At 43.2% G+C, this 143,852-nt stretch overlaps 5 protein-coding genes across 10 annotated transcripts in view; 2 read left to right on the top strand and 3 right to left on the bottom strand.

Annotated features, from left to right (window-relative positions):
* MFSD1 (major facilitator superfamily domain containing 1) overlaps positions 1-16,110 on the bottom strand; it is a 19,502-nt gene extending 3,392 nt beyond the window's left edge. The window contains exons 1-13 of the mRNA XM_048506346.1: positions 15,907-16,110; positions 15,156-15,208; positions 13,635-13,747; positions 11,890-11,932; positions 11,437-11,504; positions 10,849-10,957; positions 9,719-9,821; positions 8,444-8,542; positions 7,299-7,410; positions 4,699-4,755; positions 4,095-4,251; positions 3,077-3,174; positions 1,362-1,474 (exon numbers count right to left, since the gene is read on the bottom strand). Coding sequence (XP_048362303.1) covers positions 1,362-1,474; positions 3,077-3,174; positions 4,095-4,251; positions 4,699-4,755; positions 7,299-7,410; positions 8,444-8,542; positions 9,719-9,821; positions 10,849-10,957; positions 11,437-11,504; positions 11,890-11,932; positions 13,635-13,747; positions 15,156-15,208; positions 15,907-16,066 — 1,285 coding nt within the window. The 5' untranslated portion in view covers positions 16,067-16,110. The remainder of the gene's footprint in view (positions 1-1,361; positions 1,475-3,076; positions 3,175-4,094; positions 4,252-4,698; positions 4,756-7,298; positions 7,411-8,443; positions 8,543-9,718; positions 9,822-10,848; positions 10,958-11,436; positions 11,505-11,889; positions 11,933-13,634; positions 13,748-15,155; positions 15,209-15,906) is intronic.
* Positions 16,111-51,482: 35,372 nt separating this feature from the next.
* Positions 51,483-73,269, top strand: RARRES1 (retinoic acid receptor responder 1). The gene is made up of 6 exons (XM_048504985.1): positions 51,483-51,876; positions 63,944-64,006; positions 66,451-66,589; positions 68,923-69,050; positions 71,883-71,945; positions 72,739-73,269. Exons 1-6 carry the CDS (start codon positions 51,625-51,627, stop codon positions 72,892-72,894), a joined length of 801 nt encoding a protein of 266 aa, XP_048360942.1. The 5' UTR covers positions 51,483-51,624; the 3' UTR covers positions 72,895-73,269.
* Positions 73,270-75,602: 2,333 nt separating this feature from the next.
* GFM1 (G elongation factor mitochondrial 1) lies at positions 75,603-114,057 on the bottom strand. Its single transcript, XM_048505522.1, has 18 exons — positions 113,945-114,057; positions 111,754-111,906; positions 111,213-111,345; positions 109,901-110,105; positions 108,680-108,796; positions 105,488-105,638; positions 99,696-99,850; positions 99,066-99,150; positions 98,723-98,860; positions 97,247-97,348; positions 95,615-95,671; positions 94,654-94,791; positions 94,065-94,147; positions 83,655-83,817; positions 81,127-81,271; positions 79,474-79,634; positions 78,010-78,063; positions 75,603-75,994 (listed from the first exon to the last, which is right to left on the bottom strand). The coding sequence occupies exons 1-18, from the start codon at positions 113,990-113,992 to the stop codon at positions 75,863-75,865; spliced, it is 2,220 nt and encodes a 739-aa protein (XP_048361479.1). The 5' UTR covers positions 113,993-114,057; the 3' UTR covers positions 75,603-75,862.
* LXN (latexin) lies at positions 85,423-94,425 on the top strand. 2 transcript variants are annotated; one of them, XM_048505524.1, is made up of 6 exons: positions 85,423-85,986; positions 87,353-87,415; positions 88,631-88,808; positions 90,267-90,403; positions 91,186-91,315; positions 93,793-94,425. In XM_048505524.1, exons 1-5 carry the CDS (start codon positions 85,645-85,647, stop codon positions 91,297-91,299), a joined length of 834 nt encoding a protein of 277 aa, XP_048361481.1. In that variant the 5' UTR covers positions 85,423-85,644; the 3' UTR covers positions 91,300-91,315; positions 93,793-94,425. The 2 variants fall into 2 exon arrangements, with proteins under 2 accessions (XP_048361481.1, XP_048361480.1); XM_048505523.1 differs by lacking the exon at positions 91,186-91,315 and adding an exon at positions 91,369-91,431 and having other exon boundaries at positions 85,428-85,986.
* A 4,914-nt stretch (positions 114,058-118,971) lies between the features above and the next one.
* MLF1 (myeloid leukemia factor 1) lies at positions 118,972-142,054 on the bottom strand. Of its 5 annotated transcripts, XM_048506044.1 has the most exons (10): positions 141,904-142,054; positions 136,995-137,148; positions 131,246-131,290; positions 131,114-131,149; positions 130,382-130,426; positions 127,212-127,298; positions 124,819-124,947; positions 123,111-123,270; positions 122,782-122,914; positions 118,972-120,996 (listed from the first exon to the last, which is right to left on the bottom strand). In XM_048506044.1, the coding sequence occupies exons 1-10, from the start codon at positions 141,948-141,950 to the stop codon at positions 120,885-120,887; spliced, it is 948 nt and encodes a 315-aa protein (XP_048362001.1). In that variant the 5' UTR covers positions 141,951-142,054; the 3' UTR covers positions 118,972-120,884. The 5 variants fall into 5 exon arrangements, with proteins under 5 accessions (XP_048362001.1, XP_048362002.1, XP_048362003.1 ...); XM_048506045.1 differs by lacking the exon at positions 131,114-131,149; XM_048506046.1 differs by lacking the exons at positions 130,382-130,426; positions 131,114-131,149.
* Positions 142,055-143,852: the final 1,798 nt, after the last annotated feature.

The raw sequence follows: 143,852 nt of genomic DNA, 5'->3' as shown, positions 1-143,852 counted from the left end.
ATTCAGATTAGCCTGTACATTCCCACACAGCCAGCTGGGTGACCTTGGGCTAGTCACAGCTTCTCGGAGCTCTCTCAGCCCCACCTATCTCAAAGGGTGTTTGTTGTGAGGGGGGAAGGACAAGGAGATTCTAAGCCCCTTTGAGTCTCCTACAGGAGAGAAAGGGGGGATATAAATCCAAACTCTTCTTCTTCTATATGCATCCACTGCCATCTGTGCATTCTTTCCTTGATCCTTACTTTATGACTTCACATGCTTTGTAGACAACTAGGCTTTCCCTGGTACCTCTGTACCCATGAGAACTGTATTACATCTGTTATCTCATAGGGCAGGAAGCCAGGTGGATCTCTCTTGCTATCTGCCACCGACCTTGGGGCGCCTTAGCTCCAAAGACTGTTTTTCACAACCTCTTGGGGACAACGGGAGGGGGACTTTCAACGGGGGAATAAAGCAGACTGTGAATGCCTGCTTCATCAGAACAGGCTTTGCCAAGTTGGTGCTTCGATACATATTCAATAAATGCCACTGATCAATGCTTCAGAGTCCGTTTATTGGTTCAAGGTTCTGAGACCTAGCAGAAGTGCAAAAAGAGGGTTTGCTTTAAAAGAGTCTGCAATTGCAGCAGAACAGAGAACTGTGCGATTTTATGTACCACACAGATATACAAGTCTGTGCCCTCCCATCAGACCTGGCCTCTGCCAAGTCAGGGGAGCGAGATTGGGGGTTAGTTACAGCAAAATTTAAGAAAGAGAACATTAGAAAACAGAGAAAGGAGGTCTGGGACAAGACAAGACCCAGTGTGGTGTAGTGATTAAGAATAACAAACTAGCATATGTAAGACCTGAGCCGATTCCTACTTGTGCCATGGAAGCTTGCTGAGTGGCCTTGGTTCAATCACACCCTCTCAGCGTAGCTTATCTCACAGTTTTGTTGTGAGGATAAAACAGAGAAAAGGAGTATAATGGAAGTTTATTTGGGTCCCCAATGGGGAGAAATACAGGGAACAAATGAATTAAACACATAAACAAATAAAGAACAGAATCCCTTCACTCTCAAATCAGAGAGCCAGCCTGAGCTAGCAGCTTTTCAGTGGCCATGCAAAGGATGGGCTTTGGTACAAGGCTGCCTAGAAGCCTTCTTGTCTGGTTCAACTGATTACCCTATACTAGTTCACTGCTATGGCAAGCACTCAAATGGAATTGCTGCCTGACATGCTTCAGGCACAAGCAATCTTGGTTGTGTACACATTTATGCATGTAAAAGACATGGGGCAGAAGCCATGAAGAACATCTGCATAAGCACAACCCTTCTTTACATGATCAGTTACTCAACACGAATTACTCAAAAGGCTGCATACTTACTGCACACGCAAGCACTGAAGAAGATTTCTAGGTACAGGTATCCTCGGGAATCCAAGATTGTACCAGCAGCTATGGCAATCACTGCTAGACCCAAGTTCTGGATTGACTGCATACTGGAAAGCATTGAGAGGACAATTAGCTTACAAAGTCCAGAATACCTTTTTTACTGGAGAGGAAAAGCATTCAATTAAGAAGTTTACTCTTCTGCATACTCAAAACAGTTGCACTTGAAACAGTAGCCACAAAATCTATTTAGTATAGCTGGACAAGTAGCACAAATTGGAAACAGGAAACAGAACACAGCTTTTTTTAAAAAAATGGAAAGAACATATATTTAGTATAACCATATGTGATGGAATAGTACTGTAAATTTAGCAGAGTCACACCTACATGTTAAAATCAGCATTTGATCTCAAGACCTCCGGATGGAGAAACTAAAAGGCCATGAAAACTTACCCAACTTGGAAAGTAAGAGAACAAAGACTAGGTGACTCTATCATGGGCTAAGCTAAGGGAAGCCATGAAACTCTTTAGTTTGGAGAGGAGGCGGCTGAGGGGGGATATGATTGAAGTCTACAAAATTATGCATGGGGTAGAAAATGTTGACAGAGAGGAATTTTTCTCTCTTTCTCACAATACTAGAACCAGGGGGCATTCATTGAAAATGCTGGGGGAAAGAATTAGGACTAATAAAAGGAAACACTTCTTCACGCAACGTGTGATTGGTGTTTGGAATATGCTGCCACAGGAGGTGGTGATGGCCACTAACCTGGATAGCTTTAAAAGGGGCTTGGACAGATTTATGGAGGAGAAGTCGATTTATGGCTCCCAATCTTGATCCTCCTTGATCCGAGATTGCAAATGCCTTAACAGACCAGGTGATCGGGAGCAAAAGCCGCAGAAGGCCATTGCGTTCACATCCTACATGTGAGCTCCCAAAGGCACCTGGTGGGCCACTGCAAGTAGCAGAGAGCTGGACTAGATGGACTTTGGTCTGATCCAGCTGGCTTGTTCTTATGTTCTTAAGCACCTCTTGGGTGGATGTCCCAAGAGATCCATAAGAATTTATTCAGCTGAGCAAATCTCTGTAACTGCATTTTATTTGATTTCTTTGATTTCTGTTTTTCAATAAATCTTTGAGAACTCAGCTGGTTGGAGTTATTGGAGAAAAGGACCCAGATTTTTACTGAAACAAGCGTGGCTCTCCCAGGCTTGGTTTCATGATACCATAGAATTGCATGTTTCTATCACCAACCATTTCTACAGGCCTGCTGTTTTCTCTTCCACTTTCTGGGATCACAACAACCATATGAAGTGAGAAAAGCTGCAAGAGCACAACTGGTCCAAGGCTCTGCAGGAGGTTGCACAGCTGAGTGGGGACTTGAACTTGGTCCCCTGTATCCAACACTCTTACCACTATTGCACACTGGGCTCATCTTCCTGAATAGCTCAGGTGCAAGCAACATACTTATATCCTCATAGCTGTGACGATGAAAGCCCCATTCAAGAACAATTAGCCGAGTCTCAATCAGTAGTTTCCATGTTTTTCAGCAGCTGCATGAAGGTAGGTGAGGCAACCGCAATTTGATTGAAGTTATGAACTACTCTCTCTTGCAGAGAAACCATACGCTGTCTGACCGTGACCAATTATGGGGCTACTAATCCCAAAGTTTCATTTTAAAAAATGCTCAAGACAAGAATATCTTTTCACTTACAAACCATATGCAGTTCCCAACTGATGTTCGGGGACCACGAAAGCCACCATAGGCCACAAGGCACAGGCAAGTAGAGAGTAAGCTACTCCCAACAAACACTGCAGAAAAACAACATCAAAATAAACACGTTCAGCATGAGCTAGGAGTAACTGCTGTACAGAAATGTTGCGTGGGCTTAATAAAACAGCATGACATTTTTCCACCCAGGTACCCAAACGGTAGCAAGAAGCTGTTTTTGTAATCCCTTCTGCTCCTGAAATAGGTGGATATTCAAAGTAGCTGATCAGTTAAGAGAATATGTAGAAAGAATGCAACATGCAAGAACACATAACCCAGTTACCTTCATCTGATAAAAAGCTTCTGCTACTTACTCTGGGAACATTAATACCCAGGAGGCATTGCTACAATGAAACAGATGCTGGGCAGCTCAATCCAGACTGGGCTGGCGGGCTGGGATGGTGCCGCTTCGGTGCTGCCCGCCCCCTCCCAAAGGGCTTTGCCGCAGTATGGGAAGCCCAAAACGTTTTTAAAACCCCTACCCAAAAATCCCCCATAGGGGAAAATGGAGACACACCATGGAAAAAGTGGTGTATCTCCAAGCCTGGGTCTGCCAGCATAAGAAGATAGAAGTTGACTAAGGTCAGCTCCACCACAGGGAATGCCCCTGCCACACCAGCGCAGCTCAGAGCAGCGCAAGAGAACCAACAGAAAGCTGAAGGCATCCCAGGGCCCCGCAGTTGCCAGACACTGGCAGATTTGCCCCTCTGCTGGAGTAAGCGCCCCAGGGAGGGCAAATCCGCCAGCGTAAACCTGTGCCACCTCCAAAAGGGGATTCGAATGCCTTCCTTCCTGGATTATGCTGTAAATGTTTGGAGGCATTCATATTATATTGGTGGGAAAGCAAGGAAGGAGAAGCAAAACAGCACTACGCAAAAATACGTCTTTAAAAATTGACTGATCAATTCAACACACATACACTGCTCTGTCTGGGGGAAATAAAGTTAAAGGAAATGCGTACCATAGCAATCCAAGGGTTCCAGAAAGTAAAGGCCAACATGATGTGAGAAGCCAAAGTAATCACCACCGAACATATAACCCAAGAAATGTTTCTTCCAAATTTATCCACCAGGAATCCAAAGACAGGGGACATGGGGGCTGATATAACATAGACGATGCTATTATTTTTAAAAAGGGAACAGAAAGGCATGATTATTGCAAAAGACTCAAATAATCAGGACATAACTCTTGGTGCTAGAAATAGACCAGCTTTTATATGTTTTATATGATGTATTCACAGAAGCCTAGAACCTAGAATGCTGTAATAAATGAATAACACCACACACATAATTGTTAGTCTGTTGACAAAAGCTAAATGGAATGTTTTTACTGCAAGTGATTGATGCAATTTGCAAACCATTTTCTTGAATACAAAATATTAAGTCACAAAAAGTATTTTGAAAAAACAAAAACATGTGAAATGAAAGTGCCAGCTTTTATGACTCTGGGCAACCCACACGCTGTGCGTTCTACCGCTATATTTGTTGTGGGTCAAAAGGTAACAAGCAGTATAACAAACCATCTAGCGAGATACTGTGACCCCAGAAGTGTTTTGCAATTGTTACCTGTTGATTGCACTTGCTTCTTGAGAAGAAAACTTGAATTTCTCAATGAAGAAAACCCTGCAAATATCCAGAAGAAAGTTTTATAATCTCATTATATTCCATTGGAAAAGAAATTAAAAACATATTACAATGCCCTAGCCTGTTGCAAGTTTACAAAGGTTAAAATACAACAAGGATAATCCTGCTGATGAGAAAGCAATGGTCTCATCTTTTGATCAGACAAGGGGAAATCATTATCTTGAATACAGTCAATAAATCGGCTCCTATGCTTTCCACAAAGTCTTTCATCAACAGAAAAAACTTATTCCAATGGAGAATGACTGATGAGGTGAAAGCCTGCCTTTGCATAACAAACTTCGTAGAAGAAAATCAATGTTTAGAGGGCAAGTTTAAATAGGATTCCCAGCAGTTACGAATGGGATCCCTGGAAAGTTAAATGGGATTCCCAGCAGGGTTTAAGTGCCCCTCCACAGTCCTCTGTCAATTCCCAACATCACTTAAAGAAACATATTGTCAAAGGCTCAATTGATTGTTGTGGGTTTTCCTGGCTGTGTGACTGTGTGGCCTGGTGGTTTTACTTGCAATGTTTCACCCACAACCATATCTGGCATCTTCAGAAGCATGTCACAGAAGTGTAAGTAGTGTTTCTCTTCACATCTTACCATGACATGGCTATCTAGGAGCTGAAAAAACCAGACCACGGTCACACAGCCTGGAGAACCCACAACAACCAAGCAAATAATGTTTTATGCCAGTTACAGAGCTGGAACCTGGCACAGGTTTTTAAACCATAACAGATAATTCTGCATCACCTGTATAGGCAAAATGTTCTATGTGAACCAAAAGTTGCAATACACACTTCTCTGCCTCAATCTACAGAGAGAATTTTTAACACTTAAAAAAGCCCTAGCTTGGCAAACTGTTTACTAACTATAACTTACTACTGACTAGGTCTATTGAAGCAAACACAACCAGTATCATAAAGTTTTTCAACAGAAATGGGAACACAGAGAAAGACTAGATTACTATGGCAGAAAACTCTCCAGGACCACCACTAGAGATTCTAGATGAAGTTATCAGCGTTCTGCTATTTCTATTATGATTTAAAGAGCGCATCCTAAGTGGGGGGGGGGGGGGATTGGGGGGGGAAAGGGATCTGGACATGGAGTGACCCCTGTATCAGCATGGATGCCACTCAACATAGCGCAAGAAGCATGCAGGTGCAGGGGCACCTGTGCCAGGGAGCCACATGGCTGGGCAATGGCTGGGTGCCAACGCTGCTGTGGTACCAGTGCTCCTGTGTTCAATGTGGGGGGCACATCATCAGGGGTACTCCTGGAGGCAGAACCAACTTTAGTCAGCTTCCTGAGGCTTTTCTGCCCAGGCGAGAACCCCTGTTGCTGGTGTGAACTTGAGCCAGGAAAAAAAGGTGGCACAGCCCATTGGGCTGCATGGGAGGCCTGCAGTACAGTTAGTGACGTGTGCCACAGGGCTGCAAACCTCTTTGGAGGTGGCAGGGCTGTGCTGTGCCCAGCTGCCATGCTTCCATCCCCCCTTTCAGGAGTGGGCTGTTACAGTGCTTAATGTTAAAGCTAAAGTGACTCTGGTTTCACAAACTGGACCATTCAGTTAAATACTTGAACAGACAACAGAGTTCTAATCATTCAAATCAGCAGGTTATGGCTAGGAAATGTCTAGAAATCCATACTTTAAAATCTATAAATATCTCAAATTGCAGAATTTTACAAGGTAGCCGAGTTATAAATAACGTATGTTGAATAATTTGAATCCTTAGGCCTGGAAGGAAATTAACTATTAAAACAAATGTGATTTCCCCAAATTTCAATAATTTTCCTGGAAAAGAACACACACACAAATCAACATTTCTGGAAATTTTACATCTCTGCTGTTAATCATTCCATAATTACAGACTCCCCCTAGCAAATCCCTCCTAGCCCATCACTCTCAGCATTCATGATCAGTGGCAACGTACATTTAAGAAATATGTTTTTGCCCACACAGCACATATTATGGTCCTTCAGGCATGATTTCCTTGGCCACTGAATTCCTTTATATTTTGGTAGCAGGTTGCATTCTAATGAATTACTTCTGCATTATTTGAACCATTCCATTTCCTTAGCGTGTCTTGTCATATTTGATTGAGACAGTTTTAGCAAGAACTGTCACTCAACACTTACACAAAACCTAAGAATCGTTCAAATAAAATTATTAGTTTTGAAGTCAGTCAGGGCACTAAAACCCATCCTTCAGTTGCTCAGCGTTAAATATGTGCAAAATACACATTTCTTAAAATTTGCAGCGTCAGCTGAAGATGACAAATACTTGTAAGCTGAGGCACAATTCCACAACTGCTTTGCTAAAAGGCTGCTTGAAAGCAACACCAGCCCCACCATCATGATGTCTCCCTGTCAATTGAAGGCAGAGCAAAATAGATGCACGTGCTGGAGCATCAGACGCTTCTTTCATGGCGGCAACATCCACGAGGGAAGTAGACATCTACTCTGAAACAAAGAACAGCTAACATTTTCCAATACACCAAAATGGCAAGAATGATAACATGTTGTGAAGCACCCACTTACTTTCCAAGTCCAATGAATGGGAAGACAGCCACATAGTAACAAACACAGATGATAAATATGAGCCACAGGGACAGTGAGAAATCTTTCACGTCAGTTAACTTAATAACTTCACCTTGAGAGAAAAGAAACATTGGTGTTAGCTTTAGTAAACTACATTTTTAAAAGAATGCTTCAAGGGAGAATTCATAGAGGCTGATTCCGCATGGGCCAAAAACAGTGGTGTGAAAACGGTGTGAAAACAGTATAAACCCTTTTACACCATTTTAAACCCTTTTACACCATTTTCACACCGCTGTTTTTGGCCCATGTGGAATGAGCCAGAGTTAAACTTGATGCAGGGGGGTCTTTCTATAACAAGAACAGATACAGCTTAATCTACATATTTTAAAAGTTCACCTGCCAAAGGCTTAATTCACGCTAAAGGTTTAATTCATGTCATATCATTTGCAGGATGACAGATGGTAAACTTGCCTTCCCTGTACCTCTAAACTCCTCTTAAGCTTCTGGGGCAAGAAGATTATTTTTTTTGTTTGTTTATGAGCAAACTACAACACAGGGACAAGGAATACTGGCCAACAGGAAAGTCATTTTCTTCCCCAAGGAAAGAAGACATTTATGACTCAACAGCATCTAGGCTGCTTGTTTATGTTCTGCCTTGCCCATCAGTTTAGATACGAGGTGGGTAAAAAAATCTCTACAAAGGATGTCTGAATACTTAATGGCAAATTGAGATGTACTATGGAGAATCTTTAATGTCCCACCACAAGGAAAAGTCCTTTTAGTCTTCAACCATTTCCAAAAACGCCCTCTAAGGAATAGACATGTTAACTGCTGATATTTACAGAAACAAAAGAGGCCCCAATTACCTGAAGGTTAACCACAATCAAACCAGCTCTTCCACCACTAGACTCTGCCTACCAGGACTTCAACAGGGCTACCATTTCTCATCTTTAAAACTAAGACAACCTGGGACAAAGGAAGTTACTTTCCAAACATGAGCTTTCATATTAAAGAAGGGAAAATATTTACACACAGACACAAGAGTGAGGAAAGGAACGAGAAAGCTCAACAGCTTGCCGCTGCTCTGAAGTAAACCTAGTTTATAAAAATGAAAATCCCATTACTGAAGACTGATGCTCACTTACCGCTTTTCCCCTGCTCTTTACAAAGAATTTTCTCAGCTCTTCGGTCCAAATAAGCAAGAAAGAGAGCACAGAGTAACGAAAAGATACATGTTACTCCACCTGCAAATTAAGAGAGAGAGACTTAATGTGTAATAGTAGTGGTCTCCATAGAGAACAACCAGAGGAGGTTCTCAGCTGCATAGATTAGAACCAAGTGACTGAGGATGGCTTACAGATCTGAAATCTCCCAGTTGGATCAAATGTTCTTTGATATCAGACGTTCACTCGCAGAGACAGCTGGGAAATCAGAGAATCATCCAGGGATGTGCAAATCAACTAATTCTACAGCACAAGAAGGCTAGACATCACACAACTGAGCGGATGCTTCTTCAAAGGCCAAATTTGACTATTATGATGGTGTATATAGAAAGCTGGATTGGAATCAAACCAATCCCAGATCAGGCAGTGATTTTATGTGGAAAAATGTAACAAAACAATTCTGCCAAATTCAAAGCAAAGCTTCCTGTTTGACTCAGATGGCAGTGCAATTCAGCTACAGATTTACTGTATTAATTGTTCTGCACATACACAGGTGATCCATACTGCATCAGGAACCAGAGAGAGCCTACGGCTTATTTACAGCACTGAGCAGTGACCTGCAGTTAAGTGGACACTGTTCAGTGATCTTACACAGATGTTGCCAGCTGTTCACATTCCTGAAAAAGCTATAAGCTGTTTTACTGACTCGGATGTTCTTGGAATGCTACAGCTGCACAACTGTTTTGTTCCTCGTGTCAGACAAGCAGTCTAAGAATGGCACTGGCGAAGAACATAAAGTCCCTGAGATATCTAAGAGATTAGATTTGGAGATATCTAAGAGATTAGACTCTTTCATAAAGTGACTGCACTATCCTATTAAATAACCCAGGGAAGCAGAAAAATCTATTCTCTTTCTCTAAAAAGAATCATGGTTCATCCGTTTCTAAGGAACCTAAGAAAACCTATGCTGGATCTGACCAGTTGCTGACCTTGCCTATTTGCAGTCTGGAAAAAGCCCTGATCAGATGAACGAAGCTGCCGTTGTTGTGGCTTTCAGCAAACTGGTAATACTATCATGCAGTCTTGAGTCAAAGCTTCAAGTGTGTCATGCACACTATTAAGCACATGCAGCTTGCAGCAAAATATCAACTGTTTACATATACCATGTCAGGGTTGAAAACTGAACCATCTTCCAATCACATTACAATACAGAAAGCTTAGATAAACCATGCAAAGTCAATAAAAGCATTTACTAACCTATCAAGAGCACTACGCCAAGAGTGGTGTGGCCTGTAGAACCCATTAGATCTTGTATTCTGGAGTATACCCATCCCATGATGTTCATATTCACAGTGCTCCCCTAGGAAAACATGATCAACCTCTTTAATAGCATTTTCAACATCTTAAGGAAACAATATACCCAGAAGAATTTGTCTATATGCCATGCCATGCCTCTCCCCTCTATCTAAATCTGAAACTTCAGTTCTCTAAATTTCACTTCAAGACGGAGACACCTCATTCACCTTGAATGTTAAGCTAACATTCTCCATAAGCACATCCAACTGGGTTGAGGATTGGATTATTCAAAAAGGAAGAGATGGATTTTGATTTATATCCCATTAAATTTCCAACAACTACCCAGTATAGTGGTCACCGGTGGAGCAACAAAATAGCACAAAGGGTGTATCTACAGTTATCAGTTGTGATATCTAAAATGACACCACTTCAGAGATACTTTTATCATCAGACACTGGGGACACTTACAGGGAGATGGCCACCAAAATCTTGTTCTTTCTTGCAAATTTCCAGGGAAATTGCTGGACATGTCCAGACAGAGCATCATGAACTAAATGGACTTTCTGAACCAGCATTTAAAAATTGTTTTTAACAAGGTTTGAAGTTCCATAGTTAAGAATGTGAACCAGCCTACAACCAAATATATGAACTGCTGTGGTGGAAGGTAACAGGCCAAGTAGTAGTAGAAGAAAATTGGCATTTTGGGTGTCAAATGAGTCCCCAAGCAATATGAAGATTCTTCCAGGAAGGTTATTTCAAACCATTCAATCCATCTGGGAGACAGATGGACAAACTTTCGGAGTGACCTTTAAACTCAAGAACTGGCAACCTGCTTATCAACTTTTCACACCACACAAGATTTCTTCCTACCAGAATTACCTTCCCTGTGAATCTCTACAGTGACATACCGAAAAACCTTAATGGAAAAATATTCTTTATTGATCAGATATTACCCTTTTAAAATGTGTATACCTAGATAACTACAAGAGCTCTTGCCACCCACAGGTAGGAATCAACTGCAACATTAACAGCAAAATGTATGGCAGTCATTATAATAGAAGGAACAAAAATAAATGAATTTTTATACTTACAACCCGAGCCATGCTAAGCTGCAGGCCAAACACAAGGTTTAATTCTTTCCCTTTAAACCAACTGACAGCATAGGTGTTTTGGGCCACCGCTAAGGACTCCCCACCAATCCTAAAGAAAACAGACATGTGCTCATGAATCCAGGTATTTGAAGCAACATAGTTAACAATTTTGTTTTTGGATATTAGAGCTGTCTGTTCATTTTTGTACAAAACAATTCATACCTTAGGCAATACAAGAAAATCAAATGGGAAGTAAACAAATTTTTCAGGTTCAAAATTAGAGTTGCCAACCAACGCAGTGCATTGATTCAGACAAGGCTATTTTTGCCAGAATATTCCTGATTCAAATCTCACCTCAGCTGTAATTTAACTGGGCCCAGGATAGAGCACATGCCAGTGCAGTGAAGTTTCAGACTAGGAGTGGGGAAACCCAGGTTCAAATCCTGTCTGCCACGTAAACTTACTGGGTGACCTTGCACCAATCACACCAGGGCCCTTTCCACACGAATCACCTGAAACATTTCTCAAACATTTTCAATCCCCACCCCACCCCCCTTTACACTACACTACTTTAGCACATGAACTTACCCAAACACAAACCTTCCAGCTTCCATCAACCAAAAAGCATCAAATACAGCTCCTAAAGCAAAGATCACCTACAAAAGAGAAATTATACATCAACTGAGCAGCTGGAAAACATAATAGACATGTCGACGGTTTGGATACTATGGCTCATTTCCAGTTACTGAAAGTCATCAATTTTTCACCTTCCCACTTCAGATCCCTATTTTGGCCCCAATGTGCCCTGCCCCTCCTTAGAAACAGATTTTAGGGGGCTACAGCAGGAGGGGGGGCCAGGAAAAGTTCTGCTCCATGAACTCAGTTCTGCTCACAAATCCATAGCTAGGAGTTGGTTTTTAAAAGTTGGTTTAAAATCAGTTTAATACAGAAGTTTTCGGAGTCCTTTGGAACGAATGCATCTATGACTTTTACGTAGTTAGCAACTAACCACAAAACAAACATTAATTAATTGTAACTTACCTGCCCAACACAGACAAAGATGCTAAATATTATTGTACCCCATCTGTAAGAAAGTTTGAGCCATTTTAGTATTTCTTTATCATAAGTAAATATCAATGTAATCATACAAAGACAGCAGTAGAATTGAACAGATGACATTGCAATTTCTGTACCATTTTTAAAAGAGAGCAAGACAAAAGACAAACTTGTATACGTTTGTACCAAGCATCATATACATCATCTTGCAGAAGTCAGAACAGCAGCTTCAACCATAATCCAGCAGTGCTTTGGATGAGGAATAAAGTTCATAGCTCATGAAGGTTTCAAGATGCACAATGAAAACACACTGTTTTCAGGCAATGGCTGTCTAAAAATACCTAGAGTATCTTTAACCAGCTAAGGCTAGTGCGTTAGCTGCAGCCATTTCTGGAGAAAGTCAAGGTGACCACAATCACACATGCCTATTTTAGCTTACGTAACATGCTTTGAGTGGGGCTGCCCTTTCACGATTTGATTGTTAACAACTGTGAGGTTCCTTATGGAGATGCATCAAAATAATCATTAAAAAGTGAAAGCCATTAGAGGTGCACTGGCTCCCTGTTTGTTTCAGTGTTCAATTGGCAGCACTGGTTTTGATTCTAAATGGTTTAGTTACAGAGTACTGGAACGGCTGCTTGGGTTTTGAGACCCACGCATGAAAGATTAACATGTAAGGTTTTAGATGCCTTCCTGTGGAAACCAGGGATGCCTTTCCTGAAGGAAAATTGCCTGGATTCTAAGACCCCTTCCACACATACAGAATAATGCACTTTAAATTCACTTTCACAACAGTTTGCAAGTGGATTTTGCTATTGCACACTGTTGCAAAGTACACTGAAAGTGGATTGAAAGTGCATTATTCTGCATGTGCGGAAGGGAAATAAAGGAAAACATTTTTAACCACCCTTCCCAAGATATCGAATTTTATCCCCAACAAGTTGAGATTGGTATTATCACAATGGATCTTCTGAGGCAAGTAGAAGACCACTTGCTGTTTATATCCCTGTGGTTTCCTGGTGACATCGTTTAGCTGGGTTTTTTGCTTGTCCTTAGGATTTATGGGCAGTCCAATCCAAATCAGGGGGATGAGCTATTGGGCTGTGGAACAGATGGAGAGCTATGCCAACGTATTTGTCCCCTCTGCTAGAGCAATGGGCAAAGGGGCAGAGGCACTGGCAGAGGCACCTAGATGTCTGGGCCGCTGTGGAGTTGTGCTGGCATCCCGATCAGATACCAGTGTGGAGGGAGGGCCAGGTGTTCCTGAGGGTCAACTTCCACCAGCCAGGGAATGTTGACCACCAAACCTTCGGGCTTATACTGCACTTTTGTTTCTGCAATAAGGCGATTTGGCGACAGGAGGATTTTTTGTTTTTCCTCCTTTCTGCACCACCTGAAGCCCCTTTGGAGGTGGTACAACACTGCCTTCACAACGCCACCTCCGGCCACCTCCACACACACCCCCCATCTAGATTGCACTCTTAATAGTTTAACTTATATGATAGCCACCTCAAAGAACCTTGAGGTCTTTGCCTGTAAACATTCTAAATAAAATAATGTAAAACACTCATAATGTAGGGCAGTCTCAACACAGTTGATTTTCTTAGTGCTGCGTGGGCTGAAAGGCTTTAGATGATCTCATCAAAGCAAACCTCCAGCTTATCTCACAATCTCTTTTCAAAATTAAAATGGAACATCATATTATTTTGAAGACAGTATTACATACTCACCTTATTCCAAAGACTCTGTCTATCAAAAAGCCTCCAAAGAAACAGAGGATCACATTTGGCCAAGAATACCAGGAATACAATGCCATGAATTGAGCAGTGTTCACTTTCATATCCTAAATGGAAAAATACACATTTTTAAAAAGCTTTTAGCATCGTTTCAATTGCACAGAACATCCATTAAATTAAGCAGTTTTTCATCACTGTGCTAACAGATCTATCCAGAGATTTGCCAGGGCTGGTCTTCCACCACCCCCCACCCCCCAACACACACACACACACAAGATACAAACAGGGATCAAGATTCCTGGATATTTTACTTAAGAAAATAAGAACTTCACTGTCAGAAAGAAATTTGCTGGAAAGTGGATGCCTCCCATCCATGCGTGATGTATCCCCTTTCCAGGATCCACCAGTACTGGAAGAGGATGCTCCGCACCAGCAGGAATAAGCAGCTATTTGCATCAGAGTGAGGGGGCAGCACACGAAAATACCTTTTCAGAAATACTGGCCCTCACTGAACTGTATCCTTACTCCTTAAAGATGACATTTGTTGACATTTTGTTTCCTTACTATATTCATATCCTCTCTTTCTCCAAGTCACACAGAGCAGAATTTTACTGTTGTGAGCACCATGTGAAGCAGCCCTGAAAATTGCTTGCTTGCTTAATTCCTTTTACTGCTAGCTGTAACTTTCCCTTTCATTTACCTTTGTGCGCCATGGCTCAGAGCAGAGTATCTTATGGAAGTCCCAGGTTCAATCTCTGGCATTTCCAGTGGAAAGGATCAGATAGTAAGTGATGTGAAAGCCTCTGCCTGAGACGCTGGAGAACCACTGTCACTTTGAGTAGATAATACTGACTTTACTGGATCAAAGATCTGATTCGGAATAAGACAGCTTATGTTCTCAATATTGACATGACCCTGAACTTCACAATGGTTGAATGCACTCCTGTTCCAAGTCCAAATCCTGACTTTTTGACATTCTCTCTCCTAGCATTTCAAAACCCAGAAGGCAAGCAATGCTGCATGTTTATTTTCTCAGATGGAAGCAGATGCCTTGGGATAAGCTGAAGGGAATTAATGATCTTTAAGGCAACTCTGGAACTAAATAACCATGACCGGAAGAAGAGATCAACCACCAGAAGCTGGCCATTTAGTATATCCAGCTCTGTGGGTGTCTAGATTCAAACTTCTCTATGCCAATTAGGTACAACTAAACATGAATGCAATAGGAAGTATGTACACATCTTCAAGAGTTCCATTTTGCATACATTTTTAACTGCAACATTTAATGGTTTAAATCACTCTGTAACAGTTTAAATCACTCTGTAATTAGTCCTCATTTTTGCTTTCTGGAACTGAACCAACAAGAATTTTAATTGCATGTAGGGAGAAGATGGTTCTTACCCAGCTCAACAGATGTAAATTAGCCATTTTAGAACCTTCTAAAGATTTTTGAGTGTGGGAAGAGGGAAAAATAAGATGAACTTCAATATATGTACATTTCTTTCTTCCACTCACCCCTTGAACTTGAGTCTGCAGAGCTGCTGGGTTGTCATAGCAGAAATAGCTGCCTATTCAGAAATTTAAGATACATCATTTAGGAACTGTAAAGGACTTCAGACCTGAAAAGTCTTAAAATAGCAATAAGGAATCTCCATTCTGTTAACAGACATTACAATTTTTTAGCCAGTAATCATGTTACTTTGCCTATCATGAAACTAAAATAATTGTTTCTGCTTTCAAAGAGAAAGCGTGATGGGTTTCTAAAAGAATCTAAATGCTAAGTGGAAGTCCTCTGACATTTTTATAAGGAAAAAAACAGCTACAGCTATAATGCCTGTCAAAAATTTCAGCAGTTTTCATTCAGTTGCTCACTGTCTGTATTATACTGTTATTGCTGTTTAAACTTTTAAAGGAACTCACAGAATTCAAGCCCTGATGGGAGAAGGAAGGAAGACTGAAAAACTGCAGCTCCAGCAACTATCAAGCCACCACCCACCAGTTTTTGTGTGCAAACTTTCTCTTTCTTTTGCCAATCAGTTGCCAGAACCAGAGCAGAGAGGTGAAAATGTTTCTTAATGAAGTTACCACCACACTAACTGGAAAGTCATCAGACTTTCAGCCCCTCCCCCCCTTCCCAATTCATTCCTTGAAAGAGGCATCAAGAGTCAGACCTCTTCACTAACTCGGAGGCTGCTTAACTAATTGTTGCGTCCTAACTCCAGAAAGTTCTCATTGCTCCAGGGCGGCTCCTGCAAGGTCCGCTCACCGAAGCCCAAGAAGCACATCAGCGCCAGGACCACCAGCCGATGAGCCAGCCGCTGCGGGTCGCACAACGCTGACAGCGGCTTCCGCGAAGGGGGCGCATCAGGCTCCGCCGGCGGCTCCTCGTCCAGCAGCGCCCGCTCCTCTTCCTCCTGCCCCGCCATCTTGGCCTCCCACTCTCGGCTCCCTGCAGCCTCAGGCGATCATGTGACAGCCTAGGCACATGACTGGCCCGCCCTCGTGACGTCACGTGAGAAGGCCGCCTGGCCAGCGCCACCTCTGGGACGTAGAGATAAGGCGAAAAGGTGCCCCCCCACATACAATACAAACTTCCGGTTAAAAGTTGAACACCTCCTCCAGCGATGCTTCTCTGCGGGCGGGAGTGGCGCGGCTTCTGCTGTCTATGGTAAAAGCTTTCTAGGACCCTCCTTTGCAATGAATGATGGAGGGGGTGGGGAGAGGGAGGTTGTTTTGATACCGGAAGTTTAGAGAAAGACTGCCCGGGATTTAGTCCCTAGTCCTGATCTCTTTAGATTAATCCGTTGATCACAGTCTTCCTCCGCTTCTCTCCTTCTGCCGGCCCCAAATGGTTTCCATGGTTACAGGCAGGCGTCGGACAAGCCCAGTTTGTGTTCGGGAGGCAGGGTTGCCAACTTCCAAGTGGTGGCTGGAGACCTATGGCACTTACAACCAATTTCCTGGCGACACAAATGGGTTGCCCTGGAGCAAATGACTGCTTTGGAAGATCTTTTCTCGATACTGAAGTCCTTCCCCCAAAACCCCATCCTCCTCAGACTCTATGGCCCCCTCTACACATGCAGAATAATGCACTTTCAGTCCACTTTCACAAGTGGATTTTGTTATGACACACAGTAAAATCCAGCTGCAAAGTGCACTGAAGTTGCATTCTGCATGTGCAGAAGGGGCTTATCCCGCCGATCTCTAGGAACTGACCAATGCAGTGCTGGCAGCCTTAGGGGATTTGCTAGAAGGGGATTTCAGCCGGCTCTCAGCCATAAATTGCATTGCCACTTCCCCCCCCCCCCCCCACCAAATAAAAATAAACGGGAGTCTTAATTTAATCCCACCCAGCCACTCTCTCTGAACAAGATACAGGAAGTTCCCAATTTATGAACGGGCTGCAGTCCAGAAGTTTGTAAAGCAGCTTAGAATGCATTTATTTTTCAGTAAAGGTAGATGTAATATGGTGGTTAGATTCCCACATTCGCCCATGTTATCTTTAGAGTCAGTGTTTACAGGCATTCCAAATGTTTAGCCGTGGAATCCTGCACACACCTGCAACATGGTACAATTTAACAATTTCGGCTCTGTGTTCGAGAAGTTGCAGCCCTACAAGCGCTCATCTACTAACAAAATCTGGGTTGAGCAGATCCAGAATCATCACCAATTGTCACCGTGAAGACGTAACATTGCAGCAGTTTTCTGTTTCTACCATGTGTCAGTTTACTGTGGGATTACTCTACACAAAATTTTTGCTTGTGCAAAATCTGATTGAAAACCTCTCCTACTCTATGAGTCACTAGCAAACAAAAGAAGGTGCCATAGAGTTGCAGTGGACTCATGGGGGCCCCTTCAGAGGCAGGAGATAAGCAGCAATGGTTTGTCATTGCCAGGGTGGTGTAGTGGTTAAGAGAAGGGTGGACTGTAATCTGGAGAACAAGTTTTGATTATCCACTCTTCCATATGAGCCGTGAATCTGGTGAACTGAGTTTTTGTTATTTCAATATTTTCAGCCCATTTTCTGAAATGTTTCTGTCTCTCTTCATTTCTTTTTTTAAAAAAATAGGTAGGTTACACCAGAGGTGGGATCCAGCAGGTTCTCACAGGTTCCCGAGAGTAGGTTACTAATTATTTGTGTGTGCCGAGAGGGGGTTACTAATTGGTGATTTTACCACGTGATTTTGCCTTAGTTACGCCCCCTCCTTTCAGCAGTAGCACGCAGAACTTGAAGCAGTCTAGCAGGAGGTGCACCGGCGTGCGCGGTGGCCTGCGCCTGCGTGCATTCGTTTCCCGCCCAAGGACCGGCGCAGTGGCTGTGTCCTTGCCACAGCCCCGCCCAGGAATGGCCTGCCCCAGAATGCCTAGCCGTGCCCCTGTCATGCCCCGCCCAGCCCCATTGGCGCTATGCCACAGTTTGAATCCCACCCCCATGGGAACCTGTTACTAAAATTTTTGGACCCCACCACTGGGTTACACACAGAGAGTAACCAGCCCAGGGGAGCTTCATGGCTGAGCAGAGATTTTAACCTGGATTTTCCCTCTCAGAACTGTAAACACTGTGCCACAATGTTTTCCGTTCCACTGACTGCCCTCATCTCTAGAACTCAGAAATAAAAAATAACTAATTTTAATGGTTACATAGGGCTGTACATTTGGATGTCTCCTGGAATTACCTCCAGATTACAGAGATCCAATCCCCTGAATTAAATGGGTATTTTAGAAGGTTCGCTCTGTGCCATTATACCCCATGATGAGCCTTCCAAAACCCCAGCCTCCTCAGGCTATACCCTCAAATCTCCAGGAAGTTAAGAACATAAGAAAGAGCCTGCTGGATCAGACCAGAGTCCATCTAGTCCAGCACTGTGCTACTTGCAGTGGCCCACCAGATACCTTTGGGAGCTCACATGCAGGATGTGAAAGCAATGGCCTTCTGCTGCTGCTGCTGCTGCTTCCGAACACCTGGTCTGCTAAGGCATTTGCAATCTCAGATCAAGGAGGATCAAGATTGGTAACCATAGATCGACTTCTTCTCCATAAATCTGTCCAAGCCCTTTTTAAAGCTATCCAGATTAGTGGCCATCACCACCTCCTGTGGCAGCATATTCCAAACACCAATCACACGTTGCGTGAAAAAATGTTTCCTTTTATTAGTCCTAATTCTTCCCCCAGCATTTTCAATGTATGCCACCTGGTTCTAGTATTGTGAGAAAGAGAGAAAAATTTCACACCCAGAGCTGTCAACTCCAGGCTACATCTTCAGAGCATGTAACTTAGCACAGTTATTTAGATATAGATCCCATGTATTTATTTCTGTGTAAAACGCACATACACAAAGCAGAAAATGGACCTGCCATTTGAAAAAAGTGTGGCTCAGTGGGCTTCCCGTAACACAGAGTGGTATACTGCAGTGCTGTGGTTAAAACTTTGCTCAGGACCTGAGTTTGATCCCAACAGAAGTCGGTTTCAGGTAGCCAGATCAAGATTGACTCAGCCTTTTATTCTTCTGAGGTCACCTCGTGATGTGACATCACCCCATAGGTAATGAATTACCTGGTGCTTGCACAAGGGACTCTTCAAGTTCGTGAGCCAGGCTTGAAGCAACCTATATATCAGTATGTTACCCAAATCATGTGTTGTAATATTTTTTGCCAGATGGTGTCACTCTATGGCTATGTAAACTGTTGAATGCCTGAAGGCAGCTCCATAGTCTTCCTTTGTATGTTCATATGACAGTGAAAATGTTTTGGAAATGTGAGACGTGCACATTTTACTGAAGGGGGGGCGGGTATAAAAGCTAGCAACCTCATTATTAAAGTAGTCTGTTTCCAGCCCTTTATAGAGTAAATACGGGAATGCCAAGGAATACACTAGGTTGGGGATAATGGCTATAGAGCAGCTGTGGACATTGTTTTAGTTATTTATTGCAACGTATATTACATATCCATTGGGGAGCTTAAGCTGGATCTCAAGTAATCTGCTGTCCAGGCATTTGCCAGGCTGAGACCTTTTCCCCCTCTATCAGATCAGTCTCAAGTCTGCAATTCTATTGTAATATTTTAAAACCAATTTTTAAAGAGAGAAATCACCCATGCTTGAGATGCAGAAACGCTTTACATGTTCCTGCTACACAAATTGCTTTTTGCCTGCAGTATCAAAAACATTAGAGAAACTAAAACTACTCTTCTTTAGAACATTCAAATTTCAAGAACTGGTAAATACTATATATTTTGGAATTTTAAAGTAATGTGCTCTTCCACACTTAGGATCAGCATGGTAAACCATGCGGGATCAAGTAATAGATGAGATTGCAACATTCAAACATTTTTTTAGAGTAGTTCCACTGGATTCAATGGACTATCCCAGAGGACATTCAAACATTCTTTAGTTGGTCAGAAATCACCTGGAATACTGTGTCTAGTTCTGGGCACCACAATTCAAGAAGGATATTGACAAGCTGGTTTGTGTCCAGAGGAGGGCAACCAAAATGGTAAAGGTCTGAGAGACTTATTGAGCTGAGTATGGCTCATTCCGCACATGCAGAATAATGCTTTCAGTGCTCTTTGAAGCTGTGTGGAACGGCAAAATCCACTTGCAAACAGTTGTGAAAGTGGTTTGAAAACGCATTATTTTGCATGTGCGGAAGGGGCCTATGTTTAGACTGGAGAAGAGATGGTAAAGGGGTGACATGATAACCAAGTTTAAGTATTGGAAAGGGTGTTATGTTGAAGAGGGAGCAAGTCTGTTTTCTGCTGCTCAAGAGACTGGGACACAGAGTAATGGATTCAAACAAAGAGAAAAGAAATTCCACCTAAACCTTTGGGAGAACTTCCTATGGTAATTATAAGGGCTATTCTGCAGTGGAATATGCTGCCTTGGAGGGTGGTGGAGTTTCCTTCTTTGGAGGTTTTTAAACAGAGGCTGGATGGCTTTGATTGTGTATTCCTTCATGTCAGGGAGTTGGACTGGATGGCCCTTATGGTCTCTTACAACTCTATGATCCTATAAAGCGTACAAAGTATACAAACAAACTTGAATAGTAGAACAGTCTATATGCAACTGTCTGCAGTTGTACTTTTGAAGCAAGAAGGGAAGGGGATGTGGACCAGTGGTAGAGCAGCTTGGTCCCAGTCGTCTCCTGTAAAAAAAAAAATTAGGGCAGTACAGAATGTCCTTTACCTGAGACTCTGGAGAGCCATTGGTAGTCAGAACATATAATACTCACCTTGATGGACTTGTGGTGTGACTCAGTGTAAAGCAGCTTCCTATGTTCAGCTGCTCCATTCTTCACTGGCCATTATGCCTTTATATCAGTGGTGGCGAACCTATGGCACGGGTGCCAGAGGTGGCACTCAGAGCCCTCTCTGTGGGCACGCGCAAACAGAGTCGCTCCCAACAACCCCAACACACATCTAGGCTGGCCTGGGCTCGATTCTTAGCATTAAACTTAAGACCTAGTTTTGGGGAAGCAGTGTAGGTAAACCTGTTAAGCACTGTTAAACCCGACTGGTTTACATGTGAAGAACTAAAGCATGATCCTTTACCTGGCAGTAAGCTCAGGTGCTGGCAATGGGGCTTGCTTCTGAGTAAACCCTCCTAGGGTTGTGATTCACCCGTTGGAAGAGTTGCACGGTTGCTTTAAAGCAAAGCTACCGACTACCACCAAACTTACTCCCGAATAACGCATGCCTCAGAGCCAACTGTTTTTTCTAAACTGAAACCTCCGTATTCAGGTTAAATTGCCGTGTTGGCACTTTGTGATAAATAAGTGGGTTTTGGGCACTCGGTCTCAAAAAGGTTAGCTATCACTGCTTTATATGAACTGTTTTCTATAGTGGCAGAAGATGGCTCAAGGATGTTTACATTGCCTGTTAGTAATTGAGTGCTGTTGGTGTCTAGGAAGTGAAAATCTGTTGTGGAAAGCATTGTCAAGTCACAGCCAAGTTAGGCAACCCTGTAGGGTTTTCAGTGGAAGAGATATCCAGAGAGGGTTCTGCAGCACCTACTATTTGATTATAATTACACTCAAACTAATGTGACTAATTTCTACCAATCATCCATTACCTGACCATCTAAAAATGATTCTGATTCTTTGGCATTTCCTGCATAGAAATAGAGAGCAGGGTACTGTAGCTAAAAGTGGCATGAAGCCTTCTGGGTAATATTGCACTGTTCACAGTTCTCTCAGAACTCTCTCAGCCCATATGGAGGCAGGCAATGGCCAACCGCCTCCAAGCCAACCACCTCTTATCTTGAAAACCCTAAAGGGTCACCAAAAGTCTGCTGTGACTTGACAGCACACATACACATAGAAATGGTCTGTACTCTGTTGTGACAACAGTTCTCTGTGGTCTGTATTCAAATTCAAAACAGTGTTTCCAAGAGAACGTCTCCTGAAATGTTTGTTCCATCCAAATCATCTCTATCCCACTGTAAAACTGTAAATCCACTGTAAAACACTGGGTGAAATACAGTCAAACCTGGGATCTTATAGGTATGTGCCAGTCTACCCATAATAGCCAATTAAAATTCATTCCATGAATAGTGAAAGTTCTCTATGCTGATCAAAAATAATCTCTGTGAATATATTTGCCTATTGTTAGCACATTAAAGAATTGCATTTCTCATATTTGCATTTACTGATGATTTGCATTTGCTGAATCAAGTCATTAGAGACAGGATAGGAGTAAGTACTGGGAATTAAATGTAATCCTCCTCCTTTTTAAAACAGCAGGCTTGTTTAGAGTGTTTATCTGACTCCTTTCATGCATCCCACTTCTCAAGAAGCACATCTTGCTTGAGTGCCACTGTATTCCCAGAACTTGCTCTGGGTTGGCAAACAGAGTTATGGAGTGGAGCCTGGGGAATGTCATAGAGTCCACCTTCAAAGCAGCAATTTTCTCCAGAATTGTGCGTAGCCATCTGGAGTTTAATTGCAGAAGCCAGCTTTGGTTAGGATGACACTGTTAGAATTCTATGTTCAGTAGCAGTAAAGCCCCCAGTAGGGTAAGCAATACATCAGGTCTAGATGGGGCAGGGGGTGAGGACTGATCGGTGGCCTGGTGGGCTTGCTGGGGGTGGGGAGGACTCGCTCAGCCCGTGGATCCTCTGATCCACAGGCAGGGAAGCTTGCTGGTGAGGCAGGGCAGGGAGGGCTTGCTGGGAGCAGGAGGAGACAGGGAGGGTTTGCTCAGAGGATCTATGGGCAGGGAGGCTTGGTGGGGGGAAGGCAGGAGGGCTTGCTGGGAGAGGAGGGGGCATCTTGCTCAGCCCATGGATCCTCTGATCCACAGGCAGAAAAACTTGCTGGGAGTGGCAGGAGGTGGGGAGGCTTGCTGGAGGTGGGGGGAAGCGGGGAGGACTTGCTGGAGATGGGAGGAGGCAGGGCTTGCTGTGCCCGTGGATCAGAGCATCTAAGGTCAGGGAGGCTTGGTGGGGTGTGGGGAGGCTGGGAGGACTTGCGCAAGCTCAGAGTAGCAGCTCCAAGGCACCGCTGCTCCAGGGTGGGGATGGGAGTCCTGCTCCCTTATTGGTGGAGGGTTTGTTGTCGGACATTCCATCCCTGAGCACTTTATTATTGGTAAGATGTGCCTTATTTACCATTTTTACTCTTTTGAGGAGTAAGGGTCATAGTATGCTCTTTCACCAATTGTGACCATACATCAACTATTGAACACATGTGGAAACCCATTTCAAGGAGATATTTCAGGGCTTGCCTCTCTTGTGACCTATACCAATTTAATTGTTATGGTTTCCTCTGGTAAATTCACATTATAATTTGATAAAGATAAGGAGACTTCTCAATTAATCATCTGCAGCTGTCTCACCCAACTTTAGTTCCTAGCATGTTCAAGTGGGGAAAGGACAGTTTAGACCATCTAGCAGTGCGATCCCAAGTAGAGTTGTACCCTTGTGACATCACTGACTTCAATGGGCTGAGAAGAGTGTGACTCTGCTTAGAGTTACACTGTAAGTTCATAATGTAGATACGCCCTTAATGTTTGCTCAGTGCTGAGAAAATAAAAAAAAAAGGTGATCTGACAATTTCTGATGTAAAGTGCAATCCTAAACAGACTTACATCCTTCCAAGCCCAACAGACCTAGAAGGATATAACTCCGTTTAGGACTGCATTGTTAAAATAATCTCTCTTTTTTCATACTGCCAACATAAGGATAGTTTTCAGATGCAATTAATTTATCTGGAAACACCTCGTGATTGCCTTAACTTAGAAAGTAAATAATGCATAATAGCTTAGTACAGCTTTTCAATTCAGTTCAATACAGAACACCTCTCAGGAGAAATAGTATATATTTTTTTCTCCTATCAGTTTAAATTCAAAATAGTCCCCACTTTATCCTTGCCTGATTTTCCATCATGACTGCCTTTACCTTGGAGATGACCTTGTTGTGTCGGAAGCTTAATGTCTTTAATGTACGGTACGAGTTAAATCTAAGATGATTCTCAAAATGCACTACAGGTAAGTGTTTATGTCACAAATAAATACAGTAGACTACTCTTAAGCCCACACTTTAGAATGTTTATTACTGATGCAATTGCTGTCTTTACATAAATCAAAGTACTCAAAGTGCCATATGATACCAAATGTTTAGTTTAACAGCATAAAATTGAGCAAAAACTATATACAGCACTTTATAGGGGCTATAAAATTCTTGGACTTGCCATTTCACGTTTTTTGCATCACCCTGATCAATCAAAGTGTGTTCAACATTCCAGATAATAAATACTCAGATGAAACAACTATTAGCTTTCAGAGTTACTCTTTTTAAAACATTATTATAGCTCCTAGCAAAGATGTTGCAAAGTATGACAAACCAGCAATGAAGCCCTGGCTTTTATTGAAGTTAGTCACTACAATACACTGTTTGGCAGCCCAAAGCCGCATATGTTTGTTCAAAAGTGTCATTGGATTCAATGGAGTTTATCCTGAGTAAAGACGCATAAGATAGCAGCCTAGGCCCTATGGAAATCTACTTGGGTGCAAATGCTATTGAATTCACAGGACACATGAAAATGCGCACAGAACTGGGCTGTATATTTCAGAAATTTCACTGAATTTGGGTCTGCTCAGAGTAGAAGCTGAAGGATAAATTGCCCCAAACAAACCAATCAATAAAATGGAAGTTTTTTTCATCTGCTGTGTCAATTGTATTGATTGAGGCCCATTACACTCAATGAGATTTATTTTTGTGTAAAGCACATTGGATTGTTCAGCAGGGTTCTTTGTTGAATTCACTGTTCTTTGGCTAACTGCATTCTACACAGCTGCTGTCCAGACAGGGAGGAACTTGCCTGCTTTTCCCATTGCAGCTGTGGTTGCTGATAAAGCACCACCATAAGGGAGGTTCCACGTGGCAGTGTCCCTTTCTGCATCAGCACCCACCCTTCCTTCCGAGGTCACCAGAGCTTTTGCAGGTTATTTTTAATTGTTATTAAGTCACAGATGGTTAAAAGTGACCCAGTAGGGCTTCCAAGGCAAGAGATGTTTGCTTTTGCCTGCCTCTGCAAAGCCATCCTAATTTCCTTGATGGTCTCCCATCTAAATACTAACAAGGGCTGACCCTGCTTAGCTTCCAAGTTCTGGTGAGACTGAGCTAAGTACCAGGTTGTTATATTCCATCTAGAAAATTCCATCTGGAAAATCCTTCTTAAGCTGAAGGGATATTATTTACTTGTCAGCATAGAGAAATTAAGATTTTTAATTCAAATAAACTGTGGAAATAATACGCAACAAACCATGTAAAACTTTGTGATACTTTTATGTGTGTAACATGTCACCATTTTCTGTTGTAAGTCTTTATGTCCTTCCATTGCTGAGATTTGCATTTCTACAGTGAGAAGGGCTATAGACTTACATTATTGATGAAAGCTGAGAATTGTGTTGATAAAGTGGAGGAGTTTCAGGAAGAAATTTAGGGTCTTGGGACCCTAAACTATTCAGAACGTAAGAAAAGCTAAGGACTTCCCCCACTACTGCCTCCCAGTGCTGGTATTTAGTGATCTGCTGCTTCTGTAGGTGAAGGCAGCCACTGGTGGAGCCTCTTCCATGTAGCCGTCTTTTAAAGTCATCTATACTGGCATTATTCCCCACTACCACTACCTGGTGGTGATGATGACCACCAGGAAGGTTATGCTAGGGAATAGGTTTAGCTGTGTAACTCCTATTTAATTCAAAGAGAGATATCAAAGAAATACTGTTTTTAATTAAGGACTGAAGGAGTTCATATCTTTGACAGTTTGATCTTACCTTGTGACACGTAACACTCTTGAAAATAACAGTATTCAAGTTTGTTCGTTCCTTTTTTTCATCAGAAATAAGTTCTAGAACTGCAACCAAATATATGTAAAACAATAACTAACAAGTAACAGTTCAGACTTGTTGTGCTCAAATGGTCTCAGATGAATAGACTTGCAGCTCTGCTCTCAAATCCATTTCACCATTGACCTGTGATGCAGGGCAGAGAGACGCTAAAAGCCTCAGGAATGTGGGAAATTCACACCCTTCCTTTCGTTTCTGTTGACTTACTTGTATTGGCTCCAGCCAAAATGAAAGCAACTCAGTAACTTCCCTTCTAACCCAAAATAGACCTTCAATTCATTAGTAACAATGCACAAAAGGAACTGTTTGCCTTCAGCATTACTGCAAATTCATAAAATATTGTGTATTTTAGAGAAAATATTGATTCAGTGATCAAATTCATGCCAAATTAACATTTACTTGATACATTTAAATACAGCCTTTCGGTCATTGTGTTCAAAGCAGTTTGCAATTCAAAATAAATGCCAACAACACAAAAGGGAAGGGGGTATTGACTTGGAGTTAACTTTTACAACTGACCTGTAATAGAACAACCACTGTCACATGATGGAACTGTTCTGTGAAGGAAGGAGCTAATGGCCACTGGGCACAGACAGGCCAATGACAGGATCAGTCATTGTCTCTCACCTTGTCTCTCACCTTCAGGGTGAGAGACAAGGTCAGCCCAGGGCCAACTGGTGAGCCCATGTCTTAAAGCAAACCTTTCCACCAGTAGAATCAGATGGTGTCATTCTTGCTGAACTTCAGATCAAAGAAATGTTATCAAACCGTCAAATGTTTGTTCCTCCATACAAAAGAATCTGTGTTCAGTAGTGGCGTAGTGGTTAAGAGCAGGTGTACTCTAATCTGGAGGAACCAGGTTTGATTCCCCGCTCTGCTGCCTGAGCTGTGGAGGCTTATCTGGGGAATTCAGATTAGCCCGTAACTCCAACACACGCCAGCTGGGTGACCTTGGGCTAGTCACAGTTCTTCTGAGCTCTCTCAGCCCTACCTACCTCACAGGGTGTTTGTTGGGGGGGGGGGGAAGGGAAAGGAATGTGTAAGCCCCTTTGTCTCCTGCAGGAGAGAAAGGGGGGATATAAATCCAACTCTTCTTCTTCTTTGGTACACTACTAGCACTTGTTTTGTTTTTGTTTGTTTTTGTTTGTAAGCCCATTTTTGAGCGCAGGATAGACCTTACAGTGTAGGGAATAGAGCCACAGGGTCAGGTCAGTGGCAGAGCACGTGGTTTGCATACAGATGCTCTCAGGTGGCCAGTTCTCCAGAAATCACCACTGATCTCCAGACAACAGAAATAAGTTCCCATGGAGAAAATGGTATATCGGAGGTGTGAACTCTATGGCACCAGATCCCTACTGAGCTCCCTCCCCTCTCCAAACTCCACCCTCCTCTGGCTTCACCCCAAATCTTCAGGGATTTCTCAGTCCAGACTTGGAATCCACCTGGGTTCACTCTCCTGCATTTCTAGTTCAGAGGTCCCCAGTCTGTTTTTTTAAAAAATGAACATCTACTTAAAATGTGTAAAGTTTCTGCCAGTCAGAATTTACAATAATGCTATGTCTGTCTAGCCAGAAAAAGTAATTGCAAGCAGAATCCTCAGTACCTTCATCAAAATATATTTTCCAAAAGGATTTGAAAGGCCACATTTGAACACAATCTTGTCCAGTTTCCTTTCTTATTACATAGCTTTTGCCTATGCAAGTCCCATCATTGCCAACAAAGCCTTTTTTGGTAGTCTTGGTCCAATAGGGAGTCCGATCCAGCGTAGCAGCACATTACTAAAATAGTTTTGCCCAGAACTCTTGCAGGTTCCATGAACACATGAAGTTGCCTCGTGCTGTATCAGATCTTCAGTCCATCAAGGTCAATATTGTCTACTCAGACTGGCAGCAGTTCTTTAAAGTCTCAGGTAAAGGTTATTCATTTCACCTATTGCCAGATCCTTTAACAGAAGATACTGGGGATTGAACCTAGCTCAGTGGTGGCGAACCTACGGCACGGGTGCCAGAGGTGGCACTCAGAGCCCTCCCTGTGGGCACGCACAAACAGAGTGCCCCCCCCCCCCACATCTAGGCAAGCCTGGGCCGCTGGGCTCGATTATTAGCATTAAACCTAGTTTTGGGGAAGCAGTGTAGGTAACCCTGTTAAGCGCTGTTAAACCCCACTGATTTTCATGCGAAGAACTGAAGTGCAATCCTTTACCTGGGAGTAAGCTCGGTTGCTGGCAAAGGGGCTTGCTTCTGAGTAAACACTCCTAGGGTCGTGATTCACCCGTTGGTAGAGTTGCACAGTTGCTTCAAAGCCAAGCCACCGACTACCATAGGCTGACCAGACATCCCGCTTTTGGCGGGACAGTCCCGCCTTAAAACAATTTGTCCCGCATCCCATGGGTTTTTTCAAGTGCCCCGATTTTTGGAAGGCTGCCGCACTGCCTTCTGGGGCGCAAAGCAGTGCGGCAGCCTCCCGCGCGCACGGCCGCAGGAGCGCACGGCCTTCTGGGTGCTCCCATTTCGGGCGGGAAACAGGAGCGCCCCAGAAGGCAGTGTGCGCATGCGGCTCCGCGCGCGGCCACCCGCCCACCTGCCCATCCCAGTTCACAAAGGTGACCATCTGGTCACCTTAGACTACCACCAAGCTTACTCCTGAGTAACGCACGCCTCAGAGCCAACAGTTTTTTCTAACTAAAACCTCAATATTCAGGTTAAATTGCCGTGTTGGCACTTTGCGATAAATAAGTGGGTTTTGAGTTGCAATTTGGGCACTCGGTCTCGAAAATGTTCGCTATCACTGACGTAGGTCCTTCTGCATGGCTAGCAGTTGCTCTGCTACTAAATGACAACCCCTCCATTTTGAGGCACAAACCTGGACCCTTCCCACCCCTCCAACTAGGGATGCAAAGACAAAATACTCTGTGCCTCCAAATGCACATATTTTGCTTCTGCACTACATTATTTTCAACTCGATACCTATTTGGATTCACAAGCAAACACATGTCCAAGTTATCGAGTAACTAACCATGCTTAAATATTTTCTTTCTTTTTACATGAAGAGACTTAGACTGAAAGGTTGATCTAGTCTTCACTGTATTTTGTGTATTTCTGTTTTTTTAATTAACGTACTATTATCCACCCTGAACCTTAGTAGAATGCAACTAAAGTAGGATAGGAGCCTAAAGGAATAATTAAAATTATGCAAATATATTGTCTTTTATTTCAGAGAAGTTCTACTTAAACTAACAAAATAAATAATGTGCTTCTTTGGAGAAGAAAAGACAACATTTTTTTCTTTACTAATGCAACAAAAAAACAGCCACTATTAAACAGGAAGAATAAAAGGCTGGCAGACGCAATTACTTATGAAGTTAAGCAAGCTAAGGTCGTTCCACGGAACAATCGTGAAAGGAAGTGAGATTTCCTGGAATATAATTCTCATCCACTCTGCAAACTTAACTTAAAGCCAAGTACTTCCTTTGCTGGGTTGTGGAACAGACTTTTATATTTATTTTCTGCACGGGAAGAAAATGAAAAATATGCTAACACAGCGACAAAAAAAAAAAATCACAGAATATTTTATTTCCCTTAAGGGCAAGTGGCTCAGAAGCTGATTTAAAATTTTCATTCCGTAGAGATTACATTGCTTTGCAATTTTATATCTCAGAGTTCATCACCCACAGTTTAGAAGCCCAAATAACTTCATAAATATCAGTCATTACATTTAAGGGTGGGGGGGAGAAACACATGTATACGGCTGGAATCCGACAGTAAAGAACAATGAATAAAGTGGAAAAGGCAGGCCAAGCAAATTAATAAGCAAACCGCTTTTTAAAAAATTGTGCTCCTTGGCCGCCTGGAACTAATATTACAGCGTGATAGGGCAATGACATGATAGCAGAGAGTCACGTTGCTCCAATGTAGGAAATATTTCTCACGGTATCTTCACATAAAACCATCGTTATAAAATGCACCATGATTAAAACATTGCAATATGAACCCCCTGATGGATTTTACTTCTTTTTCTCCAACTGTGGTTGTCATTGTCAAGCTGTCTACCAACCTCTGGGGGAAAAAAAAGGGGGGGGGGGAGACTGATTCTCAAAAAGGAGATTAGAGGTATACCAGGAAGGGGCCGTGGCTCAGTGGCAGAGCATCTGTTTTGCATGCAGAAGGTCCTAGGTTCAATCCCTGGCATTTCCCCTTAAAGGGATCCAGTAGAAAGAGATGTGAATGAACCTGAGTTCCTAGAGCAGGGGTTACCAACATTGTGGAACAAGCGGCCACATTTGGAAATTTGAGAGTAAGTAATAGGTACTTGCTGACAAGGGGTAGGTGGGACCAATCACAAAATGGCTGCCTTAGGGGCTGGATCCAATTTCAAAACATTGCAAGATTCTACAAAATGTTAGGAGGTTCTAAACCAAGTATCTTTCTATCGTGTGTGGGGGGGCGGGGGCGTGAGCCCTGCAGACATCAACATGATACCTTCTAGGCTGTTCTGGAGTGTCTCCTACAGCAGTTGATCTGATGAAAGATGAAAGACAAAACTGCTTCTTTGCTTTGATGAGCATATCTGTTTTAGAAAACAGCAAGCAGGTACCAAAAACACATCATTAGGCTTCATGCTGAGAACCATTGCCCCAAGGAGTTGCAGACAGTATTGACCTTAGACCAGGGGTAGGGAACCTGCAGCTCTCCAGATGTTCAGGAACTACAATTCCCATCAGCCCCTACCAGCATGGCCAATTGGCCATGCTGACAGAGGCTGATGGGAATTGTAGTTCCTGAACATCTGGAGAGCCGCAGGTTCCCTACCCCTGCCTTAGACCAATGAGCTGACTCGGTATAAGGCAGCTTTCTGTGTTCATGTGTTATGCGTAATGTGAAAGAGCATGTATCCGGAGGAAGAAGATGACAACTTTGGATTTCTAACCCACTTTTCTCAGCTGTAAAGAGTCCCAAAGCAGCTTGCAAACTCCTTCCCCTCCTCTCCGCACAACAGACACCTTCTGAGGTAAGTGGCACTCAGAGTTTGACAAGAGCTATGACTAGAGCAAGGTCACCCAGCAGGCTTCATGTGTAGGAGTGATGAAACAAGCCTGGTTTGCCAGATTAGAGTCCACTGCTCTTAAGCACCACACCATCCTGACCACCATCATGTGCCATTATAACTCTTGAGCCTATGTCCTTTGTCCACAAGGCCATCCACATAGTTATATTAGTGCTAGAGCATGTGGATGTACATGAGAACATGATAAACAAGAGGTGAAGGGGTTGCACCAAGTACTCTGGCTGGTTTTCGGGCTTCAAGTGTAAGAGAATGGAGCCAGAAGTAGAAGTTACTACTGCTCCTGAAAGGCTGGAAAGCCAGCTTCAGTGTGGTAGATTCCTTACAGCATATGTATAATGGGTTGCAGTCATTATAAAGCAGTGATGGCGAACCTTTTTGAGACCGAGTGCCAAACTGCAACCCAAACCCCACTTATTTATCGCAAAGTGCCAACACGGCAATTTAATCTGAATACTGAGGTTTTAGTTTAGAAAAAATGGTTGGCTCCAAGGCATGCGTTACTCGGGAGTAAGCTTGGTGGTAGTTGTTGGCTTTGCTTTGAAGCAACCGTGCAACTCTTCAAGCGGGTGAATCACAACCCTAGGAGGGTTTACTCAGAAGCAAGCCCCATTGCCAGCAACCGAGCTTATCCCCAGGTAAAGGATCACGCTTTAGTTCTTCACATGAAAATCAGTGGGGTTTAACAGCGCTTAACAGGGTTACCTACACTGCTTCCCCAAAACTAGGTCTTAGGTTTAATGCTAATAATCGAGCCCAGCGGCCCCGGCCAGCCTAGATGTGTGTGTGTGTTGGGGCGAATCCCCCCCCCCATGATGAACTCTGTTTGCGCATGCCCACAGAGAGGGCTCTGAGTGTCACCTCTGGCACCCGTGCCATAGGTTCGCCATCACTGTTATAAAGGAACCAGTTTTCCTTTTCCCCATTCACTTGGGTGACCTTCACTCACCTTCACTCATTCAGGCAGTGACTGGAGTCCATGAAAACAATCCAGGTCACTTTCACGTCTTCGCAAGGAGACGCTTCTCTCTCCTCTTTAAATTTCCTGCAACACGTGCATAGCTGCAGAAACATAACAGAAATGAACCTGCACAGCCATCCTGATCATCTCACAACATCCCACATGCATAACAACGCACCTGCATGCAATGCACAAAAGGGGGAAAAAAGGGTACCTCCCTGTAATGGCCGGGCAATAATGAATGTGTTGCTATAGATTGGTCATACTTGCTGCCAAGGGGAGAAAACATGCTTGGGAGACTTTATACCCTGCCAGGGGCTCAGAGAATCTCCCCACAAACTGAGGGGCGACCTGAACAGAATGGCAGACAGGCGGATTCTCCCTGACAGTGGACGGCACAAAACATAAAGTGAACGGGCTGGATGGGGCGGAATAAAGCATCTGCTGCCTGTTGTGTTCACGCTGGAGTGCCTCCAACCCAGGATTGTGCAAAAGGATCGCTGGTTTACCTGTCTTCACGAATCCTGGGTTGAGGAAAATAAAACAGATCAAACTCTTGTTGGGGAGTGGGACCTGTGCAAATCCCCACCTCCACCTCCACAGTTTATATAACGTCCTACACCCATTATATTTGGCTTGTGCAGAATCTATTGTGTCTATATTGAATATAGATAATAGGGGGAGTTCATGGAACTGGGCAGCATATCAACTGTGAGATGTACTGCCCTGCTAATAGGGTTGCCAGCCTCCAATCGGGACCAGACATTCTCCTGGAATTACAATAGGTTTACAGACTACAGAGATCATTTTCCCTGGAGGATACAGCTGATACTGAGGGTGTCACATCTCAGCTGAACTCCCTCCCCAGGCCTTTTCCAAAATCTCCAGGAATTTCCCAAGGTGGATCTGGCAGTCTGCATGCCATGCAAAGAAGTGACATGGTCTTACTGAGGCCTTGTCCACTGGCATGGGAAATGAGCATTAATGAACAATGTGGCTGCAAAAATGGGGAGAAGATAAAGATGGAGAAAAGAGCAAAGTAAACAATTTTGGATCCTGTCATGGAGAGAGGCAGCGTATAAATAAAATACAAATCTGGCTTGATGTATTTACCTGGAATTTTTGAGGAAACTGGGAGGAATCAGAATCATGGAATCATAGAGTTGGAAGAGACCACAAGGGCCACCCCTCTGCAATGCAGGAATGCACAATCAAAGCATTCCCGACATATGTTCATCCAGCCTCTGTTTAAAAACCTCCAAAGAAGGAGACTAAACCACTCTCCCACTGTCAAATAGCCCTGACAATCAGAAAGTTCTTCCTAATGTTTAGGTGGAATCTCTTTTTCTGCACCCTGAATCCATTACTGCGTGTCCCAATCTCTGAAGCAGCAGAAAACAAGTTTGCTGCCTCTTCAACCGGAGTCAGAATAGAATTGAAGTGGAGGAAGTGGAGGTAGTTAGTGCATATATATCAATCACATGGTTCTCCCCCACTAGGGATGCCAACTACAGGTCGGGAAATTCCTGGAGATTTGGGAATAGATTTGGGGAGGGGAATGATCTCAGTGGGGTATAATGTCATAAAGTCTACCCTCTAAAGCTGCCATTTGTTCCCAGTGGAACATATCTCTGTCATCAGGAGAACAGCTGTAATTCCAGGAGCTCTCAAAAGACTAAAGACAGAAAAATCAAAAAGTTGAATACTCAAGGGCTAACATCAATGAGTTAAGAAAAGCTTGATGAAAATAAAGGACCGTGTAAAGCATCTCAAAGTGTGATGTCTGTTTATTTAAATAAAGTTGCTTAAATAAAGCGTTCCCAGTGGAAGTGTTACCCAGCACTTAACAGCAAAAAAATCAAAACAGTCCCAAAGAAATACAACCTGGCGCTGATCACACTAAAGAAAATTAAAGTGACACACACACACACTATGATGAAAGCGAACCCTAAGTGCAAAATGCACTCTCATTCTAAACACAAATAGCGCCATTTATACTGAAAGGTGCAGGAAAATACTGTAAATACTGTAAACCATCATTAAGAAATGCCTCGATTTGAGGTGGCTTATGAAATATCTCTCCTGGCAATATGATGAAAGCAAACCATAAGCACAAAATGTGTTCACATTCTAAACACAAATTAGTGCTGAAACTGCACAAACTCAGAGATGGTTTATGACAGGATTTTTTCCTGCTTTTTATTGTAGAGTTTTTGATGAATACTATGTTATTGAGCAGTATTTCTGCCAATTTATTTCAAGTCGGAGAAGGGCACAATGCAAGCACAGCCAGAACATGCCAGCTTGGAGGGGTATTTCATAAGCTGTCTCAAATAGAGGCATTTCCAGCTCAGATAATGTGGCAGGACCCCAACTCTGTGAAAAAAATTTGATGGGAAATTTTTCATCAGCATCTTTGGTATTTCTCTGGACTACAATAGCTGTATAAAAGTTATAAAAGTTTGAATGGGTCCCCAAACAAATGACCTTCATGCGCCCTACAAAGTCTACTTTGCATGTCAAAGAAAGGGCATTAAGCACACCTCACAGCTAATATATACTATGAGGATACCTGCACTTGAAAATTTGATTCTGACGTCTTGATCTCATGGCCCAAGTCAAGTCTTGACAATATGGTGGAACAAAACATCTTTAAAATGCTATTTTTATTCAAACTTTACTTCCTTTTTAAAAGTTCCTATGCAATATTCCTTTTGAGACCAGTCTTGTTACTAACTGCAGTGGTCAAAGGAACATGGAGCTTCCTGACTGAGGGCACATTGTACCCACTGATGTCCTACCTGTAGGTGTTCATGCTTCTGCATTGCCTGTATCTACATCCCATACAGGGGTGTAGCTAGAGTAAATGGAGCCCGGGGCAAAATCTGAGTTTTGCGCCCCCCCCCCCATTTGGGCAGCGTCCCTCCCCCACCACGACCAAACAACATTTTTCTGCACCAGGTCATCTCAAAGTCACTATCACATTATAGAACATGCCCCAACACACAAATCTGAACACACCCAGGGCTCCCTAGTTTAAACAACATTGAAAGTGATGCTATTTTTTGAACGCGGGAAATCCACCTTGAAACACCATCACTTTTAATATTGTTTAAACTACAGAGCCCAGATTCTCCTTTTAAATCCACCTTAAGGGGATACTCTGGGCTCCCTAGTTTAAACAACATTGAAAGTGATGCTGTTTCAGGGTAGATTCCCCACCCCAAACAGCATCATTTTCAATGTTGGTTATTGTGGGTTTTCTGGGCTGTGTGGCCGTGTATCTTGTTCCTAATGTTTCACCTGCATCTGTGGCTGGTATTTCCAGCGGTGTATCACAGAGAAGTCTATTATACACTGTGTCCAGCCTTCTCTTATAACAGACTTCTCTCTGTGATGCACCTCTGAAGATGCCAACCACAGATGCAGGCAAAACGTTAGGAACAAGATCTATCAGACTACGGCTACACAGCCTGTAAAACTCACAACTACCAGTTGAATCTGGTTTTGAAAGCCTTCAACAATACTTTCAATTTTTTTTTAAATCTAGGGAGCCCAGATTCTCCCTTTAAATCCATTCCAAAGGAGGTGGATTTAAAGAGAGAACCTGGGGAAAATTTGAGGGTGCCTGTCAGGGGAGCAATGTTTAAGCTAACAGTACTAAACTTTTAGGCTATCTTCAGAAGACTCTCCTGATTTAACCACCCAGGTTTGGTGAAGTTTGGTTCAGGGGGTCCAAAGTTATGGACCCCCAAAAGGGAAGCCCATCTACCATTAACTCCCATTGGAAACAATGGGGATGGAGCACCCTTTGCAGGGGTCCATAACCCCTGAACCAACCTCTGTGGTAATATCAACAGGAGAGACTATCCTTATGATACCACCTAGGTTTAGTGAAGTTTAATTCAGGGGATCCAAAGTTATGGACCCTCAAAATGGTAGCCCCATTTACTATTAGCTCCCATTGGAAACAATGGAGTATGGGGTCACCCATTTTGGGGGTCCATAGCTTTGGACCCCCTGAACCAAACTGCACCAAACTTGGCTGGTATCATCAGGAGAGTCACCTGACAATAGTCTGAAATTTTGGTGCTGCTAGCCTAAAAACTGCGCCCCCTGCAGGCCAAAATGGAAAAAACCTGAAAAATAGAAAAAGCCACTAACGAACCTGCAATTTTTGCGCCCACCACAAGGTGGCGCCCGGGGCACTTGTCCCCGGATGTCCCCATTGTAGCTACGCCTCCCATATTATTTAATACAACCATATCTATCTTAATTGTGTTTCCGTATCCATGCCTTTTGCCACCCATGCACACATCATGCAGTTATTTTATTTTAGTCTATTAGATGTTTGTATTTGTTTAGCTTTTGTATTGTGCAAGAATATTTTTCAATAAATTGTTTAATTTGAAGGCGTCACTTCAGGGAGTCTATGTTTTTATACTGGGATGACATAAACCCATGGTAGCAGAGGCCTCATGGTCAAGGAAACATAATTATCAACGTGTACCAGCAATTCATATGCAGGGTTATGTGTGTATGTGCGAAACACAGAAGGCAATGTGCACAGAATCATAGAGTTGGAAGAGACTCCAAGCGTCATCAAGTCCACCCCCCTGCAATTTAGGAACACACAATCAAAACACTCCTGACAGATGGCCATCCAGCCTCTCTTTAAAAACCTCCAAAGAAGGAGACTCCACCATACTCCGAGGTAGTGCATTCCACTGTTGTACAGCTCTTACTGTCAGGAAGTTTTTCCTGATGTTTATGAGGAATCTCTTTTTCTTCACCTTGAACCCATTACTCCTGGTCCTAATCTCTGGAGCAGCAGAAAACAACCTTGCTCCCTCACCAACATAACATCCCTTCAAAATAGGTCAATTAAAGAAATCAGGAAAGGAAGCAATAGAGATTATAAACTCCAATGCCACTGATCATTACTGAGAATGAGAAGCAACTGGAGCTGCCAATCTCCAGGGGGGACCAGAAGATCTCCTGTAATTACAACTGATCTCTGGTTGACAGAAGTCAGTTCGCTGGAAAAAGGGGTGCATTGGAGGGTGGACTTTATGGCATTATATCTCACTGAGATCTCTCCCCAAACCCTGCCCTCCAAAGATTCCACCCTCTCCAGAGCTCCAGGAACTTCCAAACAGAAGTTGGCAATCCAAAATCATAATTATGGCATTATAATAAAAGCACTCATGGTATGGGAATAGTAGGAAATTATCTTTTCAATGCCAAAAGCAGTATTCCATGCTGCCTTCTACAGCCGTAACGCATACACACATGCGTGGAACAATAGTGTACCTGCTTCTGAGTCCTGTTGAATCAAATGAAAAATAGAGAAAGGAAAGTTTCGTTTCTGCCTTTTTCAAAGGGAAATTATGCAACATTTCCAGAAAAAACAGATGTTTGTGATTATTCTGCCCACAATGAGGTCAGCCTTGCCGCTATACTAAATATTTATACGATCTGAAGACAAACCAGACTATGCTGAATCCCTACTTTTTTCTTTTTCTTTTCTTTTCCTTTTTTAATTTAATGACCATTCATGCTGTCCACTTTCCAATCTGCTGCTTTGGAGCCATTCTGAAAACACTTCTTCACTTTTGAGCCAGGCAGGGATCCTGTAATGACAACTGTGTCATGGCGCCAGATAGTTCCATCAGAAGACAAATGAAACCCTTATATAAAATGGTAAAGATGGGGATTATGCTCCTGCTGTCCAGAAAAATATCTGATATTACTTGTCATTTTCCAGCTTTGGTTGTGCACAGTTAGAAGTGAGTTGAAGCAGAATGAGGGCGGCATCACACATTTGCAATGCACATCGGAAGGTGTATCCCCAGCCAGATTTTGCTCTAAGTGGTATCTTGCCTTGAAAACCCTGCTGGAATCCCATATGTTGGCTGCAACTTGATGGTACTTTACACACACAGGCTCATTCCGCACATGCAGAATAATGCACTTTCAAACTGCTTTCAGTGCTCTTTGAAGCTGTGCGGAATGGCAAAATCCACTTGCAAACGCATTATTTTGCATGTGCGGAAGGGGCCACAGTTAGTTACACTGGAATAGATCTGGCATGGAAATTTAGGCCCAGTTGTCCAGGCAACAAGGATGCTTTCTCTCTCCTCCCCCACACATGAATATGGGAAGCTGCCTTATATTGAATGCCTTTTCTGACCATTGTTTTCCATTTCTGTAATCCCAGTAGTTTTATAATCTACCTTGGGTTTCCATAAAGATGGCCTATAAATGAAGTAAAATGAAACATAAACTGCCCCAGGAGGGAAATGCTGAGACCCCCTAACCACATGTGCCACAAACTGTGTGTCACTTGTCTCATGCCATGCCCAGAAACTGAAGAGAACTTGCAACTCACGTGTGACTTGTTACATGGAACACAAGTCTGGAATAAGAGTTGCAATCTGTGTTCTCTCTAACGTGTGAGTTGGCAATAGACCAAAGATGCTGAGAACCTCAAATTGACCCTAACAGTAGAATTTCTTGCTGTGCAAACAATCTGAGGCGACTGGGGTATTGTGTGGTTTCCGGGCAGTATGGACATGTTCTAGTAGCATTTTCTCCTGACGTTTCTCCTGCATCTGTGGCTGACATCCTCTGAAGATGCCAGCCATAGAGTCTGGCAAAATGTCAGGAGAAAATGCTACTAGAACATGGCCACACAGCCCGGAAACCACACAATACCCCAGTGATTCCAGCCGAGAAAGCCTCCGATAGTCTGAGATAAGCTAAATTCAAGACCCATAGTTCCAGCTTTTCTACTGAAGACCAACACGGCTACTCTTTGATTTTAAAATCTGAGGCAGTATTTTGTAGTATTTGCTTAGCTGCTAAGGAATGAGAAGTTGGAATAACAATGAACAGATCGCTGAAGAAGATAATCTTCAGCAAGATATTTTATGATAGTCTAAAAGTGTTCTGTGGGTGGGAGAGAGAAGACTCTTTTGAAGTCCTTACAACTAATGGACAGGAAGTGGGGATACTTTTAAAAATTCTTAGACACATAATTAGACAGTGTTGTCATGATTACTGACCCAAATGTTTCTGACAGGAAAGTTCAGACCAAGTGTAAAAGAAAAAGTGAAGAAATGAGACCTGTTTCATGATCTATTCTACACATAGACAAAGGATAGTGCAGTCTGCAAGGAAGGTTCTTTGATTCTATGCCAATCATACACTCAGGATTTAATACAAGCTGCTTGAATTAAAGAGTGGTGTTTGGATCTGTGTGAGAGTTATGGCACGTTCTCTAAACCTGGAGGGTGGACTTTATGACATTATACCCCATTAAGGTCCATCCTCAAACCCCATTCTCCCCAGGTTCCACCCCTAAAACCCCCTAACCTTGAGCTGACAACCCTATTAGGGGACTGAGCCTTGATATATCATGGCATAGAATCCCTCCCTCCAAAGCAGATATTTTGATACACTGATAAATTTTGATAAGTTGGCAATTCTAATGATGAGTCATGGTTTAGTCCTTTATATTTTATACATACTGAGTCATATATAACTGAAATATTTGTTCATATTATGTGCCATTAGACATTCTTAAATGTCAGGGCAGTTTTATCCAGGATAACCAAAATATAAATATTAAGACAGATGGGTCAATAAGGTAGGGGCTCCTATGTCAGGGAGAGGAATCTAAATCCTGCTTTCCTTGCAAGTATAATTCAAGTTTTGGTAAATGTGACTATGCCTGGTTGTACATTCTTCTGCCCATATACGATTATGTAACATAGCTATGGCTCATCCTAGGGTCACTTTGAATGGCACAATATTTTTTTGCTTTGTTTTCTCAAAAGATGTTTCCTGAAAGTAGTGATTAATTCTTCTTCAACAGAAATTATGAAATAATTCTACTCCCACTGCCCATTTTTGAAGGAACTGGGCTTCTCTCTCTGTCTCTCTCTGACCACAGGATTCTTGGTAAATCCAGAAGCTTTATGAAGCAATAAGAATTATATCGATAGATACACAGCCCACTCTTAATCAGCATCAAGTCTAGGCTAGTTCATACAGGGGGTCTTTTTATACGGGTCTGGCAATATGTTCTTATAGGAGGGAAAACATAAAAGTGCATTATAGCACTTTCCAACCTTTTCAGTAAAGTGGCCCACAAGACCACATTCATGTGGTATGGTGACCTATCTAGAGCTGACCTGAGGTTTTCTGCTGCCCTGGGTGAATTATGACCTTGACACAATCTAGTTCAGCATTCCATTTTCTACACTAGCTCACCAGATGTCTTTCAGAAACCATCGAACATTGTATAAGGGCTGCCTGCACTATGAACCCCAAGCAAGTGGCATTCCAACATACACAGCTTTTCATTTGGAAGTTTCAGCCTTTGATCACACACACCTTTCTCTATTACTTCCTCTTATCCCCTCCCCCAAGATACTCACTCCAGGTGGTCCACCATAATAGCAAAGGGGACTGGTGCACCAGAGAATAATATAAATGCAGTGGCATAGCTACCACGGGAAAGGGGGGTGCGCATTGCACTGGGGCGCATTGCATGCCTGGGGGCAGCAAAAATGTATTTTTGATATTTTTAGTATTTTACTTTGTTGGCCAGCAGGGGGAGCAGTTTTTAGGATAGTGGCACCAAAAATTTCAGGATATCGTCCGGTGACACTTTTGATGATACCAGCCAAGTTTGGTGAAGTTTGGTTCAGGGGGTCCAAAGTTATGGACCCCCAAAGAAGGTGCCTCATCCCCCATTGTTTCCAATGAGAGCTAATAGTAGATGGGGTTATCTTTTGAGGGTCCATAACTTTGGACCCCCTGAACTAAACTTCACCAAACCTGGGAGGTATCATCAGGAGAGTCTCCTAAAGATACCCTGAAATTTTGATGCTGCTAGCCTAAACCCTGTGTCCCTTACAGGCCCAAAACTGAAAAAACGCTAAGATCACTAAAACTGAACTTCACTAAACTTAGGTGGTATCATCATGATAGTCTCCTGCTGATACCAGTCAGGTTTGATGAAGTTTGGTTTGGGGAGTCCAAAGTTATGGACCCCCAAAGGGGGTGCCCCCATCTCCCATTGTTTCCAGTGGGAGCAAATAGTAGCTACCCTTTTGAGGGTCCATAACTTTGAACCCCCTGAACCAAACTTCACCAAACCTGGGAGGTATCATCAGGAGAGTCTCCTAAAGATACCCTGAAATTTTGATTCTGCTAGCCTAAAATGTGTGTCCCCTACAGGCCAAAAACTGAAAAAACACTAAAAATACAAAAAACACAAACGAACATGGGGGGGGGGGGGGCCAGCAAAACTCCAATTTTGCACTGGGCTCCATTTCCCCTAGCTACGCCTCTGTATACATGCCACTATGTACCTAATAGCTTTAGATCAACCCAAAGCCCCTGGTATTTCCCAACCCAGAGCTGGCTATCCTCACATCATTCATTGTGAAAGTGAACCATCTGTGTGTGGGGTTTTTTTTAAGTAACTGTTACAGTAACAGGAAATGGTTAGCCAAGAGAAAAGTCAAAGTATATCTTGTATACTACAGAAGGATCTGTGATTCAATTGTAGATAAAGATGCCATCTAGAGATCTGAGAGCTGGAGCCTGAGGAAGGTGGGCTTTGAGGGAAAGGGAATTCAGGGGCCATTGAGTCCATCTTCCAAGGTGGCTGTTTTCTCCAAATGAACTGATCTCTGTTCAAGGAGATCAATTGTAATAGTGGGAGATTTCCAGCCACAACCTGGAGTTTGGCAACCCTAAAAGTAGAATATCTCTACTTTACAGACAGTCCCAGATTCAATCCTCAATATCTCCTCATATAAGAATACAATGAAGACCTCTGCCTCAGATCAGGGGTGTAGCTTTATAAAACGGCACCCAGGGCTAACCCTGAGGACCACACACACACACACACACACACACACACACACACACACACACACACACACACACACACACACAACACAACACACACACACACAACAAACGCGCCTCTAACTCCACATGGAGATCAGGAGTGAGTTCAGCCTGGCTCACTCTGCTCCAATCTTTACATGGAGATTGGGTGTGGGGCCAGCTGGCTCCCCGTTTGATGCTGGCCTCAGCTTACCCTGGTCCAGCTTTAAAGCCTGGAGTTTAAAGCTCAGTACAAACCTCTCTGAGGTTAGGGTCAAATTGAGCACAGGAGGGGGGGGGGCTGCTGACTGTAGCTTCATACTGGTGGCTCCACCCTCTCAAAGCTCCACCTCTGGTCAGGTGAAGCTTGGGGGCGGAGCTGACAGTATAAAACTACACCTAACCAGCCCCTAGTGCTCAGTCTGATCCTGACCTCAGAGAAGCTTGCAGTTTAAACCTTGCAGTTGGACCGAAGCAAGCTGGACCGAAGCAAGCTGAGTCAGCATCAAAAAGGCCTGCCCCACCCTTTCACTCTATTTGAATATTGGAGGTGGGGTGATCTCAGCTGGCCCCACTCCCAATCTACTCATAAAGTTCAGCAGCAGACAAGCCCTGTTCAGTGGCATTATCAACACTTTTGCCCCAGCAAAATGGGTACACATTTTATCAACGTCGCAGGGATGGAAGGCTGAATCAACCTTGAGCTGGCTACCGGAAACCAACTTCTATTGGGACTGAACTCAGGTTGTGAGCAGAGCTTGGACTGCTGTGCTGCCGCTTACCAAGTGCCTCAGGGCTCTTGACTAAAATGATCTTTAGCACGTGTCTTGTTAGATTCTTCCCAAGTGGTCCTGCACTGTCACTCTAGCCATCTTCCTTCTCTTTTCATCACCCACAACCCCTCAGTAAAAAAGGGGCTACCTGAGCTCTAACACCACAGATGTGTGGTGAGAGGAATCGTGTTAACCTCCTGGGTCATATCCAGAAGTCAACTGGGGCAGGAAAATCCCTGGAACCATCAGAAAATAATTTGTATCGACCCGGCTCTGGGGGAGGATAATTTTAAGCATTCTCTTGATACCATCTTGATACCATCTTTGGCCACAAATGTATTGTGCTTGTCCCCCCCCCCCCAAGGGGGTGGGAGGAAGTGGATATTTCTGGGCAGCCGTAACTGTTGACCTCTTTGTTGTGGAGGTCATTCAACTATGTTGTTTTAAGTTGTTATTTGTTCCTGATTTTATTGTGTTTTATGGCGTTTCATCTACTGTACACCACTCAGAGCCCTTTGGCGGTGGGTGGTCTATTAAATCAAATTAATAATAGTAATAATAAAAGATAGAGGGGCAGCTATTTCAAAATAGACACTTCCTGCTATCAAGGGACCCCCTGGAGCAACTCTTGCCTCCATGAGGTGAAATATAGTTGATTTGGGACTGATCTTTGCTTTGGGGAAAAAGTGCTTGGGGGAACGAATCAAATGAATACAAGGAAATAGAGAGAGAGGCAACATAGCTACGACGGGTGCCATTTTGGGGGGCTGTAACCATTTCACTGCTATAACCACTATACCACATGAGAGGTATGACTCCCTTGTTTTATATGTCAGAGTATTGATACACTTATAGTGCAATCTCAAGTTAAGGGACTGAGAAGGGTGTACCTCTGCTTAGAACTGCAGCGTTATGTATTGTCAAAGGCTTTCACGGCCAGAATCACTGGGATGTTGTGTGGTTTCCAGGCTGTATGGCTGTGTTTTAGTAGCATTTTCTCCTGATGTTTTGCCTGCATCTTTGGCTGGCAGATCCTCTGAAGATGCCAGCCACAGATGCAGGCGAAACATCAGGAGAAAATGCTACTAAAACACGGCCATACAGCCCGGAAACCACACAACACCTCAGTTATGCATTCAGTTAGTAAGGTGCCTGTCACTCAGAACAGGCAAGCTAAAATACCCTTTTCAGTGGTCACTGGCCTGTTAGTAGGGGGCCAGGACTTGTTTTTGCCAAACTTCGGGTGGGGTGTGGAGGGGGAGGAATCCCACTGTTTGTATCCTTCCATCCGTCGCTGTATCAATGGACATGTCATTGCAAAGCATGTTGACAGTCGCTTCCCAGTTTTCTTTTTGCAAGCGTTGGCCCTGGCCAGAACGACATTGTACGGCGCAGCCAATGTGAGCGAGTTGTCACCAGGTCCTTCTTTCAGCCTTTCGAAGCTATTCTCTTCTACCTGGCAGGCAGCCCTTCCAAACATTGGTTTGTCTTATCACCAACACAACACGGCCCATTCATTCGTGAAATGCCTTTCAGCGCCGACTACAATGGGGCCTGACAAATTGTGGCTGCCATGTCTGGAAATAAAATTGAAATGTCAAGGGTTTGGGTTTGCTGGCTGGTGAGAAATCAGCCCCAGCAAGGGACCAAATTAATATTTTGTGGGGTGGAAATGCAAATGCAGTGTTGGGAGCTGGCGGGTCCCTGTTTCCCATGCTGATGTGAACACGCTGAAAAAGGGAAGTCTGTATCTTCACGCCGGCTCTGAGATCTGGGTCTCAGGCTTTGCCAGACCATCTTTATCTATTACACAAGGCATTGAAGACTGATTGAAGATGTTTTGCAAAGTTTCAGAATAGTTTCCTCCCTATCCCTTTTCAGCATGCTTCTACTTACCAAACATTTGCGCAGGAATCAGCTATACACATATCAGAAGTTATACACATGTAGCTGACGTTTTACGCATGCTTAACATACACATTTGTGACACATTATAGTATGGTAGGATGTTGGGGTTTTGTTTTGTTTTTTGCTATTTTAACATATTGCTTAACCTGTACAGGAAGATTACCTTATATGAGCTATCATAGACTTGATGGTGTTTAAGACCAGATCTGTATCTAGCAATATTACTCTTCTTGCTCTTCTGCATTTACCAAGAGTTCTGAGGTCAAAGAGGCAGAAAGTAAGCTATATTTGTGGGGCTTTCCAAAATCCAACAGATTAGCTGTCCAAGACCACAGTTTACAGGACAAGAGACCAAGGCTAAGAGCCCTTTGTTGCGCTTTGGCCCGTGCCAAAGGGCTCATGCCTCTTGGCTATGCCCGAGATAGAAACTTGAGACAGGAAGAGCAAGCACAAGCACAGCTATGTTGTTATAGCTGGCTCCAGTGATGTTCCTACCAAATTACCTTCCTTGCTATATCCATAGGACATTCTTAGCCACCTAACTGCACCAGGGCTGCATCCAGTGGTGGGATTCAGTAGGTTCGCGCCACTTTGGCAGAACCGGTTGTTAAAATGGTGCTTGTAAACAACTAGTTGTTAAATTATTTGAATCCCACCACTGGCTGCATCCATACCAGGGTTCTGGGCAGTCCCATCCACAAGTCCAGGGGACTTTCATCAGACCTCCTCTCCTCTCCTCCCACCCCACATTCCCTTTTTCCTTCCTGTGATTCTGCCTAAAAAAATCTTTGTATAATTTTTTTATTTCCCTCTTTTTATTTCATTTCATTGCAGAAGTGAGGTCTGATGAATGCTTCTGTTGAAATATATTTGGTTAGTCACTTGTTTTCCATTTTAGTCAGATTGATAATCTCTTATTTTTATTTGTTTGTTTTTTTGCCTATTCACTTCCTGATGTATTGGGGGATTTACTCCACCTAACAGCAAACTGCCCTATTTAATTGTCATTAATTGGCTGCAACAGCGCAGTCTGCTGAAAACTTTGATTCTACCCCCTCTCCCTTTCAGTCCCTTAGCCAGATGCCTTGGACAAGTTCTCCTAGCTGAACTCTTAAGACAACTTGATTGAGTGTCCCTTATTTTGTTCAAGCCAAAAAGTTTAAAAGGAATACAAAAGCGGAATAAGCAATGAACTTAGCCCTGGTGGTTTTTTTGACAATTTGATGCACCAAATCACAGTACTTACTACTTCTTCACAGTTTGTGAAAGGGGTACAGGAGCCTGAGTTTATGTTGAAGATTGCTGCAATCACAGAGCAATCATCACAATGAAAATGCAAAGCTGACAGCCGCTGGTTTGCAGCCAGGAAGTTACTCCATGCGAGAATTGGCACATTTGGAAAGGGAGGGATTGTGGTAAGCAAGTGTTTTGCTGTGATATAGCACTTGCAAGACAGACATCTTTTTAATGCCCTTACTTTGACCACCCCCCAGTTATGATATCGTGCCTGCACTGCACTGCATTTGATTTATTGAGGATATTTGTATGCTGCCTCTTCAGAATCCTGCATGGGGCAGCTTACAATTAAAAACATCGCTGTATAAAAGCAAGCGCTTAAAAACAAGTTGCTAAAAACATATATTGATAGAGAAAGTTGGTGTGGCATAGTGGTTCGACTAGGATCCGGGAATCTCAGGTTCCACCTCCAACTATGCCATGAAATTCACTAGGAGAGCTTGGACCAATTACTCTCCGCTTACGTTACCTGACAGGGTTGTTATTGAGAGGATAAAATGGAGGAGCAAAGAACAACACTTTAGGTCAGTCTGACCTTACTCATTATGTGACTATCAAAGTTATAATAGAAATGTGAACATATGTGAGTCAGGTTCTCCAAAACTGCTTGAAGAACTGCGGTAGTAGCATTTTAAAACGTCTTTTATGTCAAACCGGGGGGAAACTTGGAGTCTAATTTCTACTCCACAACAGTGGCTAGCCATCCTTCAAAAAGTGATTGCAGAAGTTTAATGTACGCCCTTCATATACTTGAACATGTATCAAAATGTGGGGGGGGGGGGAGAGATAGAAACATTTATCTGCAGTCAGTACAAGCCACTCATAGTACAAAATGAAGGTATCACATATTTTAAGAATCTTCAAAAGAGGAGGGTTAATTTAATCTTCAATTAGTGATGGTACATTAAGGTGAAGATGCACATAGTGTCAACAATTAGGAGCAGCTGAAATTGACAAGTGAAGTTGCTTTTGCAGGAGAAACTGACAAGAGTCTGCTGTAGTAATGATATTACTAGAATTCTAATTTGGCCTGAAAATGTGGTTCTTTGTATGTGTAGGGGAGGGAGCTACACATTTCTTTTCCATCAGGTAATGGTGTCTGCTCCAGTACTGGGGGTTTTTGCTTCCATTTTGTGCAACACCCAGCCCCATGTAGCTGGCCAACTTCGCCTTCCAACTTCTCCTCTTCCTCCACCTCCATTTTCAAAAGGAATTTTTAAAAAATTGTCTCATTGTCATATTGTACTAGCCATGTAATGCTGAGGGAGAGATACAAACTAGGATGGTTGATTGGATCATCTTTGTCAATTTCACTTAGAACTTGTGATTTTAACTAATGTTCACACAGAGATACAAACTAGCATAGTCGATGGGATCAGCTTTGTCAATTTCACTTAGCACTTGCAGTCTTAATGGAGACTGAGACATTTTTGAACTGCTGCTTTTGGGAAAGGAACAAATGGCCAATATAAAACACATCAGTAGGTATCATGCTGTCCCCTGCTCTATTTAAAGTTCAGGGCTAACCGCCATTGATATTCTGGGCCACCCCTAAGAAGCTGAGGAATAGTTTGCATTCTGTTTGTAATAAAAAGAGAAACAATCAGGGATTAGAACAAAGCTACAAATGACAAATAACTTGCAAGATTTAGAACAAAGTGTTTTTATACAGTACAGCTGTGAAATGCTTGAGTCAGAACGGGAATACTGAATTTTGTCCAAATTAATTTCATAAGACATATGTTAGCAATTAAAAGCTTGGTGATGCACTATTACAAATAAGAGGACATGGTGGAGAAACTATAAACAAACTTTACAGAGATAAAGCAAGTTGAATTAATTGATGCTAAACAAAAAGCTGGTTCTTAAAATCTGATTTGAGAAAGGCACCTTCATTTTTTAAAAGAAGAGGGAAGAAGAATATATTAAAATTATAGTAATTTACATCCTTTTCAAAGATTTATTAACTGCTTATGTAGGATTGGTCTGCCATTGTTTGGAAGCAGTTCTAAGTCCCTGCCACGTTTTGCTGTAAGCAATAGCGGTTTAATAACTATTCAACAAATCTACACATTAACTGACCATTTAAGTGTGAAAAATTATTGTTAAAGTGACTGTTTTACAGCTTATGCAAACACTTGCAGAAGGTTTACTAGTTCACATGAAATCCTTTTTAAATTTTAATTTGAATCCTGCCCCCAATTAACAATATTTCAGTTCCTCAAGCCAGTACCCCCCCTCCACCCAACCCTCTGTAGCTCTCATAAGATATAATCTGGCTTGCTTCTTTCCATTCTTACACCTTCCCTCTCGTAAAAGAACACAGAAAGGAACAACAGAAACACTTCCTGTCTTAAAACAATCTGAAACATGCATCTTGGCATGTGAACGAATGATTCAGATTTCTATTTTTCTGTATAAGGGTTTATGAAAACAGAGAGTCCTATTCAACCCAGACTAGTTAATCCAAGCTGTTGAGTGCTCTGCTGGCTACTTTATACATGAGATGAAAGTTTCTACATCATATCCTCCAATATTTCACAAACGAAAACAAGCACTGTCTTGTGAAGTTTTTTCCATCAAAGCTCGCTGACTAAGGCTGCCACCCTACCACTTTCCTGGAAGTAAACCCCATTGATTAAAAATGGGAGTTACTTCTGAGTAGACCAGTTTAGGATTTCTTCCTGAGTCTCCCTCTCTCCCTCCCACATTTCACATTGCTGAAGGATCTTCTCTATCTGCTGTGGACTATATTAATTCTAGTTAGTTGGTCTGGATGGGAATTGATCAATTAGTTCTGTATCAAGAGAATGACTAGAAGATTTTGGATTTATATCCCCTCTTTCTCTCCCGTAAGGAGACTCAAGGGGGTTTACAATCTCCTTTCCCTTCCCGCCCTCCCCCACAACAAACACCCTGTGAGGTGGGTGGGGTTGAGAGAGCTCTGAAGAACTGTGACTAGTCCAAGGTCACCCAGCTGGCATGTGTTGGAGTGCACAAGCTCACCTGGTTCACCAGATAAGCCTCCACAGCTCCAGTGGCAGAGCAGGGAATCAAACCCTGTCCTCCAGATTAGAGTGCACCTGCTCTTAACCACTACACCACGCTGGCTCTCTTTGTTACATCCACAAAGACTCCATCTTGAACAAAGGCCTACAAAAATTATTTTGTCCTTCCCACCATTCCATACAGCTCAAAAAGCAGATGTTGGAATTTACAGGTCAATGTACTTTACTCCAAGGTCATCAGTCCAGTTAGCTATTCTAAGATAATCCTCATTATCTTCTTCCAGATGTAACTGGTTTCTTAGCGCTTTCATTGAATGAGTTTCAGTTTAGGAGAGGGGAAGTGAATTTTTAAAACATCATTTTTATTGGTTTTTTGACATCTACCACCACCACAACAAAAAATAGGAGGAGAAAGACACCAGTGATCCAGCCACCTATTCTACTTGCACAACAAAGGTTAATACTACACAGACAGATTGCATATACCTAAATGACTTCCCACCCATACTCTGCTGTCGATCTTACCCATCACATTTCTTTATTGTTAAACATCTAGCCCACCCTAAATTCCTTCTTTTTCTTAAACCTTTTCTAACATATTGACATACAATTTGAGGCAATTTATAACAAAAAAGCCAATATCTTATCCTCCTACCCTAACTTCCCATATTTTAACATACATTCTCCCTTCCCTCTGTTATCCCCCTTCATTTAGCCATATATCTGAATTTACCCACCGAACTTATTTATCATTAGTCTCCAATAGGCCTATTTACTTTCCCTTTTATTAAATCATTGATTATTTTACGGAACATTTTTATTCATGGTCTTTTTAAATTTTCTTGTAGATCTCTTTGGCACTCGTTATTGAATTAATTCTTTGTCATTGTCCCTTGTAAGTGAAGAAAACTCCTTCCCATCTGAGCCATAAAGGGCTTCTCAGCAACAAGAGGAGGCTAAAAATAAAAAAAGCTGTCTGGAGTGCTTTGATTGTGTGTTCCTGCATGGCAAAGGGGTTGGACTGGATGGCCCTAGTGGTCTCTTCCAACTCTATGATTCTATCCATGCAAAAGCGATCACTTCATCTGGAGAAAATGGCCGCTTGGGAAGGCAGACCCTATGGCATTATACCCCATTAAAGTCCCCCCTCCCCAAACCCTCCCCTCCTCAGGCTCCACCCTCTAAATCAGGGGTAGGGAACCTGCGGCTCTCCAGATGTTCAGGAACTGCAATTCCCATCAGCCTCTGTCAGCATGGCCAATTGGCCATGCTGGTAGGGGCTGATGGGAATTGTAGTTCCTGAACATCTGGAGAGCCGCAGGTTCCCTACCCCTGCTCTAAATCCTCAAGTATTTCCCAACCCAGAGCTGGCCCCCCTCATTGTTGGAGAGCATCCTAATTCAATTTTTGGTCATTACATGGTGTGCATGTGTGTGAGAAAGGGTTTGGACAAGGGTGAGTTTAGCCCATTTTGATCAAGAAAACTGCACTGGGGAAGGGTTAAACCCGGAACTTGCTCAGCATCACAGCCCAATCCATATTCCCTCCCCCCCACCCCCACACACAAACAGCTTCTGAAGGGAAACAAATCAGGCGATCTGATTGTGCCTCACAACATATTGCTTCGCCCTTATTAAAGCCTCAGTGGCTAAGAGATCCACACTATGGCCCCTTCCGCACACGCAAAATAATGCGTTTTCAAACCACTTTCACAACTGTTTGCAAGTGGATTTTGCTATTCCGCACAGCTTCAAAGAGCACTGAAAGCAGTTTGAAAGTGCATTATTCTGCATGTGCGGAATGAGCCTATGTGTGAGGCTTTGTAAATTCAAATCACGCCAATGGGGCACCAGAGGGGTTCTCACAAAAACAATGGGGAAAAGCTGGCCCCTCAAATTCTAACCCCGGTTCAGGCTACTTCCAGGTGGTGAATTTAAAAAAAAATGGAGAAAGGATGAACACAAAAAAGTGCCCACATTTCTCAAACATCAGAAAACTGCTGAAAACTGAAGTGAGACCACCTCTACTTTACACTTTCAGGTAACTCTTCTGCAACTCCTCACCGTTTTGTCTGGCATCTTGAATTCTCTTCCTATCAATGGACAAGTTATTGCACAAGCTGTCCTGGGAGGTTGGGGCTTGCTACCTTGTTATTATTAGCTATCCAAAGCATAGAATGTTCCCTTTCTTCCTTTGAGTCACGTTCATTAGACAAAAAACCTCAAACCCTTTACAAAATGCCCGAGGAACGCCTCCCCCTTTTAAAACCCCAATCCGTGAAGAAGAGCTCTGCAGAACGCGAAAGCTGGCACGTGTTTTTTGCTTGGTCCTCATAAAAAGCATTACTCGACGTTTATTATTATTTTATTCCTTAACTTGTGTGAGAATGAACTGGTCCCCTGGCTTCCGGCTAAGCACCACTTGAGCCCCTTCCGCAGGGAGGAAAGGCGAAGAGAGTGACGGGTTGGTTGCCCCTCCGGGTGGGCGCCCTTTGGGCCAGCGGAGCTGTCTGACCCGGGTCGCTGCGACTTGGCGCTGGGAAGCGGAAGGAAGGGAGTCGGCGCTGCAGAGACATGAATGAGCCTTCTGGCTGGGGCTGGGGTTGGACCCGCTCCCGGAGGAGGGAGGGCCAGCCAGCCAGCCAGCCAGCCCCGGCCCATTGGTACTTAGCCGGGCGCCTGCCCCCGCCGCGGCTCAGTCCCTTGGCTGGAGCGCACTCCCTGGCGCACGATGCAGCCGCTGCAAGCCTCCCGCCTGCTCCTCTTGGGGGCGCTGTTGGCGCTTTTGCCCGCTCCGGCTCGGGGTGTGGCGGACCGCCGCCCGCGGGTGGTCTGGAGGCACCTGCGACCGAGCGCGTCGGCGGACGCCTCCAGCCTGGCGGTCCGGAGAGCCGCCCAGACGGCCGTCAACTACTTCAACTTCCACCAGGGGTCACCCAACGCGCTGCGGGCGCCGGGGCGTGTTAAGAAAGTTTCCATCAAGGTAAGCACCCACCAAGCAACTTTCCCTGTCGTATGGGTCTTTTCAGAAACGAAACAAAGCCGCCGCCCACCCCTAGAAGGCTTTCGGGCCAGGGGAAGGTTCCCCCGCTTCTTTCCCGGTACTGGACGTGCACAACAACCCTGTTAGGTTGGTTTGGCGGAACAACCTGACATGGCCAAGTGAACCAGCGGTGAGGCAAATCAAGTGCATTGGAACAGGTTTGAGTTCTGAGAAGGTCAAAGTGAGGGGAGATCTCAGGAAGCCTAGGGAACTACTACCCCTCCTTGTCATATGTGCTCACTGAATCTTCAGATTGCAGTGGTTAGTTTCTTTAGGAGCAGCAAAACAGAGAAAATGAGGTTTTGGGAACTCGGACCCCCTAAAAAACCTTGTGGGTCTACATTAAACAGCCAGCTGGAAAGAATTTTACTACCCTTCCGGCACAAACAGGTGTGGTAAAAATGCTTACATTATGCAGTCAGGGAGTAAGGATTCTCATAACAGAATCAGAAGCCCCTTTGCAACCTTTGCACTTGAAAAAAGCTACGAAGAAGAGGAATAAGAAGAAGAGTTTGGATTTATACCCTACCTTTCTCTCCTGTAAGGAGATTCAAGATGACTTACGAGCTCCTTTCCTGTCCTCTCCCCACAACAGACACCTTGTGAGGTAGGTGGGGCTGAGAAAGTTCTGAAGTACTGTGACTAGCCCAGGGTCACCCAGAAGGAATGTAGGAGTGTGGAAACACATCTGGCTCACCAGATAAGCCTCTGCCACTCAGGTGGAGGAGTGGGGAATCAAACCCAGTTCTCCAGATTAGAATCCACCTGCTCTTAACCACTACATCACGCTGGCTCAGTCTTCGCACGCGCGCACACACAATTGCCTTCTACGATGTGTAAGGGATGGCTGGATTACATCTTTGCTTAGGCCAAAGCAGCCAACAGTATTAATAGCAAGCGAGTGACTCCCAACAACAGCTTACTGTTTCCCTATTGCAAAAGTGAGACCAGTTTTGCAGTGGGGAAGGAATGACTTTCTGGGTGGACAGATTTGAGAGCATGCCAGTAACTCTTCCCCCCCCCCCCCCTCGCTGTGTCCACTGTGATCTCTGGACTCATTAAGATCGACGCAAGATTCCCAAAGAATGTCTTGAAATCACTTGCAAACCATTTACAAAGCAGGAAGTTGGAACATTAGTGGGAGACGTTGTGTCCAGATGCCCCACGCGTTAGCAAAATATTTGGAACCTCTTTCGTCTGACTTGAAGCAGCTATGATTTTATTTGCAGACCATATCTTATCCTCCATAGGATAAGACCATAGCAGACACCTCTATGACAGGGCCAGCTGTTACCACAGCGGGTAACACTTAGCTAAAAGCATCTTCTGAGCTGCTTAATCAAAACAAATGACTTTTTCTCTTAAGAAATATAGAGGTCTCCTTTCTTTCCTTAAGCTTCATTTTGAAAACACAGAACACTGTCATCATTTTTCTGTGGCCAAAATGCAGTTCTTGGGAAATTGCTTTATTGTGTAATGTGAGTAGAAGGTTGCATCTGCTTCAAGTAAGCCTGTACCATTCTTAAGATACAGTTCTGAAGACGAATCAAGTATGCTGTGACTTCCACAGAAGCATCCCCGCAGGGGGCTCTGATTCTCATGACAGAACTCGCTGGTGTGTGGTCCATTTTTCACGGCTGCTGCTTCTCAGCTCAGGCAATGAGGCTGTGATATGATTTCTTCATGAATGCTGAGTAAGCAGGCCAGCCATGCCCAGTTCCTCATAAAATCGGGTGAGTGGTTATGAAATACAGATTTGGCAACAAGGTGAAACAACCATTTCCTCGCAAGCTCACAGCCGCAAGCCCCAGGATTCAAAACTTGGCCCAGAGACGAGCAATAAACGTATGTGACCTGGCTCCATTTGGTTATTGTAGAAGAGGAAATTAGTTTGGCTCAAGCCATGAATGTAGTTAACTTTGATTAGTAGGTTTAGCTCTCCAGTCACAAGAAGTCACAAAAGTAAAGAAGCTTGTTTCAGGATGGCAAGAAATGGACAGAAACCCTTACAGTGGCAGAAGACCACTGTGCAGACACTTATAGTGTCTTATACTTACAGTGGCAGTTGTGAATTTTGAGATGCTGTGCCACCCCTCCATTGTGCTAACCTATAAATGCATGAAAGTGATAATGCCGTGACTTGGTAGAGCCAGTGTGGTGTATTAATAATAATAATAATAATAATAATAATAATAATAATAAAGTAGTAGTAGTAGTAGTAGTAGTAGTAGTTTGGATTTATATCCCTTCTTTCTCTCCTGTAGGAGACTCAAAGGGGTTTACAATCTCCTTGCCCTTCCCCCCTCACAACAAACACCCTGTGAGGTAGGTGGGGCTGAGAGAGCTCCAAGAAGCTGTGACTAGCCCAAGGTCACCCAGCTGGCGTCTGTGGGAGTGCACAGGCTAATCTGAATTCCCCAGATAAGCCTCCACAGCTCAGGCGGCAGAGCGGAGAATCAAACCCGGTTCCTCCAGATTAGATACACGAGCTCTTAACCACTATGCCACTGCTGCTCCTTAATTAGTGTAAAATGAAGATCTAGGAAACTTGTGCTGAAACCCCTGCTGTGCCTGGAAGCTGGCTAGATAACCTTGGGCTAGTCACATACATTTAACCAACACAAAGAGTGGCAGATTATAAACTGGTGAACTGGGTTTGTTTCCCCAGTCTTCACATGCAGCCAGCTGGGTGACCTTGGATTAGTCATGGTTCTCTCAGATCTTTCTCAGCCCCACTTACCTCACAAAGTGTCTGTTAAGGGGCAGAGAAGGGAAGATAATTGTAAGCCACTTCGAGACTCCTTCAAGGTAGAGAAACAATGTATGCCACCCTGAGTACCTTAGAGAAGGGGGCAGAAATTTTAAAAATGCACTAAAATCAACATTATCATTGTGGTGGTGGAAAGTGATTTGAACATTCGTTACTAGCATGTTTAGGAAAGTAATGACTCAATGTTCACACAGTTCCTAAAATTACTGTTACTTTCAAAAACATTGTTTCATATATTGTGTAAACATTGTTCCCAAACCATCACATGTTGTCAATGTCACACAAAAATTGCATGGCGAAGCATGAAATTACATTACCGTTGTTTGCTTTATCAGGTTTTCAAACATTTAATTCATTAGAAGAAGAGTTGGTTTTTATACCCTGTTTTTCCTGTCCTCCATTTTATTCCCATTCCCCACAACAAACCAGAGAGTTCGGTCGATAGAGAATGCATTTAAAGGCGAACTTTCCTTTGTATCCAAACACTACCCGGAGTAAGTTCCAGCACATCACATAGATGTTCAATTGTGAAACATAAAAAATACATCCCAAGGGTTCATGAGTTTTTGATTCTGCTTTCATCCCATCCTTCTTCTGAGTAAGTTAAGGTGCCTCCATTTTATTCTTGCAACAATTATTCATAGAATCACAGAGTTGGAAGAAACCACAGGGGCCATCCAGTCCAACCCCTTTGCCATGCAGGAATACACAATCAAAGGACCCTTGACAGATGGACATCCGGCCTCTGTTTATTCTGTTGTTCTGGGGGAGGGGAATACATAAGCCAGCAGCCAAAAGTCTGGGGTTATTTTTAAAATTATTATTAAGGAGGTGCTTGCAGAATGGAGGGGAAAAAAGGGTAAGGCTGAGCAGTCTCTGCAACGTTTTATAAAAACTGGCCAGCTGACTAACCAGAAGGAGAGTGGTTGTTAACAATTGTCAACCTTTGGACTTCATCAAAATGGTGCTTTAGATGCAGTTTGCTCTGAAGCTGTTCTTCAAAGGAAAAGCCCACTGCTTTGGAAGAAAGGAAGTAAAGAAGCAGACCTCCATGTCTTTAAAGAGCTTTTTCGGTGAGGCCACTTCTTTGAATGCCAGCCTAGTAGAAGGAGTTGCCAGCTAGTGGGGGCTCCTGTGCCCTTTAAATCTGTTTGGCATGGGAAAGCTTGGCATGGGTGGCTTTGCCAAATCGTGCCTCCAAAGCCTGTCCTTGTTACAGCCATAAGCAGCACTCTTTTGGGAAAGAAAGTAGTCTATTAATGTAGGGATATTCTCTTCTGGGCTGTGGACCTTTCTAGGTAATCCTTTAGAAAACGGTGAGATTTAGGCCCAAAGCTCACTTGATTATTCACTGAATCAAGACCACATTCTCAAAGTTATACTCTGTTTCATATAAATAGGATAGTTCAGTCAGTTTTGGTGCAGCGGCTGAGAAAGTTGTATGCTTCCGCATTAGAATATAGTCCCAAATGAATATGGGAATAATCATTCATTTTTACGCACTGCCTTTCTCAAAACCATTATTTTGTGCATTATTGGACATGGCACTTTGATACAGGAGCAGTTACACCAAAATGTATTTTCACTTTCATACGGATTGGTGAGGAGCAGGGCTAGGTGGGCACAAGGACTCGGGCGAAACATTCCACAACAAAAAAAGGTCCAGTTTGCTTCTTTCTGTGGCTGAGATTATGTGACTGCCCCAAGGTCACCCAGCAAGTTACCAAGGCAGAGTGGGAATTTGAACCTGGGTTTCCCAGATCCGAGTCTGACACTAATTGTCACATCACACTGGCTCTCATTTTACCATGCTGGTTTATTTGTGGGAGACCCCCTGATTTGGTTTGTTAGATTTGTTACTGCATATGCCCAATGAAGGTCTCAGAATTCTACATTTGTTACTGAATACAAGATAACAAAATTATTTTGGCATCAAAACAGCTTGCTGCTGTTACCTTGGTACTAGTCTGCGTAAGAACCCTCAACTCTCTGCCTGGATAAGATTCTAGAAATCCTTTCTTGATTGACTCTGTTATCCTCACACTCTCAAGTTGGATTAGTAGGAATGAATAGTCCCTTTTGGATGCTTTAAAATTTTGTGCTCTTAAGGACCCTTAGAATACTTTTAATGTGAAGAGGGGCTGATGAGTTCTAGTGATTTTAACAAATCAAGAAGTTGGTCTATATTTTAGTCTGCCTTTAGTTTAAGGAGCTGAATGTAAGATTACATTTCTTCCTTCATCCATTTTCTCCTTGCTGCAATCAGGGATGTAGGTATAGATTTTTTATGGGGTGGGTTCAGGGGACGGGGCAACACCCCCACCTGTCCCTGGGGGCATGGCCATGCCTCCCCAAGCCCGGCCCCCAGCCTCAGTGCTTATAAAAGCAGCTCTCTGAGGCCAGGGACAGCAGACTCCCCTGCCCGCCCCCCTCCGGCTGGGCTCCCAGCCGGCAGCTGGCAGTCCCTTCTGCCCTCTCCTCTGGGCAGAGGCGTAGCTAGGAAAAATGGAGCCCGGTGCAAAAAAATTGAGTTTTGCAGGGGGGCCCCATGGGCGGCCACTGTGATGCTGGAATCCACCCCCAAACAGCATCACTTTCAATGGTTAAGAACCATTGATTAAGAACTCCTAAATTCATCCAATCATACGCCGTCTCTGCAAATCTGAAGCTCACCCTCCCAGACTTTATGGACTCCCAAAAATCCACAAGGACTCCACTCCACTCAGACCCATTGTGAGTGCAATCGGATCCCCTACATATGATTTGGCAAAATTTCTAGCTGCACAACTACAAATTCATATTGGACTTACTACACATTACATTAAGGACTCAGCGCACTTCATTGAAAAAATCAGCAATCTTAAACTCAACTCCAATGACAAACTGATCAGCTTTGATGTGGTTTCGCTATTCACCAACATCCCCATAGCAGACACCATGGCACTCATCAACCAGAAATTCCCAAAAGACATCACAGCAGTGGCGTAACTAGGCAAACTGTAGCCCTGGGCAAAACCTGAGTTTGATGCCCCCCCCCCAGGCGGGTGCCCAATGCAATGCGCACACACCCTTCCCCTTGTAGCTACGCCCAGTGGCGTATGTAGGCAAACTGGAGTTTGGCGCCCCCCATGGGCAGCCACCCTCCCCCACTGTGACCAAGCAATGATTTTTTTACACCAGGTTGTTTCAAAGTCACCATCACATTATAGAACATGCCCCAACTCACAAATCTGAGCACAGCAATAAGCCATGCAACACAGCAGAAATAATTTTTTGAAAACATTTTCAAAATGCTTTCAAAATGTTTTATTACTGCTATGAAAACATTTTATGGTGTTGTATCCGGTACCCCCAATTGGGGGAAACAGCATCACTTTCAATGTTTCAAAGGAGAATCTGGGCTCCCTAGTTTAAACAAGTGATGCTGGAATCCACCCCCAAACAGCATCATTTTCAATGGATTGTTTTAGAATTAGGGGCCCAGATTTCTCACTGCATCTATAAAGGGAGAATCTGGGGTTCCCAGTTTAAACAACATTGGAAGTGATGCTATTTTGGGGTTGATTCTCCCCCACCCTGAAACAGCATCACTTGCAATGTTTAAACTGGGGACCTCAGATTCTCCCTTAAAATCCATGTCAAAGGCAGGGAGATTTAAAAGGAAAATCTGGGGAAATTAGGGAGGTGCCTGCTGGCATGGGTGCAATTGTTAAGCTAGCAGCACCAAATTTTCAGGGTATCTTTAGGAGACTCCCCTAATGATACCACCCAGGTTTGGTGAAGTTTGGTTCAGGGGGTCCAAAGTTATGGACCCTCAAAGGTGTAGCCCCCATCTTCTGTTAGCTCCCATTGGAAACAGTGGATGATGGGGCACCCCCTTTGGGAGTGCATAGCTTTGGACTCCCTGGACCAAACTTCACAAAACCTGGGTGGTATCAGTAAAAAATTCTCCTGATGATACCTCCCAGGTTTGGTGAAGTTTGGTTCAGGGGGTCCAAAGTTATCGACCCTCAAAGGTGTAGCCTCATCTCCTATTAGCTCCCATTGGAAACAATGGATGATGGGGCACCCCCTTTGGTAGTCCATAACTTTGGACTCCCTGAACCAAACCTCACCAAACCTGGGTGATAGCATCAGAAGAGTCTCCCGAAACATCCCTGAAATTTCGGTGCTGCTAGCCTAAAAACTGCGCCCTCTGAGGCCAAAAATGGAAAAACACTGAAAATACAAAAAATCCCACAAACAAATCTGCGTCCCCCCCCCCCCACAGGGCTGCGCCCAGGGCAACTGCCCACTTTGCCCAATGGGAGGAACGCCTCTGCATCACAGCCCTGTTTGAACATTGCCTCACTACTAGCTACTTCCAGTGGGATAATGAATTCTATGAACAGAAAGATGGGGTAACCATGGGTAGCCCTCTTAGCCCTGTAATAGCAAATTTTTATATGGAACACTTCAAGGAGCAAGCCCTGGAAACAGCACCAAAAAAGCCCACCATATGTTTCCGTTATGTGGATGACACATTCACCATTTGGAGTTACGGAGAAGAAAAACTAAACAAGTTCCTGGACCATATCAACAAGATCCACCCAAACATCCAATTTACTATGGAAAAAGAAAATGAAGGAAAACTGCCATTTCTAGATGTCCTAGTCAGCCACAAACCAAACCAACAATTGGGCCACACAGAAAACCTACACACACTGATAGATATCTACACAAAAACTCCAATCATCATCCAGGACAAAAAAGGAGCATCATAAAAACTTTGGTAGATCTGTTAACCCCACCTCCTTCAAGATGAATTGAACCACCTAAACCGAGCTCTACAGGCTAATGGTTACTCAACTACAGACATCAGAAGAGCTGCAAGACCAAGAACAAGCCACATGAACAAAGATAAAGAGCCATCTAGAGGGAAAGTGTTCTTACCATACATCAAGGGGCGCATACATACTGACCGCATAGGAAAACTGATGAAGAAACAGAACCTACAAACAGTCTACAGACCCACTAAGAAAATTCAACAAATGCTACGTTCAGCAAAGGATAAGAGGGATCCTCTAGCTACTGCAGGAGTTTACCGCATACCATGTAGCTGTGGACAAGTCTACATTGGAACCATCAAACGCAGCGCTCAGACACAAATCAAAGGCACTGCAGACTATTTCAGCCAGAAAAATCAGCAATAGCAGAACACATAATAAACCAACCTGGACACAGAATATTATTTGAAAACACAGAAATTCTGGACCACTTCGACAAAACCACTACGTCAAACTACACAGAAGCCATTGAAATCCACAAGCACATGGACAATTTCAACAGAAAGGAAGAAACCATGAAAATGAACAGAATTTGGCTGCCAGTTTTGAAAATCAGCTCCACACAAACACAGGATGACTATAGACAATCAAAGGGAACAAAGGCCAGACTACTTCTATTCAAATACCTCACCTATTGACCTTGCTATCTCCATTGTTCCTCACATGCTACACTTCATTGTTACTCAGTTGCCAGGCCACTCCTATTCAGATGCCCTCACCTATTGACCTTTACTCACAGGTATATATACTCTACTTGCTTTCCTTTCCAACTATCAGATCCTCTGAAGATGCCAGCCACAGATGCAGGCGAAACGTCAGGAGAGAATACTGCTAGAACACGGCCATACAGCCCGGAAACCACACAGCACCCCACTTTCAATGGTGCTTAAACCCCTCCCAGGGTGGGTGGTATAAAAATTTTAAAAAATAAAAATAAAATAAATTAGCGAACCCAGATTCTCCTTTTAAATCCAATTTAAAGGGAAAATCTGGGGTCCCCAGTTAAAACAACATTGAAAGTGTTGCTGTTTGGGGGTGGATTATCCCCCAGCCTTAAATAGCACCACTTTCAATGTTTAAAGTGAGGACCTCAGATTCTCCCTTTAAATCATAGGTGTCAAACTCGTGGCCCTCCAGATGTTATGGACTACAGGGGATGATGGGAACTCCCTGCTATCTTTTCTAACAGGGAGGGAGTTGTTACTGTCCTTCCGCATTTCACTGCTATTAATCTAAATGGAATTTAAACAGCATCTTAGCACATAAAAAGCAGTGTTATAAGAGGTAAAGTCATTGGGCCCTAACAGAAAATAGGGTGATTTTGTTTGTATTGCAGTCCTATCTTACTAATATGAGGCATATACGGGGAAACGATCAGAAAATTATGTTTTTCAAGGATGTGTTGCATTTGATAATATACTGAAAACATATACTTTGTTTTTCCAGTCGTGCCTTTGGTTTGTTAACCAGAACTTTAACTACAAACTTTGAGATAACAGAATAAATAATAACAATAATTTTATGACAGTCCTTGTTTTCTTTTCTAACCCAAGCTTATTTGTTTCATTGGGAAAAAAAATAGGAACACAAATTTGCGTGGCCCCCTTGTGGCGGAGTGGGGCCGTGCTCATCTTCTTTATATTATTTCATTTTTAGTTTAAGTTCTACCAGACAGTGGCCACACAGCCCGGAAACCCCACAAGAACCTTAGCAGTGGTAAACAGCTGCCATGTCTGATAGAACTGCTAACAAAGACAATTTGCAAATGAGCAGTGTTTACTGAAAACCTCCATGGCCTTTGTTAGAATCTTCCTCAGCATTATCTTTCCTTCCTAGCGAAAGATTAATTTGGTTTCGGTAAAATGAGTCCTGAATGGAATTCTTTCCAGCTGTAGAAGCTATCAAACAAATATAGCATTGTCTAGCTGTAAGCTAGTTCTTCCAAAAAGTTGAGGAATTTCCCCTGCCCTTTCCTTATCTATCAAATAGCATCCTTCTCTGGAGAAGACAGAAATGTTTGAAAATTGTACTTGGTGTTTTGTTTTTTGTGGGGGAGAGAAGTTAAGGAGCAGCATAGCTTTTAAAATCTTTTTTTTTTTGCAGTTTAATGGTTTCACATGAAGTCGTTCAGAAAACAGCCACCCAAAATAAGTGAAAAGATGTATGAAAAGTAAGATTTAGGCCCAAATTTAGGCAAACCTCACTATAAATTGGGGGATGAGAATGGACTATGAAACACCTGACTAGACCTGCTCTTGGATCGTTGGAATCAGCTGGATCTGTGGAAACTGGCAGATGAAAGTTTTCACAGAGCTTAGAAAAGCATTATTCTCTCCCAAGCCTACCCCCATACCTTTTATTGTTAAAAAAAAGCTACAGACACCAAAGTTCTATAATGCCCATCACAAAACACTTAGATATTTATATCAGTTTGATGCAGTTTCATGTGTGCTCAAGAGGAAAGTTTAGCTGATTCTTCTCTTTCACTGCAGATTCCCATACTCTTCCTGAGGGTCTCTTGCCCCTCCCCCCACCAGCAGAAATTTGGGTGTGGGGGTTAGAGGGCTACAGGAGGAAGGGGATTTGGAGAAAATCCTGCTCTTCAATCTTCACTGCCCTGCCAGTGCTTAGATCCCCTCCTAGGTTTTCATTTTTTAAAAAAATGCTGTTAACTTTACCATATTAAACCCAACTTCCTGAACTACTTCTTTTTCATCTTGCTGTTTACCTTCCAATATTTTGCAGATGTGATTTCCCCCCCACTCATATAGATGCTTGTATATATTTGTAGCAAGAATATTTTTGAACAAAATTAAAAAGACATAACAAAAGATCTGATGCTAATTGCCATTTTAAAATATTAAAGTACAGTTGTCATTTGAAAGCCGGGAACCCCACAAGTAATTTTACAGCTAGCCTTTGCCTCTGGTCACCTATCCCAAAATATACAGAATTGCAGCCTGGAGCTCTTTGGAAAGGGCCGTGTATTTGCCTCTTGAGATTGGTGAACATTAAACGAAAATAGAACTCAGGAAAGCCCTAAAATATTCTGTGTGCGCTGGAAGTTTCATTTCAACCTGCTGCTCTTAACAAACACAAGATGAATGTTCCTGGATATCATATGGCAACCTTGAAGAGGAGTCGGCGGTTTTTTATAACAAGGTGGCAGGAGTACAAGAGAGAATATTGAACAAGGCTAGAGAGGATTTTTTTAAAAAGAAAATCCATCTGGAGAGACTTGCTTCTGTGAATCATTTGCTGGATGCTGAGCGGGTAATGCTTTCCCTCCCCTGAGCGGTAGCTGACAGGACAGCAGTGTAAAGTTCTCTGTACGCAGCGTACATATTAAATGCCTAATAGCCTAAGTCAAAAAGAGCACTGAATCCATCTGTTGAGTGCAGAAGGCAGCTCTGTACACAATCTGCATTGCGGGTGAAGGTACAGACAAGATGATAAGTGGTCAGAGTGGGTCGGGAGCCTCCAAAGGAATTTCTTTACTTGAAAAATGCAACTTTGATTGATCGATTGATCGATTGATTGATCAAATTTTATAGACTGCCCACCCCCGAAGGGCTCTGGGCGGTGTACAATCTGTATAATAAAATATTACCATTTAAATCCCAATATAAATAATAATAAAACCATACAAAACAATTTATTAATAGCAATATACATATCAGATGGCGACGATCATATATCACAGTTGCAAGTTGAGAGGGCTGGTCCCACTGGTATAGACATGCCGAGTTGGAATACAGGGGATGGCGTCCGATTTCAGCAGCTATCCTCCCCCAAAAGCCCAGTGAAATCATTCCATTTTATAGGCCCTGCATCACTGCTATGTTCGGGCCCCCTCTGACCTCCATTCTATCCCAAGGGGTGATCTAGATCAGAAAAAGCAGCGCGTGGAGGAACCACTCTCTGCTGTCTCCTCCCCACACTTCGTGGCCTCAGCCTGGACAGGCCCCCACATGGCTGGTTTTTGCATTCTAACATCCAGCCAAGGTTCTCTTGCAGTCCCACATACTTTGACCTGTCAAAAAAGCTAATATTTATTCCTGCTGCGATTCCCCGTCTGTGAAAAGTAGCAATACGGGCCTGTTTCATGGAGCGTTCATTAATGATTTCTGGCACCAGATTCGTACAAGGGTTCAGAGTGGTTTGCTAACGTTATTTGAGGACTAAGTGTTGCTATTGTTTTAGAGCACAGGTGTCAAACTCGCGGCCCTCCAGATGTTATGGATTACAGTTCCCATCATCCCCTGCCAGCATCATGCTGGCAGGGGATGATAAGGCTGAACATCTGGAGGACCAGACAACCTATCGTTACAAAGTATTTTATGCTTTGGGTTTGTTCATTTGATTTTAAAAGTGCATACAATGCAACTCAGCTATTCGGTATCTCTTCCAGACTATTCCAGGAGTTGGGCGCAAGTACCACCTACGGTTTACTACGAAGTCTCTCCTAAATGGGGTAAGTGTGCTGCATAAAAACAGAGTTTCCCAACCATTCCTAGATAACTGTGCTCTCTTCCATCACTGGTTCTCTGGCCTGTAAGATTCCCTTTTCTCATTCATTGACAAGACTTTGAATTGCTTGTAACTAAATTTTGTTTATGTAAAATTGTGTACTTATTTCTGATTTGATATAATGTTGGATGAAGAAATGTATATATGAAGTATATGAAAACACATGATTTATTGTAAACTTTCAATTATAAACTGATTATTTTGTTAAAATATATAATGTGGTTGTGCTGATAGCTATTTGGATACAAATTGCAATTTTGCATTGTTTATGTAGTATTTGTGTATCCATTCCCCTATTGCCATGGTGGCGAACCTATGGCACTTCAGATGTTCATGGACTACAATTCCCATCAGCCCCTGCCAGCATGGCCAATTAACCATGCTGGCAGGGGCTGATGGGGATTGTAGTCCATGAACATCTGGAGTGCCATAGGTTCGCCACCACTGCCCTATTGCATGTGAAGAGTTAAGCACAGCAATTCCCGGCATGGCAGCCAGGGGCTTTACAGCTCCTGCTGATGCGTTTCTTAGTGGCTCTTGTGGGTTTCCGGGTTATGTGGCCGTGGTCTGGTAGTTTTAGTCCCTAACATTTCATCTGACTCTCTGCTGGAATCTTCAGAGGAATGTCACAGAAAGATACGTTTCTCTCCAAAACACCTTACCATGAACTGTCTCCAAAGATGCCACCCACAGATGTAGGCAAAACATTAGGAGCAAAAACTACCAGCCACAAAGTCCAGAAAACCCACAACAGCCAGTTGATTGTAGCTGTGAAAGGTTTCAACAATATGTTTCTTCGTGCCTGCTTGTTTCCTGAGTCCTGGGGAAAAAATCCAAGGGGTCTCTGTGATCAGCTCCATCTCCCCCCCCCCCCCTTTGCAGTCATTTTGTGGTAGTGCCCAATACTCCTTTTCAAAATTCCCAGAGTGCATGCAGGCTCAAAAATGTTGGGCACCCTGGGAGGCAGGGCTCCACTCTACACACAAGGAAGCTGCCCTTCATCCCAACCCACTCAAGAGCACTGGTCTGTCTGGCAACAATCAGCATGGGTCCTACTCACTCAACTGTTGGTAAGACTGCCCAGCATATCTTTTTTCCTGATGAGCTTGCTTTGCTCTGGAGGGCCCAGGCTGCTTGTTAGAGATTTTCAGGAGGGACTACAAGCCTTGCTTGCTTGTGTTCAGGGCCTTTGATGAGCTATGAGCAGCAGGCATCTTTTGGGGGAAGTGTGCTGTAGGTAGGCATCAGCTATGGTGAGTTAGGTAGTCCAAGGTCAGGGCAGGCAGCAGGCATAGCCAGGTGGTCCAAGGTCTAGGCTGGCACAGCTGTTGTTGGGCAGTGCAAAATCAAGGCAGGCACATACATGGTCAGGCAGTTTAAGGTCAAGTAGTCCAGGAGTTCAAGCAGGCAGGCAGGTTAGGAACAGAGGTTCACAGAAACTGGGCAGGAAACCAGGTGCGTGGAGCTTCCCTGTGAAACACACTCATTGCGCCCAGACAGCGCCAAGCCCAAGACAGGGTTTATACAGGAAGCTTTTGCTAATGAGGCCGGGATCCTGCAATGATTCAGTCCTCCTCCAATGTTGCTGTTCATGGCTCACAGAGCCTTTTGCCATATTGCACTGCAATGCGGGCACTTCTCTCTTTACTACTGAGCTGCTGTCTCTGCCTTTCCCTTCTTGGGAGCAGCAGTGGCATAGTGGTTAAGAGCAGGTGCACTCTAATCTGGGGAACCGGGTTTGATTCCCCACTCTGACACTTGAGCTTTGGAGGCTTAACTGAGGAACTAGATTAGCCTGTGCACTCCAACAAACGCCGGCTGGGTGTCCTTGGGCTATTCACAACTTTTCGGAGCTCTCTCAGCCCCACCCACCTCACAGGGTGTTTGTTGTGGGGGGGAAGGGAAAGGAGATTGTAAGCCCCTTTGAGTCTCCTTACAGGAGAGAAAGGGGGGATATAAACCCAAACTCCTCCTCCTCCCCTTCCCCTTCTTCTTCATCATCATCATGCAGTTGGTTTCTCACTTAGCTCATCTGGGGCTTCTGAGGGCTCTCTCAACTGCACTTCATCTGCCTCAGCCTCCGCTGGCAGGGAAGATTGGCTGTATTACTTGTATCTCCTCTTGGCTCTGTTACTTGCACCTCCTCTCAAGGAGCTGTCTCCTGGTCCATAGAGTCTCCAGGCTCTGCATCTGATTCCTCATCACCTGGGAACTGGCTCACGACTGGGAGCGAGTGAGGTATTTGGAGTTCGCTATTTGGTTTTACTGCATGATGTTTCAGTTATTGTTTGTAATCTGCCTTGAGTAAGGAGGAAAGGCAGAGTAGAAATACTTAACCAAATAGAACATTTCAGTTTGAAAAGGCACAATTTCCTTTTATCTTTTCAGACAAACCTCAGCTCCTGCCTTGCTTCTGTGTTCTACCTGAGCTCTAAGCCAAAGCCGAAAGTTGACATTAAGTGCTCACCCAACCAAGACAGACGTGAATACCTGTTACAAGACTTTATCTTGTATTTCTCGCTTAAAGGTATATTTGTGGCAACTCACCTGCTGAACCCAAGGAACTCTGAATGAAAGGAAAATAGGCATGGCCTTGAATCTAGGGGTCTCATCATATTCCTGCACTGAGCTCAAGTATGCACATGACACAAGCACACAGTGGTGCAGAGGTGTATCTAGTAGGATAAGATTCTGGCTACTCTCCACTCATCTTCTCTCCCTGGAGAGGTCTGATCCACCTCTGTGAAGAGGTTTGAATGCAGACACATGCAGTGCAGTGCCCAGTAAAGCTTCTTAAAGGATGAAACATGATTTTAATCAAATTCACAGCAAGTAAGCTTCTGTGTACCCCAAGGTGGATCTTGAAGGCGGGGTGGGCAGGATGGAGCTCTTTCTCTGGGCACTACTTACCTGGGTTACGTGGGGATGCATTTGGCACCTGTCTCCTCTTTCCCAGGCCAGGAAGACAGCCAGAGTGGCCCTTATATTGGGTGGACAAATTGGGTCAGGAACAGATTGGACAGGCTGGTGAGCGGGTGAGAGAGTAGGCGGGTGGGTGAGCCTCAGGGCCTCCCTCCCCCCAGCTGGAGCCCTGGGAGGTCTTTGGCTCAGGGCACTGGGCATCATTCCTTGAACTGTGTGCCTGTTTGTGGCAACTAGTCCCTATCTCTTTGCGGGCTACAAACGTGGGGGGAACTGCAGCCTTCAGGGCAGCTTGCTGGCAAGAGCGCCCCAGCTGGCCTGGAGAGCAAGTGGTTAGAGGACTGGACTGCAAATGGGAGGCCAGCAAAGTCTAAGCCACTGCTGTGGCCTGCAGCTGACTGGGCGCCTCACTGGGTCTCCTCTCCTGCGAAGATGGGAAACTACCAGAGGGAGGGACCCCAGACCTGCAGCTTAGGGGGCAAAGGAATCTGCACTGTTTTCTGTAGAAATGCCTTAAAGGGTGCAAGTTCAGTGCTTGCCCCCAGGTGCCATTTTCTCCAAATACACCCGCTATGTACCAGCGGGACCAACTCTCCTGATATACCCAGTGAGAGCGCTGTATTCAGCTGGTAACAACTTACTGTCAGTCCCTGGCCTGAAATCTATCTGGCTGTCCTGGACCAGAGCCAGGGCCTTCTTGACACTGGCCCCAGCCTAATGGAATACTCTTTTGAATGAGACCCAGGCTCTGCAGGACTTATTGCACATAGGCAGGGCCTGTAAGACTAAGATGTTCCACCAGGCCTACAGTTAAGGACAGTGACAATTCTCTCTCCTCTTCCTTCCCCTTTCCCCCCTTCCATTCCTATAGTTATTGAAGTTATTGTTATTCCTTTTTAATTAGATTTTATTGTCCCATCTCTTTTCTTCTGATAGGCCCCCAAATTGGTATTTTATGGCACTATTGTATATTCTGTATGGTTTGAAATTTTGAAGTATGTTTTCATTGTGGTTTTATGTGATAATCCACTCTGACCCCAACTTGTTCAGGAAGAGCAGGTTATAAATTGCATAAATAAATAAAGGACTCACAAGCTGCATGACACACATACGTACTAGCAAGTTAAGCTCTGTTTGAAAGATCAGCCAGGTGGACTACCTTTTTTTAAAAAAAAGGTTATAGAGTGACACACACACATGCTTGTTTGTAACTATATTCACCTTTTAAGTAAAATAAACAACCAAACAAGATTAAAAATATTTTCACATTTGCTGTAGGATACTGGGAGAGAAAAGGGCAGTTGGTGGTGTCAAAGGAGCTAGCCAATAAGCATCCTACACAGCTAGTTCTTCTCCCTCAAAACTGAATCATGCGCTGAGCCAGTTTTTTGCCCAATCAGTGGTGGCTGGGTGGCACTATCCAAGTCTCTGCCACTCTTGAAATGTTACACTCACCCACTTTTACCTTACTGCTAAATCCCCCTTTTAAAAAACCCTCCTTCATCAGAACATGAGAAGTGTCCTGTGTGGGTCAGACCAGGAACTGCATTAGTCCAGTATCCTGTTTCACACAATGGAAACCAAACAGGGCTAAGAACTTTCCTCTGATACTGACTCCTAGCAGGGATGGCATCTTGCTTCTGCCTACGGAGGTCACTTTGATCATGGCTAGAAACCACTCATGGACCTTCCATGAATATCTGATCCTCCTTTTAAAGCCATTGAGGAAGTGGCCATCATTTCATCCATTGGCACCGAATTCTGCTCTTTAATGGCTCTTTGAACAAAGTAGTGCATATGGTCTTCACTAGCATGCTTCAGCCTAAACGGCCTTGAGCAGGTGTAATGGAAGTTTGTACACTGGGGTGGGTTCCTGCTTTCTGTCACACTCACAGAGGCCCTTTGTGCTAAACTATCACTTTTCCCTGTCTTGGGCAGGAGATAAACAGCCCTCTGTGGAGCGCCTGTGGGGTTTGGGTGTTCACGGCAGCAGCTTAATTGCATGGGAGATGGCAACTGAGGACGTGGCTTACACTTTGACTCGAATTGAGAACGTGCAGCCATGGGTAAGTGAACGCGAAGTTGTTAGTGTGAAATAAAGGCAAGGTTATACCATGATCCCAAGAGACACGGCAGTCTGACTTTGGTCCCAAGGTACTCTCTTTCTTGCCAGCATCTCTTACAAATCTCTTACAGCATCTCTTACAAATGGTTCTCGTATAGGTCTTGGATAAACGCTCATGCTGTTCTAAGCCATATAACCCTTCAGTTGTCATCCTTGTAACTGGTGTGCTGTCCACCCCTGCCATCACAAATCGGCGCATTTCCTGGGATTACATTTCCAGTTGTGTTGGAGAGTGAAACTAGGATTGCCTGTAAACTATCCTCGGTCTCAAAAAAAAAGATGTTAATACAGTCAGCTGAGGTGCAGCAATAGAGAAAATTGTATACTTCCGCATTATAGTCCTGAATTAATATAATTATTCATTTTTACACACTGCATTTGTCAAAACCATTATTTTGCACTGATTGAACATGGTACTTTGTTACAAGAGTGTGCATTTTTATATTCCAACGGATGTGGGGGGAGCAGGACTGGGGAGGCACTAGGACCCAGGTGGAGCATTCTACAATAAAGACGGTCAGGCATGTTGAGTTCTGTGGTGGAGGAATATACAACCCTACCAACATCTTTTTCTGAGACAGTCTATAGTAACTCATCCTAGGATAGAAGAAAGGACTTCTCAGTAATGTACTCCTCTCACAACTTGGGAGCTGTCATTTTTTTGGTCATTCCTACTTTATAACCTAACCGTATCAATTGTAAATCATTTCAAAGATAAGGGTGTGTCTGAAAAACTGGGATGCAGAAGTCGCCTTGATTTTGGTTTTGTACGTTATGTTAGGAAAGTCTTTCTGAGTAAAGGCTACCCACTGTGTTCTAAACAGAGCACAAGACACTGTCCGATACAGAAATTCTTGCACACGTACAGCAAAGAGAATGTGGAGTGGCTGGCTCTGCTCAGTACGGTGCTGCTAGTTGAAAAAGCACATAGTAACTACACCTCTCTATTTTCATGATCAAGCCCTGAGAAACGTGCCAGGGTTGTGCAAGCAGATCTGGAAAAGCAGAGAGAGAGAAGTGGTTCAATTTCCGCTGCAGTGACTGTAGTTGGATAAGAAAGTCAGCTTTAGTATGTCAGAACATTTAATTCAGTCATATACTGGGGTTCCTGGGGAGAGATACGTTAGTAATCTTTAGCGTGAGTACTACAGCTGGTTACAGCCAGAATCTTATCGGAGGCTTTCAGACATTCATTGCTCTACACCACTTGAGGCCAGTATGAATGGACCAACCGGTAAGCAGCAAAGTGTTAGCTTGCAGTTGTGATTTTTTTTTAAAAAGCCATTACAGTAAAACAAAAAACAAAATAAGACAAGTTACAAAACTTATTAAATGCTCCCCAAAGTAATGGGCATTCAGAGAAGGTCTACTTTTTAGATGCTGAACCTAGGCTAAATGGCCCTCCAACCCTTCCCCTTTAGAGGGATGCAATTGTACCTTTCTATTCTGCATTGGTTAGACCTCACCTGGAATACTGTGTACAGTTCTGGGCACCGCAGTTCAAGAAGGATACTGACAAGCTGGAATGGGTCCAGATGAGGGCAGCCAAAGTGGTAAAAGGTCTGGAATCCATGCCCTATGAGGAGAGACTTAGGGAGCTTGGTATGTTTAGTTTGGCGAAGAGAAGGGTAAGAGGTGACATGATAGCCATGTTTAGATATTTGAAGGGATGTCATGTCGGTGAGGGAGCAAGCTGCTCCAGAGACTAGGATCAGGAGTAATGGGTTCAAGGTGAAGGAAAAGAGACTCCACCTAAACATTAGGAAAAACTTCCTGACAGTAAGGGCTGTTCTATAGTGAAAAGCACTGCCTAGGAGTGTGGTGGAGTCTCCTTCTTTGGAGGTTTTTAAAGAGAGGCTGGATGAACATCTGTCAGGAGTACTTTGATTGTGTGTTCCTTGGACTTGATGGCCCTTGGGATCTCTTATTTATTTATTTATTTATTTATTAATTATATTTGTATACCGCCCTCCCCGAAGGCTCAGGGCGGTTGCAGTTCTATAATTCTATGATACCACCATCATACCTTGGCTGCATTCTTCTATGATAAAAACAAATCACTTACTAGTGCATGCAAAATCAGTGCTGAAAGTCCAAAGGAATACATGTGTGTGATGATAGTGGGAGAAAAGACAGTGTGGTGTAGCAGTTAGCGTAGGACCAGGATCTGAGTGACCCAGCTTCAAATCACCTCTCTGCCTTGTGAGATTGCTAAGTGACCTTGGGCCAGTCACACACACAGCCTAGCTTCTCACACAGAGTTCTAGGGAAGATAAAATGGAGTAAAGGAGAAGGACGTCACCATGTGTAAGTCCCCATTGGGGAGAAAGGTGGGTGAAAGAAAGAAAGAAAGAAAGAAAGAAAGAAAGAAAGAAAGAAAGAAAGGACAACAACAGAAGGAAAACATCCAGTGGTAGGATTCAAATAATTTAACAACCAGTTCCAAAAGGACTCAGTGGTGGGATTACACCAGTTCGCTGAACTAGAAAAAAAAGTAGCTATCGGTTCTACCGAATAGGTGCGAGGTGCGAATAGGCTGAATCCCACCACTGAAAACATCCCTATTCTTTCATGGCCAAAAAAGGCCAGTTGCAATAAAATAGTGTGAAATGTCTAGGAAGGTGTAATATGAAATTAATTACTGGTCAAATAACATTACCCAATGCATTTGACCTAATTCTAACTCTGAGATTTTAATTAGCACTTCTGCACCACTATCTTAAAATACAGTTTTAGTTTTAATTGATCATCTTCATTCTGTTTTCCTCCGCAGAAAAGAGAAGACAGTTCACTTGAGTTCAATTACAATCTTCAGCTTAGTGACGTGTCGGCAGAGGTAAGAGAACCCCCAGTGGCAAAATAAGCGAAAAACTCCTGAAAACTACTTTGGAAGTGAGCGTAGTGAGGAAATGCAAATCAAGAAGTTTCCAGATCCAGTCTCCCCTCAGCACTGAAATCCAGAGGGAACCATAGGCAAGCCTCATTCCTCAGTACCTCATCTGTTCAATCTAGGAATGGCACTTTGGCTTTTATTAGGAACAGGAAGCAGAGCTCCACTCCAGAATGGAGCTGCCTCCCTTGCAGCGTCTTTGCTTCATAACATGCATCTGGGTATATGTGTCTCAGTGAGTCTGTGTTTCATGGGAGAGAGGAATCAGCAAAAATCCCATCCATCCAACTATGTGGAGCAGAAGTCGTACATTACATTCCTAACTAGAGTAGTACCATTCTAAATGCATTGATTTCACCTCTGCTCAAGAGTCAACTGATGGTGTAGTGGTTAAGAGCAGTGAACTATTCTGGAGAACCAGGTTTGATTCCCCGCTCCTCCACATTAAGATTGCTGGTTGACCTTGTACTAGTTACAGTTCTCTCAAAACTCTCTCAGCCCCACCTACTTCCCAAGGTGCCTGTTGTGGGGAGAGGAAGGGAAGGAATTTGTAGGTCGCTTTGAGACTCCTTATAGTTTAGAAAAGTGGGGTATAAATCCAAACTCCTCTTCTTCTTGGTGTCCAGTGCAGTAGTACCCTTTGTTACAGGACTGCTATAAACGTTACTGAAAAAATTAATGCAACTTGTAAGAATTACAGGAACACTAATTTACACACCTTGTATGTTCTTTACCGTAGACTTCCATTTATTGTCATATGCGTATTGTTTGGAAACCAGGCCAGCCTGCGCTAGTAAAATACAACTGCTCTTCTGAGGATAGTTCTTCAGATTACACTGATGGCTCTGGAGAAGAACCTGGATCTGCTGAGAATTTCCTGATCAGCAACTACTAATTAATTGCACTAACATTTTGACTCTGCATCATGATTCTTCTTCTGCGTAAATCACTGCTGTGTGTTTGATGTTTGTATGCCAGCCACTTCTGACCCACAGCAAATACTTTTTAAAGAAAAAAATATCTTATCTTCCTAAAAACACTTTCTCCAGATTAAATATATCCGGGGGGAGGGGGGGGGGAATTACTGGACTTGCCATCAACTTTCAGGCATTAGGGAGTTACTCTGTATGAGGCAAAGTTAATATATGTGAACCATACTGTGGAAGTTTTTCAAACTGCTATTTTAAGACAAGTATTGGGGATTTTTAAACAAAATTATGAAAATGTTTGATGCTAACTTGTAACATCTCCAATAAAAGGAATAAAGTTACGTCGTGAGAATAGTGCCTTATTCCATATTGGCTGGATTGTTTTTCTATACTCTAGGTCAACATTGTTTTTCTATACTCTAGGTTTTTTCTGACAAGTCACTTCCGATTTGTGGCGACCGCTGGCGAGGTTTTCAAGGCAAGAGACATTAGCTTGCCGTTGCCTGCTTCCGTGTCGCAACCTTCATATTCCGTGGAGGTTTCCCATTCAAATACTGGCCAGGGTCAACCTTGCTTAGCTTCTGAGCTCTATGGAGGTCAGGGCCTCTAGGTATATAGGATTGCTGAAGTCAGTAGGAAAAACGAAAATTGCTAAAGTATCTAGCTTTGCAGAAGGTATTTTTTTAGATGCACAAATCTACTCTTTCATAAAAGAGGGAAACAGCATAGTCTTACATGGCATTTAGCTGGGCATACTGGGTTGGATCCAAAGGTGTCTTCCTTGCCTGTGGAAAGCAACTTCTGCATTACTTGGGTCTATGCCCTGTTGTAATTCATGGAACTTAATCTTTCAATTGAGTTCCGCAGCTTTTGGGCACGACTGTCTTCCTCAGCAGAACAGCAATAACGTCGTCGATGAACACGTGAAGCTATCTTTATACGGAGTCTAATCATTTGCCTCAGCACCTTATGCATGCAAAGCAAACCATCTCTTCCTGCACAGTTAGCAGCTGAGATCTGAACAGCTACCAAAGTTGAAGCATCTCAGCTAAAAGCATAAGAAAGCATGAAAAGGATTTATGAGAGGAGGAGATGAGAAATCCTGGAAAGAGGCGTCTGCACCCACACACTCCCTGATGATCACAGTCAATGGAAGGAACAGCCAGTCTTTTAATGTCATGTGTTTTAACACAACAGTGTTTACACATTGTTGGGTTTTTTTAAGGGGCCTAGACATAGTAGAAACTTTTTAAAAAATGAAGTTCAAGGGTGAATTTGGGTCTTTTGGAACAGTCATATTCCATACTACCTTGCTGTGTTTCCACCCAACAACGGATCAGTTTGCAAAGAAGCACCCCAGCCTGCCGCATCAAGTAGCAAGCTACACCACTTCTCCATTAAGGGAATCCTATTCCTGAGAAAACAGCCATGGTCGCTGCTATTCCTTGGTGTGTGTCTCTTTCCCCTGGGTGTACGCGAAGTCACACACAAACCCTGGTATAGGAAGGCCCCAGCAGAAATGGAACCTGATGTACTGTCCCCCATCAGTCCTGTTGTGAAAGGATAAAGGTGCTCTTAGAGTAATACAGGCTGATCTGCTGGGTGGGGCAATTAAATCCCAGGAGGAAGAGAGTGATCAACTGAGTTGGGCAAAGAAACTGAATGCCAATTTCACTTTGCGCCATTTGTCCAGGCTCTCAAGGGCATGATGGACTGGGTTGTGTCCAACCTACTATTGGGGTTAGTGCAAAGACTGGTTTGCTCCCTCAGTGCCTCAGTCTTTGCTATCCAGCCTTCTGAACAGTAAAAAAGCAGGCTTGGAGGACTGGAGTTGTGTGTTAAGACTGCCACAGCAGCAGACCCAATCATGCTGTGCCAAGAGGCTAGGTCTTGGATCCATTCCCATGAGGGAAAAATCAAGGCTCTTTGTAAGTAAAAGGCTTAGTTATAGCAAGATACCTTTTCATATTTCTTGTCAATACTCTGCCTAAATCTGTCTACTGGTTGTTCTCAATGATCTGTGCTTTCTTAGATTGTTTAGTTATTAAAAATGTATTTTAATTCCCGGTCTATCATATTTATAGAAGACTTCTTGGGAAACCGTATCATGCTAAGACAACTGGGTTACATGGACCTGCTTGAACAGGAAACAGATGGAGAGGAAAAGTGTAGGAGAAGCCCAGGTGCTGGGGTCTCTCTCTCTCTCTCTCTCTCTCTCTCTCTCACACACACACACACACACACACAGAGGTTTGCTGAGGAAAACTGGGCCAGGTTCAAAAATATTTCTTTTGTGGGTACATATCCTCCTGGAGACAGAAATCCCAAATCAGAAAGGGTTAAAAACAACCATTGGTACTTACCCGTGAAGGGTCCTTCTCCTCTGAGTGTAAGGAGGTGTCCTCTAGCTCAGGGGAAAAGAAAAGGATTTAAAACATCCAGGCCCCCTTGGTTCTCAGCAAAACTCAGCAAAGGGCAGAACCCTGAAAAGAAGGTTGGATCAAGGCGCCTGGGGAACCTGAGCACTGAGCAGGCGGCTGGGTTGTGGTGAGTGCAACCTACTCTCGAGGTTAGTGCAAAGATAAAACGGGAGAGGAAGAAGGAAACAAAGTATACCATCCAGAAGTCCTCAAAGTCAAGGTGGAAACTGAGAGATATAATCCAAAAATGGCAGGACAGTTAGCATCATTTTAATATAAAGCATTTAAATCAAAACAAAAAGATTTGCCTTCAAATTAAGACAGTGATTAATTCACAGACTTTTCTAAACGGACGTTTCCGCAACAGTCTCTCAGCAACTTAATAAAGTCAAAGTATCGATCCAGACTGAAATTCAGCCACCCGCTCCGATTCTTCTCACGTCATTAAACCAAGAGTTCTTGAGCAGTTGAATTTTGCCACCAGATCCTTACAAGCACATTGCCCGGAAGTGAATCAGCTCTTGGCCTTGCCTTTTTTTACAGGAAGTTGTCCTGTTGCTTCTAGATATTTGTTAATTAATTCTTCCTGTGTGTTGGGGAGACAGGGCTGGTATTTATTATATTCCATTGTGTATTCACCTTTTCCCTGGGGAGAGAGAAAAGCTCCAAGTCACGGGTGATTTAAGCAACATCTCAGCTCGTAGAAGTTACAAAACACTATGGCAGTTTTAAAAATCATAGTTCAGCCATCTTCATTATGCCCTCTGATGCATTCCTGGGCACTCATTTGCTTCTCCCCCGAAGCAAGCAGCCAATCTGGACTTTCATCCACCTTTTTCGGGAGATAGCAAATATTTCAGAAGAACCCTGGAGGAATCACCTAATTGTACCTACAGGGAAGTACACGCTCAGAAGCAGCAGTCTATCTCATAGGATACTTGATCTGCAACTTCTCAGATATTGTGAAGGGGTCCAGGAATGCCATATGGGGCAGCCATGGTCAAAATTCCAGAATTCCACAGGCTGAACAAGGCTGAGGATCCCTGTGCTACATCCTTCACATAATATACAGTGAAGGATTTAAAACTGTAAAGAAAAGAAAAGACTATACCGAAACTGACTTGTGCCTCTTAAGCCCCTTCCGCACATGCAGAATAATGAACTTTCAGTCCACTTTCATAATTGTTTCCAAGTGGATTTTGCTATTCCGCACAAAGTGCACTCAAAGTGGATTGAAGGTGCATTATTCTGCATGTACGGAAGGGGCCTTAGTCTAACAGGTGGGTTTACATGTGCAAAAGGACAAATCTACATTTTTCCCCAACAGAATTCAGATGTTTACACAACTACCTAGGGTAAAAGGCAGCAAGTACACTGCCTACTTCAGAGCACATCAGTTCAAAACATGACAGAAAAATACACAGGCTATGTGGGGAAAAAAACCTCAGGAATGTAGCTGGCCCTGGGAGTGCTCAACAGGTGCATTTTCTCCCATACCTCTAACATACACATTTAAAAGAGTATATAAACACCTCAAGGTGATGCTGATTAGTGGTGAATCCTTATCAGGCACTTCTAGAACCTAACAGAAGGAAGCACAGATTCTGTAGGCTTGTATGAACAGCGACCCTCAATTTCAGATGCCAGGGAATGTTCTACTGCTGGAGCTCTTTGCCTCCATTTTTTTTTAACCTACAATGATTTGTTCCCCAGCTCCTGTTCTCACTGCATTTCAGACTCTTTTTAGTCACTGCTTTGTTTTCTACAGTAAATGTAAGCACGCCTTTAGCATCAGCATGCACGATAACACCATCCCCTCGCACCATTTGTTACTGTTTCTATCCCCTCCTTGTTTATTGTTACCAAAAAACCCTGAGGTTGGATCCAACCCTTCTGCACACTAAGACGTCACTGAAGGAAATGACGCTACTTTCTGCTTCCCAGTAAAGCCCCCTCAATGTTCTGGAGGGTTGAGAGCACTCGGTAACAGCAGGCAGTGCACTATGGCAGCTGCAGCAAGAAGACGGAAGCCGACATCTGTGATTTGAGAAAGCCCTGCAGATGGTAAACAGGCTCCACAGAGGTGTTTGAATGTAAAGTAACGTCGAGTCACAGTCAACACCAGGTGGAGCTTTCAAGGCAAGTGAGAAGCAGAGGTGGTTTGTCATTGCCTTCCTCTGCAGAGTCTTCAATAGAGGTCTCCCTTCCTAGTACCAACCCAGAATAGCTTCAGAGATCTGATAAGACTGAGCTATACTATGTCATTCCACATCCCCCTGCAGAGGCAGGAATGTATAAAAGTGCCTGCTGAGCCTTCCAATTTCCCCTCCTTTAGCCATCTCATTCCTTAATTGTTCTGGGCTACTCCTAAACACCTTTTTTGATACCCTCTCTGCTTCCCTTGGCCCTCCCAGGCACCTGCTTATTATACACTGACCTTCCACAGGTCCTTCTGCCTACCCAGCTCTCTCAAGGATTAGCCAATGGCAGCTGCAATCCTTCTACCTGCTGCCCAGAAATCTCGGTCAATCACTGCCAGAGGCCAGATCTTAGCGCACTATGACAGGCATTATGTTGTGACAAAGGCAACAGAGCACATAAGCACACGATGACGCTGTAAAAGAATGGTTTAACAAAGCCAGAAACTGGCTCCTTGCTTACCTCTGTGCAAGACCTCAATTCTGTTGCATATCCAAACATATTGTTCAATGGAACCTGCGGATAAATTACATTTGATACATGTTTTATTGGGCAGAAAATCATTACTTTTTTTGGCAAATCAGCAGAATTAAAGTACTTAATTTTGCTTTCTCGAATCTAAGTTTGACATCATTATATCCCCCTTCCTCCATTATTATACCTTTTTATTCAATAAAACCTATTTAAAGGGAAAGGTTTTTCTTGGTGCAGAAGGTCTAGCAAATGTTACTGAATGACCCCCAAGCATCATGGAACTCAATACACAGACATTCCCCAGTGGACTCCTACCTAGAAAGTACCAGTCCCAGACTGCTTAACTTTGACAATACAGCATCATTTGCCTTCAAACCACATTCTTGGGATTTCGATATCCCAGGGCCAACTTAATTTCCAAATGTCTTACTTTCTCCAAGATCACATGGCTCCACCCTAAATCCTGATCTTTTTTCATTTATAATTTGAGAACCTGAATAAATACACAAAGTAAACAAATGTGTGCTTTTGTCTAATTTTGCAGGATTTATCCACAGAAATATAGATTTTTTTTTGTCTTCTGTCGTCATGTAAGACATGCAACTCTGCTTTATGCCACTTGACGTCATGGAGGTTCCGTAATTACTGAGTGTGCTGGAAGAATCAGTATATTTGATCAGTTATACCAGCAGTTCTGAAACTGTGGGTATTGATGGTCTCGCAGATGAAGGCAAAAGGCTCAAATTCCTTGGCTGAGAGAGGGTGCTCTGACCCCATCAGGCAGTGCAAAAAGAAAGAGAGAAGGATGACTTGCCACCTTCCCTTCTCAGCATCTCCTTCACTTCATACTGACACTCATTTTCAAAGTAATGGCTTGTTCCTGGCTGCAAGCACTATGTATGCATGTATGTATTTGTTACATTTATACCCCACCTATACACAGAATCTCTAAGCGGCTACAGCATTAAAACATCCTCTTACATAAATGCGTCCGTTCAAAACACAGCATATAAAAGTTAAAAATGCAACCTTAATCCCCCCTAATTCCAAAGCCTGAGGGCAATCACAGAGAAAGCTCTCCCATGCTCCCTGTATCTCAGTGGGGGGGGGGGGGACCACAGGAAGAGCCTCCCCCTGTGACCTCAGTGCCCAGACAAGTACATATGGTAATGAACATCCCTGACATTCATTATCTCCTGGACCCTCACTGCCCTAAAGCACGTTTCAAAGAAGGTCCCATTTAATAAAGCTGAGAAGTGCAAAGTTGTACTAAACTCTCCATGTCTTGCTCTATGGGACAGTTGGCTTTGTCACAGAATATGCATTTAATACACATTAATGGCAGAACTTCTGGTATAATCAGCAGCCCAAACAGTAATACTAAAAGTGTACCTTTAAATCGTTTCAATTTGGCACTGTAGATAGGTCAGAGCCATGCCTGAATGTACTTACATCAGCATAGACGGTGAAATAGCCTTCAACTCCATCTTGTCCTAGGATGATGCCGTGACGGCGACTGATTCCTGACATCACCACCCCTTGGAATTCATTGGGTGCTACAACTTCCACAGACATAACAGGCTCGAGGATACAGATCGTTGCACTTGCCATAGCTGGGTTGGGGGAAAAATATGATCAGCTAGAACACTGTCAGCCTCATATCTATTTCTTTAAAGCAGGAGGCCCAACTCTGGTGCTTCAGATGTTCATGGACTACAATTCCCCGCAGCCCCAATTGGCCATGCCAGCAAGGGCTGATGGGAATTGTAGTCCATGAACATCTGAAGCACCAGAGTTGGACACCCCTGCTTTATACAGTACTGATTATTGTTCAAAATCTGAAAACAAAAAATACAAAACAGAACAACTACGACACATCACAATATATGCCATTTATTAAAGTTCACAAGTGGAAGTTGATAAAGAGAGATCCAAAGACAAACTTAACTCTCATGTCCAACAGTAAAGCACCAGGCCCCTGTATTATCACAGAAGCAGCAAGGCCAGGCTACCACCAACGAGAAAGGGGTCTCTTATCGACTTGAGAACCAAGTTGGTACACAGGAAACTATGTAAAAGTAAACCCGCCTCCCCTAAAGAAGAAAAAGCCACATGAAAACTGACTTGAGGATGACCAGATTTGCCCCAGGGTTATCAGAAACTGGAGTGGCTGAGAATCACTGTATTTAGTGTGAACAGCACTGAACAGGACACAGATAAATGTTTCCTATGCAGAGGGCCTGAAGTCAAAGCGTTCATGAAAATACACTTCATTAAATACAATGGGAAATTCTTGCTGTGTAACCATGTGCAGGACTGCACTGTAGGTTTACTAGAGAAGATAAAGATGATAGAGGGTGATAGAGGCAGTGGCGGGATTCTAAAATCCCAACCACCAGTTCACATCCCCGCAGGGGTGACGCAGTGGTGGGATTGGCTACTGGTTCTACTGAACAGGTGCGAACCGGCTGAATCCCACCACTGGAAAGAGGGTAGGAAGAAGCAAGGCAGCAGAGGGGTCACGTCTGACAGAAGAAACAGAGAGTAAAAGAGGAAGCTGTTCCAGGAAGAAAAAGACATAGGAAAGAAAATATACACATTGAAGATCAATGAGCATGCTCCCAGCAGAGAAAAACTTGGCTGAACTGTAGAAGACAGTAATATTGTTGACAGGGAAGGATGCAGCTTAAAATCACAAAGGACTACCGTGTTTCCCCGAATATAAGACAGTGTCTTATATTAATTTTTGCTCCCAAAGATGTGCTATGTCTTATTTTCAGGGGATGTCTTATTTTTCCCGCAATGTTCACTTGTTTTTTGTCAGGCATGGCCTTCCAAACAAAACTTTTCCTATATGTCTTAAAAAGCACTGAGGGGGATGCCAGCCCATAGTGGTATTTTGCACTTCAACCAAAACCTCTGCTGTAATCTTGGCCACCGGGGATGTCTTATATTAGGGGAAACAGGGTAGAAGCCTGAAACTGAAATGGACAAGGACTGAGCTGGATTGAGAATGGTGCTTTTAGTGTGGGCATTTGAAGTAAACTGAAGGGATGTGGAAAGGCAAGGCAGAGGTTAAGAAGCAGCTCATCTGTAAAATGGTACCTTGTCTGAGAGCACCTTCAGCAGCCCTGATGAAAGAGATTTCATTCGAGTCCACCATGTGATGAGCACCGTCCTCCAGAACGAACCGTATCCCTGAAATCTTATGACCCGTCAAGGGACCCTTCTCACATGAATCACGGAATCCCTGGGGAGAATGGTCTCAGCATCAGTGCATTCAGATCACACCAACGCAGCACGCCCTGTCAGCTGGAGAATGCAACTGGCCATGTATGGAAGAGAACGAAGCAACGTAATGATTTGCTCCCACAGTACTGCTGAAGAAAAAGTCTTGCCTGATTTGATACGGAAAGTCTTGAGACAACTCTGGCTACAAACCTGCGAGTTACAAAGGAAGCAGGAGGCCCACTTATAATTTCGATCAAGTTTCAGGGCATGACCATGCATTTTTCAATTTTATTATTATTTACTCCATTACTACCCTGCCCTTCTGCTCGATGGGGACCCAAATTGGCTTAGATCCTTCTCCTCTGGTATATTTTTATCCTCACAACAGCCCCATGAGGTAGGGTGGACTGACCGTGTGTGACTGGCTCAAGTTACCTATCAAGCTTCCCTGGTTGAATGGGGATTCGATCCCAGCCTTCCCAGATCCTAGTGCAATTCTCTGTTCACCATACCACGTGGACTCTTTTCTTCTTTAAAAATAGTAAAACCTTATCAGAGATTGCAAAATCCTGTGGCTCTTGTATATCTCCATCCCCAAAGACAACCCCTGTTTTCATTTACATGAACACACCAAGACATACTAAGAAAGGAGTGTGTTTGTGTTAAGTTCTGTCAAGTTGCTTCCAACGCACGGTGACCCCATGAACCAATATCCTCCCAAATGTCCTATTGTTAACAGCCTTGCTCAAGTCTTGCAGACTGAGGGCCGGGGCTTCCTTTATAGAGGTAATCAGCAGCACTCCGTTGGGTCTTCACTCTTTCCTAGCTTCACCTCGAAATCTTTTTCCAAACGTGCTCATTGTTTTTCCGGTGACTCTTTTCCTCTCACAATGTGACCGAAGTATGAAAGCCTCAGTTTAGTTATTTTAGCTTCTAAACCTTTTTCAATATAAAGATGACAGTGCAGTCGTAGTGGTGCGGCAGGGAGTAGAATGCTTCCACTTTGTAAAAAGTCCCCCTCCAGCTTTACCCAGCCCGGCCACTCATCTGCTGCCGCTTCTGCCACCACCACCCCCATCGCCACTTTTGCGACCTCCCAACTCCCAAACTCCCTCCAACCCTCCCCTGCTCCTGCACTCCAGGCCCAAGCAGCAGCACTCACCTGTACTAAGACCCCCCCCACAAAGAAGGTCCCAGGAAGCTGGTGGGACTGATCTATAGCGAGCTGTCATCTTTATGTTGAAAAAGGTTTAGAGACAGTTCAGGCTTGACTGGAACCCAGTTATTTGTTTGTTTTGGCAGTCCACAGTATCCTTAAAGCTCTATTCCAGAAGTGTCCAACTCTGGCACTTCAGAGGTTCATAGACTACAATTCCCATCAGCCCCTGCTGGCACTGGGCTGATGGGAATTGTAGTCCATGAACCTCTGAAGCGCCAGAGTTCGACACCCCTGCAGTCTCTTCCAATATCAGAGATGGATACCACTTGAAAAAGCAGTGTTAAACTACCTCTGAACATCTCTTGCCTTGAAATCCCGCGGGGTTGCCATAAGTCAGCTGTGCCTTGATAGCAAATATATATTTTAAATAAATATATCTTTCACCGCAAGAGGGCACTGCCATAAGAATAAGTAAATGAGGAAGAATTTCTTATTTTACGCTGATCTTTTAGCCACCAGGAGGCCAAACATCACACGCATAGTGGAAAGCTCAGGGAATATACAAACTTTCTTGCATGGGGCATTGAGAACTGCCTGTTTTCCATTTGTGCACACTGACATGAGCCAATTCAGTGTGCTGGCTTAACATCAGGTACATGAAACAGATTTCCTTAGCACATTATTGCTGGAAAATATTCCAGAAGGCAGGACACATTCATGACTACATGGCTTGGTGACTCAGCTTTCTACTGTCATAGAAATGAATGGCACGCACAAGATAGGAAGATTTCTACCTCTACCAAAACCTGCCTGCAAATCAGCCAAGTGTTAAAAAAATTAAAAATTCCAAACAAATAATTGTAATGTATTGTCGAAGGCTTTCACGGCCGATACAACTGGTTCTGGTGGGTTTTCCAGGCTGTGTGGCCGTAGTCTGGTGACCACCAGACCACGGTCACACAACCCGGGAAACCCACCAAAATCATAGTAAAGTCCCTATTACTGAGCAGTTTTGTTTCATTTTTATCACAGCTGTTAATTTGGCATCACAACCAATATCTCTGGTTGAGATAATGCCCATCCCCAGGCTTAGACCAATCTGTTGCTTTATCCCGATATGGAGAGAAAACAATGAATGTCTTGGGGTTTTTTTTCATTACAAGGTTTAGATCAATCTGTTGCTTTATCCCGATATGGAGAAAAAACAATGAATGTCTTGGGTTTTCATTTTTCATTACACTACCTTTTCAACGGCCGGGACGAACTGCTTTGGGACATTGGTTCCAACAGTTCTGTCTTCAAATTCCACTTTGGTGTAGCTCTCTGGATCCAGAGGTTCTAGATATCCTGTCACTCTACCATACTGGCCGGCCCCACCACTCTGTTTTTTATGAATGAAATCAAACCTGCAAAACAAAACGATGATGTTCATTGACAAAAGTATCATCCAGTTATACAGCACAATGGGCTGAGCAGCAACCAACACCCCCACTTATATGGTGTTCGCCCCTAGCCTTTAGGTTTACAGGCAAAGTCTCTGCACAATGGTGTTAAATTACTGCTGGAGTATTACTTTATTTCATTTGAATGTATTCAAAAATAACTATTCACCCACCTTTCCCCCGGGGCGACTGGGATCAAGACTGAAGAATTCAGAATATTTTCGGTTTAGAAAAGAGAAACAGTGGGAAATTTCACAGAGAACCAGCATGATGTAGTGTTTAAGAGAACCAGACTCTGATCTGAAGAACTGGAGTTGTTTTCCCGCCCCTTCCACATGAAGCCTGCTGGGTGACTTTGGGCCAGCCACAGTTCTCTCAGAACTCTCTCTGCCAATGCAGAGGCAGGCAACGGCAAACCACCTCTGAATGTCTCTTGCCTTGAAAACCCTATGGGGTTTGCCCTAAATCGGCTGTGATTTGACAGCACGCACACATACACGTCACAGATATATGAGAATATGATTGTTTCAATTATGCGTAACATGGAGCTAGTAGATTGAATGAACTTTTTTGTAGTCTTCCACTGTGCTAAATTTGTGGGCAGCCAATGAAGATGACAGGGAGCAGACACAAAATGGATAGAAGGAAATGCTTTTTCATACGAGTTGTGGAATTCATTCTCTTGTAAAGGCACAGATTCATAGAAGTCAATAACTATTAGCCATGAAGACTACATGGAATCTCCAAATTCAGAGGCAATGTACTCATTATTGGTAGAAATGGGGTGCGGGGATGGGTTCTGGCCTCATTGCTTCTGCTTATAGGACTTCTGGGGCACCTAGTAGCCCCAGAGAGACAGGATTCTAAGCTAAATGGACTACGGTTTTTCTAATGTTCTTGCTCCCTAAGAGCAGGAGGATTCTCTCTCTCTCTCTCTCTTTTTTTGCATATCTTACTGAAACCAACCTTGGCATGTTAACTACTGTGAGAAAATGATATTGATCTTGGTCTGCACACCATACGGCCTGTTATGGGTTTACAGTCAGCCTCAACATTCTGGAACATTTCTGAGTACATTCAAACAAGTGACTCGGCACAGCGGCCCCAGAGAATGAAGTGTTGGGGATGGGGGTGTTCAGTGGGGCAAGCCAAGTCAAACAGCGTTGCAGGCCAGTTACCTGGGAGAGCCAGGTTCAAATCCCTACTTACGCCATGGAAGCTGGCAGGGCGACCTTTAGCCAGTCGCATGATCTTAGCCTAACCTACCCCACAGGGTTGTTGCGAAAATAAAATGGAAAGGAGGAAAATGTCAGAAGCTACTTCGGGTCCCCACTGGGGAGAAAAGTGGAGCATAAATTAATTACATAACTAAATAAAACCACCCAAACTGCAGCGGGCAGTATGTGCGTGCAATGCGTGCTTCCTTAACACCGTTGCCAATGCTAACCACTGCTCTTCGCAAATGCAATAATTCTGAGCGTCTCTCCTAATACTGGGGAGAAAATTTCCTTCCGATCAAGTCTGTAGCTTTGGGCAAAAGCACCAGGAGCATCGGCCACGTGGCTTCCTTCCAAGTAAACAGGCTGGCTGGCGGGCCGTTCTCCGCGGTGCCGAAGCCCTTTGGCCGCAGCCCTCTCTGCACTCTTCCGCGGGAGCAAACCCCAACGCGCTCGGCGGGCTCCGATCCCGAGCCAACCGACTTCGTTAGAGCGGGTCTGTTAAGCGCGTCTTTTTTTTAGCAATTCCTGCTTCTGCGAAAGGGCCAGCGGCGCCCCGCGCGAGACGCCCCGAATGTGGCTCTTGGCGCAGATGCTGCGCAGCGCCACCCTCCTGCTCCCCTGGCTCTTGCTGGCGCTGCGCGCCTCTCCGCAGGCCCCAGAGCCCCCGGCTTGCGCGCCTCCCGCCACCGCCCAGCCCGGCCCGGCCGACCTTTCCGCTTCGCCGGGGAGGAGCCAGCCCGGCCCCGCCGAGCAGCACACAGCGCGCGCCGCCGCCGCCGGCCCCATGGAGATCCCGCCGAGCCACTTCCCGGCCTCCAGGGCCGCCGCCGTGGTGGGCAACTACGTCAACTTCCAGCACGGCGGGCCCAACAAGATCTTCGCGGTGCGCAAAGTGAGCCGCGCCAGCCGGGAGGTGAGCCGCCCCCTGCACGGCCCGGGAGGGAGGGAGGCAGGCAGGGACAAAGGGAGGGCCAGGCCCGGAGGGGCGCATGGCTGCATCTGCATCCTGTGCGGGGGGGATCGCCCGCTTCCGAAGGCCGCCGAGTCCTCCAGCCCCCCAAATTCAAAACCGAAAGTCTTCCTCCTCCAGTGCACCGTCGTCGGAGCCTTTCACGGCCCGGATGAACCGGCTGTTGTGAGTTTTCCAAGCTGCCTGCCGGGCCCACCGTGATCTGGTCGGGTTTTTTTTTTTGTAATCCTGATGTTTTGCCCGCATCTTTGACTGGCGTCTCCAGAGCCAGGTCTCTGTGTCGACATGCCTCTGAGGATGCCGGGCGTAGATGTGGGCGAAACATTAGGAGCAAAAGCTACCCAAACCACAGCTTGGGAAAACCCTCAACGGCCACTTCCTCCTTCCCTGTTCATCTCACGCTATGCAGCACTTTCTACAACTCCAAACCGACCGATACACACACACACACACAAGAGACAGGCTACTATCTCGCTATGGCTGGCACAACACGGAACAATGGAAGGCACAGGTCCCCATTCTCTCCTCCAAGTAGTCTTGCCTGATTCCTGAACACACAGCCCTGACCAGCAATAACAGATAGTGTAATCCCACTGCAAATACTCCAGTCGAAATCCGCTTGAGTAACTCGGAGTGGAGTGACTCTGCATAGGATTGCGTTGCTAGTCACCTGTTTCAACAGAACATGGCACACCTGCACCGCCAGCTTGCAGGTACACCCCTCCGGTAATAGGCAGGGCTCTCCTCTCTTTCCCACTCTCTCAGGTGATAAGCGGAAACGAGCACAGCAGCAATGCAGCTGCTCTAATGGGATGCCCATTTCTTGCTCTCAGCAAGGGCAGGAGAAAGAACAGCGGACAGTTTTCCCCACCTACTCCAACCAATACAGAAAGTGCCCAGAGGCATACAATTAATTGCAATATAAATAAAAACTCTCCCCAACAAGTTACCTTTCGTGATATGCTAATTCCTTGCTAAAGGACAGGAATAAGCTACCACTGCTATTGCGTGCCAAGGCTGAACAAAATTAACAGGGTGCAGAAAGGCACAGGATCAGTGGTTACAAACATTGGCTGGGCTAAGCTGGCCATTGAATATCCTGATTTCACCAAGAATGCCTGTGCATCACTCCCTTAATCAAATGGGACTTAACTGTCCTTAAGTTTGGGTAACAATGGATGCGCCGTGGCTTCCTTGGTGCCCTCTGTATATTCCAGATTAACTGTTTTTCTCAGACTTATGAGTGGCTCTGCATTCAGACAAGATTCCTCAGAATGCAAGACAAATGTCATGTCGTTTTCTCCCCCAGGACATTGCAGGTGTTGGGCATAAATACCGCCTTCAGTTTTCAATGGCAGAAATCCTTCAAAAAGTAAGTGGTGTTCCTTTGGTTTATGTGGATAGGGCTCCTTTAGGGGGAGCCACATTCTCACAGTAGGCACATTCAGGCAAAAAGCCACGAGGAAGCCATTCTGCGTGTAAGCACACGCCTGCCGCAAAGAAGGGCAGAACACGACATCTTGGCTTTGAATAAAATATCCTTCTGATGCGCTGATCTTAACTACATGTCCTACGAGAAGAAGCAGGATGTGAATGCTGTATACATGTAGTCAGGATCAGCACTAGAGCTCTCCAGAGGGAGTTTTATTGCAATGCAGTGTTCACTGCTATTGCAAGCCGAGGTTGAACAAAATTAACAGGGTACAGAAAGGCACAGGGTCAGTGGTTACAAACCCCAGGTACTGGCTGGCCAAAGCTGGGCATCTAATATTCTACTGATAGTGTAGAATTTTACTGATACAGATAGGCCTCAGTATATGGGTCTTGGACAGAGGTGCAGCATCACGCTGCCAGCGTAATAGCCCTTAGGTCACTGTATTGGGACTCTTTAGTTTGGTGAGCAGACGTCTGAGGGGGGATATGATTTAAGTCTATAAAATTATGCATGGGGTAGAAAATGTTGATAGAGGGAAAATTTTCTCTCTTTCTCACAATACTAGAACCAGGGGGCATTCATTGAAAATGCTGGGGGGAAGAATTAGGACTAATAAAAGGAAACACTTCTTCACGCAACGTGTGATTGGTGTTTGGAATATGCTGCCACAGGAGGTGGTGATGGCCACTCACCTGGATAGCTTTAAAAGGGGCTTGGACAGATTTATGGAGGAGAAGTCAATCTCTGGCTACCAATCTTGATCCTCCTTGATCTCAGATTGCAAACGCCTTAACAGTCCAGGTGCTCGGGAGCAACAGCCGCAGAAGGCCATTGCTTTCATATCCTGCATGTGAGCTCCCAAAGGCACCTGGTGGGCCACTGCGAGTAGCAGAGTGCTGGACTAGATGGACTCTGGTCTGATCCAGCAGGCTAGTTCTTATGTTCTTATGTATTCACCTCTTACGTTGGCAGAATGGGCACCTGCAACAGCTCAACCCTGCGCTGCTTCCAAAGCTCCACCCCACCCCCCGCTTTTGGATTGCACAGTTCGTTGCAGATAGTACAGACTGAAAAGAAAGTCTTTCCTTAGAAACATGCCAGTATGTGGCTTCCACTGAAAAATGCACAACCATCCAACTTTTTCTGCTGCAGGAAAGCCTCATGAACTGCACAGCTGAGATTCTTTATCATCAAGGTGACCAGCATGTTGCTCCAGAAGTGCACTACACAGTGGAAGGAGAGTTTGGGAAGAATACAGAGCAAGTGGACAATGAGTTCTACAGCAGGATCAAGAATCTGTCGGAAACACTGGAAGCACAAAATATTCCAGGTGTTTTTTTTAATCCAACACTTAACACTTTCCTTTCGGAGTGGGGTTTTAAGTATTGAACTAAATCAAGTTGATTAAGTTTTGATATTTGCTGTTGCCTTGTTAACATTAATTGACAGCTTTCCTTTAAACTAGTGACAGACAACCTATAAGCCCCTCAGCTCTGCTCCTCTGGCTGGCTGGCTGGCTATCAGCTGATGCAGCAAGGCTGGGCTTGTCCAGTTCCCCTCCAGACCAATCAGCCCTTCCAGAGGTCACAAACTGGTTACAAAGTCAAGTGGGTCAGGTGAGATGGGGATTGCTGGCTGCCTCCAAACTAGCAGCCAGAAGTAGTTGCATCTGAGACTGATAACTGAGTGCCATCAAATCACAACTGATTCATGGCGGCCTCAGGACCCAGATGGGGTTGTACAGACAAGAAGTGAGCGGAGATGGCTTGCCACTGACTTTATCAGCGTAGCAAGCCCAGTTTGCCTTAGCCTGATATTCCAAAATAAAAATGTTACTTAAGAACTTGGAAGTGGTCATTTAGATGGAACTATAGGCCCAGCTACAATTGATGGCTGAGCTTGGACATTAGGGTTAGAACTTCCCGAACCAATTAAAGCCACAGGCAACAAAGGAACATGCTTTGAATTTTGCCCCAGAAACTCCTCAGATATAAGAGCCTTCTCATTTACTCCCTAATAAGAGTACAACCCAGCCTTCCTTGGTAGTTAACCTTGCTTAGCTCCCAAGCTCTGAGGAGACTGAGCTATTCCAGATGCTGTTCAGCTATGGAATTATTAACATCTCAGTTAAATCAGGGGTATCCAACTCTGGCACTTCAGATGTTCACGGACTACAATTCCCCTCAGCCCCTGCTGGGATGGCCAAAGGGCTGATGGATATTGTAGTCCATGAACATCTGAAGTGCCAGAATTGAACACCCCTGAGTTAAATTATTCAGTTTTTAAAAAGAAATACAGTTTTCCACAATGTGATTGTGGCTTTTACAATGTGATTGCGGCAAGAAACCTTGAATGAATGGTTGGGCAAACTACTAGTTCATGACCCAGGCCAGTGGTAAATCCCACAGGATTTGTTAGAGGGCTATTTGGTACTTATGTGCACTCTTATATGTGGCAAGTAGAGAATCTCAGCTTTAATTTTTAACAGTGCCTGTAAATGGCTCCACCACAAAGAAGGCTGTCTGCATGTATTGTAGTAATGGTTCTCTAGCCAGGTAGCCTAACTGTTGCTGAACTTAGACCCTCCAGTCTCAAATGCCCACTATAGTGCTTTTCTATCTAAGCCAAGTCTAAATTTTGAATTCATAATAAAGCAAACAGATTGTGTCCAAGATCACACAAGTTATCTACAATGGAAGGGAGGGCAGGGCTTATTTCTTGAAGTTGATAAATAGATCGAGGCTTCCACCCAGTTCAATACAGACTTTTGTTTCATTTCGATTGCTAGACAATCACGGGAACATGACTGCAGAAATGGAGCCTGTGCGGAACCTAGCTCAAGTCGCCTGTGGATACGTCATATGGCAGAATTCAACCGAAGACACGTTGTACAACATGATACAAGTTGAAAGTGTCAAGCAAGTGGTAAGTTAACGCAACTGAGAATGGGGGCTGACAAGTTAGCCCTCCGGGGGAGGGTTCACTGTGAAATCCTAGTACATTGGAGGCATTTGGGAGAGGGGGAATTGTGCATATTCCTGTTGTAAGAAGCAATTTCAGAAAATCGGAGGATTTTTTCCCAAATGGTTGTTTTCCACTTCCATGCAAAAAAAACCCAAAACTTTGTAGTGCCACTCTGAGTGATAGCTACAGCCTTCTACGCTCACCCACTACAGCTCTTGCTAGTGAAATTGGTTGCCAAAAGGACAAAAAGAAAACAAAAACAGCATATTAGAAGACAGTGACCACATAGGGTTACTGTAAGAGCCCAAATATGACATTTAGAGGCCCAAGGAAGCCCCTAAGTGCCTGGGGGTGGAATGTTTTTTCTGTCCTCTTGAAGTATATTCTATAAGAACATAAGAAGTCCTCTGCTGGGTCAAACCAATGGCCCATCTAGTCCAACATCCTGACACCAACCAGTTACTCTTGAGGACCAACAATGGGGCATAGAGCAGGCTGAGGCATAGAGCAGGCCGAGACCTTCTCTTGATGCTGCCTCCCAGAACTTGTAGTCAGTCAGCGTTCTGCTGAATTTGTGGAGGCTCCCTTTAGTCCCCATGGTTCGTAGCCAGGGGTAGACCTTTTCCCCCATGAATCTGTCCCGTCTCCCTTTAAAGCCGTCTGTGCCTGTGGCCATCATTATATCCTCTGACAGTGATGTCCGCATCTTAATCACTCATTGCATAAAACAGTTGTTTTTTCAGGTGAAGGAAATCATAAATGCACATAAGAATCCACATTTGAAAATATTAAGTCACCCAATTTGTTATGATTTGGGCTGCACAGCCAAACATCAAATGTTGCCTCTCGCATGGTGAACACAACATTACAATGGTATGCCATGAAGCTAGAGTCTTAATTTTTTCTCCCTTTGCTACTGATTTCAGAAAAGGAATGACGATTATCTTGAATTTTCCTACGTGGTTTTAATCCACGACATTGTCTCCCAGGTAAGTAGTGTTATTGGAAAAAAAAAATGGAGGAAATATGGCAAAATCATTCTAGAATCTGAATCCCACAAAACAGAGCTGTCAAGGGGCCTGAGACAGGAACTGGAACTGCTCCCACAGACATCCAGGGTATCCTGAAAGGTGGTGCTTGGGTTGCTGCTGCTGAACAGCAGAGGACAGGATCAAGCTGCTAGGACTGTGTGGAGGGGGCCACAGATCAGTGGTAAAGCATCAGTTCTTCACGCAGGGCCTGGCATTTGGCTTCCTTAGGATCTGTTTTCATGCTTTTTAAACATGGGCAAGCCGCATGGCGTAGTGGTTAAGTGCTTGCACTGCCACTCACACGGTCAGGAGTTTGAGCCCCCTGGGGGTCAGATATCCTGGCAGCTGGCTCATGGTCAATTCAGCCATCCATCCATTCCTTGGTCAGTAAATGAATACCTAGCACATAGCTAGGGGGTAAAGAGTAGCCGGGGAAAGCAATGGCAAACTACCCCACAAAAGAGGCTTGCCTGTGAAATCACTGCTTGCAGTGGTATCCCAGGGTCGAACATGACTGAAGGGGAAACTTTACCTTTACCTAAACATGGGCAAGTTTCTAGCCCTCGTGGAGGGCTTTGTACAAGCTTTGAAGAGTTTGGGGGATGACTGCAGAAATCTCAGAAGCAAGAGGGGAGGCCGATTATGGTTTCTAGAGCCTGGGGCAGGATTCCTGCACCACACGTCGCTTCTTTGTAATTTTCAAGCTGTTAGTTATAAAACATAGACTAATTAATCAAAACTTGGAAAAAATGCACAAATTATGTAAATACACAATTTATGTAGGGTCACAAGATTCAGCTGCTTTGGGGACAGAATTTATATGACATATATTTTGAATATATGTTTGGGATGCTGGTTCTTCCCTTTAAACCCTTCCTGGCCTGGGATGCACCTTTTGAAATCCAGCATGTGGTAGTGGATCCAGGAGGCCTAGGAAAATGTGAATTGTCACATTTTCTTGAAAGTCCACCAGGTGACTGGGCCAGACACATGCTGTTAGGCTAACCTACCTCTCAGGGTTGCTGTGCAGATAAAATGGAGGAGGGAAGAGCTATGTAAGCCACTTTGCATCTCATTGGGGAGAAAGGCAGGGTATAAATGAAATGAAATGCAAATAAAGTAGGGATCTTTGTACTTTGGCTCTTCCGCACATGCAGAATGATACACTTTCAATCCACGTTCAATCCACTTTGCAGCTGGATTTCACTGCAGAATAACAAAATCCACTTGTAAACAACTGTGAAGGTGCATTGAAAGTGCATTATTCTGCATGTATGGAAGGGGCCCTTGATTAGCTATCTGAACCATCTTCTCATAGACCAGTTTTTCCTTCCTCCTGTAGATCATAAACTTGTGAGAGATTAGGAAATCATTGAAGCGTCAAGGCAGAATCCTCCACACCCAACTCCTCCTCTCTGAGGATAACCCTCCTGTGCCACCAGCAGAAAGGAATGGCCAAGATGTCCCACCCACTGTAAGGGCAGGTGCCGGTAGAACAGCCATTCCAAATGACTCAAGGGACAGCCAAACAAGACCATGAACAATCTGAAGGTCCAGGTGACATATGATTAAACATGCCACCACAGCCTAGTTCTTCATAGCTACAATTCCCATGCTAGAATTCTCCTTGGGAAAGCCTAGTTGGAATGCACCAGGTGACACCCTTTGAAGCATGACCTAGTTTGTGAAGTACACCTGAACACTCACATATTCCTGAAAATTCCACTGCGCCACAGCTCTGCTCCACTCAGCCATCCCTTTCATGTATACAAGCATGTACTCATGTGGCAAGGATCATGCTTTGGGCCACTGGCTTAGAAAAAGCTGCACAATAAGGGCACTACATAAGGATGCTGAGAAAGGGCTGAAGTCCCCAGGAAGGATACAAGTAATATTTGCAAAGGCCTCCAAAAATCACAGCTACAGTGGAAGTGCTGCTCTCCCCTGCTTACTGGTACAGAAGAGCAGCCAAATCAATGCCAGTTTAACTTTGGTCTCACAGTTCACTCTGGCTGTTAAGTTACCCAAACACCAAGATGTATGGATTGCAAGGTCAAGATCCACACAACAGGTCATATAATTACCTGAAGATACTGCAGTTTGGAGAATCCTCCCCCCCACCCTTCCCCTTCCTTCTAGATTTTGCTATAGGTCCATGTTCCATTCCTTCTAGATTTTGCCTATAGGTTCATGTTCCATTCACCTTGAGAGATTAATAAGGAATGGAGAAAAAAAGGGAAGGAAACGAGACAGAGATGGGATCATTTTTGCTCGATGCTCTCTAACACCGCATTCCTGTTGCTTTTTTTAAATCTGCAGGAAATCATCCCTTGGCACATGCAGGTTCTCTGGCACCCGCAGAATGGCATGAAAGTAATACGGAATAGCCGCCAGTCAAAACGCGCAGCACAAGATTAGCAAAATGCCTTCAATGCTGCCATCGGAGGTTGTTAAAATAATCTTCCACATATAGCTAGAATAAGGGCTACGCCGCAGGCTGTCAGTCTCAGGAGCCCCTCAGTTCTAGCTATACGATCAGGACCAAAAGCAACACCCCCAGCCTTCCCCCCCTCGCCGGAGTGGATACTTACGGTACCGTGGCCATGATGCTCTCTCTAAAGGCTACTTTGGGCTTTCCCATAACACAAGGACAAGAATATTCTCTTTCCATTCTCTAGATAAAGGAAAACGCACAAAAATGTACACTAATTAAAACGTGTTGCCAAAGGGACAAAATCTAGTGGTGAACAAATCCACATTTATCTCAAATGTTATTTACAATCATAGGAAAAAAAATGAAAGCATTAAGTCTGATTGTTCAGGTGTGTTCTCTCATTTAAAATAACTTCTTACGTATAATCCAGCAGTAAAGCCTCCCCCCAAATATCCCACCCTTGTAAACAGCTGTATTTGTATAATTATAGAATATAAAATGCAGTTCTGACTCTGTAATTTCAGAGAATTCTCTTCTGTGTCTACAAATGGGATATGCAGAAACCACAAGCACAAATCTAGTTCCAGATTTGGGGCCTGCACTGTGTAGCTATCATAATCCACAGCAAACAGTGAAGTAATTTCCAGTTAGAAGAGGATACTGTTCAACCCTGAATTAAAAGGAACGCTTCCACTACGGAGACCCAGAAGTATAGCTCACCAGTGTAGCTTTTAATGATCAATCACCTGAGAATAGATTTCCAGATGTAGTTCTCCCATTCCTGAAACAATGGTCTCTTTGCTCTCGGTGTCAAAATGAACTCTGAAAGTAGGGTCTTCTCTGGTGAATCGGTTGATGCCTTTTGAAAACTTGTCCAGGTCGTTCTAACAAACAAGGGGAAAATCCAGTATATTATCCACAATATCAGTTATTCAGTGAGAGGAAAGGCCAAAGAATTCTGTTTCTGGCAAACCTATACCTGTGTTACCGGGCAGTTTCCGTAAGCAGTTCACACGCTTCAGGATACCACCAGTTCTCTACATACAACATTTTAATCCCATTCTTCTTCCAAGGAAGGCAGCATACTTGATTCTCTTTACCTCCATTTTATCTTTGCAATGACCTTTTGAGGTAGACTAGGCTGTGAATGGCAAAAGGGTCCCCTGTAAGCTGTGTAGCTGAGTGTGGACTTGAACCTTGACCTCTCGTCACAACCTGACACTTCAGCACTACACCACAATGGCTCAAACAGGGAACCTCTCCCCTTTGGCCACAACTTTATCACTGGGCTAAAGCACAAAGTCCATCAGCCGAAGAGGAGCCCTCACACTGGAAAATGTGACCCACCTTCCTGAAGAAAAGTTAGTCAGCATGGTGTAGTGGTTACTTTTGAATTAGCGGCTCTGGTTCAAATCCCCAGTCTGGTATAAAATTTGCTGGGTGATCTTAGGCCAGTCACTCACAAATAGCCTAATTTGCCTCATGGGAACCTTGTGAGTATAAAAGAGCAGGCTGGAGGAAAACCATGTATGCCACCCTCGTTGCTCAAATTAAGGATGTGCCAAAAATCTGAAATTTTAAAACACTCCTATGCTTTAATGAATGCAAATACATCTGTCTATTTTCCTTTCTAGAAACCTAACAAGACTACAATATTTCATCCCAAATTAAGTAAATAATTAACTAATGGCCATTTTTCAGTCATACCTTGTTGGATGGTTTCATTGCCACTGAAATGACAGGATCAGGTACATGAATTGATTCCTGGAAAAAAGATGAAATACCACTTTCAATATAAAACAATCTTTGCAAAAACCTTTTCTTTGTGTGTCAAGCATGTTCATAATACCAACTGCTGTTTAAAGTATACATTCTGTGAAAGGTATGTGAAACTTAACACTAGGAAGAACCAGAAGTGATGCTTTAACAGCACAAAGTTTTTCCCCTTGGTTGACATGCTGGACTCCAAAAGTTCCACTTTTAAAGGGCCGTGGTTTAAGTGATATTTCAGGCAAGTTCTCTTCACGGCAACCTTTTGCACCATTAGTCAATGTCTTTGCAAAATGACTCCTCAAAGAAAGTCACTGCGGTGCTTATGCATCCACAGACACACTTCTGCCATGCCCAGTGGGCAGTATCTTAACAGCTGTGTGCACTTAAGGTACAGAATGCCCACAATCCTTTGCATTGATGCAGGGTCTTTCTAGCCACTGGAAACATCAGTCCCAGGGTCACAGGAAATGCAGAGAGAAACAGGCGAACGGGGGAAGGGGGGGCTAAAAAAGGAAATAAGTTGAGATTGTTCCTTTATCTGCCAGAAGTGCAGCACAGCTGAGGGAAAGGGCAGTTTTGTCACCTTATTCTTTCAGACCACTGACCCTGATGATTGTTCCTCTGCACAGATCCTGGGATTCCAGAAATGATCTTTCTAGGGTCTGGAAAAAACTGTAGCCATTGCAAAGGACCATGGGAATACTCCATATGAAGATGGGAGGAGACTGCCCCTTATGGGCTTTGTGTAAATTTAAACAGGAGCCTGGTAGTCGCTTAAAGACTATTCCAGTCATAAGATTCCACATGTCAGAGCTCAATTCACCAGAAGGTGTCCAATAAATGTTTTTCAGGTCCTACCAGAGTCCTGTTCAGTTTTGCTACATCACACTATCACAACCTCTGCTTTGGAATTATGTTTTGAGGGGGCATGCCAAAAGATTCGTAGAGTGAACAAAGCAATTCCACACATAATGTTGGTCAAATAGGAAGCAGAGACTGGTTAGTGATGTCCTTCTAAATGCACACTACTCGGAAAAGCTGGCTTGTCCCATGTGAAATGGCTGGCATGCACTATATTTCCTGCGTAACAAAACATTCCCATATTCTTCACTTGGGGGAACTGTTCAGATGACACTTTTGCTAACTGCAGCATGAAAGAGGAAATTCTCAAGCCTGGGGCTTATTTCATCCTCTCCCCTCCAGAAGCACCCAAAAGATGAAGTATCTCCTGAGACGGACCATATCTTTTTGGAGAGCATCAGAATTTTGAACAAAGCTTTGCATTTAACAGATCCTGTTTGTAACCATATTTTAAATGCAACGTACACATCATATTGTACGTTGGTGACCCTGCTTTTTCACACTGGCAGTTTTTGGAACTATTGTTCAGTGTGAGCTTATACGTCCTTAAGTTTTAGAAGTTTTGTAATAGCTGCAACAGCATTCTGAAAATAAAAAACAACTTTAAAAAAAGAGAGAAAAGGACTTCTTTTCTACACATAAAAGGGCTCATTTATCAACCCGATCCAAAGGAAACTGTAGTCATGTAATCAGGAAAGAACTTACCATGGAAAAGTCAGTGTTGGATTTATCGGAGAATGTATCGCCACTGGCACATTCAATGCCAAACAATGCACAGATATCTCCTGCATATGCCTCATCCACATCCTAGTAAAAAACAAACCCAACAGCATTATAAGCACTTCTAGTATTAGGCGAGAGCAGGCATCATGTTAAAAGAAATAACGATCGTTCTAACATTTGCAACTTTCAATGCAGCCCTCTCCAACTAACAGGTTTCATGTGAACAGGGAGGTATGCTAGGCTAACAGCCATTTGAGAGCAGTGAGAAAACCCCTCGTTTATATTAATTGATTTTTACTAGACAAGAGGGTCCATCCCAACCAGCATAAGAAGCCTACATGGATTAGTTTCACAGCCCATAAAACTGATGAATAAAAAACCATACTGTGGCGTTTCTAGTATGGTTGCACTAAAAGGAAATCTGCCCACAGTTTCTCAATTATAGCCTATCAATGGAACTGCCTGGCATCGCAAAAGCGTCGTATGACAGCCTTCCCGCCATTGAATTAGAAAATTCATTTCCGTCTTGCAATGTTTTAAGACAGTTATGGGTTTAGTGGGTTGAACACCCTCCTTGGTGGCAAAACGTTGGCAGCGTTCTTCTGCAGCGTTATGCATTTTGGATACTTACTTCAAGACACAGAATAAGGACTCTTAACTCCATGCCCTGTGTGAAGAGTTAAAGAGTTCTTCCCTTATGTGTGTCATCATCTGAATCCTGTTTGACTGCAGTACACAAGGAACGAAGCAGGAAAGAGCCTCTGTAGCCAAGGCTTGAAGGGTCACATGGGAAAAAGGCTAAGGGGGGATATCCTTGGGATCAAGAGCTAAATTGGGGGGGGGGCAGGATCAGCTGAAAACTTAAATGGACTCAGCTCAATTCTGTTAGCACAAGTCCTTGTGTGACACATAGTGCTCTCCTTCCTATATACTATAGTGCCCCCCAAGTGGTTGCACAACAGGAAACATAGTGGGGACACAATAACTCTGACTAAACACAAGTAGCTACTGCAGCCTTTTTCTTGGATCTCCAGTCACACAAGAGCTGCAGAAGAAGATGTTCTTCCCTGGATCCACCCCCAGATCCTTCTGTTGTTCCCTTCTCTTCAGCAATCCTTCCCTGGGGTTGAAAAGGGCTGTTGGGAGAAGTCATCCTTTGTTGACCGGTTACTAGATGTGGCCCTCTCAGCTCTAGACTGTAGGTTGAAGCAGGGTATGAAAATGGAAGCAGAATGTAACCGTGAATTCGAAGATGAAATTTTGGTAGTAGTATTATGTGGAAAAGAAATTCCACGGTGCATATAAGGAGTTCAATAAAACTCAAACCATCTTGCTGCATTAAGGCGGCCTGCCTCTTTGCTAGCTTTGGATCCTCCAACTGAAAGAGGCTCCACTCCACGCAAAAGCCTCTCACAGACTGGATCTGGAGCATTTCCTGAACGGAGACGCCACACTCACCTCCATCATGTCCGCGTGCATGCGGACCAGTCTTGGCACTCGCACTTTCTTCCCAGTCCGGGTGTTGTAGATGTAATCGCCTTTCTCTAACATCCCCTGATACACCCGGACGTATGTGAGCTGTCCAAATCGCCCAGCCTGCAGCGGGACAAAAGGCAGTCATAACGAAGGGAACCAAAAGCGAGACGTTCCAGCAAAGTGAGAAGACGGATCAGTGCAAATCATTCCTCAAAGTGTTTGACAAGTGGCTACTGACAACTAGGCCAGAGTTGCCACACAGACAACAACTCAGCTGCAGAGGAGACATCGAACAACAAAAATAAAGGAGAAATATGCCACCTACCTCAAGTTTAAACGCCAAGCCCAAAAAAGGCAGGGAGTCGTTTCTGGCAGAACTCAGCAACAACCTGGATTTTTCCTGGGAGTTCCTTGAATTAGAGACAAATCCAAAGGAGAAGTCTAAATTACAGCATTTCAATAGTCTTTTATCAATGAGGGAAAATATAAATCCAAACTCTTCTTCTTCTAACAGCTGGAGGCCAACCCAGCTCTCTTCCAGAAGTACGTGGAAGTATCAGAGTCTCTGATAAAGGTGACAACTGCTGAACTATTATGAATGAAACTAACAGTGTCATTCTAAATAGAATCCCGCCTTTCTCAGCATATCAACTTCAGCGCTCTTAGGTAAAGGTAGTCCCATGGCGTCACATCTTGACGTTTACTAGGAGGACTTTATTTATGGGGTGGTTTGCCATTGCCTTCTCCAGTCATCCCCATTTAACTGACTTCAGAAAGATGGAAGGCCCAGTCAACCTGAAACTGATTTCCCTCAGACTCGAATGCAGGCCATGGGCAGAATTTCGACTGCAGCGCTACTTTGTGACATGGGGCTCTCAGTGCTTAGAAGGGCACAATTCTACTTAGGTCAGCCCTATAAATGTCCTCTCCTCCCATTCCACCTTTGGGTACTCACTCTTGGTTGAGAAGAGCATAGTTTTGGACTTCCGACGGGTTTGGGAGGTACTCTAGAACAGCATCCAGCAGAGGCTGCACTCCCTTGTTCTTGAGAGCACTTCCTACCAGCACCGGCGTGAACGATTTACTCAGTGTTGCTCTTCTGATAGCAAGCTAGAGAGAAACAGAACAAACATTGATGCTTAAAAGCACTCCACGGTAAAAGGGCCCTGACTTTAATAGCCCAGGCGAGCCAGATCTTGTCAGATCTCAAAAGCCAAGTAGGGTCGGCGCCGGCCAGCATTTAGATGGGAGACCACCAAGGAATACCAGCAGGACCAGATTTACTTATAGGTTTGGCAGGTTGAAACCTAGGGCCTCAAAATCTTGGGAGCCTTGGCCAAGATGCATAATACTTTTGACTCTGTCACAGGCCTTCTTACACACACTGTCATAACACAATGAAGTCTCTAAACAACCCTTCAGTAATTTTCCTTGCACTCCATTTCAGAATAATACTGTCTTAAGTTAATGAATCAACACTAGCATTGAATTCTGTATTGATTTTGTTCTTTCAGGACTTAACTTAAATGGACCCCATTTTGTGAGAATGCTCCTTCAAGTTTTCCTTTCTAATAACTGTTGAGGGCTAATTTTGTTTTTTATTTTCGCATTCTAATCTAAGCATAACCAAAAGATTTGAAAGTGGTGCTAGCAAGCTCAAGGTAATTTTAAATAGTTGTCCTCACCCTCGGCTTTACTCAAGTTTTGTTTAAAACACTCTTCCGTCTTCTAGTCAACAGGGTAGGGGATTGGGAGGGGCCTCACAAGCGGAATAGGCTGGGCCCTCTCTTCCTCCAAATCCAGCACCGAATACCAGTGTCCCAACGCAGCCGAGGCAGGCAGTGGCAAATCACTCTTGCCTGGAAAATCCTATGGGGGGGGGGGGGGGGGGGCATCATAATTTATTTGCAACTTGGCAGGAAAGGAAATGGTAAAAGTACTTTATGCACAAAACTCCCAGCGCTGCATTTGTTTATCTCATCAGATCTTGGAAGCTAAACAGAGTCAGCCCTTTCCATATGCACTGGGAATTCTGTTTTCGAGTATTTTGAAAGTTCCACCCTGGCTCCTAGCGTTTTATATTACCCTACCGTGTTTCTCCGAAAATAAGACAGTGTCTTATATTAATTTTTGCTCCCAAAGATGCACTATGTCTTATTTTCAGGGGATGTCTTATTTTTCCACTCCACAGCTGCATGCTCTGGTGTTCTGTTCGACAGGCACGCTTCCAAACAAAAACTTTGCTACGTCTTACTTTCGGGAGATGTTTTATATTTAGCACTTCAGCAAAACCTCTACTACGTCTTATTCTCAGGGGATGTCTTATTTTCGGAGAAACAGGGTAGTTCCAGGGCCAGACACCAAATTTAGAGGAACTGAGGATCTACATACTTGCCAATATTTGAAGTTGCTACACAGAGGCAGGCAACGGCAAGTCATGCCTGACTGTCTCTACCTGGAATAACCTACAGGATTGCCACATTGTCTGTGCCTTGACAGCAAAACAAAACAAAGGCCATGTTCCTACTGGGGTCTGAATCCTACTTGCTACTTTCGCTCCAGCCTATTTCATTCTGGAATACTGCAACACATTCATGATTCTTTTCGATACAACCACATGGCTTTCTTAAGCCAACTTAGTATCAACCGTAACTCAGTCCAGGCATGATTCGAAAAAGATACATCACAAAAGCGTCACCTGTTTTTGTTCAGATTCATCAAACATGGCAACATGAAGTATTTTGGCAATTTGGCTCCTAACGAGTATTTAGGAGAAGAACATCAATAACTTCTTTTTCCTGTTAGCTTTGCTTTCAGTACACTTCAAAAGATTTGACATTTGAGAAAGCTGGAAGGATGCAACGCTTTTGAAGGAGGGGGAAAAGATTAACACTGCGATCTTGTGAATACTTGCCCCTGCTGAACATAGTGGGATTTGTTTGGACTGAGCTATAAATCTCTGCTGGATTTTCAAAGGTTGGCAGGTATGCAGATCCCCAGTTCCTCTAAATCATAGGCGTCAAACTCACGGCCCTCCAGATGTTATGGACTACAGTTCCCATCATCCCCTGCCAGCATCATGCTGGCAGGGGGATGATGGGAACTGTAGTCCATAACATCTGGAGGGCCGCGAGTTTGACACCTGTGCAGTCTAAATCATGTAGGTTGTGTTGGAACTGGGATAATATAAAACGCTAGCAGACAGGCCAGAACTTTCCAAATACTCTTATAACAGGATTCCCAGTGCATAGGGAACAGATGAGAGCAACGGATCATTCTGCAGGCATTTCAAACAGGCTTCTTTCTCGTAAATGCCACAGAAGAAATGGAACCAAGTGGAAAAACATTACATAATGGTAGACAGGCAGCAATTCTCCAGACTGCAAACTCATCAAGTAGGCTAACCAGGGTAACAGGAGGTTGGTTTCCAGCTTTGAAGCTGCATTTTCCGTGCTCATCAAGTCCCTGTGCCAAATTCAGCCCTTGCCCGAGTGAGTTCAGCTACGGTGAAACAGTGTCTGCTTACACCAATCACACTTAAATTTTGAGACAGCATGGCCAAAAATACCACCAAACAATCCACCTGGAAGTAAACTCCTGTGCCCAAGCAGACAAAGCTACCAAGGGCATCCTGCAATGCAACCCTGCAGCGCCAAACATCGTATTTACATGGATAAGGAAATGCAAATTTATAAGAAATGGCCAGTGACCTCTAGGATCTGTCACAACTTTGTCTGTGACACTTGACAGCTGATTTCCACCAGCTGCCTATCAACCTCGTCATCTGCAGCTATTAATGCTAAGTTCAGAAAGCCTGTGGCTTCCCTGGATAGCAGCAAAGTATCATGGCAAAGATATTGCAGACGTAGTCTGGCTAATGCTGCAAGTGAGTTCAGTTTCTAAAGGCAATGAAATGTGAGGCTCAGAGGCATAAGGGGGGGGATGGCCCCTGGGGCAAAACCCGCTCCACAGGTCCCCATGAGCACTCCACCTCTGGTGAGGCTCCAAACAAACAAGGTTTTCCCTGAATGAAACATGGATATATGAATTAATAGGAGTGTGACTTTCCTACCCAATCATTCTTATTTCAATTGCTTCAAGTGCAGGACAGGTTGAAAAAAAACAGCCATCCACACAACAACCCTATTTGCAGGTCTATATTACAGCAGAAGAAGTTGCCAATAACTTGTTCAATCCAAGCTAGTAAAAAGTTAGCTCATGGAGAGAACCGCGCTCAGATGCTTTGAATTCAGCATCGATGCTCTGCCTATCGTCTCCCCTAGAATAGAAGCCACCAGCTGAAGAACCCAGCTGCCAACCCAGCAGCAGGCAAAGAGGAAGAGACCGAGACATGACTACAATTGCCAACCATCTGGACGGGGGGAAATGACCTGTCACTTTAACAGGCTTAATCAGATGTTCTTCATCAGGTGATGTTATTTACCTCCATTTCGTGAAAAACATCACTTGCCCACTTTCACCCATTAGGCCTCTATTAAGGGCACAGGACATTTTCTCTCCAGGTTGTTGGCAGACCTAGATATGACCGATTCCATGTCATCCCAGGGTGTTTTGGCCTCACTGGGAGTCAGTGTCATTAGTGTGTAGGAATGCAGCAATTATCAGAAGCAAACTGTCTGAATGGGATTGCAACTATTACAGCAGGAGCTCACTTGGCCAGCTGGATTCTGCATCTCCGTTAGGACTGAATGTTATGGAAGGACTGTGATTCTGGCAGCAATTTAAATTTCATGGATTATAATTGTTAAAAAAACACTGAATATCCAGACTCAGCTATTATCTCATGAAAATGTAACATGATCAGGACCACTTTAACAACACTCAAGGATGCCTTGAAGCTCAGCTTCTGTGCACATGAACACAAGAAGCAGTCTTTGATCACTGAACTGGTATGACTGGAAGGCTCTAGACAGGTTCTTCAACTGGAGATATCAGAAACTGAACCTGATTTGTTTTGTATGCAGAGTACAATCTCTGCCTCTAAATGTGACCCTTCTCCACTAGTGAAAAAAGGGCATAGTCCAATGCCAACCCCCCCTCCCCGCACACACACAACAAACACCCTGTGAGATGGGTGGGGTTGAGAGAGCTCCGAAGGGAGAAAGAAGAACTCTTTGATAACAAAAAATAGAAAGAATGATAGATAGCATGAATAAGATAAAGATAGAAAAATATGTAGAACTGGAGAGAAAGCTAATTTTTAAATGGTATAGAACCCCAATACAGCTAGCCTATATGATTAAGGATTTATGCCCAAGATGCTGGCATTGTGGTGAACTGGGAGCATACTACACCCACATGTGGATAGAATGTAAGGAGGTAAAAAAGTTTTGGGAAATTTTTTTGAAGTATATAGAAAAATTAGTAAAAGTTAAAATTGATTTAAATAATGATTTATTAATGGCAGGTATACTTGAAGAAAAAAAGGTGAATAGAAGTTATGAACCAATGTACAAAATTATGATTAGAGCTGCACGTGCAGTGATTGCATTGGAATGGAAAGACAATAAGAAATGGACAATCTCAAAATGGTTGGAATATGTATGGGAACAAATACAGCTAGAAATTTTTGAGATGATGACAAAAAATATGTTATGGCAAGAAAAATTAAGAGACGTCACGAAGATATGGTCAACCTTTGAGAACTGGATGAGAGAAGCCGGATTTAACGAAGAAATATGGGAGAAAAGAATCCGAAGAATGAACTTTCTGCTGCTTGAATGAATAACCGAGAAAGAAGAAGGGGGGGGAGGGAGAAAAAGGGAGAAATGTATAGTTTGATTAAAAGCACTGCATGTATCTGTAACATAATTACACTATACAACAAAAATTTATTTTAAAAAAGAGAGAGAGAGCTCTGAAGAGCTGTGATTAGCCCAAGGTCACTCAGCTGGCGAGTATTGGAATGCACAGGCCAATCTAGTTCCCCAGATAAGCCTCCACAGCTCAAGTGACAGAGCGGGGAATCAAACCTGCTCTCCCATACCTAACTGATAAGATGGGGACATTGCTATATGGTGGGTGGCTGGGTGGCTGGGTGGCTGGGTGGCTGGGTGGCTGGCTGGCTGGCTGGCTGGTTGGTTGGTTCCTCCCATGCTAAGTAGCATATTGGGCAACAAATGTTCTCCAGCATTTCCAGTCTTGGGCGAGTGTTTCCCAAGCCCAGATGTGAAAGGAGGAGGGTTGGGCTAGCAACCCATCCCCATAAAATCCCAATCATTATAGAAACAACAAAAAGAACTTCAAGCATTTCTGGTAAACCAGGCGGGAGTTCGGTTGTGTATATAAAGTGTTCTAAAGGCTCAAACATATTTTATACATATGCATGCACTTACAGAGAGAGAGAACGCTAAAACTAAAGAACGATATGATTTTTTTAAAAGTATGACAATTTCAGCTGATGGGCAGGTTCATCAAACTAGTTTCATTCATTTAGGCTTTTTAAAAAAATGTGTACAGAACTGTGCCAAGTGGTGCTGAGTTCCACCAACAGTGTTCCCATTTTGTACAGCAGGCAGGCTTCAATTGAATGCTGCACAGAACCAAGGGCGCACCCTCCCTCCCTGCGTCCCCTGGCAGTACAGCTGTTTAGCACATGGCTTAAATGAATTCCTTTCATCAACAGACACGCCAAGGGGCTCATAAGTTTTACTGCCCAACTCATTTTTTTTAAATTCTAAAACAAAAATTTAAAGAAGCAATCAGATAAAAACACAAAGTTTCTACCTTCAAATCAGCCACGTTTGGGATCTTCTCTTCAAGGAAAAGCTCTCCGAGTAGTTCATCAGAATTCGCGACACACTCAATCAGTTCCTGACGCCGGTCTGCACACTCAGCTCTGAAGTCTGGAGGAATTTCGCCATATTTAACAGTTTGGCTACAGAGGTAGAGAGGACAAATGGCCAGTTTAGTGGCCCACCACACAAAAAACTTGCCATAACCCTAAAGTCTGAGTGATAAACAAAAAAACCCCAACTTAAGCCACTTATAGAAATGACAAATTGCTTTGGATCATTCTTTTTCGCACCTGTAGATTAAGTGGAAATTACGTTGACTAAAATGCAGTCTCTGATTTCCAGTGAGATTTTATGAGGGGCATATTCCAATCTGAAAGAGGTTCTTGGGACTGTGGTGCACAGACCACATTTCTATCATATTGACTATTCTTCTTTTATTATTAACAGTCCATTCTAGTGATAACCCCTTTAAGGATCACATAATCAAATGGTGGTACAATCTTATTATGGAGAGGAAACCAGGATCAACTGCAAGATTTCCCTAACTGCAAGATGAGAATATAAAGTTTGAATTACATATGGAACAGATCAATTTTCAGGCTATTATGGTTAACATCAAAGACAGGAAGAGCTATATGGGGCTGTATAAAAAAACTGCACATAAGGATTCCTTTTTAAAGGTTTGAAACTCACCATATATTAACAGAAAATTACCATACAGTCAATTTCTTAGATTAAGGAGAAACAGTACTAAAACACAAGACTTCCAGAAAGAGGCCCCAGTCTGGGGACATAATGTGATTGCTAGAGGGTACCCTAACTATATATTACAACCATAATATTCCCAAGGCTTTAGCTCAAGAACAGATACCGGTAAGTTGTTTTCAAGTCAGAAAAAAGTTGACTTTGAGAGGCTGGTGTACAGCTTTTATCAGGACTCCATAAAAGCATATTTCAATTCTGGAGTATGTTGGATAGATTCACCAGGTATGACAAGAACCCTACTGCCTGTTTTAAAAGAATGTCTAATCTCAGAGATGAATTAGTACAGAGCAAAACGTCTTTACCTACTAGCAATCAGCCAGTTTTACCAGCAGTCAGCCCTCAAAAGGGTCTTTTTTCCTGTGGTAATGGCACATGCTATAAGCTTATTTATAATATGAAGGAATTTACAAGAGATAGAAAACAATAAAAGTTCAAAGGTCTAACCACAAGTAATACCAAAAAAGCTGTTTTCGTAAGTGCTCTTGCAATAAAATACATCTAGGAAAATATCAAGAAATCTTAAAAGCCATATTGCTGAACATAAAAGCAATATTTTCCTTTAAAAAAAAATGTGTTCCTTTAGCACAACAGTTTCGTAAACACAATCTTGGTCCTACTGATATTATCTTCTGGGTCATTCAAAAAGTTGATGAGTCATTATGACAAGTTGCTGTTAAGGAAAGAAGCAGAACAGATCTTCACACTTTGGCTCCCAAAAAGTTAAACAGGAGTCTAGATTTTTATAGCGGGCATGACTAGATATCTTGTCGTACATTGGCATCTGTTTTATAGTCTCATCATGGCCAGAACACACTGTGGTGAGTTACCTGTCTTCTGCATATATTTTTGAAGATATCCTAAGGGGGGGGGGGGGCTGCATGCAAAGGAGTGAAATACAATAACATTTCTTTTCCCACTGCACCAACATTTTTTCTTCTGTGGCCTGATTCTGCGTTGGCGCAGGCCCCCTTTCCACACTCCATTAAACTTGAACCTTAAGATGTCAGGAACCTTTCTTCTGAAGGATGGGCTGTTTTATATTTTATTGTATGTTTTAATTATGATGTACACTGCCCTGAGCCTACTGGGGAGGGCGGTCTAAAAATATAATTAATTATTGCTGTAAAAATCAACAGGCTAGTAATGCTGCACCCAATCTGTCTCTCTCTCTCTTTTTAAAAACCAGAATATATGCCATATGGACTGTGCCTGACTTATTTATAGTGCAGTCCTTTACAGACGTATTCCAGACTAAGCCTACAGACATCAACGGACCTGGTCTGGAGTAATTCTGCACAGAACTGTACTATCACTGATCGATGACTCTGTCTTTATCAGCTCTCAAATGTGAAGATGAACTGGACAATGCAATCTTTATCCACTCTGAAGCATCAATGTTATTTTGCTTGTTTTAAATTCCGGAAAAAAAGGAAGGGGAACTAGCAATTGGCAGCCACAGAGAGTTAAAAGTGAGTTTGGAATTAACTAAACCTTTGCTAGGATGATTGAGGGACTGGAGCACCTTCCTTATGAGGAGAGGCTGCAGCGTTTGGGACTCTTTAGTTTGGAGAGGAGACGTCTGAGAGGGGATATGGTATGCCTTGTAATAATGTTCTTTTAACTGTAACTTTATTTAGTTTTAACTGTTTTGGGACTTTTTCTAATGCCCATTAAAGGTTTCTGAAATCTGAAATCACTAGGCTAGCATTAGCCTTTACCAATGTTTGCCTGTCAATTTTAAATCCTGGTGAAGATGAAAACTCTGGCTTGCTTTAGCTACAGTTAAGTTTGTGCTGATGGATCCTTTAAGGATAGTAGGCTAGTTGTAGATAGTAGATAGCAGAGAGAAGTGGCGTAGTGGTTAAGAGCAGGTGCATTCTAATCTGGAGCAACTGGGTTTGATTCCCTGCTCTGCCGCCTGAGCTGTGGAGGCTTATCTGGGGAATTCAGATTAGCCTGTGACCTCCCACACATGCCAGCTGGGTGACCTTGAGCTAGTCACAGCTTTCCGGAGCTCTCTCAGCCCCACCTACCTCACAGGGTGTTTGTTGTGAGGAGAGAAGGGCAAGGAGATTGTAAGCCCCTCTGAGTCTCCTACAGGAGAGAAAGGGGGGATATAAAATCCAAACTCTTCTTCTTCACTGGCTGGGAGTGTTGGCACTTGTTGGCGTAGTTAAGAGGTAAAGGCTGGCCAAGGCTACAGTCCTAGGAACATACTTCTGGGAGTGACTCCCAGAAAACCAAATGGGACTTACTTTCAAGCAGACCTTCTTATTGCTCTCCACGAATGTAACACCTGCATGAGACCCCAACCATTACTTAGGAAGCAAAAGATTAAATTAAAGCCACCTGCTGCAACAGCACGATAAAAACCTGAGACTCTGAAACTGCTCAGAACACTGCTCAGAACACTTACCCAAAATCACCTTCAAAATAAATGGCTTTTTCTTCAATAAGATCAATGACCCCTTTGAAATTCCCCTCCAGTCCCATTGGAATCTGAATCAAGGCAGCATTCTGGTTTAATTTGGATCTGTAAAGTAAAAATATATGGACATTATAAGTAGGGACATTTGTTCAACTGCAAGGAACCTTCAACAAGCCTAAGTGGCATCTGAGAGCAGAAAGGGCATCCTTGTTAGGATTGTAAACCAGAAAGCAAAGTGGATATTCCTGCTGACCCTGCCTCCATACCAACTCCCATCCTATTGAACAAACTAATAGCTGAGGATAATGGCTCAGTCCTACTTTGCATGCATTCTGCAGTACAGTAGGAAGAGTTCCAGATGGCATTTAAAATACTGAACCAATTTTACTGATGGGGAGCAGGTTTTTCTTCTGTAAAACCCCAATCTTCACAGTTGGGGTGGAATTACATTAATAAATCCCCCCACCCCCACCCCACGATCCTTTCTTGGATTAAGCATTCTGTGACGTTCTAAGTATGTGGAGGGGCGGGAGGGAGGTAGCTGAACACTGGTCAGTGATTGACAGGCTAAATGTAGCAATTAGAGGACTGGACTGGGACAGCGGGGGCTTGAATTCAAACCCCATTCAACTATTACTCTCAGTGGACCAGCCATACACTCATTCCACAGTTTCTTGAAAAGATAAAACTGAGGAAATCACAAAATAATAATTTTTTAAAGGGACCATAGTGTAAAAAGCCAACCAAAATCACAATAACCTGTGAGAAAAATGCACTAACAATTATTTACTCCACAGAAGATTAAACAATTAACAAAAATGTTGAACAGGAGTGAGAAAATATATACATTAAAATATTTGCAGCAGTGGGAAAAGGAATCCGTATGTAATCTCATTTCAGCCACCTTCATCAATTCTTAGTTCTCAAGATACTGTAGTTCTCAAGAGCTTAGTTCTCAAGATACTGTAGTACATTACAACACATTATATGAATTCTATCACAAGTGAAAGAAACATAACACCTGAAATTGTTCTCTCCAAAGTCAAAGTCAAAAACCACAAGAGAAAGAAAATCCTATGAGGTAAGAAAGAAGCTCTACCAGCCAAACCATTTATTAAGGCAGGAGCATCTAAAAACGATATACACCACAAATAATGAAATAATGCAACAGTAGTAATGATCTAAGGCCTTGGCTGCCCCTGACTGCACCTGAGCTGTTGCAAAGCTCTGTTTGGACTTGAGCCCGTTCGATCCAGTTTGTTGATGAAGGTCAGAAAAGGGACCTGGTACCGCTTCATCTGCCGATTCACAGTCATCGTCTGGCACTGAACCCCTCCAACGGCACACAGCACCAGGATGGCTCCATCCAGAACTCTCAAGGCCCTTTCCACTTCTATAGTGAAATCAACATGGCCTGAAAAGCAAAACAAAAACAGACCGGGAATATTTAGTTTCAAAAATGGGAGAAAATCTCAATAAGTTGAAAAAGTTTCATACCTGCTACAGTATTAGCATCTAAAAAATGCTGAGTAACAAATTCAGGCAGAAAACTGCTATATTGTGGAACTCCAGGGTCAACAAACAAGTATACAGAAAATTGGATTACAAAGGTACTACCAAAAAAATTAATTTGCCCCGGAGAGAATTTCTCCTCCCAAATCAACCCAATGATGAATTGTGTTACTAATACCAGTGACCCAGAAAAGAGAGTTCATATGAAACAGACTTTCCATGTGACATTCTGGAGAAAATGAACATGGGGGAGGGAGAAAATAAGCTCCACCTCCAAATACACCCTTCTGCGGAAGGTGTATGCAGGTGCTATATGTGAACAAGTGTACACAGATCAGGCTTTCTCCCTGTGATGGGGAGCATTGCACACATTTTGCACAATTATGAATTCACTGCCAGAACTGGAAATTTGCAACCTCATCTTCAATTGACAAGACTCTCTTTTGTATTGTCATCTCTCCTGTACTGTAATACTTTTAAGGACTGGAAGTATTGATATCTTCTCTCTGAACCCTCACGGACGATTTAAACACCTTCCTCTTCAAAACCCCACCCTTTTGCAGACAAAAGATCCTGGAGACACTTGAAAATTTAATCGAAACAAATGCCTGGGAAAGTGCTGGTGAAGAATATACCAAAGACAAAGAAAACATTAATAAGAATGCAGTTGTCCGCAGTAACTATTTCACAAAAACAGTAACTCCCCATGTATGGCACAAGGCCCACATGCCATACATACCAGAACTGTATCATGACATGTAATACATGACCTCAGATGTGAAAAGTAGTATACCTAGGAACGCATTTCACATGACTGACCAACCCTTTCACTTTAAAGTCAACCTGAAGACTCTTACTCTCTTTATAAACCAGGGGAGTCACAAATCTATGAAGTCAGTACTGTTTGCAAAACAATGAAATCAGCCTAAGAAAGTCAGTGACACTGTGACAGTCATTTTTCATGCAAAATGCTGCTCACATCAAGAATTAAAATCCGTGCCATCATTACCTGGTGTGTCAATGATGTTGATATTTATGTCTTTCCAGAGGGTAAAAGTTGCAGCAGACTGGATAGTGATGCCGCGCTGTCGTTCCAATTCCATCGAATCCATGACGGCGCCAACTCCGTCCTTCCCTTTTACCTACGTGTGCGAGAAAGTGTAGTGAGGTTTCTGCAACTCAATCTGTTTGTGAGTGTTCTCTCTCTCACACACATATAAATGTTGTGCCAGGTAACAGGCCTGCTCCAAGGTGTCTCTTTTAGTCTCCTTTTAGGATAAGCCAGTGGTGACGAACCTATGGCACTACAGATGTTCACGACTACAATTCCCATCAGCCCCTGCCAGCTGAATGTTCCTTGAAAACACTACAGCTGTGACTTGACAGTAAATAAATAAATAAATAAATAAAATTGTCATCTTTAAGAATGGTGAAAAGTTGCCTCTGGTATTCCAGCACAGAAACGGAAGCAAGTTTTAAGTTCTGCAAGATCACCAAAACTACAAGGTCAGATAGAAGGTTCAGGACAATCCAATCTCATTCAAACCTACCTCGTGCATTTGAGAAATCCTGCCCGTGTAGAAAAGAATTCGCTCGGTTAACGTAGTCTTGCCAGAGTCGATGTGTGCTGAAATCCCAATGTTGCGAATCCTCTCATTGGGAATGATTCCTGAGGAACACTGTCGGCAACCACTCAAAAGCAGCTGAAATGTTAACAATATTACAAAGACAAAATACTTCGTACATGCCGTTATCACAGCAAGTCCACTTTACAGAATAACCTTCAATTGGAGTTCCAACAGGTGCCAATGTTATACATCTTTTGGCAATATTATACATCACCTGGCAAAGACCTCCATTTTCTCCCGGGTATTTAACTGTTTTATGCCATCTACTCCCAGACCACGGACTTTTTGGAACCTGCCTCTGGGGAGTTAGGGAGGGGGTAGGGTTTGAGGTATTGGTTTTGATTGTTTTTAGGTATGTTCTTAGGAGATACTTTATATCTCCTTCGGAAATTGTGCGGTCTATTAAATCGAATTAATAATAACAACAACAACAATATGTTTACGATGTTTTATTGTAATGTTTAGATGCATTTTTATATTATATAACCTGTCCTAATGTGTATTTGAAGGGCGGGATAGAAATTTACTAAATAAATAGGCGCTTTCAATGTAATTTTGCAATATATTATAAAATATTAAACTGAAAATGGTTCTGTAGCTCCATGAGTTTTACCTGTAATAGTTAAGGTAATTCATTGAAAACTATTGGATAAATACCTCTTGTTAAATAAGTTGTGAAGGATAAAAACTGTGCAAGGCACCTAACAGATTTATATTCATGTTTGATATGTGAATGTGCCACCTAAATCCTTTTGGATAGTATGCTGGTAAACATTAAACACAAAATGAACACTGTATGTTGCAACAACGGCATGTGATGCAATACTGGGCAAATAAGACAAAAGTGCACAACAGCTTTATGCCCAAATGAGCAGAATGTGAAACATGCATTAAGCAGACCATTCATCAGGGCTTGGAGTTTCATAGCAGATCATTACAATCTTGTGCTTGTCATAAACAAGTTCTGCTACTCCACCTTTTGTTTTCTAAAGTTTAACTATGGAAACTGAAAATCTGGCAGTTTATAAGAGAATGGAATTGTTGCACCAAAGCAACTATTACAGAGCAGTGGTGACTGTTTCTCAAACACAGAAGAGCAATTTCTGTCAAAGCACGCACCCCTTTATAAAAAAAGCAGATATTCTTAGAATAACATTTAAAGAAAAATCATCAGTTAAGTGCAATCCTTATGTTTTGATGGTCATTCAGATGTGCAAAAATCAGTGGAATTTTGTCTGAAATACCATATTCCATACTGTTAGCCAGTAATTCAGACAGTGATAAAACTCTAGATCCATTATATACATACACAATTTGTCACTATGATCTCACAGTTCTTTTTTCCAAATAGCATACGTTAAAAGTCCAGTACCTAAGTACTTGCTTTGCTTTCAAATCTAATGTTAAACTGACTATACTGAACATTAAAATTCTAAGTTGGGAGGCCAAAGCTGCAAGACACCTCATGAACACTACAGATGCATGATAAATCTATTACATTTTAAGGACATGGTTAGTAACCTCCGGGTGAGGTCTGGGAATTATAATTGATCTCCAGACTGCAGAGATCTCTCCCTCTAGAGAAAATGACAGCTTTGGAGAGGCATCATATTTACACTGAGCTCTCTCCCCAGATTCCGCCTTCCCCATGCTCTGCCCCTAAATGTTCAGTAATTTATCATGCCAAAGTTGGCAACCTTGCCTAGGGAAAATGATGCAAATGGTAAAGTTATACTGTGACGTTATAATTTATAATAGAAATATATTTGTATTTACATTTTATACTTTTATAATAATTTTATATATAAAATATAATAAATTATATTTATTGTTAATATTACATATATAATAGATAATATAATAAATGTTCATTTATGGTCTGTATCTATCTAGCATGCGTCTGCATTAACCGTTAAAGAGAAAACATGATAAGCAAGCAACGAACTCCGACCACTTACTTTTAATCTCACAAGCACACGGTGCTGGTCCTGAGCCGAGGCCCCAGACCTGTCACCTGCCCAGGTACCTTGGAGGCTGAGTTCCCATGGAAACAGCCCCAGGCCCAACTGAGTTCTCTAATCCCACGCCCACCTTCAGTCCGTCTCTCACGTACCTGTAGCCGAGGCAACGTCAAGCCCACGATCCGCCGGCCCCTCAACATGATGCCGAACAGGATGATCCCCCCACTCCGACTCGCTCAAAGTCACGCCGGGACTGCCCGCAGCCCACTTCCTGCCTGAGCCGGTAAGTGTTTCCGGAGCCTCAAGGGGCATAGTAGAAGTGCCCGAACAATCTACAGCGCCACCTATAGGAGTGAGGGATACACTATATCCCTATAGTGTTCTAAGGGATAACAGTGTGCTGTTATCTTTAGCTCCCTGCTTTTTTTTTTTTCTGTAGATTTTGGAAGAGAAGAAACTGTACTAATTCAAAAAGTCAATAAATCTCAGGAAGGCAAAGTCCTATGAGATACTAACAAAAGCCTTCTCTGAAAGTGTGTTTTGTTTGTAGTCTGAAACTGTAACAGCTACACCACACTGGCTTTCACTGGGTGGTTACTGCTCAACAGTAGTAAGCAGCTAGCCTCCATCCCCTTCAGCACATGTAGAATAATGCTCTTTCAATCCACTTCCAATGCACTTTGCAACTGTGTACAATAGCACACTCCACTTGCAAACAATTGTGGAAGTGGATTGAAAGTGCGTTATTCTGCATGTGCAGAAGGGGCATTGAGTCATGCAAGTCAGGTATAGTAACCCAGTTTTTGCTCCCAGGCTTGACTGCCCATTGACATCCTTTTGTCTTAAATTGGGATACTTCCTGGAGTTTAAATTGTTACCTCTAATTTAATTGGTTAATGGAATAATACCCTACCTGAATTGAAGGAGGTACAGCAGCTGTTAAGTTAAGGAGCTATTCAAGAAGTATTTGATCTGCAAAGGGATCCTGGGTTCTACTCCTGGTTTTTTCTTGTATAGAAAGATGGGGAAGAAACTTGAATAAACATTCCTATGTTTCTAAATTTCACACAGTATCTTTACCAGCAATAATGCAATTGCTGAAGAGAGATGTTTGGTTTACCATCCTGGACCTCAAGGACACCTATTTCCATGGGGCAAGCAAACCATGTGGACCATAGGACATACTTGAGGGTGAGTGTACTAATACCAGGTTTTTCACTTTAGGTTATCAGTGGCATGACAGGTGTTTACCAAATGCGCAGCCCCTGTCATGGCATTTTTGAGATTAAGAGGTTGTACCATTTATCCATGTTGCATTGGTAGTACAAACCTGTGAAGACTTGGGTCTGTTTATCTCCTGAAAAAAAAATCTAAGTTACAACTTACACATGTGATAGTTTATTGAAGCGGTGCCAGATCCCACAAAAAGGAAATGTTTCCTGCGTGAGGAGCGGGAACATAGGATTAGGGCTTAAGCGACTCAGTTTATGAGGAATCAGTTCCAAGGGGTGAAATAGATTCAGTGTCTCTAGGGGCAGATGGCATCTACAACAGCAGTGTGCCCCTTTGCTAGGCTGAATATGACATCATTACAGCTTTGGTTTTTGGAAAAAATTAAGCCAAAGTGGGACTCTTCTTATGTCAGCATTACCATCCCCAGATCAATTGCTAGATCTTTGTGGATTTGGACAGATCCAGAGATCTTGTTCATGGGGATGGACTTTGGTATCAGAGCACACGATATGATTGTAATATCAGATGCCCCATTAGCTGGATGAGGTGCTCATTGTTTGGAGCATTCTGTCCAGGGGTCATGAGTCAATGGGTGAACAGGATTTGAATATAAATATGTTGGAGATAAGGGCAATTAAATTTGCCCTAATTTATTCACTGATATTTTGCCAGGGAGGCCGGTCTTGGTGAAGATGGACAACAGTATGGCTAGTACAGATTTTCAAGCTAAGCAGAACATCCTCCCCTACTTGGGCAGTTCCAAGGAGAGTGAATGACAGGGGAAAACATGCATTTGACAAAACCCATGGCATGAGATGGTGGCAGTGAACATCTAGAACTAAGAAGAGTCTGTCTGGGGACATAAGTAGATCTGGATGCATGAATTCAGTAGATCTTCTCCCAAAGACATCCAAATGTGTGGTTAAATAGACCATTTTAAGTTTAAGAGATAATAGTTTATATATATCCCCCCCTTCCCCACTGCAGACCCCCAGTTACGCTTCATACTATCCCTGAGGGTTGAGCTCTGGAAAAAATTCAAGGGCTCAGTTGGCATCAGGCGGGACTAGCAGAGATTACCATCCACTTAATAAAAGTCCCCTTAAGTCTTCAGAACTTCATGGATAGAGGCCACTTAGTTGAGTTGGAGAGATTCAAAGGTGACTCTGCCCCATTGCATGAATAGGGCCAAGCCTCCCCCACATTAACCTTTAGACCCAAAAGGTCAGGGCAGGGGGGCTGCTTTCCTATGATTCCAAAACAATTCAATAGACGATCAGCCTGGCTTAACCCAACTATTTGGATTTGTTTAGAATGTAATAGTACGGTCCAACCAAAGTTAAGCGCTTCTAAGCTGCTCTGATATTCTAAGTTTTTAAATAGGTTGGTTGTAAGCATTATAATGATTAATGGGACTTCAGAGAGCAGTATATACTAGATTGGGTCTGGAATTATAGAGGAAGTGAGAATGTTTGGGGATAGACCAGATCTTACCTTCATACAGTATACTTAAGAATGGTTGCCAGCATGACGTAGTGGTTAAGAAAAGTGGACTCTAGTCTGGAGAACCGGATTCCCCACTCCTCCACATGAGCGATAGACCCTTATCTGGTGAACTTAATTTGTTTCCCTGCTCCTATACTAGAAGACTGCTGGGTGACCTTGGGTTAGCCACAATCCTATGGAACTCTCTCAGCCCCACCTATTGCACAAGATGTTTGTTGTTGGGAGAGGAAGGGAAAGGTCTTCGTAAGCTGCCTTGAGTCTCCTTACAGGAGAAAAAGACAGGGTATAAATCCCAAACCCTTCTTCTTCTCTTTTGGAAAGAGGAAACTGGGTCATATCGACTCTCAATGTTTCAAGACTCCAGGTTTAATATTAGCAATTAAGCAACAGCCTGAACAGTTCACAGAAAAATGGGAATATTAAAAAAGGTGAAAGTGGGAAGGAATAATGGAATAGTGAGTAGATTTATTCTATAGAGGCAAGCTATTAAGGAAGTTCTAGCAAAAAAACAAAACCCTCCAGCAACTTTCACCTCCCCCCCCCCAGCTGCGCCATTTGAGTTTTGTGCAACCCATGAAAGTATTGTCATGTGAAAACTGGTTACGAAAATCAGTAGTGCTTGAAGGGCTACCAACTTTTAAAGGTGAAAAAGAAGCAATGAGAGCGAGAGAAGTTAAAAAAAACCTAATGAACCTGTGAAGATTTTATAGTGAAACTGAGGCACACCGGTAAATATATCCAGCTTATGCCAAGTGGAAATAGTCCATCAGCCATGCAAAGGCTAAAATTTCTTACAAAACCAATGCTGGAAATGGAACCCAGAACAGGAAACCTCCAGTTGTGAGAATACCCACAACACAAAAACGTAAACAGTAGTCTGGAACAATGTCCTTTGGCATTGCAAACACAAATTAAATTCTGACTTGCTAGGTATCAGTACAGATGAATTGCAACTAAGTTCCAGATATTTGTGGAGCACAGAAAATCCCATTTAGCACTTTGAGAAGGAATCAAAATCTACTTAATTTGTTTCCATTCCATTTTTAATTCTTGGGCATTTTTGGAGCGCAGCGCTAATTGAAAACATACTCCTATGACCACTTTCCTAGGAATAAGCCCCAGTGAACTGACCTGAGGAGAATCCCGAGTTCTCTTTAGGATTATCCTGTAAATGGTCCTGGACTGAAGCCAAACAATTTATCCATCCTGAGACTCAGCCAAACCATTCTATGTTTGGCACTTCTAAATTGAGAATTTGAAGTGTGTACAGAATGGAACAAGCACACACAGCACGCATAAAGCATTTGGGTATCTTCATGTCTAAAGAAAAAAGCTTTTGTACATAGGCTTTTGCTAAGTACTGAATCTCAGATGAAAATCTCATTTTGAAATTGTGCTTGCCTCATAAACAGGCAAAAAGTGTTATGATGTTACAAAATCCAAAAACTGCAAAAACACTGCTAAATTTTATATTTCCACTGAAGCAAATAGTTATTTACAGAATCGTGATATGAAATAACCTTGCTAATGCAACCACACATGTAATAAAGACCCAAGGAACTCAGAAAACATTATTGGTAGATCTGGAGTCTAGAGGCAATATAGTTGCATAGTAATAAGCCTTCGACAATACAGTTGCATAGTAGTTTGGAGTGGCTGAAGACTTGGGGGCTTCCAGTCTGCCTATTTACCACAGAATGACAGTTCCTTGATACAACCCTACTTTTGGATTCTAAAATTGATTACATTGCCTCAAAACTTCACCTGTTAAGTCAGAGGAGCTTTCTTCATGATTTCCATACAAGTTACATATAAGTAGTGCGATTGCTTTAGATTTCACTGTTACTCAGGTGATGTGGCTAGAAATTATCCACGCGGGGGGCATCTTTGGCTTTGGGGGGGGGCACATGACAGAGAAATACTCAAAGGAGGCAAATACAGAAACTATGCATATCTGAATTTTGGCTTGATCCCCAATAGCATGTTAGCCACAATCTTGTAGATAGAATAACTTACAAAGATTTGAGCGCAACGGCACTCATCCATACTGCAGAGTTGTGTGTTCCCTATCACCAGTACTAACTGTTATGAGTCTTCACTATCTCGTGTTTGTGGTGAGCAAAGACGCCTATTTTACATAGCTCTAATACGACTGCTTTGGTGTGGTGGTTTAAAGACTCTGTTCACAGCCAAGTGAGCTGCATTATAAATGATTTTAAACAATTAATATACAACTTGCTCTTGCAAAAACCTTAAAGACTGGTAACACTCAGAGGCTAGCAGCTGCACTGGTTCGTTGCTACTTTGAAGAAATGTCCATGGATGTCGGTTTTTTCAAAATCCTATCATATTATTTAACAGCCTTCTGCATTAACGTCTGTATTTCTCTGACATGAGACACATTAAGGAATTTTCAAGATAGCAAGAAAAACAGCCACAGCATTGTTGAACAGCTATTTATTAACAAAAAAAAGACCATTGTTAATACATTTTCCATTATATTTCATAATGTTGAAATATGTAAATTGTCAAATCAAATAATTATAGCGCAACATCTTATTCAGTATCAAGAATATGCAAATGTAGAATTTCTTCTCCAGTAACTTTGAAGGAAGAGTCAATAAATCAGGCTCTGAGAGACTTTTAATTTAAGGAGGCCATCAATCTGTGGAGTTCCTTTGTGTGCTATATATTTTTTTAGGAATTTTAATACATAGTCCTTCAAAAGACAGAAATTTCAACCATCCTATGTCTATTCCTATAGAAACATAATATTTAAAAGGACTTAAGCATATTTGTTGAATAACTTACCAATTTAATTGCTGCACTTCACATACACAAATGCAGGCTGAGTAGGACCTTTTGTTAAAAATTCTTTACAAGATCAATCACAAGAATAAGGAATATTTCACAGTGAACATGCTCATTCAGCAAATCTGTGCCTTCACTGTGAAAGGCCAAAAAGTAGAAAGTGTTTGTGCAAAAGAAAAAGGGAGATATTTTCCTGAAGCTCTGTCAAAAAGGAAAAATTTCACCCCATAACTTTCTCAAGCACTGCAAAATCTTACAACCCAAAAGGGAGAAAAACAAGCATAAATAGAGTCAAGTCATAACGAAAGATTAACTGGGAAAAGTTCAAAACAAAGACCGAAAGAGAAACTAAACGGGTGTATACAGACGTGCCAAAGGCATCTTAAGACACACTTAAAAGTAATATTGCAAGCTGTCCTCTACCACTGTCAATAGTTGTGTGTATTTTTGCTACCAAAGGAAGTAAAATGGGATTCAGTGACAGTTTTCTTGTGTTCCTAACCATACCCTTGAATCAAATGGTCACTAATTCACTCCGGTGCTTTAAAGTAACTGAAATATATTTTCCAATTTAAGAATTCTACAACGTTTAGCTACTTGACATTAAAACAATTAGGTTCTGGAAGGCAGCTTTGTTTATTAAACTGAGAGAAAAATTCAGGTCCAGTAAAATAGGCATACTTCAAATCTAAATAGGGCGTGTTGAGATTAAAGTTCAAAGACAAAAGGGTCTACATCTGAGAATAACTATGTGTTGGTTCAATTACCTTAAACATTGCAATCTAGATACCAGGGGTTTTTTTTTGCCTACATGGAGCTTTATTTGCTAAAAGTAATAGATTTATTGAGGCAATGTCTAGATATGCATATTGGTTGCTCACTTTCAATCATCAGATGCACCATGCAAACTGGGTGAAGTTCATCTTTTCTAGCCAATGGCTTATACTAAATAACTGAAAAGTCCAATACACCTCACAATTAAACAACACATGGAAGTGACTTATTTTGAAGATGACAAATTATATTTCTCAGTGTTTGCCTACTCCAACCTACCCTATCAATGTTAATTTTAGTGGATGGTCAGAAAAAGGGCAGCTAGACACACTCTGCTTATCTTACAAGAAATGACCAGTTCTGAAGACAGTGGTCATATTAAGAGATAGGAAGAAAGAACAGAATGGTGACATAATTGTACATTACAAACAGCTGTTTATTAACTATATTTCTTTGAAGGGTTACACAGATAGCTGCAATAATAATTTTCCATTCTGTACTTGCTACAGTGTTTGGCGTTAATGGAAACTAGGTGCTTTAATAGGCTATTTCTTACTTTAAAAAAATACCTCAAAGTGCTTTTCAGTATCAATGCTTTCCTTTTACTGCTTGAAACCAAATGTTACCAACTAGTCAGGCGTGTTCAGGAACATTCAGCAGTCAAAGAGCACTGCTGCTAAAAACAGAGAGCTTGGTCTTATTCATTGATCCAGAATCATTGCATCTTCTCGAAAACAGCTAGATTAATATGAAAAGCCACGCAGCAGTTTATTTTTTGCTGCTTTTGAGAGGAACAGGCGACCCCTTAATATTCAGCTTTTCCACAGAAGATCTAGGCTTCCTAGGTCCATCGATGGCGACTCTTGAAAGATTCTTCTCCCTGAAAAAATGTTAGAGCATGCTAAGTTTTTTTTTCTTTCAAATACACAAGATTCTTTGCTTTTCCTTAACACCTGGTTATTTCAAAGAGGAAGGAATCATTTTAACAGCCTACTCAGATGGACACGGTTACTTGCTATAGTTTTGAAGACACCTGCCAAGCCAAGGCCATTACGGATTGTAACTGGAGTTCAAATTATGCTGTATTTCTCTTCCCCAACCTGTTATCAGTTAGGAATATGCAGTTATTTCTGAGCAATATGTCAACAACTATGGCTCAAATAATCACAAGAGGGTGGGGTGGGGGCAAAGAGACAAGGATGAGATCATAAGAACAAAAGAGCCCTGCAGGATCAAACAAATGTTCTATCTAGTCGGGCATCCCATCCCACAGTAGCCATACAGTTATTATGGAGGGCCAACAACCATGGCATTGAAGCCAAGGCCTTCCCTTAATGTCGTCTCCTGGCACTATTTACTGCCCCTGAATATTATGTCTAGAACAGGGGTGTCAAACTCATTTGTTACAAGGGCGGGATATGACATAAATGTGACTTGGTTGGACCAATCCTGGGACGGGGGTGCTTAGGCTGTTGAGCCAGCCTAGCCTTTCACTGGGAGAGAGTTGGCTGCCCCGAGGGAGGTTGCCGGCACTGGGGAGGGGGGGCTGCCTCAGCTAGTGAACCCACACCAGCCTTACTAGCCCTGATCAGCACTTAAGGGGAAGGCTGCCTCTGCTGGTGTGCCCACAGTGGACTCACCAGCCCACATTGGCACAGAGGGGTGTGGCTCAACAGGGCAGATCAGGAGCAAGATGGTAGGTGGGTGTGTGGACTGGTGAGCCCACAGCAGGCTCACTAGGCCAGATCAGGAGAGGTGTGTGTGTCTCAGCTGACTCACAAACCTAATAAGCCCTCTCAAGACCCCTAATCTAGGAAGTATTGATGGAGCTGTCCTCCATGAACTTGTCTAATCCTCCCTTGAAGCCTCCTATGCTTGTGGCCATCACTACATTTTATGTTCATTTTATCTATGTTACTTATATTGTCCACCTTTCTCACTGGAATCCAAGGTGGATTACACAGAGTGCATCAATGAAATCAACAAGAGGGGACATTCGATAAACAATGAAATAGGATTTGGGTTGTAGAAACAACCAGAAATACAAAACTGAAGCAAATCAAACTGTTAGCACAATACATTAAATGAAGCAAAATTTTCAGGAATTTTCAGTAGCAGATAATGTTCTCTCCTTTATCTTTGTCCTGTGAGGTGAATTAGGCTGTGAGATGGTAGGTTCATGGCTGCGTAGGGATTTGAACACAGGTCCTGGTCCAACACTTCACTGGTTCACAAAAATTAAGATCCAGACTGAATTTCACAGGCCTCCACATGCAGCTCGAATGTAAAAAGGTGTACAGGGAAGGGACCTAAGTGGATTCCACACAGCACATTTACAATGTTATAAATGAACTTGTTTTCCCTTTTCATAAATGGAAAACGAATTCATTTATAATGATTACAACTCGTTATAAATATGACATGCGGAATCCACACATGTTTTAGCTATCATAAAAGGCATGACCGTTTCATTCTTCGAGAAATGAAATGGCTCACCATTATCTTTGAGCATGCTGCAGGTCTAAGCTGCGATTCTAAGAACACTTTCCTGGGAGTAAGCCCCAATTAGCAAAATGGGATTTAATTTCTGAGTAGACCTGAATTAGATTGCCTCTCCCCTGGAAAATGAAGCAGACAATATAGAAAGGATAATAATTGTTCATACCTTCTTGCACCATCTTCTCTGTTTACATGACGGATACTTCTCGGTCTTGGAGTATCTATATTGTTTCTTCCTGCAGAGGGTTTGAACCGTGTGATCTCCTTCTGCCACTCTTCATCAAATGCATGAGCTTCAGCTATGCAACAAGTGAAGTTTTTGTTAGAGGGTATCTATAGGATGCAATCAATGTAGAAAATGTTTAAAATTGCTACATTCCACTACACAATAATTTGGAACACATAGCACTGACATATCTGAGACCCTGTAAAACTACGACAGCGTTTAAAATAATGCATAAACGAGTGCAGGATGCCAGCCAAAAGATTTCATACCTTCATCTAAATTGATAAATTCTTGATTAAATTCTTCATCCCCAGATTTGTTGTTCTTTGCCTTCTGAACAACATGAGCGCGATCCTTAATGTGGTGCCCAATAGCCATTTTTTCTAGTCCACTTTCAGAATCTTTGACTGCTCTTCTGGTTTCTTTGATCTGCATTTTTTAAAAGTAAACACTGAGTTACATTATTTCCAGTCAGAATGCTGGCATTTCAGTCAAATTTGGTAAGGTTATGGAAACAACATGTATATCCCACAGAAACTGAAATATGGGGGAGAGGGAATTAAGAAAAAATAGGGCAACCCCCCCCCTCCCCCGAGATCTGAGCACAGACAAAAACTATGCACACAATTAGAAAGTCGCTCGTCATTTCCGCTGCAGCAGTTCTCAGGGCTGAAGAATGCAGCTGTCCCATTTATGGAGTAGCCCGTCTCTTCAGCAATGAAAATGTCTGCAGCCCAACAACAAACAAAACCCTATAAATTAAGGTCCAGCTTCTGGAACAGCCACTTCTCTTGCATGCATGATTTGTGGTCACAGCATGCCTGTCTTGGATTTGTACACAATAGAGGTAGGAATGGTTACTAACATCTCAAGGTCTTTGTATCACTCTACTAGAATGGTTTCAAAAATCACCAAGGCATAATCTAAATATAACCTGTGAATGGAGCTCTCAGCTCCAGAGATAAGTGTGTGCTGGTATTTGCAATCTGAAAGGGACACCAATCATTAGTATGTCATGCTAACCAACTTCAAAATCTTGGCTATGACTTATCAACAGGCTCATAGATGTATTATTAGAAGGTTTTTTTGATAACCAAGTGCTGGCTTGAGCTCTGAAGTGATGCGCTGCAGTTTATTTTCGACAGTCTACTTCAGTGTATATATAATCTTTCATGAACTTAACTTCAGGGTTCAAACTCAAATTTCTTAGCAAAATTAGACGCAACAGCTGTGAGGAAGCCAATAAAAGGGCACTTTAAGCATTATGTAAGCAATTAAAAGTCAAGTAGCCCTGAACGGATGATTCAAGACAACCATCTGTGCTACTGACACATTATTTGTAGCATTTTGGTACATGGTAGTTTTGTATTCATATTTTACTAACTTCCTTGTCAGTATTTAACATTTATTTAATCTGATTTAGCAATGTGCTTTCCAATGACACTCTTATTTCCCATAAATTGCCTTTTGAAACAGCTAAACATCATGATCTTAACATCAAAGATATAGTTTTTAAAATGCAGGTGTACTAACAGTCAATACCAAAATTACATTTGAAGAAGCTTACTCTCCTCGTATTCTTACATGCTTTCCCTTTCATTCAAAGTTTGCACTGGGAAGGGGGAAAAAGGCCGGCCAGCCCCCCCCCCCACCCCACATCTGGTTGTCAAGTCTCAAGTATGGTGACCCCTGGTGGGGTTTTCAAGGCAAAAGACATTCAAAGGTGGTTTGCAATCGCCTGTCTCTGCATCATGGCCCTGGTATTCCTTGCCTGTCTCTGCATCATGGCCCTGCATCTTGGCCCTACCATCCAAACACTTGCCAAAGTCAACTCTATTTAGCTTCTGAAATCTGACATGATCAGGCTAGCCTGCGATAGCCAGATCAGGGCCAATATGTATTTTGCACTTTCCTTCTAAACACTGGAGACATTTGTGAATTTTAAACTGTGCTTTCTTATATTGTCTCAAAGCTTACCCCTCCTGGAGCCAGGCGCGTCTGAGCAGAAGCCTGGAAAACCTTTGGCGGCTCATCACCCTTCTTGGAATATGTCATCACGGAGGAAGAAGAAAATGAGTGTGCATTTGGATCAAGTGACATTTTATCCTAAGATTGAACAAAATAAATTGATTACTTAAAGCAGAATAAACACTAAGACTGAAGCACACAATTAAGGCCACTATTTAATGCTTCTAGAGGAAGACCATACATAATCTTACAGGAATGACATGTGGCCAACTCAAGCTCCAGTCTTCCAAAGTGTTCACAAAGGAACACTGGACTTACTGTGAAGGCTCCTTCCACTCTGAGGGAAGGACGATATCTAGAGAAATACAGTAGAGAACACAGGCTGAGGAAACATTCCCTCCACTAAGAGGCCAAGTGCTAACACAGAGTAGCAAAGCAGGGGAAATGGTGCCAAATCTACAGTGATTCCTTGCCAAGGGTGACTGGCTGCCAGGAAAGCTGGGCAATTCTAGTGGTTCTCTTGAGGGGAATAGATGGTGAAGCCAATACAGTTAGGGGCACAGTTAGGCTATCCCAAGTCCTTCCCGAGATGGCTTCTTGGCTGATAAATTAATATTATTAGAAGATGAAGAACTGCACCCAGTTGCTACAAAGCAAAAAAAAAGTCAAAGCTCTCTCTACCTAACCTTTGACAGCAGAGGTTTGCACGACTCAGATAACAGAACACAATGGCCAACTAACAGCTGCCTATAGGCAGTGCGTGCGCACCATGGCCAACTAAAGCAGCCCAGAAGGCAACAACTGGCCGCAGGTCTCAGGCTCTGAGAGAATATCAATCTGATGACAACATTCCATTGGATTCCTAGATCTCAGACTACTAGTCAGAGAGGAGAGGAAAGCCCAAGAGCCAGTTTGGCTGTGTTAAAGTTTTTCTCCTGTGCAACTGGCTGTGGTGGCCAGATGTTCAAGGTATTCCATAATGAACCTGCCCTCTTTCCTCTACCTTGTGGAAAAACGGTTTGGGGATAATCTACATAATATCCTAGCAGAAGCTAAAGGGGGAAAAAAAGACGGCAGCATTCAGAAAGATGGGCAACCCAATCCAGAGCCCTGGGGTGGTCCTGCTGCCTCCAGAGGGCACTTTGGCAGCTCAGAGGCAAAAAACAAACAAATGTTCCCTGCCCTGGACAGCCCTCCACTGGGCTCAATGGACTTATGTCATCCCAAAGGATGGCATATATCACTAACCCGGGCCATGGCGTATCTGGGGAGAAAGCTGGGGTGGAAGCTGACTAACATTGGCTCCATCTCTGACCATGCCCCCAGAATGCCCCTGCTACACTAGCAGGGCCTCCAGCGGTGCAGGAATGCTGACAAGGTGCTGTGCACTGTGTCCAAGTGTCTCAGAGGGCCACGGCAAGCACCCACGGATTTGCTCCTTCGCTAGGGTAAGTGCCCTAGGGCCACGGCAAGCACCCACGGATTTGCTCCTTCGCTAGGGTAAGTGCCCAATCCGTTGGCATAATCTCATGCCGCCTTCAGATGTCGCTTCACCTCTGGATTGGGACAAAAGTACTGCAAAAAGGACTGCAAAAGTCCTCATTCAAATAGGAGAATGCAGAACTGAGTTTATTGTAAGATCAAACAGTCTTGCAAACAGCCCCTTGCCTGGATGTATCAAATACAAATCAGGAGTCAGATCAGGTAATCATGTATTTCTTGCAGATCACAAGTGACTATGAATTATTAGTGGGCTGATAGGTTGGAAATTACAACTGGGGGCAGTGGGGGGTGGGCAACAGGATGAAGGCAAATTTGTAAAAACAATGCCAGTGACACTTATGATTTTGAAAACACTGCTCTTCAAAAACCTAATATGAAACCCCTTCCTTTCATAAAAGTATGTATAAAAGAAATATTAATAGCATGAAAGGCAGGGCAGTGTAGCAGTTCCAATGCTGAACTACGATCTAGGAGACTCTGGTTCATTTCTGCTGCAAAAACTTGCGGATGACTTTCGGCCAGTCACTCACTCTCAGCCTGGCCTACCTGACAAGGTTGCTGGAGCATAAAAACTAAGGAGAGTAGGGGACTATGGGTCCCCACTTGGGAGGCAAGAAGAGTATAAATGAAGTAAATGAATATACAAGAGTAATTACGAAGTTTTTGTTTAAAAAATGAACAGAACATTCACACTAGATTATACCTTGTACAGAAAAGAACTGCTAAACATTGTTGCTGAACTGTTCTGAAAGTTATCTTATATTATAGTCTGTGGTGTTATACAGACTCTAATACTTTCTTCTCCCACCATGCTCGTCTGATGAATGCTTATGTAGTTTACGGTTCTAGCAATAAAGCGTGCCTTTTTGAATGTAACATGAAAGCAAACAGTGACTTACGAAATTTCTTTGCAGGTCCATCATGCTGTTTCTCATGTTTGACATCATCCTGTCCATCGCAGAAAAGGGGTCCCTAAAATCCATGTTCTGCCAGAAAAGACAACAAAGGCTAGTTAGAAAAGAAGCCATAAATGTTTGCCTTAAGGTTCCTGTCAAATGCTCCTCCTCTAATAGCAAGCAGCATAGTGACAAAGAGCCTCAGCAACAAAAAGGTTTCATAAACACAAGGTTTTTGAGGTTTTTTTTCTAAGAAATCAGACTGTTACTTTTGGCAATGTTGTTCATTTGACTCTTAGGCTGAACTTGAGTCTGCTGGAGAGGACAGCACGGCAATGACGTCAAAATTACATCTGAAGGGATAACCCCAACTTGATCCAAATACGGACCACCTTCCCCACGTGGATTTTTTAGGCTATATTTTCCAACCACTGTAGCTGCAAAAGTTACCACCTCTCAAGTGGCAGAAGCAAAAACTAATCTGCTTTGTAATGTGAAAATTATCAACGAAAGTGCCCACCCCACTGAATGTTACAAGAAATTAAGGATTTTATCTCAGCTTCTGCCATCTGTTTTGATTTTTATGCAGCATTTTTCCAGCTAAAGGAACAAAATTCAGCCTTTCTTTTTATACCACTAGTTTAAGTTACAGTTAAATGCTTTCAAAAACTGCTTCGTTTAAAGAGGGATTCATCAAACAGATGGGTTTAGGTCAGCAGTTCATAGGCTGATGAAGAGAGACATGATTCAGATTCCCTTGTGTGATTTAGTGTTTGTAATTTAGGAATAACATTTCACTTGCTGTGGAAGAGGATATAGAATTGTGGTCTGATGAGGGCAAACAACAAGCAAGCTTCTATAGCAGACTGTTGATTTGGCTCCAATGTCTATTATGGCTTCTTGGTTACCAAGGCTTCCGTTTACACAGACACCATTTGTCACATGCATTCCAACTGATGGATTACCAACAAGACATACAGGGAATGTCTGCAGAAGCATGCAAAAGCTTTTATAGAAAACACACAGGACTCACTTAAAGGATTAAGTCAGGTTAACAGCAGCAACTATGACTCAATTCAGATGCCCTACCAAACCCCAATTTCCACAAACTACAGTTCAGAACACTAAATATATTTTAGTGTGAATAATCTCTTTCACTGTCTGCTCAGCACTGGGATTTTTTTTGAGAGGAAGAGCAACAGACATAATTTATTGGTTCAGACAGCCACCTCAAGCCACAGTTGTCCACCATCAGACCTATCCCCATCACCGAAGCCACCCCTGGCCTTGACCAGGAGTTGTGGAATAGACATATGGTACCCCACCACGACGGTGGCAACAAGAACGTCTGCAACCTGCAGCTCTCCAGATGTTCATGGACTACAATTCCCAATTGGCCATGCTGGCAGGGGCTGATGGGATTTGTAGTTCCTGAACATCTGGAGAGCCGCAGGTTGCAGACCCCTGGTCTACAAAGAACAGTGATGCTGTTCCAACCCTTTAAGGCCCTGATGCAGCCATTTCTGGTAGTTGTTGCCAGCTTGGCCTGACCAAGGAAGAAGAAGGAAGGACTCCCCTCCATGGTCTCATCAGAATTCAGAGGAGCCAACTGGGCACGTGCAGCCTGTGACATTGGCTCCAGAAAAGGCTCAGAAGCAAGGGCCGTAAGGAGATGACTGGGCACAGGAGACCCAGCAGAGAGGAAGAGGAACCTGATGTTCCAACCCCCCGCCCCCCAATCCTGAGACTCTGAAGCCCTCAAAAGTGGCAGAAATGACCACAATGGATGAAGGAGCTATACAAACTCCCCTGAACCTCAGACATCGTTAGAAAATCAAGCTCTATGCAGCACTTAGAAAGAGCAATGATCTGTAGGGGAAAATAGCCAGAGAGCAAAAGCCATACCAAAGACAGAAGAGTGTAAGTGAACAATATACATTTCTCCATTATTTATTTATTTATTAATTAAACTTATAGGCCGCCTCATCCCCGAAGGGCTCGAGGCGGCTCACAACATGGCTGTTCCAACAAACAGCAATCAACAAATCAAATCAACAAATCAACGGAACAGCCTATAAAACTTAATCCCTTAAAACCTATGGAGCAATAGATTAAATAACTAAGTATTTTAAAACGAAAATTGTTTAAAACAGGCGCCCGAACCAAGGCCAAGGAAGGGAGGAGAAAGGTAGGGCCTGCGATGTTATCAATGGATCAGGCCCAACCAAAGATAAAAAGATGGAGACAGGCAGCCTCAGATTAGGTGGAGGGGCAGTAGGACCCACGGCCCGGCCTCTCCAAAACCCCGGTGGAATAGCTCCGTCTTCCCTTCCCTGTGGAACTCACTAAGGTCCCGCAGGGCCCGGACAGCTGGAGGTAGAGCATTCCACCAGGCAGGGGCCAGAACCGTAAAGGCTCTGGCCCGGGTCGAGGCCAGCTGTATCATCGTGGGGCCAGGGGTCACCAGCAGTTCTGCCGTTGCTGAACGCAGCGGCCTCTGTGGGACATAAGGTAGCTTAGCCAATATGGTAGCTTAAATGCTGAGAAAGATACATCTCAAGCAAAAAGAAACCTCAAGCAATAGCACCATAGAAAAGTTTTTCTCATGAGCTGCCCTTCAGAAGACCACAAAGGTATATAAGAATTTCTTATATAAGGTAAGAAAATCATAGTTAGATATTGTATTTTATCAACAGAAAGGGCAAAGAATTCCAGGTTTCGCCCTGCATCTCACTGCTACAGTCCTATCGTGGAGTAACACACCACTTTGGAATACACACAAGCAATGCCTCTAGTCACAGGAATTACTTTAGAAGACATCTATACTATAGAAGCTCTCACTTGGAAGATAAGATTCAACAGACATGTTGAATGATATGACAGAACAGAGGAATACAAGAAAGAAGTCACACAAACCACATGACTAGGTCTTTACAGCTGTGGAGAAATTATATTTGCAAGAAAAAGGAGTTGGACATTAACTACAAGCTTATTAGTTTAATTTTAAATAGGCCCTTCAAAAACAGCATCACAAGATGAACTACGAATATCTGAGGAACACAAACAGAGATTTTACAAGGCATAATGCAAAAAGTTCAGCTGTAGTTAGCAAAAAAAGACAATGTGCCCATATCACCAAAAATTAGAAGACTTTGTTCATTTAGTATACTAACCATGCCACCAAAACAGCCAAAAGGCATAAAAGGAAAATCCATAGCCTGAAAAAAGAAAATATGGGTTCACATAAAGTGTTGCATTAGGACTACAAACTATAGACTGAATGCACGTAGTTTGTAGTTTCACATAAAATCTGCTGCTTGAAAACTATTTGCATAACAAGGACACATGGTTCATGCCTTACCTGCCATCATGCTCACTTCCAGCATTTCATGCAACATCTTCACCTTAGTTGAGAGCTGCAAGCTTTTGTTAAATTGGTATGCAGACATGCCTTGTGCCAAAACAAAGCCTACTTGATTCTCCTGTCCCTTTTCAGCCCAGATGCATGTAGTGGTGAAAACTCACAATTACCCTTTCAAGTAATGCTTTATAAATTTGTTTCCATCTGATAATTTCTCAATAAACAGCAATTTAAAGATTTTTAAGGTTCCCTCCCACCCTCCTCTTTGAGGGAACTCAGACAAATTCATTTTGATGGAGAAAAGGCACCAGGGGTTTGATTGTATATGGTCAATGTTCATTAAGAAAAATAGACAGCCCCCTTAAAACCAAGCCCATAATCCCAGGAAGAGGAAGCAGGTATGCCTGAGAAGCATTTGAATATTTATTCTAGGCGCAAGTAACCCAAAAACAAAATAAAGTGGATAAGGCCAGGCCACTGAAGAGAGAGGTCACCATGCCATGTCACCAGAAGCTATTGATAAGTGTTTCTTTAGCATACTGACCATGCTGCCAAAAGGCATAAGCGGAAAACCTGTTGCCTGAAAGAGAAGTTCACATAAAATGGTTGAGCAAACAATGCAGCGCAAGAGGGCATGCCCACATCACCAGAGACTGTGTTTCCACTGTATACTGACCATGCCACCAAAACTGCCAAAGGGCAAAAGGGAGCAGTTCATTGCCTGAAAGAAAAATATCACCTTATATAAATGGTTGCATCATTTCAGTAGGATATGGACACCTGTTTGGCAGATGAAGTTTGTAATATGTCTCTTCGTGTGTTTAAACAAAGTATAGAACAACAACAGGAAGGTTCTAATTAAAAGTTATGGCAGCAGCCATCTTGACTGTTTACAGATCTACTTTGCTTACATACAACCAGAGGCATAGCTTCATATAACTGCCTGGGGCTCCCCATGGAGATAGGGAGTGGCAAGGGCCTGCGTGAATCTGGTCTCAACAAGCCCAGAAGTGGAGCTGGGGGGGGGGGGGGGGCAACAGTATAAAGCGAGAATGGACAGCCCCTAGAGCTCAGTCTAATCCTGGCCTCAGCAAAGCTTGGATCAAGCTTTACCTGCCATTTAAATCTCGACCCAACCCACACTGCGGCCAGGATCAAATGAGCTCACACAGGTCTCAATCTGCATGTGGAAACTGGGGGTGGGGTAAGTCCCATTCACTGGTGTTCAATTGCATCCCTGCCCTGAACGCCATGTTTGGGACCTGTGCACAGCTGCAAGGGGTGTGAGGCCCTGCAATGCATCCCCAGGAAGTGGTGCCCAGGGCTCCAGCCCCCTCCAAGCTATGTCGCTGCTTACAATGGGCGCTTTAGACTCAAAAGGGATGAGTGGAATTGAACCCTTGCCTCACCTCCTTGTAGATTATTACCTGAACTTTCCCTAGGAAGCTCCAATACTGGGCACAGAAAAAAGTTAAAAGTCCAGTGGCACTTAAAGAAATATTATATCAATATGAGCTTTTGGGGGTCTCGGATCTGTGAAGGAGATATCATACTAGGAATTCTTATATGGAATATTAAAAGGCAGGGGAAGATGAAGCAGAGAGGTTTGGTGTGAATCCTGTCATGAGTCCTTCAAGTGTACATTCTCCATGTAGGGGGAAAAGAGAGGACTTGAGGTAGAAAGATTAGGTGTAAATTCTGTCACAAACCAACAGAACTAGCCTGCATGACACATAATGGATGATGACAGAGGTCAGAGTTTTGAGTGGATAAGGGAGGTGGTGAAGCAGGATAAATAGGGTAAACAACAACTAATCAAGGAGAAGCAGTCCAAAGCTGTTCCTCCTAGAAATCTTCCCCGTAAGAAGAATTCCCAGCATATGATGTTCCCTTCACATTCCTGAAGAAATGAGGAGGAACCCATGAAAATTCCTACTGGAACAAATGATCATCTTTTAGATGCCACTGGAATTTTACTGTCCTACAACAGAATAACATGGCTACTCTTTTTACAATCAACAGAGAAAAGGTCCTGGGGAGAAGGACTATGGGAAGCCAACAAGAGGGAGGAGGATCCATCTCATTTCATCACCCCACACATTTTGATGATAAATCTGACACAAAATCAAGGGGGGGGGGGAGAGAAACATGGCTGTTGGTGTCACATCTAGTTTGGCCCCCAAAATGGTCATATTCAGTTAATTCAATAAATGATTACACACGGTTTAATGTATTAAAAAGCATACTGCCCTATACCTTTAAGGTACCAAGTGTTGTAATGTGCTCAACTCCAGCGTCCCCAAACATTCAACTCTTATTTATCTGCAATCCAAGATTAGCTAGTTCAGATGGAGAGATGTTAATTAAAACCAACAAATCTGCTCCTACTCAATATATAAATTTCAGTAACTGCATTTCAAAAGGCTAGAATAAATTGCAGGTCACAAAAATTGAAATAAGCCATGCAGCCAGTCTGTACACAAGCATCCATTTTATGTAAAAAGCAAGAGATTAATGTAGATTTAGCAATGAAATACACACATATTCTCTAAAATATTCATAGAATCTTGGCAATAAACCAAATCATCTCTCCCATGTCAGCAGTTTCAAAGGTCATTGCAAAGAAGTTCTGAGTAAATCTATCACCATATACACACCGGTTTGACTTATAAATCCACTTGAAGAAATTATATGCTAGTACACATATATAAATAGATGGTGCTATAAACACCAGTGACTATCAGAATTTGGCCAACAGCCCTTGAATATCTCTCTGTGGAATACCTGGGTGTAAATCTGAAATCGCCAAAAGCATGCATGAAAGGTGCTGCTGTACTAAGCTATCATGTGAAATGCATTTCACCAGAACTAGTGTTTTATACTCATGCCGTAAAAAACACAATACGTTTTTATAGTGCAATTGCAAGTTTAGCTGCTGTAAGGACAACTCTGCGTACTTGCAGCCCACAGCATGTGCCCCTTCTCCCATCCCATGACTCATCTTCTATTTCTCTCTTCCTATTCCCTTGCGGTCCCTCCTGTTCTTACGCCATCTTTCGCCTCTCTGTACATTCCCTGCTCATCCCAGGGGCACAGAATCTCATTCTGCCCTCCCACCAGCAACTCTGCTGTAACATTCTGAAGTGCCAGAGAAATCCAGTTACATGCTTGAAGAGTCATCCCGGAACACAACCAGAATGGTGTATAAATACTCAGCAATGTGCGATTAGCACAGGAACAAGGGTGCAGGAACCGGTTTGAGATACATGCCTCCTGTCTCCATAACTTTGTGGATTAGAACATTTGACTTCCTGCTGATGGAAAAAAATCTAGATTGTTACCATTTTGTAATTTGCCATAGAGTTTAAAGACACAATCCCTTAAGCGAAAGGATGTTACTTATGACGTAACCCAACTGGAGCTTTCGTTAGGGTTAGTTCCCAATCCTCGGCAGTGTCTTCACAGGATGTTGGAGGAAGATGGTAAAAAAACCTTATTTTGCAAACTTTGTTGACAGAAGACTGACTTTAACCCTACATCTGAATAACTATCAAAGCACAAGCCGAAAGGGGGAGAAAAAAAATAAAAACATTGATATGCCTATAATCCAGGCCACCTTTTCGTTCATCTGACCAATGCATAATATCAGCAAAAGCTATTGCAATACCTGCAACTTATTCCCTTGTAAATATGCAACTAAAATACACTCTCCTTGCCAATACATAATACTGAAATGGTCCCTAGGAAGACAATTTAAGACAATGTAAAGAGAACATCTACAGCAATTGCAAAAACATTATACCCTCCTCCTAGGTAGGATATTGCATAAGACAAGGGTCCACAACAGTTCTATGGGCACCATGACACCCTCCAACGCATTTTCTAGAACCTGCCAAGTGTTTTTAGGAAGTGGGCAGAGCCAAGGCTTCTGATTGGCTGCGCTGATTTTTTATAATGCTGCTTTGGCACCTCAGAACAAAGATCTGTGTTACTGAAGTTAAGGTGTGGCAGCTGTACTATGACTGGCTCTGCCTTTTGCGGCAACCACTTTGTGGCTGCACCCTCCACGCCACATCAAAATGCCAAATGTGCCCAAAGGCTCAAAAAGGCTGGAGACAGGGGTTGTATAATAACAAAGAATGGAGCAGTTTTTTTTGAAAATACACACTTTTAAAATGTTTTCAGCACTGCTACTGGACTACCAGAAAAGGAGACAAATGAATAGCCCAAGCCAATCAAACAAATAGAAGATACCACTCAATGAACTGAGAGGACTCTGCTCCTGTGGTACATGCAATCTTTGTAACCACTGAAGGAATTCTGGATCAGTAGCTGAAAATATGTAGCCTTCTTATTTTACATGTGCATGTACTCATTCCTGCATGCAGAAGGAACTCCTTCTTTGATCATATGCCAAACTCTCGGGCACTGCAATTCAAGAAGGATACTGAAAGGTCCAGATGAGGGCATTAAAAATGGTAAAAGGTCTGGAATTCATGTCCTACGAGGAGAGACTTAGAGAGCTGGGGATGTTCAGTTTGGTGAAAAGAAGGTTAAGAGGTGACATGATGGCCATGTTTAGATATTTGAAGGGATGTCATGTTGGTGAGGGAGCAAGCTTGTTTTCTGCTGCTCCAGAGACTAGAACCAGGAGTAATAGGCTCAAAGGGAAGGAAAAGAGGTTCCACCTAACTTCCTGACAGTAAGGGCTGTTCAACAGTGGAATGCACTACCATGGAGCGTGGTGGGGGCTCCTTCTTTGGAGGTTTTTAAACAGAGGTCGGATGGCCGACTGTCAGGAGTGCTCTGATTATCTGTCCCTGCATTGCAGGACTTGATGGCCCTTGGGGTCTCTTCCAACTCTCTGGCTCCTTCTGCACAGGCACAATAATGCGCTTTCAAACTGCTTTCAGTGCTCTTTGAAGCTGTGCGGAATAGCAAAATCCACTTGCAAACAGTTGTGAAAGTGGTTTGAAAATGCATTATTCTGCATGTGCGGAAGGGGCCTATGATTCTATTCCTCAGGAATGGGCAGAGGTGGGAATCTTAACTGATTTCATGCTCAGAGGACTCAGAAGGGTGTTAACTCTTCTGAAAGCGGTTCCATTTCCTGATGCACTGACATATGCAAGATAATACGGTCTATCAGAGTGTATTTAACTGTTATATGCAATTAAAGGTTAAATTGAATTGAGTGCATTTAGCTGTATGGTTTTTCTGAAGGGCCTTCTGCAACACGAATTTGTGTCTTTGCTTTAGACAATAGCTCTCCAAAATGGTAGTGAAGACACAGTTTGCATACTGGTACGCCAAGTTCAGTTCAAATAACAAGCAAAAAGTTATCTCTCTGATTAAAACAGGTACATATAGTCAAGACCATAATTTAAGGTAACAAAGAGCTGAAATATAGGTTTATATAATGTTCTACAGATAATTTATTAATTAAGCTTTCCACCAAGCTGTAATGAGAATTAGAGGCTGAGAAATCTAAGTATGAAGTTATCTTTTTGTATTTGATCAGATGTTTTGGATGAACCAGGAACTGCTCCAAAAATCAAAAATGGATTTTATGCAACTGGATTTCTGCCGAACAGAGCTTCTGGACTATCGGCACAAGGGGGAAAATATCTGGAAGTTATTGCTGTGACCTGCAGATGATAGTTTCTGCAACTGGGTCTATTAAAGCACCAGATCTCAGTGTGCAAATTACTGAGCCTGGCTCTCTTCCATAGCCCCCTGTGGCTATGTTATCCCTGAATGCACATTTCACTGGATCAGGTTCAGCATTAAGTTATCCAAAGACTAAAAACAAGTGTTTAAACATGTCTTGCTTTCAAAAACTAAAAAAACCCGAAAAACACAACAAGAGTTTTGTAGCTATGAGTCTGTTATAGAAATATGAACGTAGCTGAGTAGGTGGTTTCCTAAAACCATAACTAAGAATATTTATAAAGCTATTAAGCGTTCCTATTTGAGGATGACATGGGTCAGGTTTTACATCAACTGGTTTACCTTCCATATGCATAGATACCAAGACATCCTTCCTCAGCAAGAGTAACTACAATGGGACAAGGTATTTAATTCACAAGCATAATTCAAGGCACAACAGTACTACATAAACACTACAACCAGATACACTGGTGGCATAAACAAAAGGCTCTGGGTGCCCACTGAAACAGCCTGTATCTTACATTTTATTGTGTCCTATAGTTGTTTAGCCCGTCTGCCCTATGGGCAAAACATTCTAATTTTGGTTGACTATCTGCAACTGGAGTTAAACATAATTATCCCAATTTAAGTGTGAGAAACTAGATGCAATGAAAAGTGAATGGATTTGCCTAAACAGCAAGTCAGTAGCAGAGTGGTGAAGGAAGAGCCCGAAGGACAGATCATTAGGTAAGCTGCAAGACGATATAAAGACATACCTTGTGATTGTCTCTCAAAGCAACCTGAGAATCAGGACGTCCTCTTTGATTGAAAGTTCTTCCACCGCCATCTTTAATAGAAAAATATGGACTTGGCCCAAAAGGTTCAGAAAAGATACGATGCATATGCTCATGATGTGCAGCAAAGGAATCCCTGGAGAATATATGAAGGGGGGGTGGGGAGGATCAGTCAATGTCATATCTGGGTGCATATTTAGAAAATTGTTTCTGGAGTATAAAAATTAATCCCAGCTACTGTACTATAATAAAAAGTAGACCATATACTCAGAAGCAAACTCAACTGACAGTGCAATCCTAAAGAGAGTTATTCCAGTCTAAGCCCATTAATTCCAGCAGACCATGGCCACACAGCCCGGAAAACCCACCACAACCAGAGGAATAACTCTCTTTAGCCTTGCCCTGTGAGTTCGATGGGACCTACTCTCTAGTAAATGTGCTTAGAAATCCAGTCTAACTCATACAGAGATGTAGTGCATGACCTCCTTTGAGGTCAGGTAATTCTGGCACATCTCTGCATTGGGTGCAATGGGATCATTCAATTACTCACAATGCAGACACACAGCAGAATTATTTCCCCTCCTAGAAAGCCAGATGGGAGGAACTCAGAGCCTCCAGGAGCTTTCAGTCATATTACTTCTCACAGCATGCTAGTCTGTCTTTAAAATGCACTCACATGAACCCTGTTGGAAAATCTGGAAGTGAATGAAAAAAAGCATGCATTGTAGTTCTGTCAGGCAGATGAATATACAATATAATAACAGAGAAAAGACAGCTAAAAGAACTCATTTTACAAGTCGGAGGGTTTTTCCTCCTCTCGACGTGGATTCCTTTAACAACTGATCTGCACCTTTAATATATTACAGAACTGCTTTCTTAGAACAGCTGACTGTACAAGGGTCCAGCTGCACTGAAAAGTGTATGAAAAAACCTGAGAGCAATGTAATACAGGCTACTATGTCTTGGCAAACTAAATTCATAGGGTAGCCTTTTGCAGGAGGAAAACTGCTTCTGCACCTGTCTGAGCTATTCAGGAAAAAAACTTGGCCCAGTAAATTTTTGGCTGAGATCAACTAAAGCTTCCCAAGAGCAGCTGCTTGGACACAGAGACATTTATAAAACCAATTTTATCCTAGACAGTATTTCTGGCTGGTCAGTTCAAGATCCTTGTCAGGCAACGGAAGCTTTCCTATTAGTGCACTGTTTTAGAAGTTAATCCTGCCCCAAGGTAAAGTAGGCCTATCCATGTGCATGATCCAATGTAGCCCAGCAAAAGGATGCAGTTTAGACTAGGGTCCTACAAGCTCCTAAACAGGGTAACTGTCAGCCACTGAGCCATCAAGAAAGCTACTGGATCCCTACATATTTTTGCACATGGGATGTTAGCCTATAATCTCTCTGCATTTGAACAATACCTCCAGCATTTCTGCCAGTTACAGAAACCACTGAGAATATTCTAATTAACATGTACAAAACACCACCCTTGTTGTATCCAACTCATTGACTTTTATGTTATGAACCTTCTAAAACATGGGATGACTTCTTTGCAACAGATATATGGGCTGCACTTATTATTGGTTCTATTACAGCTGCGGTGGGGGGAGGCTCAAATTCTGTTGCATACTTCAAATTTTTCACTTGGCAATAAGATCCATTACTGGGAACTCTGAAAAAGTACATTTGAAGGAGTTAGTGGCAGAGTGACTTGAACAAGGGCTCACAGCTCTGCCTCCTGGTCACCTTATAGTCCCTGATCACCTTTACATGTTAGCAGTTGCAATAAATGACTAAGTCAAGAATGCAAACCATGTTGTTGAACAAAAAATTCCAATTGATTAAAATAAATCATATTTCATATTTATTATTTTATTCTTTATGTTGCTTGTTTCAGGAATACTGTTGACTACCTCCTGAATACACAGGAAATACATATCATAAATAATACAAATAATAGACTATAATAAATGTAATAAATAATCCATACTTCGCATGACAAAACAATTCATTGCTGCACATTCCTTGTCTTAAGAAACTTTCTGTTTCCACTAATGCTTTTACACCTTCACATAAAGCAGCATGGGTTTTATTAACCACCACTCTCTTAAGTCTGCAATTTTGTTTTCTGGGTGCCACCCTATGCAACTTATTTTCAGTTCTAAATTGGACAATTAATAGGGCAAAGCAAATATCTATCAAGAGATTTCTAAGGGATGTTTGCCCTGCATTCTTAAAGCACAACTATGCCTAAAATAGGAGATTAAAGAAACCAGAATTTAGTGGGGCAACACAATCTGAGACTCAGGGCCAGCACTGAACACTACCCCCAATACAGAAACACAACTACCTAACTTCTAGAGCTGGGATGTACAAAGGCTTTGTGACTGTTCCATTTTAACTCCATCAAATCTATCCCCCAAGGAAGCACACAGGTCGCCTTAAAACCTGTGCATAAAGAAATGTGACTGTCATGTAAGAGTCCTGAGCGTTAAAAAAAGAGAACCTGTTTGGGCATGCAAGTTCTGGATGAGGGCCACTGGAATTCAATAAAATAGGAGCTGACTATAAAACCAACATAGAAACTGGAAGCCTTGCTAATTGCACTAGAAGAGCACAGTGTCAAAATCATCAGCTGCTCCCAGTTTAACTTCAAAAGAAGATCTGGAACAACATACAATTTTAGCTTAAAGAGATATACAAGAAGAATGAGTGGGTGTGACCACAATGTGGGAGGGTTTTTTAAAAAAAACACTGGAGCATAAAGCTGCAAAGAGCCAAGCAGACCATCTGAACTGCACAATCAAGTCTGATTACAATGATTACAATGATGAGTAAATGCAAGTACACACACATGAAAGTTCTATAAACTTTTGTAATAAGGCAAACACCAAATCAAAGCTATCCTCAGTTAAAGCTACTGCACCACAAGTACTGAAAGTGCTGAACAACCCTTAGGGTTGTTCACAAACATCCAACACAAAAAAAACCCCCACAGAAATGTGGCAAATCTAAAATGATGGGCCTTCACTAGCATACAACATTCTGCAGTAGATTTAAAGTAAAGTATCTTCCTAAAAGAGAAGCTTCATGACCACTTGGCTCCCCACAGAGCTTTGAATAATGGCACAAACTACCCTGAATGTATTTACACCTGAAAACTTCCTACCTTAACAGAACATAAATTACTTGAGACCTATTTCCCAGCTAACCATACAGAGGTTCGCAAGCCTACTTGCAGGCATGTCTAATTACAAGCAAAACGTCACCAAGATAACTGGAGCTAATCCAAAGCAGAACATTTCTACAGATTGGAACAATTGTTTTTATTTTATTTTTAAAAAAGGAACTGTGTAGGAAATAGTAAGTTATAAGACACCAGTCACATAGGTGTCCAACATGTGGCCCTCCAGATGTTATGGACTACAGTTCCCATCATCCCCTGCCAGCATCATGCTGGCAGGGGATGTTGGGAACTGTAATCCATAACATCTGGAGGGCGGCGAGTTTGACACCTGAGAGTTACAACATTTGTCTGGTAAAAGCAGCAGGAATCAACTCTGATTTACGGACAATGTACTGAAGCAATTTAGGCCTCACAGACACTCCAAGTGAAAATAAAATTCCCCCTTTTTTGTTTGTTTGTTGTACTTGCAAAAACATGCTAAATTAAACAAATGTGTTCTGGTTTCATTTACTACTTTTAAATATGGACAAGTCACTTAAATGATCCCTTGTGAAAAGAGAAAGGTTTTCTATAAACTCTCTAAGGAATTTTCTTTTTTAAAAAACTGCATGTATTTTACCACCTATGTGCCTGCAAGTTCCATTTCTGACCAATTGCTAAAATGTCGAGGAACGAGAAAGACATGGGGGCAATCTGACTTTATGATGCCTTCTCACACATCCGTTCGAGTCCTGAAGCTAATAAGTGCATTTAAAAAAACATGTTCTTTTCAAAGACTCTCTGTAGCAAAAAACAAAACCCGAACCATTCATGACAGAGGGAAAATGGAGCCCGGGGTGAAATCTGAGTCCCCCCCCCCCCCATATGGGCGGCCACCTCCCCCACCACAATCAAACAACATTTTTTGCACCAAGTCATCTCAAAGTCACCATCACATTATAGAACATGCCCCAACACACAAAACTGAACACACCCAGGGCTCCCTAGTTTAAACAACATTTAAAGTGATGCTAGTATCCACCCTGAAACAGCATCGCTTTTAATGTTTAAACTAGAGAGCCCAGATTCTCCTTTTAAATCCACCTTAAAGGGAGACTTTGGGCTCCCTGGTTTAAACAACAAAGAGAGAGATGCTGTTCGAGGGAGGAGGGGAAATCCACTCTGGAACAGCATAATTTTCAATGTTGTTTAAACGAGGGGGCCCAGATTCTCCTTTCAAATCCCCCTTAAAGGGAGAATCTACCCCAAAACAGGGCGACTTTCAATGCTGTTTATGAACATGAACGCCAACTTGCACCGTCCTGGAAACAAGGCCAAGGAAGGAGAGGCGCCGCTTGCACCCCTTGCGAACTTGCACCCACCCCCTGCCAGCCTGTCCGGCCGTGGGAAGGGCACTCGCTCTCAACCCAGGATTTTAGCGTCAGGCTCTCAGTAACCTGGAAACTTTAACAATGCACCGCTCCTTCTGCAACAGAGCAGGGCCGGTGGAGGGCTGCCAGCCAGCCGCCCCGTAACCCGCCGACAGAAAGGCGCTGATGAATCACGGTGGGGGCAAGCAAGCAAAGCCCGCGGTCCCTAAACTGAAAAGGAGGTACAGTTGGGAAGCTCAACACGCCACCAGACATGCAAAGTGGAGTGGGGGTGCAGCAGTCTCACCCCAGCGGGTCTTCCCCGCAAGGGCTGCGCATTCCCGCCCCTGGCCCCACTCACCGAAAGAAGGGGTCCTCGTCGAAGACCCTGGAAAGCCCCCCGAACATGGCTGCGCTCACAAAGCGGCTCCTCTCCCTCCGCTTCAGCCCGGGCTCCGCTGGCAACCTTTCCGTTGGGGCTCCCCTCCCGCGGGCTCCTTACCTTCTCCGACCCGCCCCTTTCCCCGCCTCCTCTGCTTTCTCATTGGCCCTGGAGGGGACCCAACATGGCGACCGGCGACAATGGGGCGGTGGGGTTGTCATAGCAACCGAGGCCCGAACGAGACCGTGTGCGATAGCGCGAGGGGGGTGGGGGGACGGCATCCTCTCTCTGCAAGCTGATGTCGGCTGGAAAGTGCTGGAGGAGATACCCAGTGGGGGTTTTGCTACCCCTGCGGTGGAACAAGTTGGCGCAAGGGAGTGCTGAGATGGCAGACTGGACCATTTCAGAGTGCAGGGGAGAGATCTTTGCTTTGGGAGTGTAACACTAGCACAACTTCCCCCTGACATGCTAAATTTGCACGGAGGTATTAGGGAGCATGCCTACATATAACCCCCTAGGGTTGCCAACCTCCTGGTGATGTAATTACAACTGATCTTCAGCCAACAGAGATCAGTTCTGCAGGAGAAAATGGCTTTGGGGCAATATACCCTACTGAGGTTCCCTAGCTCCCCAAACCCTGCCCTTCACAGGGCAAAATCTCCAGAAATTTCTCAACCCAGAGTTGGCAACTCTATGTTCATGCACACTGAAGTGGTACAACTCAAGCTACTAGCCTTTGAGAATTGTACCATCTCATTTTGCCAGAGATGTAAATCAGGTCTTCAATGTAGGAAGAGATCCAAACCTGAGAGTAGATGCAAACCTGAGAGTGGTATAAACCTTTTTACACCGTTTAAAATCCTTTTACATCATTTCCACACTACTGTTTTTGACCCATGCAGAATCAGCCTTAGTTAAAAACATGAATCACAGGTATTTATTTTTATAAACAAATATTCTTAAATCAAAACAAATATTTAGCCACTCTAAACATTCAGAGAAGTCAACAGTCTACAAGTGAAATCTGGAACAAGTCCAAATTTTTATAGTATACTTACAGGGAATTATTCTGTCCTACATTCCCAATAATGTGTCTGTTTATTTTTTGTACAATAAAGGAATTAAAAATGTGTATACCCATTTGTATTCAGAATCAACCTATTCTACACAATTTTATAATTAAACGCTGTGGGTCCTTTTCTAGGCCATAAAATGAAAGGCGCTGGCTGGTTTTGTGACTTATTAATGTGGTAGGCTATGAATGTCTGGATCGTTCAAGTAGCTCCAGAATGGCAAAACAGGCTTCCTCACCCACTTCTCATTAGCTACTCACTTTGAAGTACAAATAAATGCAAAGTATTGTCTTTTGTTTGCTACATTTATTGTCGCATTAACCTGCCCACGTAAGAGCTTAGTTTGGCAGTTAAATTAATTAGACTGCTCCTTTAGGCTGGCCGTGTGTACTACAAAGGTAGTTTAATATTCAAATATACTCTCAAATGCAATTCAGGTCTGCTGTTCACCTGAAAGGTGCAAACCCCATAGAAAGTTGATTCTATGTCAGAGCTACAGTGGAAAAGAGAAGTAGCACTAACTCAGGCCAACAGTTTGCAATGTTGTTTTTGCTCTCACTGAACATATGAAGAGCTATGTTGGATTATTCCATCTGGTCTAACATCTTGTTTCCTCCAGTGGCCAGCCAGGTGCTTCTGGGAAGAAGACCTTCAAGTGATGAAGGCCGACAGTCCTTCATGTTTTACTTCCCTGGAGCAATTAATATTCAGAGGAACACAACTTGTGAATCTGGATGGTGCATTTAGCTTTTACAGCCTTTGATAAACCTATCCTCCATTAATTTGTTTAAATCCCCAGGGCTACCAGCCACCAGTGCATTGACTGACAACGAATCTCACTATTTTATTTACTTA

Source organism: Sphaerodactylus townsendi, linkage group LG08, assembly GCF_021028975.2.
Source record: "Sphaerodactylus townsendi isolate TG3544 linkage group LG08, MPM_Stown_v2.3, whole genome shotgun sequence".
NCBI classification, from domain to species: domain Eukaryota; kingdom Metazoa; phylum Chordata; class Lepidosauria; order Squamata; family Sphaerodactylidae; genus Sphaerodactylus; species Sphaerodactylus townsendi.
Note: the sequence above shows the minus strand (reverse complement) of the source record. Positions and strands in the feature narration are given on the sequence as shown.

Excerpts from the sequence above, each read along its gene's own strand:
- MLF1 (XM_048506044.1), bottom strand. The coding sequence starts at position 141,950 with ATGTTCGGGGGGCTTTCCAGGGTCTTCGACGAGGACCCCTTCTTTCG. Across the intron at positions 137,149-141,903 it reads GACGAGGACCCCTTCTTTCG|GGATTCCTTTGCTGCACATC; the intron begins GTGAGTGGGGCC and ends TATATTCTCCAG. Across the intron at positions 130,427-131,113 it reads TTATGCCTTTTGGCAGCATG|GCTATGGATTTTCCTTTTAT; the intron begins GTCAGTATGCTA and ends TTCTTTTTTCAG.
- GFM1 (XM_048505522.1), bottom strand. The coding sequence starts at position 113,992 with ATGTTGAGGGGCCGGCGGATCGTGGGCTTGACGTTGCCTCGGCTACAG. Across the intron at positions 99,151-99,695 it reads TATGCTCTTCTCAACCAAGA|GAACTCCCAGGAAAAATCCA; the intron begins GTGAGTACCCAA and ends CTCTAATTCAAG. Across the intron at positions 83,818-94,064 it reads AGCATCATGGCCACGGTACC|GTTTGATTTCATTCATAAAA; the intron begins GTAAGTATCCAC and ends TTTGTTTTGCAG.
- RARRES1 (XM_048504985.1), top strand. The coding sequence starts at position 51,625 with ATGCAGCCGCTGCAAGCCTCCCGCCTGCTCCTCTTGGGGGCGCTGTTG. Across the intron at positions 51,877-63,943 it reads TTAAGAAAGTTTCCATCAAG|ACTATTCCAGGAGTTGGGCG; the intron begins GTAAGCACCCAC and ends TATCTCTTCCAG. Across the intron at positions 71,946-72,738 it reads TTAGTGACGTGTCGGCAGAG|ACTTCCATTTATTGTCATAT; the intron begins GTAAGAGAACCC and ends TCTTTACCGTAG.
- LXN (XM_048505523.1), top strand. The coding sequence starts at position 85,645 with ATGTGGCTCTTGGCGCAGATGCTGCGCAGCGCCACCCTCCTGCTCCCC. Across the intron at positions 90,404-91,368 it reads TTGAAAGTGTCAAGCAAGTG|AAAAGGAATGACGATTATCT; the intron begins GTAAGTTAACGC and ends TACTGATTTCAG. Across the intron at positions 91,432-93,792 it reads TCCACGACATTGTCTCCCAG|GAAATCATCCCTTGGCACAT; the intron begins GTAAGTAGTGTT and ends TTAAATCTGCAG.